General features: G+C 45.7%; 1 protein-coding gene and 1 pseudogene across 1 annotated transcript; one reads left to right on the top strand and one right to left on the bottom strand.

Moving 5' to 3' along the window:
* Positions 1-66,254: 66,254 nt before the first annotated feature.
* On the bottom strand, positions 66,255-89,552 carry LOC102565144 (aurora kinase A-like; annotated as a pseudogene).
* Positions 89,553-100,349: 10,797 nt separating this feature from the next.
* On the top strand, positions 100,350-129,507 carry ONECUT1 (one cut homeobox 1). Its single transcript, XM_006270153.4, has 2 exons — positions 100,350-101,730; positions 128,163-129,507. Exons 1-2 carry the CDS (start codon positions 100,650-100,652, stop codon positions 128,453-128,455), a joined length of 1,374 nt encoding a protein of 457 aa, XP_006270215.1. The 5' UTR covers positions 100,350-100,649; the 3' UTR covers positions 128,456-129,507.
* The last annotated feature ends 14,672 nt before the right edge of the window (positions 129,508-144,179 follow it).

Genomic DNA, 144,179 nt, shown 5'->3' with positions numbered 1-144,179 from the left:
TTGCTACAGAACTGACCAGATCTCCATTCCACTGTAGGGATCTCAGACATCAAGATGTTTTGTCCCTGGTCCATTCCTGTCATAAGCCACAGTTAAAGTCTGGACCCTTGCTTTTGCTCCCTGTAGCACTTGGCATTTCTTCTACACTTAGAAGTACATGGCATTTCTGCAACAAATAATAGAGAAGTGGTGGACAGAATTCCCAGAATCAAATATATACAAATAGTCTCATATGGACGATGCCTTCTCCTTTCTGGTCTATTTATCATGACCTTGAGCTCAGTCATAACAGAGGCTTTCTGTGAATATTGGATGCTTAGCCCCACTGGGCATGAATTACATCAGTGATTCTTCCTTGAGAAGCCTTATTTAAATTTAAATGCCTTCAAAAATGTATACAAAGTCTACAACGATAGGACTACTTGCCTCTCATTCATAGAAAGGATTGCTTAGAATAAGGAAAAATTTGCCTTTGCTAAGACTGTCGTCTGTTTTCTTCAACTAGAAGTCCAGGATAAAGCCTGTGACATTGAAAAATATTGTATAAAAAGCAGGGAGGACTTAAATGGACCCCATGGGCGTGTTCACACATGCAGGCATGTGCGCATGCAGCAGCTCAAATAGAAGCAGTGCAAATTTGAGCCAGGGCTTTTTGCCTCAGCACACATGCCCACACATGAAGATTGGTGTGCTGCAAGTTGTGCCAATAGAGGCATCTGCCCTTCTGGGACAACTGCCAGTGGGCTGTGGCTGCAGAGTTGACCTTTGTGCAGCACTACTGCCATGTGTGCCCCTCACCCAGCCAGCTGGGCAGCTATCGCCCGGAAGATGTTCCCAGTGTGGTGGCCTACTTTGAACTGGAAAAGCATGTCCTTCTGGCCCCAATTGGCCAGTAAATCAGCAACTTCCAGCTGGGTTCAAGGTGCCAGCTCTGAGCAGGTTCCTCTGCTTGGGTCCTGCCACTTGCCTCCCTAGCAGGAATTCTGGTGTTCCCTATTTGAAAACTGAAAAACCCCTGATAAAAAAAGGCCGGAGTCACTTTGTACAATACCTTAAGATCCATGTTCTTCCACAATTAAAACAAAAGACCACTATATAGAGAGAAAGAGCAAGAGACATAAATAGACAGAGAGATCAGCTGGGCAATGTTTTATTGATATAGCTATAGTATTCAAGCAATTTGAAAGCCTACCAGTCTCTATTATCATAACAAAATGAATTTCAAATCCCTATATGTTTTGCTGTTTGCCTTAGGTTTTCTTACCATAGAGCAGTTACAGCTCCCCCTGACCCCTTCACTAATCAGGATGTGGGGACTGCTGCCCCTGCACCCGCAGCTCCTGCCACCAGGTTTCATCCTGTCTGGCAGCTGGTCATGTAGACTGTCCCTAGGGTCCCAAAAATATGCCTCAGTTCTTCAGCCAGCTGGTCCTTCTTGTGACCAGCCAGTCCCAGTCTTGCCACTTCTGCACTAAATGGTGACTTGCTTGACCCTATCAATGCCTCTGAGCACCAGTCACCTTATGAGCTGTGTTTGTGTCCTCCATGCTCCCCTATAGCTATAGCCATACCTCACAAACACTACTCTTGCTTCAGCCCTCTTGCTTTGGCCTGCTGGTTGCTCTACCTGTGGACTCCTAAGCCTTGGCCCACTTTCTTTGGCCTTTCATTTCAGTCCCAGTATTCTGCCTCAGGGGTTCAGGCTCAAGCTCTCTTGGTCATGGCCCAGCCCTCTTTCTAATTCTATCTTTGGACTCAGACTTGGACACTCAGTTGCAGTCTGTCCCAAGACCTCTGGCCCCTTTCTGGGTTCAGCCTTTAATGTAGGTGGTAAAATTAAAAGTTATTTTTGTGAAGGAGAGCTCCCTATCTGGTTACTTCTGAGGATCTAATCTTCCTCAAGCAATAAATTTCAATTTTCAATAAAAAAAATCAAAGATTCTTAGCAACTCATGTTCCTGGGTAAACAACACTCATACCAAATGATATGAATGAGTCTGATCTTCCTAGGTGCTGAGGTCTTCTAAGAGATACTTGGGGGTTACCTCATCAGTTGTGTGCCTCAGTATGGATGAAGCTAAACAGGACCTGCCCACCTGACTCCACAAGTATGCTTATAACCCACAAGCATAGTAATGGGGCCGTTCCAGGCTAGCCTCTATACCCTGATCTCAAGCCCTCAATTTCTGGCCCAAGAATGGAGACTGGGGACAATCCTAGACAAGCCTCATGGGCCAGCTTTCAGCTCCCTTCTTGCCTGCTCGTTGCCTTTCAGAATCTTGCCCAGTACAAGAGGTGTGTACATCAAACCAGTCACAAATAAGTATCTATTTACAGAAAACATACAGAAAAGCACTTACATATTATGTTCATTGGGATGTTCCGTCTAAATTGAGACTTTTAAGCACTAATAATAATTAACTACTTTCTTAGCAACGAAAAAGTCTTAAATGCCTATTTACTTAATGGTCCCCTAGGGTGTCTTTGTTCTGAATGGGCTAAAAAAAATCTTAGCTGCAAAATAAGCAGGCAATTCCAATCAATAGAGCCAGAGGACTATATTGATTACAAGAACTCCATTCTTTAGTCATTAACCCTGTGAATTCTTTACAAAAGCTGTATAGGACTATGCGTAACCACCACAGCATAGAAGACTCATTCAGAGATTTGAATTTCATTAAACTTTCATAGTTTGTTTACAGCAGCTTCAGTTTAACCTGAAGGGTTCTTGTTCGAGAGCACCACAGCCACAGCACCATACTCTAACCACCTGAGCTTGCAGTAGGACAAACAGTATTAATCAAAGTGAGAAATTTCCTCTGCAGATATTTTTTCTTGTTAACTCTTGCTATAGAAAGGACAGATCACATGAGAATCAGTGAAATAATCTATATTATTAACAGCACCCTAAGTCAGGCCATTTTACTTGTAAGAAATGCACCTTTGCCCTTATTCCTATTTTGTAATGTCTATCATTGACTTCATTGGGCTTCAGATGAGCTCTTTTGAGCCTCTTTTTCATCTTACCTTGGCTAGTGTTAACCAGAAGTCATCCCAATGAGAGAATTTCCTGTGGCTATTGCTCCAATGATTGTCATGGCTATCTCCTTTACTACATAGCTACTGGTGTCTGTGGTCCTTCCGATACTCACAGAGCAGAAGCTAACAATGCTACAAGCAGCATTTATTAGCAGCCAATCAGCTCTGCTTAGAAATGATATTCCCTAGCCCCCCACTCCTAAACTGCATGCTGGATGCACAAACTGGAAATGCCATATAGTCATATATACCACGCATGCTCACTGGCAGCTATCTATATACAGATGGCACGTATGCCTGTTTTCTCTTTTAGCAGAACTAGGCCCCAGGGGAAGCCAGAACACCTCCTGGTGGCCACATGGCTCCTGCCCCATTCTGGCTTCTTGGGGTACCATCCTCTTTTTTCCTTTCCTGCCACATCTTGATTTAACTTACAGTGTATAGGAAGACTGTCCCTAGGGTCCCAAAAATATGCCTCAGTTCTTCAGCCAGCTGGTCCTTCTTGTGACCAGCCAGTTCCAGTCTTGCCCCTTCTGCACTAAATGGTGACTTGCTTGGCCCTATCAATGCCTCTGAGCACCAGTCACCTTATGAGTTGTGTTTGTGTCCTCCATGCTCCCTTATAGCTATAGCCATACCTCACAAACACTACTCTTGCTTCAGCCCTCTTGCTTTGGCCTGATGGTTGCTCTACCTGTGGACTCCTAAGCCTTGGCCCACTTTCTTTGGCCTGGCTTCTCAGTCCCAATCTTCTGCCTCAGGGGTTTAGGCTCTCTTGGTCATGGCTCACCCCACTTTCTAATTCTATCTTTGGACTCAGACTTAGACCCTCAGTTGCAGTCTGTCCCTAGACCTCTAGCTCCTTTCTGGGTTCAACCCTATGTGGATTCTGATTCCACCATTCAGGTCTTCATCCCTTTCATCTTTGGCCCCACCTCTTACCACTCCCCTTTTGTAAGACTCAAAACTCTGAGAGGAACCCCTCTTATGGCCTCCTAGCCACCTCTTCAGCCAGAACCTGGTCCTGTGATATTTTCTATCTCTACCACTGCAGACCAAAAGACACAGACCACAAAAGGGTCTTCCCACAACAAGATCAACCTGAACTCCAAAATCATCCCCATCTTGGGCAAACTTAAAGCAAAAAAGAAGCGTGTCCATTTACTTGCCAGGACTCTCCTTACCATCATTCCCAGGTCCACAGAAGTGTGCCTGGGAGGTCCTCTCCCTTCCTCAGCAAGGGCTAGACTAACCCTGCTTGCCTGAAGTCAACTCTCTTATACTGATAAGTCCCTCCCCTTCTGGCCAGTTCACCCTATCACAGTGCCCAGGGTTCACCCACTGGCCCATTCCACCATTAGTTTTGATGCACCTGCAGCAAGGCTTTTGGTAATTGTGGAAACCTTGTCTCCTTTTTCCTATATTGTTTTTGTTTGTATTCCCCTCCCCCCCTCGCCAAAGACTCGACTCTCATAAAGGGTCTTCGCAGGCCCTGCTTGTCCCCCAACTTTTTCCCCGTGACAGGGTGATTAGTTCCTGTTACAGGGGGATGTTTGGGCCTACATTTTTATGCAGAGACCTCACATAAATCAAATAAATAAGTAAATGAATGTCACAACATACAACATTTGTAATGGTAAATTACATTACAAGTTAAATCAGTGCTTCCGAACCTTTTTAGACTTGAAGCACACCTTGTTACTCAGGGCAGCCCTTGGAAAATGCCAGCTCTTAGTTTTGACTAGTTTTTGACAACAGAATTATAGTTCTTCTGTTGCAAAGAACTCAGGAAGAACCCAACAGGTGGGAATGTATTTAACACTATGGATTTTTACTCGAAGCGTATCTTGTGAATCATGTTTCCACACCTAACAGGGCTAACTTTGCATGGTACACCATGGCACCCATGAAAGGATCTCAAGGCCCCCCAGGATGCTGCAGCACTCTGGTTTAGAATCACTGAGCTAAACACATGAGCCCCAAACCAAGCATTTACAGAAGGGCTGAAGGAACTTCTAATAACTATGGATCAATTACAAAGGCCAACTGTTCCACCAACTCAAAGTTCCATTGTTTTAATTTATTAAATGGTATAAAAAGCATGGCCCTTTTTACAGCCTGAAACCTGAACTGACTGGATTTTTTGTGGCTGTGTTTGTTATTCTAAACTATTTGCTTCATGGTTCGTGTAAACAAATTTCAGCTATGACCAGTTTCAGCATGCACTCCAACTCTCCCTTCCTAAACTGAAGCCCACTCATTACTGGACTTTGGATTATGTCATATCTGTGTTGCACTGTCACTGAACACAAAAATCACTTGTAAATGTTTGTATCCTCTGTTTAGGTGATGAACTGTTTCAATAGGATGTTGATGTAATTAACTGTGAATACATTTGAGAATTTCTGGCATTAGATAAGCATTTCCACAAATATGATAGGAGTCATCAAGACACTTGCACACAGTGAATAATGACTTCATAGTCATAACTTAGAAAACTTCCCACACCTATTAAAATATTCCCAAATTGCTTTGTTTTATTGTTTGATCTGCTCTAGTTCTAATGCTCCAAAATTTTCTGTCTATCTATTTATCTGTTGGTGTTGTGAGTATATCCCCGCTCCCTGGGTCAGACCCCCAACTCGTCTGCCATGACTTGATGGAAACATAATTGAAAGGAGGGGTTCAGTGGTGTTCCTGCTCTGTCCCGAGGCACTAATACTCCCTGGATCAATGCAGCTGGTCCTGTAGCTCTGCCTCCCCTACACCCCAGTCCACTCACCAACCATAAGGGCCGTCATGCCGCTGTTCCAAATACTGGTTCCAGCCCTTTTGGCCTTCTACCGGGCCTTGGCCCCATTGGCCTCAGTGTGATGTGCAGGCTCATAGTTGCAGCCTGCTACTTGCCCCTAACCCTTGGCCCTGGTTCATCCCTTTGCTGGGCCTTTGCGGGGTTTTTAAACCTCCCACAGTGGCAGGCGCAGCTGACGTCATCAGCCAGCTGCCACCCAGTCTGATTGACATGCATTTGAGAAGCCAGGGCATCACCAGCTCGCGCGGCTCAGCCCTGTCTCTGGCTCCCTCCCGTGTAAGTTCTCTGCGGCTCCAGGGTCCCTGGCCCTGCCTTCGGGAGCGTTGGGGTCTGTTCTTGATGCTTCTGACCCCTGGGAGTGGCCCCAGCTGCCACACTATCATTTTCAAGACCATTTATCTCATTAAATCAAAACATTCTAATTTTAACAGTTTGTTTCAAACCATTAGATCACTGGTAAGTTAAAAGGTGAAGTTAGGAGGTCCTAAAATTATACTACTATTACTTGGCATTTTTTAATTTGATCTCAAAGGGTGCATCTACATGAGATGCTACTGCACAGTGATTACTGAGCATTTATTTAGTGCTTGTATATCAAGTACTAAATAAATGAGCAGTAACTGGAGTTACTGTGCAGTAGTGCCAGCAAAGTGATGCTACTGTCCAGTAGCTTAATAATACTGCACAGTGGCGTATTAGCACTAAGTGCTGTGACACACTACTGCGCAGCATTATTCAGTTACTAAGCAGTCAGCATCTCATATAGACAGACATGCCCAAAGTGCTTTACCTAAAGAAGGGCATTATCATTCTTTTTCAGAGGAGAGAAATCAAGGCAAAAAGAGTTTGAGTGACCTTCTTCAAAGTCACACTGTGAATTGTGGCAAAGCTTGGAATAGATTTCAGGTCTCCTGATTCTTAGCCAAATGCCCTCTTCACTAGAGCACACTGCCCTACATAAGAAACACTGAAAAGTGCTTACAAAGCTGCTCATAGTCAGCAAAGATTATTTTTGTGATGAAGATTCTTTGGGGACTGAATTGCCTGAATTTTATCTAACCCAAATAGATATGCACTGTGCAACACTGTTTTGGTTGGCTTTTTTTAATCACTCTTGTTTGAAAATGTTTCTGCACACAAGGAGATTTTGTAGAGTGTATTGCTAGTTTTCTATGGGGTAAATTGGCTGTAATTAGTAATGGGCTCCAGATCACTCCAGAATGGTAATTAAGCTTATTTTGCCAATGCTGTAATAATTGCAAATATCTTCTTTCAAGAGCAGCAAGACTAAGGGGTACAGGCTATGGCACAGGACGAGAATCATTTTGTTTCAGGAGATGCCTCAGTATTTTGGTACTTTGGGGCTGAGTGAGATAATGTTAGCTGACCAGCCCCTCTTTCATGTCCAGAATAATTGCATTCTTGATTTTTCAGGGCATAGTAACATTCTTGTTTGTCAGGAATACAGAGTCATGATCTTGCTGAAACATCAGCAGAGACTGGCAGACCTGCAAATGAGGACATACTAAGCAAACAGTAGTGCACACAAAAGAAATATAGCTACCTCCACCCTAAACCTAAAAACTCTCCAAAAATACAGCTGAAACTGCCAAATTTTGCCTGGTTTCCATCAATGTCATGTGAGACATGTTTCACTTGATTTGGGTTCAGATCAGGTGTTTGGGTTCAGTAGTATTGGGCCACCATCTTCCATGCCTTCATACCCTCAAGGCAAGACTACTGCAATGTGCTTTACATAGGGCTGCCCTTATAGGTCTGGGCCCTATGTATCCAGAGGACAACTTTCTCCCTTATACCCCATCGCAATCCCTAACATCAGCCAAGAGCAACTTCCTGAAAATATAGTCTGCTTCATGAAAATGCATGAGAAATTGTTCTCAGCAGTTGGTCCTCTACTCTGTAACCCCCTCCCTCTTGAGGCTTACCAGAGACCAAGCTTGGACACTTTATGGAAGCACTATAAAACCTTCCTATTTTGGGCAGGCTTTTAGCAAACAAAGCTAGGCTGAGATGTTGGGGGTGGAGGGCTGTCTCTGTCTTGATATCTAGTTCCTATTTAAGTTGTTTTGTCATTCTTATATTTTATAAATGTTCTGTTTCACCCTGATTCTTGGTGGAAAAAGCAGCATATGAATATGAATGAATACAATCAAGGACCCATATTTATCTGAAAGGTTTGTAAACTTTCTACACACCTTCATACAGCAGATGTGGTAGACAGATATTAAGGTATTTTGGGGAAAGGGTGAAATAGTGTGCTAAAGTTAGGTTTTGCTTTGCCTGTCAAAGACCCCATAAGTGTTTTATATGTAACCTCAGTGTCAAACACAGTGGGATCCTGACTGTTGTTTGTTGATGCACTTCAATAAAATTAATTATTTATTAAGGCGTAAGAAAGGCATGTGTATGGTAACAATTCACAGAAGAGAGAGAAATTCCACCTCTTATCATTTCTCTCTCTAATAATATATGCATTGAGGATGTTCTGCATTGAAAAATACAGCACCTTTTGGATTTACTATTTTGAGCCGCATCCCTGGAGTTCTACCTATTTTTGGAAGGCCACTAAATTAACATAAGCAACTCCCTTCCCTTGTCCACATCAGGAATAAAATCCTCCTCCTGCCTCCTCCACCCTTTTCCACACCCTTTATGTTAACATTGCTCATTTGCAACCTTGAAACAAATGAGAAGCATTTCTGCTTGGTTCTATGACAGCCTATTACTCCAACACTGTGTAGATCAGTCTGAGGCAAACTGTGAATTTTTCTAATGTAATGGAATTACAGAAACCCCCGCGCTAAATAACTTTGTGCTGATCTCCTCTGTAAACTTGCACTATTCAATAGCCCTCAAAATTTCTCATTTATAACCTGTGGTGCGGTCATCTAATGGTTGCTGATTGGACTGCAGAGCAATAATATGAGGGAGCAGATAGGCTGAAGCCCTCTTTAAAGACTTTGCTTGTTATTTCCTTTGTATTATGCCTACTCTCATTAAGCAAATATATATTGAGTTGTGTGTGTTTAGCATGTTGAGAACCCAACAAGTTTAATGACATCACTGAGCAAATTCTAAGATCACCAAAACACATGGGAAAACTAGCAGTGACACCTAAAAGGGAATGGATACAGGAAGATATCTGCTTCTTAACTGAGAACCAAGGATGACATTTTCAAAAGTGCCTTCATCACATTTTCAGAAGTGACACAAGTCTCACTGAAAGTCAATAGGACGCAGGCTCCAAGGTGCCTAAGTCTTTTCTGAAATGTGGCTCAGGCTTCTGTCTTGCATGCCTTTGAAAATATCACCCCAATTGCCTTACTAATACGTGAGACTTGCACACATCCATAGTATCTAAGACAATGATTTCAATCTGAGATCTAAACACATTTGTTAAGTTTTACACGTATAATAGTTATTTCTTTGCAAGAAGTGATGAGCTATTTTGGTCAGTGAATACATCTCCCAAACATTCATGAGCTGGAAAAAGCAGTACTGTACAGAGCACCAAGATGAAATGGTGGACATTGCCAAATATCTAGGGGTAGAGGTTGAAATCTGGCGAAAGGTATCTCTGTTTCATGGAAGTGCTGATTATGTTGCAAGCATATGAAACCCATTGGCCTTTGAAATTTGCAATATGGTAAAAAGAATTGATCAGCAGATGCAGTAAGCTCACATGTTTGCAAGAACACTAAGTAGGTAGGACTGCTTCAGGTACAGGGCAACCTTCTCTCCTTGAAAGCTAGCAGGCAGCTCATCTTTAACACTCTCCAGATCCACCTGAGCTCCTTCAGTTCTTTTCTAGCAGTGCCCCAGCTCCAAGCAAAGAGCATTGAACCACAGTATAAGGAATAAGCAAGCAGCTGACATTTGCTACCTGCAAGTGTAACAATCAAGAGAGAAATGTTCAAAAACACTCGAATAACAATTGAATTTAAACACCTAACTCCAACAGCTCAGTTTGTTTCAATAGAGTCATAGACCAAAAGTAACAAGACATCTTTTCCCCCACTGTGTTTTCTTTAAATAAAGTCAACATTTGTGTGATCAGGGACTTAAAGTGTGTGTGGACTGGTGTTATTGAAGGATGTTCAACAGATAACCTCACTTGCCACCCACGTCCACCAAAGTCTCTCCACAGGCAGACAATAAAACTTGCTAAAATGTCCAGTGTTGGTTCAGCCTTTGTGGCACTTGGGTCACTCCCATATTCAGCAAATGGTGAGTGTGAGTAAAATAAATATACCATCTGTAATGTCTCAGCAGCATTAAGAGCAGGCAGCCTGTAAGGAAGAAAGTCCCAGAATTGTCCCCCATTTTCAGCTGCCTATGTTTTGTTTTGTTTTATAGTTTGTATAAATGTGAGTAACTGTTGTAGGTCTGGTCAGCAGAGTTTAACTGAACTTACAACCTCAGATGAGGTACTGATCTTGTTTGTGGTCCTCAGCGTGCTCAGTAGTAACCCACATTCTGGTGTGAAGAGTGTGAGTGTTGCAAGGTTGCGTGACTGATGGACTGAGTGCCACGTGAAACAGTGGAGTGCTGTGTGCACAAGTGTGGGAGTGTGTGCACAAGTGTGTGATTGGTCTGTTAATGATTGACAGACATGGTGTGACTGGGTTGTATAAAAGAATCCTGTCCCAAGACAGGGTGGGATGTTCATATGCAGTCCCCGTGAGTCATATGGAGGTATGATCATGTGCGTGAGAGTGTGAGACACTGAGGGTGTGAGGCATTGTGGACGACTGTGGGACACTGAAGTCATGCATGAGAGGGTGATGTGTTGTAGGTTGTTCTTTACTGTGTACGTAGAGTGAGGGCTTGGGATGCTGAAATCTCCAGTGTGTTTGAGCAGTGTCTGATAGGCCTGTGTGTAGCGGCTAGTATTAGCTTCAGATTTGGATTTGGCCGATTTTGGGGGACAGTGATTTGATTGTGATTCGAATCACTGCCCGAATCGATTCGGCTGAATCTGATTCAGAGATTCGGCTGCTGTCGAATCAGCCAAATCTCCGCATCACACAGGCCCCATCCCCTGCCTGCTCTCCCAGCCCTGCCTGGCCCAGCTCCCAGCACTTTGAAAGAAAAGAAGCCCCCATTCACCAGGTGCTGCCCGGTGGGGGGTGATCCCCACTGCCCCATGCTGCATGGGGGGCTCTGCCACAAGCCCCATGACCCCCCCCCCCGCTGCCCCAGCCTCCCCCCCACCTATGGCTGCCCTGTCCATCCCAGCTCTGGGTCTTCAAAAATAAAAAAAAAGCCCCTACTCACTGGCTGCTGCCAGGTGGGGGGCAGGGCAATCCCCACTGCCCCCCCACCACATGGGGGGATCTACATGAGCCCCCACACCAAATCCCCAAGGCCACTTCAGGATCTGGTGAGTCCAGGGGGAGGCGGGGGTTGGTTTATTTTCTTAAAGGGCCGGGAGCTGGGGCAGGCAGGGCAGCCATGGGGAGAGGGGGCTGGGAAAGCTGGGAGTTGCGGGGCTCATGACAGAGCCCCCCATGCATCATGAGGCAGTGGGGTACAGCAGGGATTGCCCCCCTGCTGGGCAGCACCCAGTGACTGGGGCTTTTTTTAAAAGGCCAGAGCTGGGGTGGGCGAGACAGCCATGGGGAGTAGGGGTCAGAGGGGCTTGGGGAGCAGGCAGGGGATAGGGCCTGGCAAGGGGCTCTCCATGGTCTTCTTCCCCCTCCTCCAGTCCCCCCTCCCTACTTAGCAGCTCCGAGTTCGGGTCCAGCTCCCTGGTGCAGCAGGCAGGGACTGCCCGAATCGCCGAAGCACTCCGAATCTTTTCTGAATCAATTTAGAGAGCTTCAAATCAATTCGAACCTTTTAATTGGTCCCCTGATTCAGTTCAGATTTGGAGATTCAGCCACCGAATCGGGCCGAATCTCCTCCAAATTGAATCAGCACCTGAAGCTTTACGCAGGCCTAGTGCCTGCCAGCTGCAGCACCACTGAGAGAGGCAGAACATGTGATGTCTCTCTGTTCCTGCTTGCCTTGTGTTTTCTTGTGCTGGTTCATTTGTTGGTGTATCTTTTATATTTGGTATCTTGTTGTGTATAGTTGATTAGTTGTTGTTTGTTAATACAACATTTGTTGTTCTGAACCTTAATTGAAGTGTGTTTGTTTTATTGGTTCATTCACCAGTCCTTGCCAGGCTCTTTAGCTTTGGCTGGTGAGAGCATAATCACATCTACCCCACTTTCACTGGAGTGGAGTGGCCTGGAGGATTAAGGACCCTCCCCTGTTCACCTGCGTGGGGTTTCAGGGCCCTCTTTCTACACAGGCTAATAGATGAGCACTGCTATGGACCTTTGCAAGGTGGCTGATTCAGTGCCTGAAACTGTGTAGTGCATATGTTTGCAGTCCAAACAAGAGCCGCAGAACAAATCCTACAGGGAAGCAGTGAAAGTCACCTTCAAAGTAAGATTAAAATTTGATTAGCTCAAGTAGATTACATTGCATTATCTAATTGTTGACCATTATCACCTGGAAATACTATCTAAGAAACACCCTAAAATGCTGTACCACCTAATACCACCTCTTGTCATTTTCTTTCAGCCCCACAATGGCTACTTCTGATTTCTAGATTTATAACTGAGAATAAGTTATTTGAGATGATTCTGAAATCTAATGACAGCATTGTCAAAGGGCTTCAAAGTAAAAAGGTAGGGGAACCCCCAACAGAAATGCAGGAAGCTATTGGTATTCTAGGTGCATAGTGGGACATTTTAATGGTGTGATTTGCAAAATACACTCTATAGTAAGTAGTCAATAAATATTTGCAACCACTACATATGTGTTCAGTATTTGAGTTGAAAGCTATTTATTTAGTTATCGGACATTCGAAGAGGACTGTGAAGTTAGGTGTTAGCCCTGCATCAAGATGCAATACATCTAGAAGCACCCAGTTTCATCGTTCCATGGGATTGGAATTGAGTATGAAATACCTTTCACTTCCTGATAACTGTGGCCTCCCTTTATGAAAACTCCACTGTTTTGGACACTTGCATTTAATGAGCATATATGTTGACAGTATTCGCAAGAGGCCTTACCTGCAGCTTGTGTGGTAAGTTCAGGAGATCTGGGACAATTTTAACAGAATATTTATTGGACATGAGGTACCTGTGCATGGTAGCTGATTCACTCCTAAGTCTGTATAGTACAGCTGTGACAGGACCCTTCCACTAAAACAGTAGATTTGTACTAAACATACAAAAAGGTTTGAGGGCCCTCAATTGTCTGTAATTTTACCCTCTGCAAAATAAATAAATAAATGTTGTGCACAGACAACCCACAATCACAAAATAATTCATCATTCAATACTCTAGTACCTACCATTTGAAAATTAATTTGTATCTCCTTGTAAAGAAACATCCACCCCATGCCTATAACTGCGTGACTCTGATTTACAATAACTTCAGAAAAAAAAATTATATTTAGCAGAATATATTCTCTTTCTTTAAAATGCTTCCTTCCATCCAAAGAATTAGAAAAAGGATCCAAATTGATAATAGAGCAGGACAAGGAAAAAAAGTATGGAGGAAAGGTACAGATTGGGTATTCTGTTTAACACTCCTGGAAAACCTCAGTCACTCTCTGTCTGCTCTATCTGTTTTTGAAAACCAAATTCTATTAAGGAAATTCATATCCAGATCAGGATCTGTAGTGGGACCAGCTCTAAACTTTAAAGACCTGCATCTTTCTAACCAAGAGGGTGATTAAGGATTGAAACAGACTACCCAGAGAGGTTACAGCATCTCCATCAGTAGATATTCTTCAGAACAGGTTAGACAAACACTTCCTTAAATTTTTTAGACAGGGTTGATCCCACCTTGAACAGGGGATTGAAAAAGATGACCTCCTGTTAGCCCTATTTTCAGTGATTCTATCATCTGTTTCCCCCAGGTTTTTTCCTCAGTCATAAAACTGCAACTTTACAGATATTTTTTGTGGTAATCTCCTAGGCCAGGGATTGGCAACCCACAGCCCAACCAAGCCATTAGATCCGGTCCACAGAGCAGCAGGACTTTGCCTGTGCCTGTGCCTGTACCCACCCTGGGGCTGAGCAACAAAGAGGTGCTGGTGCCAGGGAGCTGTTCCCATGCTATTTCCCCTTTCCCAAGGCTGCAGTGAGAGCACCACTTCCACCTGGTTAGGGGCTTAGTTACTACCCAAAAAGATGAAACTGAGAGGAGATCTGCAGATGACATGGTTTCATCATCTCTGAGCCTAGCTGCTGGTTCCTTAACCTTCATACTCCAGAGGCCCTTCTTAGAGGGAAAGGCTTCTCCCAGGGCAGGGTCTGGTACTGTGTGTTCATTTCAGCACTCCTGCTGCCTTACTTGCTTTCCCATGTCCCAAAGAGATTTTGTTCTGCCCTTAGCCTATGGGCACTGAGGAGTCTTAAGATCGTACTATATTGTATCTGTCCATTCCAGTCTTAAAGTCTGATTGAGGCCATTGGTACAAGCTAACTGTTTTCTTTGTCACTTGACTGTCATTTTAGTTCAGATAGATAGACAGATAGATAATATCAGGAAAAAGAATAGCTGCTTAACTGTATTAAATTAGCATCCTGCCCCCAGTGAACAAATAACCGTGAGGCTAGTCACTAGTTTTCAGAGTGGAAAAAATATCACATAGCTCCAGAATTTTTAAAACTGCCAGCTGTATGAGGGCAAATTTTTCAGAAGTGTAAAATATGCAGCATGCTTAGTCCTTTTTAAAGTCTGGCCCTAGCTGTGGATGTTGAGCCCTACTGGGAATTCCAGTCCTAGGATACTGGGAGCCATCAGGAGGAGTGAAAACATTAATGAACAAACTCTGACTCATAGTAAAAATCAGCCTGAATCCAAAACACCCAATTCTGATATGTTTTTCACCAATAAGTTTTCAAATTACTGCAAAATGAGGATACCATTTTCTATCCTGGTTACAATCTCTTTCATTAACTATTAAAGACTTTGTTTTTAATGTTTTGTATCTTTTCATCCTCAGCATATTGTGATTCTCAGTTTCATTCCTTTGATTAACACTGTAAGGTAAACACACACCTTGTTTCATGGGTATAATTTGAGTAAAGGAAAATATTGATGTTTGGAACTGCACATCAAGATATAATACACAGGCAATCATAATTCCTTACCCTGTTCACTTGTTATTGAGCTGCAGGCAGGCCAATAGGCCAACTTCAATACGGGGAAGGATGTAACAGCATTAAAATTGTACTTACATGAAGGGATAGGAAGGGCTACCCTGCAGAGGGACAGTATAAAGAGACAGAGTTTGTCCCAGTAGGGACACTGTCTGCCCTGAGGGCACGTGAAGCTGCTCTGGAGGTAGCCCTCTTGGAAGTGGGAGGAGTGATGTAACCCCAGCAGAGTTTGCATGAGGAACATTAGCAAAAGCCCGGGAAGAGCCCTGGCCTGGGATTGGCTAAGGGGGCTTGTTTAAAAGTGGGGAGCAGTTTTACCTGTAGAGGAGAACAGAGGGGAACATGAACACCACGTACCCCTGGAGGCTGGGGGGGCACAGCAAGCTCCCGCAGGCAGTGGCGGCGCTGTCAGTGGTGGGAGCATGGCGGCGGCGAGCAGTGAGCTCCCGCAGGCAGCCACCGCGCTGTCGGCAGCAAGGTGGGGAGGAGGTAGCAAGTGCCAAACGGTGGTCAGTGACCACCCACAGATGCTGCCAGCAGCGGTGGTGGTTTCACAGTTTCATAGTTGGTAGGGTCGGAAGGGACCTGAGCAGATCATCAAGTCTGACCCCCTGCCCTGGCCAGGAAAGAGTACTGGGGTCAAACGACCCCGGCTAGGTGTCTATCTAGCCTCCTTTTGAAGACCTCCAGGGTAGGAGCCAGCACCACTTCCCTTGGAAGTTGGTTCCAGATCCTAGCCGCCCGGACTGTGAAGTAGTTCCTCCTGATGTCTAGTCTGAATCTACCCTCTGCCAGCTTGTGACCATTATTTCTAGTCACTCCTGGTAGTGCTCGGGAGAACAGGGACTCCCCCAATGCCTGCTGGTCCCCCCCCCGACAAGTTTGTAACAGGCCACTAGATCCCCACTCAGCCTTCTCTTGCGGAGGCTGAACAGGTTCAGGTCCCTTAGCCTCTCCTTGTAGGGCCTGCCCTGCTGACCCCTGATCATGTGGGTGGCCCTCCTCTGGACCCTCTCAATGCTGTCCACATCCCTCCTGAAGTGCGGCGCCCAGGACTGGACACAGTACTCCAACTGCAGCCTGACCAGTGCTGCATAGAGGGGGAGGATCACCTCCTTGGACCTGCTTGAGATGCATCTGTGGATGCATGACAAGGTATGGTTGGCCTTCCTGACTGCGTCCCCACACTGTCAGCCCATGTTTATTTTGACATCAGTAATGACCCCAAGATCCTTTTCTGCCTCTGCACTGATGAGAAGGGAGTTCCCCAGCCTGTGGGTCTGCTGCTGGCTCTTCCTCCCCAGGTGCAGTACCTTGCACTTGTCAGTGTTGAAACCCATCCTGTTCTCATCCACCCACCCCTGTAACCTGTCTATGTCCAATTGAAGCCTATTCCTCCCTTTTAGCATGCCCACTTCCCCCCACAACTTGGTGTCATCTGTGAATTTGAACAGGGTGCTTTTCACCCCCTCGTCCAAGTTGCTGATGAAGATGTTAAACAGCGAGAGCCCGAGGACTGATCCCTGGGGAACCCCACTGCCCACATCCCTCCAGGTCAATTATGACCCATGCACCACCACTCTCTGGGTGGGGCCCTCCAGCCAGTTAGTGACCCATTTGACTGTGTAGGTGTTGACGCCACAGTCCCCTAGTTTTTTAATGAGAATGGGGTGACAGACAGTGTCAAAGGCCTTCCTAAAGTCCAGAAAGACTATGTCCACTGCTACCTCTGCATTTAAGGATTTTGTGACCTGGTCATAGAAGGCCACCAGGTTGGTCCGACAGGACCTGCCTCTAACTAACCCATGTTGGTTGCCCCTAAGCTATAATCTCCCCTGCTGGCCCCTCGTGGACATGCGCCAGGATAATTCTCTCAAAAAGCTTACCCAGGATTGAGGTAAGACTAACTGGCCTATAGTTTCCTGGGTCCTCCTTCCTCCCTGTTTTGAAAATGGGAACCACTTTGGCCCTTTTCCAGTCCTCTGGAACCTCACCAGAGCACCATGATGGCCAACGGCAGTCGGGGACTGCCCGCAGATGCCACTGGCGGTGTCGGCAGCAAGGTGGGGGGGGTGGCGAGTGGCGACCACCTGCAGGCACCACCAGCAGTATCAGTGGCGCTTTTTGCAGGGGATGCACTGCCAATCTCAGGGTGCACGTGCACTCACATGCAGCCCCTATGCATTGCTAATGGAGGGGAAGAGAGACAGACTGGAGGTCAGGAAAAGGACTTCACCACAGCTGTGCCTCAGAGCCCCTGGCAGAGCCCTGCAGAAGTAGCAACAAGAGGATGCCCCAGAGAGAAGCAATGCATCCTTTTTCCCTCTCCCTCCCCTTGGAGCCCTGCCGGAGCAGGCACAAGAGAGGAGCTGTCTGTGAGGAAACCCTACTACAAGCCCTGTGTGGCTGGGTGAGCACAAGAGGCAAAGGGGAAGCAGGACCAGGGGGAGACTGCCCTGGTGTTTCCCCATGAGTCAGAAGGCCCCAGGGAGGGGCAGGCTCAGGGTGCTGGTGGGAGCCCTGGGCTAGAGGGGCAGGGACTGCTCTAGCCACCAGAAGCCCCGGGCCAGGCAGGGCCCAGGGAGGGACTGCATTTGCTGGGTGCTGTGAGGGTGTGCTGGGCAAGGGAAACTGCTACAGCCTGCAGCCCAGACACTGCTCCCTGCTTTGCCAGGGGACATGGGTATCGGCAGAAATCAGCTCTCTTGCAGGGACCTCAGAAGAGGAGCCACCGCCTGCTGCACAAAGACACCTGGAGCTTGGAGAGGGACGCCAGCAGCAGGGACCACCCACAACTCCTGTGCAGGGGCACAGATGCAGCCCTGCTCTCTGAGAGACCAAGTTGAAGGCAGTGCACACCGGGTCCTCACAGTTAACCTGAAGCATACAAGTTATAGGCTGTGTGTGTAAATAAGCTCTAGATAGTTTATTAGTTGGTATATCAATGTATTTATTTATTGGTTCCTTATTTATCATGGGTGATTTGTATGCATTCACCTGGTGTGAGGTGTGTCAGAGAAGCATTAACACTTAAGCCACCATCACCGGGTTATGTTTGTGTAACATTATTGATTTTATTTTATTTATTATATATTATCTTGTAAATGATCACATTCTGTGAATAGGTTTATAATGGTCTGCAAGATTGTTTGATTGTTAGGGAAGGCTCTCTGCTTGGGGACCCTACAGCAGCTACCCAGGGAGCTGAGCAGGGCCACAAGCTACCGGGTACCCCAGGATCCCACTATTCAAGTGAGGGCGCAGGTAGTGTCACACCCAGGGTTACATATACATCTCACATTCTGTAGTTCTGTGTTACTAGTGTTTTGAACCCCACTTCTATAGTGCATTGCTGAAGCATAAGGGAAGGACTGGTGGAAACCTCTTTCTTTACATTATGTAACATTTTCCGTTACCAAACAGTCTAAGCAACTCTTTCTTGAGAAGATGGGAAACATGGGAAACAAGCAGGATGAACTAGCGCTCCTGCTTGCACTAAACACCTATGACTTAGTAGGGCTAACGGAAACCTGGTGGGATTCGTCCCACGACTAGGCGGTACATATTGAGGGTTATAGATTGTACAGAAAGGACAGGGTGGGGAAGAAAGGGGGAGGGGTTGCGCTCTATGTCAGGGAGCAATATACATCGACCCTCATCAAGACAGAATCCAAGGATGAGGAAGTAGAAGGATTGTGGGTTAGGCTACATGGGGGGCAAGGAGAAAGGGATTTGGTGGTAGGGGTCTGCTACAGACCCCCACATCAAGGGGAAGAAAGAGATTCGGGGCACCTGAGACAGCTCTCGGAGACCATAAAAGCTAAAGAGGCAGTAGTCATGGGGGACCTAAACTACCCGGACATCTGCTGGGAGTCACAGAAAGCAAAGTCCCACCGCTCACAAAGGTTTCTAACCTGTGTACAGGACCTCCACCTGACACAGGAGGTACACGGTCCCACTAGGGGGAATGCCATACTGGATCTGGTACTGGCAATGGGGGATGACATGGTGGGGGACCTCCAGATCAGTAGCCATCTGGGGGACAGTGATCACCTAATAATAGAATTCACCATAAGACATTGAGTGGGTAAGGTAACCAGTAGGGTGAAAGTGCTAGACTTTAGGAAAGCTGATCTCAATGAACTCAGGCGATTAGTCAAGGACGCACTGCAGAGTAGGAGTTTTGAAGGGATGGGAGCCCAAGAAGGGTGGCTGTGCCTTAAGGAAACGATCCTTCACGCACAAAGCAAGATGATCCCCGAGCGAGGCAAAAGAGGGAAAGGGGCCAGGAGGCTTCCCTGGCTGACCACAGAAATCCAGGGCAGCCTACGGGCCAAAAGGGAGCACATAAAAAGTGGAAACAGGGTGAGATCACTAAAGATGAATATACCTCCTTTGCTCGTGCTTGTAGGGAGGCAGTTAGACGGGCCAAAGCTACCATGGAGCTGAGGATGGCAACCCAAGTAAAAGACAACAAGAAATTGTTTTTTAGATATATAGGGAGTAAAAGGAAGACCCAGGGAGGAATAGGACCCCTGCTAAATGGGCAGAAGCAATTGGTGATGGACAGGGGGGACAAGGCTGAACTCCTCAACGAGTTCTTTGCCTCAGTGTTCCGAAGCGAGGGACACAACAAGTCTCTCACTGGGGTTGTAGAGAGGCAGCAGCAAGGCGCCAGACTTCCATGCATAGACCCTGAGATGGTGCAGAGTCACTTGGAAGAACTGGATGCCTTTAAGTCGGCAGGCCCGGATGAGCTCCATTCGAGGGTCCTGAAGGCAATGGCCGACATCATCGCAGAGCCACTGGTGGGAATATTCGAACGCTCGTGGCGCACGAGCCAAGTCCCGGAGGACTGGAAAAGGGCCAATGTGGTCCCCATTTTCAAAAAGGGGAGGAAGGGAGACCCAGGCAACTATAGGCCAGTCAGTCTCACCTCCATCCTTGGCAAAGTCTTTGAAAAAATTATCAAGGCTCACATTTGTGAGAGCCCGGCAGGACAAATTATGCTGAGGGGAAACCAGCACGGGTTCGTAGCAGGCAGATCGTGCCTGACCAATCTAGTCTCTTTTTATGACCAGGTTACGAAACGCCTGGACACAGGAGGAGGGGTGGATGTCATATACTTAGACTTCAGGAAGGCCTTCGATACGGTATCCCACCCCATACTGGTGAACAACTTAAGAGGCTGTGATGTGGATGACTACACAGTCCGGTGGGTGACGAATTGGCTAGAGGGTCGCACCCAGAGAGTTGTGGTGGATGGGTCGGTCTCGACCTGGAAGGGTGTGGGCAGTGGGGTCCCGCAGGGCTCGGTCCTTGGACCGATACTCTTTAATGTCTTCACCAGCGACTTGGACGAGGGAGTGAAATGTACTCTGTCCAAGTTTGCAGATGACACAAAGCTATGGGGAGATGTGGACACGCCGGAGGGCAGGGAACAGCTGCAGGCAGACCTGGACAGGTTGGACAAGTGGGCAGAAAACAACAGAATGCAGTTCAACAAGGAGAAATGCAAAGTGCTGCACCTAGGGAGGAAAAATGTCCAGCACACCTACAGCCTAGGAAATGACCTGCTGGGTGGCACAGAGGTGGAAAGGGATCTTGGAGTCCTAGTGGACTCCAAGATGAACATGAGTCTGCAGTGTGACGAAGCCATCAAAAAAGCCAATGGCACTTTATTGTACATCAGCAGATGCATGACGAATAGGTCCAAGAAGGTGATACTTCCCCTCTATCGGGCGCTGGTCAGACTGCAGTTGGAGTACTGCGTGTAATTCTGGGCGCCAAACTTCAAGAAGGATGCGGATAACCTGGAGAGGGTCCAGAGAAGGGCAACTCGTATGGTCAAGGGCCTGCAGACCAAGCCCTACGAGGAGAGACTAGAGAAACTGGACCTTTTCAGCCTCCGCAAGAGAAGGTTGAGAGGCGACCTTGTGGCTGCCTATAAGTTCATCACGGGGGCACAGAAGGGAATTGGTGAGTATTTATTCACCAAGGCGCCCCTGGGGGTTACAAGAAACAAGGGCCACAAGCTAGCAGAGAGCAGATTTAGATTGGACATTAGGAAGAACTTCTTCACAGTTCGAGTGGCCAAGGTCTGGAACGGGCTCCCAAGGGAGGTGGTGCTCTCCCCTACCCTGGGGGTCTTCAAGAGGAGGTTAGATGAGTATCTAGCTGGGGTCATCTAGACCCAGCACTCTTTCCTGCTTATGCAGGGGGTCGGACTCAATGATCTATTGAGGTCCCTTCCGACCCTAACATCTATGAATCTATGAATCTATAAGATCTGACCCTTCTACTGGTTATAGGAGACCTCTGAAATTTTGAGGGTAAAAAAGAAAGCCCTTAGGCTACAGAAATATCTTTTCCTTGTCCCATGAAGTTCCACTCATGTTTAGCTGAGTTTTAACCTGTTAAAAATCTCCTTTTCTTTTCTCTCACTGTTGTTTAGGAAAATGTTGGCAGCTTACCGAAGTACCAGTACCAACAACCATATGCTGTGTCCAGGCCCACACTGCTTACATATGACTGCATTGTCCTTTGTCCTCCCAGGATGTAGTATTTTTTTCTAAGTACCATGCACATATTGGAAAGAACGTAGCACATAAAGCTGTAAACAACAGGAGTTGTTTTCATTTAGGTGTGTTTCATTTAGGTGATTTGCTTTTTTTTAAATCTGGTTTCTTATGTCTGGTTTGAAAGTCTACCGTGCTGCAACCTTCAGTACTTTACCCTGTCAGACTCCAAAGTGTGCGTCCCTAAAAGACATGTTGTATCCACACGGTAGGGTTGGAGTGTTGTTGTACCTGTGATGATGCAGGAAATACGGAAGAAGCAAAGATTTTTAGTGATATCTTTTATTGGGCCAACTATACAGTTGGGAGAGATGTTAAGCAAGGTTTTGGTCACCAAGTGCCCTACTTCAAGTCCAAGAAAGAAGCAAGTACAGCTTATTCTTTGCAGGATGAAAACAGTTTTCCTATATCTCGGCTAGGGTGCTAGGAAATCCTTTTAAGGGTGACATGGGGTACCATGAGATATTAGCATTGTTACGTGTGCAAAAACTGATGCATGATTCCCAAGATAAACCCAGAGGATGTATCCCCACATGCAGAGACGTGCACTTGCAGTGGCACAAGTAGCAGCGGCACAAGTTTGTGTGCTTCAGCATAGAGCAATTTGTCCCAGGTAAGCATAGGGTAGTCTGGGGCCAGCACCTGTGCTAGCTTCAGCTGTAGTACCTGATGTCCTGATGCAACAGGAGCACAGAGCCTGGCCAGCAGTGACAGCATTGCTCTGGACAGCCAACCCTCAAGTGGCCTTTGTTTTATTTTGAGCCCACAGAGGATCCTGGTGCCCAAGTAAGAGCTAAATTGGACCACGGGGTTCCTGAGCTTGGAGAAGGGCTTTGAGGTGGACCAGGGGCCCAGGAGCCCACAGAAGGGTTGGCACACAGGACCAGGGGTCTGGAAGCCCATGGGATGGGCAACACAAAGGACCAGAGGTCTGAGAGCTCTGAGAAGGGGCTGTGTACAGGACCAGAGGTTCAAGAGTCCCGGAGGAGACTATGTAAGGACCAGGGGAGCCTAAAGGCCCAAGGGGCCCAAGTGTATGAATAGACAACATCATAGAGAGAGTACCCATGAGGCATGGGGCATGGTGTAGGAAAGGTAAGGAGCCATGCAAGGAGTCTTTAAGGTGACTGGTGCTTGGCAGGAGTACAGACAGGCTAAGAGGGCCTGCTAGTCTGGGGGCATTAGACCGTGTCTGCGGGGACCCAGGAGAGGCCCAGTGAGGATCAAACTCATGCAGAGCCCACAGGCAGCCTCCCTTTTATAACTTTCATTAAGAGCAAAGTGTGGCAAGTGACATTCAAGGGAAGGGCTGCAGCTGAGCCTGAGTTGGGCAGGGGCTGCATGGCCATCAGGGGACATCGCAGCCAGCCCCGGGGCCATGGAACTGCTGCAGGTGCCCAAAACTGGACACAGTACTCCAGGTGAGGCTTCACCAATGCTGAATAGAGTGGAAGAATCGCTTCCCTTGGTTTGCAAGTGATACAACTTGGTATGTTATTGGCTTTTTTTTGCAACAAGAGTACACTCTTGTCTCATTTAGCTTATGGTCCATCATAACTCTCAGGTCCTTCTCTGTACTATTGCAGCATAGCCACTCATTCTACCATCTGTATTTGTGCATGCAATTACTCTGTCCCAGGACTTGGCACTTCCCTTGTTGAATCTTATTTGACTGACTGCAGACCTTTTCTCTAATCTAGTCAGGTCATTCTGGATCCTAACCCCCTCTCCAGAGTATCTTCAGCTCTACCCAAGTTGGTGTTGCCAACAAATTTGTTAAGTGTGCATTTGATCCCATCATCCAAATCATTAGTGAAGATATTAAGCAATACTGGCCCCAGCACAGACCCTTGGAGAAACCTACTTGAGACCTCATCCCAACTAGACAACCTTTAAGGACTAGTTGTTGAGCGTAATGATCCTGCCACTTACATATCCACCTTAGAGTGCTTTCATCTAGTCTGTATTCCCTTAGCTTGTTAATGAAAGTGTGAAAAGCCTTGCTAAAGCCAAAGTATGCCACATCCACTGCTCTCCCTTCATCCACAGTCTCTCACCTTATAGAAATAAATCAGGTTGGTCAAATATGACTTGCTCTTGGTAAATCCATGCTTGCTGTTCCTCATCACCGTGTTCTCCTCTAGCTGCTTCACAATGGACTCCTTAAGTACATGCTTCATGATCTTGCCAAGTATTGGGGTCAGGCTGACTGGGCTGTAGTTCCCTGGAATCTCCTTCTTCCCATTTTTAAAGATGGGCACTTTGTTTGCCCTTTTTCAGTCATCCAGGACCTCATTTAACCTCTGGAAGTTCTCAAAGAGGATAGCTAATGGCTCCAAAATTTACTTCAGCCAGTTCCTTCAGAACCCTGGGATGCATCCCATCCGGCCCTGCCAACTTGAAATCATCTAGCTTCTCTAAGTAATTCCTAACCTGTTCTGCCATTACTCTAAGATGCTTGTCTCCTTCCCTATCTTTGCTGCCAACTGCACTTGTCATCTGGTGCCTGCCCCTATTTGCTGCGGCAGCAGCATCTCATCTATTAGTGTCCCCGTGCTTCAAAGTGGCAGCAGGGGTGCTTGAACTAAAGCTCATTCAACAAGCTTTAGTTAAAGTGCCCCCGCCCCATTTTGAAGCGTGGGCATGCTGATACATGACACATGGAGACTGGCTGGAGCACAGTAATTACCACGCTCCAGCAGACTCAATTAATCAAGTCTGCTCTGAAGTGCTATAACTACAGTGCATTGGGGCAGCCTCGCAGCATGTCTATGGGCACCCTTTGTTCACTGAGTCAATGAAGGCCTCATGCTCACAGATGTCTCTAAGCCTACCCACCTTCTTCTCCAGCTCCCTTACCTGATTCTTGAGAGAATCCATGAGGGGGCTGCTCTCACACTGCAAGCACTCCCCCACTTGGCTGTCCTTAGCAGGGGCACGCAGACCTCAGTCCCTGCAATGCCAAGCCAAAATCCGAGTGGAAGCTTGCATGGCCAGTGGCCATGTCTGGACAGCATCCCCACAGGTATCTACTGGAAAAAAACATTCTGACCTGTTGTGGTCTTTCTGAGTTCTTTGCAATCCAAGAATTACTGTTACTTTTTTAACTCATCAGAAAATGAGTAAAAGCTAAGTGATAGCATTTTCCAGGGGTGCCTTGAGTCTAAAATCATTGGCATCTGTTGCCCCATATTGATGACATGGCCCACTTAACTTACTAACAACTAGACTGAAGGGCAGTCAATCAGCTCTCTTCCTGGTCCTCTTTTTCCTTGGAAAAAGTAATTCACACCAACCACCACCCTGGTGCAGATAATTTTTGCCTGTCAGTGCTTTGGTGGGCAGAAGCCTACTAGTCCACATTATCCACCTGCCTACAGGAGGAATAGCATCCTCCCAGGAACCTAGTCAAGCCAAGAAAAGATGGGGAGCTCTTCACATCCCATTGCCCCTGTAATGTGCATTTGGGAAGACAGCAGTGTCCTACTGAGCACGGGCTGAAGTAAACAAAAACGGGAAAGGGAACTTGTATTGAGCCAAGGAGAGGAAGGATCCTGTGGGGATGCTACTTACCTGGAGAAAACTGTTCCTGAGGAAAGGAGCTGCCATTCCCCTTCTCTGTTTTAAATGTAATGTCTGCCTTGCAGGAATCCATTTTCAATTAAGACTACTGTTAGACACTATTGGTGTTAGATATGAGCAGAGCTGAACTTTACAAGTGAAAATGTGTTCACCTGACCCACAGAAGTGAACCCAATGCAACCTTGCACAGAAAGACTCCTGATAAGCCTAATAGTAATCACTGCTACAGTGTTTAAGTGCAGAACAATTTTATTCAGATCAGCACTCACAGTGGTGCAAGATGGGTCAAGTAAAGTCAGAACTAGGCTTTTAATAGTCACTGTTTTCCTACCTGCTACCAGTGACTAGCCATAAGGCAAATTCTGCTGGCCTTATTCAAACACACTCCAACAGTATGAAGTGCACAGGACTGAGCACACTGAAGGTTTTCAGCTACTTAATTTCTATATGATATATATTTAATTCCTACATTATACATTCAGAGACCCCAACTTTACTCCATTAACTGCACTGGGAGCAGTACTGGGCCTTAGCTAAATATTGACTGGCAATTGAACTGCTAAGTCAACCCCTAACTATGGGTGATTTCTGAAACTGGCAATCAGAAGGCTGGATGAAATACCGGCAGCTGAGTGCCCACCCATCCTTAACACTGTTTCCATGGTGTAACATCCTCTAGTTTAAAAAATGTATTCCTAAAACCTCCTATCTGAAATGCATGGCCATGTCTGCTCTGAATAAAATGAGAGCAGGAGTCAAATGACTCTTCTAGAAGTGGCTGCTCTGTAAGTCGTCTTTCTCTATCACTGTCACACACATCTCTGATAATATTTACTTACTGTTTGAAAGGAAAATGGCTTTCTGAAGCCATTATTTCTTTCACCCATCTGCTGTCATAAAGGTCTTTATGATGGAATGATGGAAGATACGTGCACAAAATTAGACAGAGTAGGAAAATATACCAAAATATAATGGTTTATCTACATAAGACAATTTAAAGACACTGTATCTATCAGTGGTAGCAGCCTAGTTTTTTATATAGAAGGACAAAAACTATGAACTAAAAATAAATATTTAAGACTAGTACTGATATCAGCAGTTACTGCAAACCAGTTTTCAAACTGAAAGGCTTCTTTTAAGGTCACATTTTATTCAGTATTTTCCTGTAGTCCTTCCTGTTCTGATTTTGAACCTTGGCCTAGATGTGCTAAAGTATGTTTATCATTATTAAGATGTAGTGTATATTAAAGCAGCAATAACACTAAGTCATTTAGAGTGTACATCATAAGTTATAGAGAAAATAGGGATCCTGTTTTATTATGCTGAAGCCATAAAGCTTACACTAATACAAAATATTGCTGGCAGTCAGCTTGTTTTATTCTTCTTTTAACAACTTACTAACAGTGTGTAAATATAAAAGCAAACTTTGATTTTTCCATCAGGATACACTGGAAACTCTTTCAATAAAAATCCTAGGGTGCATTTAACACTGTGACCAGAAATATTGAAATTTGACAGTTAGGAGGTTAAAGGTTTCAAATTTATACACAGAGGTGTTTTGCTCCTGTCATGGTCACAGTAGCTTGCTCAGGATAACCCCTTTTGCTTACTGAACCTTTGAAAAGCAGAGAACATTAAGCAATACATCTTGGCAGATGCCCTGGGATTTCATACCACCAAGCAGAAGCGCACATGCACACAAAAAGTGAACATCATCAGTTAAAACTGGTCCAGCTTTTCTCTCTGTCCACTCATACCCAGGCCTGTTGAAAGCAGCTTTCTAATACTACAGCCCATGCACTCATTTCCCATGGAATTAAGACAGAATTTCTTTAAGTTGTTTTCCAGCTGAAGGCACTACTGTTTTTAATTCCCACAAAGAGATTGATTGAAAGGGTGGAATCAACAAAACATGTACCAAAGTAGAGACTGTGAAAAACTGGCCTCACATAGGATATTTTACGTTCCTGCCATGAAACACCTGCATAAAAGATAAAATAAAATAAAATCTATTTTACACCCAAAATCTAAAGATTTTATATTCCTTTCTGGTTTTTATATTAGGCATTTCACCCCATGGTTTATATGTGTAGTGCAGTGTTCTATTCTTTATTGCTGTCTGATAGAATAAGTGCAGTTGAGAAGAATGGAGAAAGCATCATTATACCTCTACATTTTGGTTTAAATGATTTTTTTCAAGTGCTTACCAAATCACAATGTGTATGATTTACTGAGAAGCCATCACTGCGTAGACTTGCTTGTAAATATTACAACCTTGGTAAATCAGCAGCTAAAATGATCAACTGTCCTTTGTGTGTTCTTAATACTGTAGTAGAGAGAGAGTCCTTAAATAGGGTCATTTAAAAAAAAACAAAAAAACCCTTCAAATTCATTATAAAGTTGTCCTACAAATAATTCTAGTAATCTAGAGCACCTTTTAGCTGTGAATCTTTAAAGCCTAAAACAAGAAATAGGCATTCTTCACTTTTGCAATGTCAATAATTAGCTTATCCCCCTCCGCAATGGATAACTGAGAAATAGAAGCCAACAGACTTCTCTTACATGTAAGAACCATTGGCCAGGATCTGAAAAATTGAAGGTTAATCAATCCTCATCCATTAAGCACAATGGTGGAGGTTCTTGATGGGCAAAGAATTTAGAATTTGGCTTAACATTAAAAGGTAACCCTTCTTCAGTTAAAATCAACTTTTTAGAGTGAGTCTGAGCCCTCTGCCTTTGCTGGGCCAGAAAGGCTAGGTCTGTCCCTCTGCAAGGCACAAGGCAAGGGCCATCTGTACATTCAGGCCTTTGCCGAAAGTAGGGCAATGCAAAGGGAATGTTGCATGAGAGTTGACTAGGCAGCTGGTAGGAGATTCTGCTTTGGAGTTTTTGCTCTCTTTGCTGAAATGGCATCAGGCGGCACTTTGAGGCTTTCTGCCAGCCACCGTTTCTTGAAACTAGCCATGGTCCAGTTAATGCCTGGCACTTAAATGGGAAATACAATAGTGGAAAGACTACAAGGAACTAACTGTCCTCCTTTGTACAACCTGTGTAGGAGCCAGGAACATTTAAGGAGAACAGACTTCAGCCCCACACTCCCCAGAACTATATGGTGCCTCTAGATGGCACAGAGCAAAGTAGGTCATAGAGCAGAAACATTATGAAGGAACAATAGGTTGCACCCATAAAAACTATGTCAACAGCCAGGCTCCTGCCATGCGCTAGGTAGCTGGGGAAAATTACTCTCCCGTCTGATACTCCCTGTGGGACTGTGCAAGTTTATTCCCCACTCTGCCCCCAACAAAGGGTGGGAGACGAGGGTGGCTAAGGTAGGAACCACACCTAAAACATCTTTGCAGATGTAGAGGCTCAGGTGCTAGAGACTCAGTTTTCCATACAAGTTAAAATTTCTTGGACATAAACAATCATCCCAGCACTCTCAAGTCCATTTGTTAGTATGATGGAGAGGCTGGGAAATTTCAACACAATTCCAAAAGACCACTGGTTCTTCATGTCACCTCTTAATTTATCCCCTTGCAAACTGAACTGGACAAGTCACGCAATATCCTAGACCCCACTGAAACCCCTGGATCTTAGATAGAGGGCAGGCACTACAGCAACAATAGAGACTAGTATGGAAGCAGTATCCCCAGATAAGATTATAAGCCAGTAAAGTCCTCTAAGGTCTCCAGTGGTGCTTAAGGCCCATTGCAGTTAATTTCACTTTCACTGTGCCTTTAAGTGCTGAAAAGGGCCTAATGTCAGCTCTTGGTGCTGGGGTGGATGTCACCCTTATCAAACTACTTTTCAGACTTCAGCGTACACTTCATCCCTCCCTGTAAGCACTCACATTAAATACGAGCTCTCTGATGCTTTAGACTTGTATATTATTTGATTTTTTCCCCCCTCAAATGGTTCCTTGTTTCTTTTTCTCTCTGGCAGTACAATCCAGCAGGTCTTTCCGGGAGCCTGACTCACCTACGGTACAATCATGCAAAAGAAGCAATTTTTCATTATTGATAAAATGTAATGTCATAATGTCATGGCCTTTCAGGTCATCATCTTTGTAAGTCAGCCATGACATTATCACAATTTATAATGATAACAAATGACCATAATGTTTGCATGTAATTTTCATTGGCTATTGCAGAATTCTAAAACAACCCCTTCTAAGGATGGATTTCATTAACTAGTGATTGCTATTATTGCTTATGCTCTTTCCATGCTAACTGTAAAAACTGTTCTATTTGATATAATAGAGATGCACGTATTTTGTAAGAAACTATGAAATCTTTTTCATTTAATTAAGTGACTTTAATTGTCAGAGTATGTTTGCCTCATAACTTTTTGATAGAAATGCTTTGCACTACATCTAAAATACTATTAATTTAATTCTGAACCTTGAGGTACCTCCATAAAGTCTACACATTTCCATTTCCTTAGTTATTGGATGTGGCTGACTACTATATCAGATTTTCCCTTTACTGTTGTACTGGCTTCACTTATTTAATATTTCATGATAATCTTAAAAGACCTACAATTCTAGAATGCTGGCAAGAGTCTGAGCCTGCTTATTTTCATGTGCTATTACAGATTGGGAGCCCAGTCCTGGGAATACATAAGCAGATTCTTAGTGTTAAACACATAAATCCATGACTATGATGAGACTCTTCTTGTGTCTTGCAGGATGAGGTTTAATTTGGTGTTAAGTACAGATAGGTTGGTGAAGTCATACCTGGATCATTTGGCAGAATATTCCATTCAGCTAATATACAAATGTACTTCTGTTTCTGAAGTCTCCTGAACCTGATGCATAGAAAAACAACACAAAACCTGTCCAAAAATAAAGACCCAAACCTAAATAAACTTTTTTTTAACAAAAAACAAAAATAAATATTTCCGAAATGGCAGCTGTGAGTTATAATACAACAGACTCCATGACAGGCCACCAACCAAAAGGATTCTGTGAAGTACACAATTAGTCCCCTAGGGACACTCTAGTATAGTCTCTGAAAGGACAAAGTAAGAGCCAAGGATGCTCTTATATTCTTTAGGTCTGGGCCTACAAGATTTATCAGGCTCTGGCTCATTTTTCATCTGAAACAAAAAGCATGCAAGGAAATGTTATCATTTTTCTGTGAGAACTATATTCTTTGCTGGAAATGTGACATTATTTTCCTTGACCAAATTTGTGAATTTATTTGGGAGGAATTATCAGAATTCACTTGCTATCACTTATAACTGGTTACCAACTTTTTGACTCTGCATGCCAGATGAGTGGTACAGAGCTGGTCTGCAGGCTGGATTGACCCTCATGCACCAGAATCAGGCTCATACATCTGAATCAGGACCTGTGCTGCCTTTGCTGGTGCCAAGATCAGCTCCTGAGCCCTACACCATCTCTGTCTGGCTTCATATGCCAGAATCAAGCTCCAGGGCTCTTTGCTGCCCTTGCCGAGACCTGCATGCCAGAATCAGAGCCCCAGGCCCACACGGTGCCTCCATCCAGACTCACATGTCAGGATCAGGCTCCGGGGCCCTGTGCCACCTCTTCCCAACCCCACACACTGAGATCGGGGCACCAGGGCTCAACACCACCTTAGGCCACCCCTGTGCACCAGGATTAGGTCCCACAATGCCCTGTGCTGATAATGTAAGAATGAATAACTTCAAACATTGATTCTGCCATTTTTGTGGGCCCACCATTCCAAAATTCACTGTCTCACAGGAGTACAATAATACTCTGTTCTAGGTACTTTTTAATATGGAAAATATCAGACTCCAACATGCATCCTTATCTAGACAGGCAGTGGGACATGAAACTATGTGATGTTCCATCCCGTGCAGAATTGGGGCCCTATGTAAGGTATTGGTCCTATTATATTCAGAGCCATTCATTTTGCACTGCTTCAACATCATTCGCTCAGAGGTCTCCTCATCACTGTCTTTGGACCTGAAGAGAAGGTCCATCAATTTTACAAAACCACTGGTCTACTGATGACCCAGTAAGGTCATCCATGACAGTTCAGTCTCCATACTGTATTCCCTCAAATAAACTATAAACAGTGTTCTGTATGCTTAAAAAATCACTTTATCTCAGTAGCCATAGCAATGGAGGCTGAATTCTCCATTGCAATACACAGACACAACTGCAACAAGATAAATGTCTTTAGGCCATATTAGCAGCAAATTGATGAAAAAGTAAATATCTGTGCCTAAACATTGAACATTAATGCAAGTGTAGAGGTAGCAAGCCAAAGGTATCAAGTTGTGTTAAATGACCTTCAGTACAATCTTTAAACCACTCTGCTACGTTCACTCATCTAATTTCTTCAGGCAACCTAGAGTTTTCCCTTCTGGAGCCTACTGACAGTATAAAGGACCAGTCTGCATCTAAACTTACCCACAGTCTGTTGGTGTTTTATAAACCATTAGATAAATGGCTTGAGTCAGCTGTACAGCTTAAATTTGGAGTGGGGAAAAGATCCAGGCATCCCACAAGCTCAATGGCACTCAGATTTGAGTGGTTCAGCAGCCTCATCCGTAGTTGCTGTTTCTTAAATCATTAATTATTTACTCAGAAACAAACTGTCCTAAATTTAAAAGTGACTAAATTATCTTAAACCTTGAGTTGAACTGTTAGGGGTAGGATTCTGAAAGTGCCCAAGCAAGTGAGAAGCAAGTCTTATTTATTCTTAAGCGGCCTTTTACTCTTAAATCACTCCTCTTTTCAAAATCCCACTTCAAGTCAGCATCTGCCAATTAACCAACTCTCCAAATGAGGTTTTATATCCATCTTCATCTGAGTAAATTGGACTGAGGAAAAAAAGACAACCTTCCCCTTTCCTCTCCCTCCTGCCCCTCCAAAAAAACATATACTGAAGTCCCCACAATAGTGCAGAAAGCCAGAAAGAAATGGCTCCTATACATTTTAGTAAATACTGTAATTTTAGCCCCTTTAAATGATACCTTTAATCCCCTGGCTTCCAGTCTAACTACGCTATTCTGGCTATTCCATATAGACTCCCTCACACAGGATGTTCATTCTGATGTTTGAGTTCTATAACAAGCTGTTATCCAGCTGTGCACTCTGATCTGCTTTGTTACAAATTGCCAGGTTGTGCCCCATAACCTGAAAATATTCAAGGAAAGAAGGAGAAGGACGGTATTGCCTGGCACAGCCTGGTTCAGCTACATTTGTTCTCATCACAGACCTCAACTACATGAGCTTGACCTCAGGTTGATGTTAAAGTTTTACAGGGTAAAGAGAACAGTTACATATCAATTAAAAAAAAGACAGGTATGGATAATACTGCCAGGCAGAACCAAATGATCCTTCTGAAGTACATAATTCTATTGTTCTTTTGTCAAGTAACACAATGTACAGTACTAATACAAATTTACTGTGTTGTCATTAAATGCAGTAGTATTCCCAATGCAGTAACTTTACTGTGTGTAGGGGCTGTCTCTCTATGGATGGTCCATGGCTTGGAACTTGTAGATATTTCTATAAAGCAAACTGAGGAGAGATATCATCATATTGAATTTGCACCTCCCCTCAATGCATTGAAAATGTAGGTTATTGTTTTTTTCGCATATCCTAAAAAACGCCTCTTGAGCTCTTGTTGGCAACCACTGATATTAAGGGTACTTTTAGCTGTTTAAGTCTTCCTCTTCTAACAGGGGTCAAAGGGCTGTAAAGATCTTCTCAAAAGGATATAGAAGGAATCATTAAAAGGGAGGAGGAACAAAGTGACAGAAGGTCAGCCTTTTTTTTAATGGGTGCATCCCCGAGGGGGTCAGCCACAGTTGTACATTATACTCTAGCTCCAGTACCTGACTTTTAGAAACCTACAGCAAATCTTATTCACAGTTCCATGAGCATAAAACACAAGACACAGTCCAGTGTTCAAGGTACAGGGAAGAGCAAACTTACAAAATAAATACTTTAGCCTTTCAAATAAATGTAAATGTAAGTGGTACACGCATAAGGTCAAGATAAGGGTAAGTGTTTGGTATGTGTGTAAAGCATTTTATTGTATCTAGAAAATGACCCTTTAAAAAAATCTCTTGTTGATCTTCTTTTCCTTAAAGTCAAGTTTACTGTATATTCATTGTTATTGCACATCATATGTAGCTTTTTGTAAGGACTGGTGTAAGGCAAAAAACTTCCCTTTTTATGTGACACAGCCAAACAGAATTGTGAAGGTTTTCAGTGATTTCTAGACAGCAAGCAATAAACTGCGTTTGCACCCACACACTTACTGCCTAACACCCCATCTGGTAACATTTCCACGTCTCCAGGAAAGAAATCAATAGCAATAATCTGTGAGGGCCTCATAGGGTGTATATTTTTTTATCACGCAGCTATTTGGAATTTTTTTCCTATCTGCTTACAGCAATAGATTGTTCTTTTTTGTTGGCTAACATTGAAATCCTGGAGCCATTATTATATTTTTTTAAAAAGCAGTAACTAACACTGGGAGTCAGAATAATATAGTCCAAGCACTCCTATTCAATAATGTCACAACATTTATCCTATTCAGGCAACCAAAGTACCAGTAGATATGTTAAAAAATCTCATACAGTAAGAATCTGCAGATTTAAAATTCTATGGTACCACCCTGCAAAGGCTTAGGATCTCTGAAATTCATGAATACATGAAGATATTGTGTATTAAAATAGAATATACATTCAGCTTTCATTTTGCTCCTACGCAGAGAAGAAATTGTCCCTATATTCTGAAATTTAGAACTGTGTCACTGTTGGTTTTCTGTGTAGGGAGGAAATATGATGCTTTGTTACTGGTCTTATTTATTGCAGACCTTGTCTGGAATCTAGTATTGAAGCTGTGCTTGATGAGTTGCTGCCTTGAACTTTTCCACTGATCAATGCTGGTGCTATGGCTGCATGAAAGAATAGCTTTCCTGAGGAGAAGCTATCACATGGGAAACACACTACACAGTAAGCTAAAAAATCTGCTATAATCTTGTATGCTTAAGCTTAAAAACGTGTTTCCCCAAAAGAAATGGTGATAGTGAATGAACATTTAAAAACTGAGATGTTACATGAGCAAGAGGTCAGGTCAAGAACAGTGAGATATTTAAAAATAAAAGAAGAAATCCTGCCTTCAGTAACATGATAAAATGCATGTGGACCAAATGCATGGCTAAAGCACAGGACATTACAAAGCAAGAAGACAGGATTCATATTTCTTCTTCTCCTCCTTCTCCCTACAGTGACAAATAAAAGGATGTTTTGATTTTTCGCTGTACAAATAATAAACTTCCCTTTAGGAATGGGAGCTTCTGGGATATTTGTTTTCCCACACAGTATTTTTTTTATTTCTGTGCTCTGGTGACAACACCAAGAGAAGCAACCAAGGCTTTGTAATTAGGGTGGGTTTTTTATTTATGCATTTTTCAATTCCTGTTACTGTTTGGGCAGAACTGGCTTTTTGACCTATGTAAGTGCTCTTTAGAGGCAGGATTTTACAAGGCTTAACTCCACTTTGGCACCTCAGAGGAGAAGGCAAAATTGAATATTCAGAACCTGTTGGTCCTTTTCGAAAATGCGCAGCCTGCTTTCATAAGGGGCCTAACCAATCCAGGCTGTACCTTTGCTTATTAGTTACATAAAGTAGCATTTTCATGAACATGTTCAATATTACCAAATACAGGTAAAGTCGCCATTTTTTGACAGGCAGACTATAGCAGTGGCATGCTTGGCTCTTAGTACTTTGAAGAGGACACATTACCTTAGGACAGGGGCTTTCTTTATTTTCACCCTGTACAGCTCTTGAGTACAACACTGGCACTTAACAAACAAGAAGGAAGGAGGGCTCTCTAAGATTTAGACACTAACTAGGGAATCAGTAGAGCTGGGTCTAAAACCCTGGCTCTGCTGCAAATGTCTCAAAAGGGGATTTTGGATGCTCAGTGCTTTTGAAAAATCAGGCAGGCTTCTGAGTCAGGAACTGGGAGTGTAACTTTAGACTTCTTTTTTTTTCTTCTTTTAAATCTTGGCCTTAATCTCTCTGCGCTGATTTACCAATCTGCAAAGGGGGAAGGATGGTATTTTCCCGACTCATGGGGATACTGTGAAAATAAATCTATTAATGTTTGTGAGGCGCTCAGGTATTGTGATAATGAGGGCCATATAAATGCCTAGGTAACTAGTCAGGAATTTAGTAGCCAAATGAAAATGGAGTATTGGGACTATAGCCAGCCAATGTTACCTCAATTAATCTGAACATTTTAAGGATGTAGATTTGTTTTTCTTTGCAACAGATCTAAACAAACCACATTTATACACGTTTCAGTGTTTCTCCATCTTATTCTTTGCTCGTAAGTGCTCTGTTCACTTATGTGCATCTGTCAGCACATATATAGGAAGTATTTGGTTTAAACGAGTTGTGACCTCATGAGACAATCTGCTGTTTGGAGACTATAATAAGTGTCTGCTGGGTTTTGAGTCTTGACCTTTCTTATTTCTGTCCATATTCATCTCAGTGTGAATACTTTTATTCTTTCCTTCAGAGAAAAAGGCTGTCAATCTTCACACTGATCTTAATGTCTGTACAACGTGGCAAGCTGGTGGATCCCAGTCACAGTGAACGCTGAGTAATTAAAATTAACTAATTCAAACAGTTAGGCTAAACCTGAGTGTGAGAGCATTTGTTGCAAGCTCTGCCTGGAAGCACAGACACGATCAATACCTAGGGGCAAATCCCTCGCCTAAGTACACACTCACTCACAGTAAAAGCTTTAGATGAAAAGACTCTGCCAAATCATTTGTGACTTTCTAGAGCTTGTTGAGACACGGTGGAGTTGAGTCTCATTTCTCTAAACTAGAAATGATAGAAAAAGGCACTGATTTTTATATAGGAGCCAGGAGCAACTTAAACGCCTGCCCTTGCCCTCATATCAGATCCTGAACCTGGTCATGGCTTGTCTCTGCCTACACAATATCCCCAATTCCAAGGCCAAAAACTCATCCACTTCTTTCTGTCATCTCCGTTGCATTCCAGCAGCGCTGATTCTCCCCTCCTTCCAAAAGTCCCCTTTCTTCCAGTCTTTAAACATGTGGCTTACAGGATGTGCTTAAGTGATCTTTCCCCCAGGAGGAAGATAGAGCTTGACCAGCAAAAACTGTCTTTTTCTCTCTCGTTTGCCCACCCCAAATGCCTTGCAAGGGTGGGATTCAGGAGTGTGGCCGTAAATCCTGTTCTGGAAAGATCCCGTCTGAAAGAAATACTCTTTGGGAATCCCTTCTCCTCCCCAGACTGCAGAGCCATCTGATTTCCTCAGCACTGCTTCTTTTTCCTGGGCCTCCCATACAGTTTACAGGAAAGCTCATGGACTGAAGAGCAGTGGAAGAGAAGGAGAAGGCACAGCTGAGGAAGGAGGTCTCAGAGTGTGCTTTCCAGGGTGGCAGGGACATAGCAAATCAAATCCCTCCCTCCAGCCCTGAGTAAAAGGGAATAGGATCTAGAAACCTGCTGTTCCTGGTGATGACTCAGTGCTGCCCCTCAGAAGCAGGAAGATACAGAGTGCCATTTGTACCACAGCATGCCCATTTTGCAGTGCACCACTAACCGACTGTGGCCTTAAAGCATGTTTAACCCACCCTGGGAAAGACTGCCCCATTTTAGTTAAGATCTCCATGTGGTGCAGAGCCAAATTAGGACTCCAAAAGTATTCACCAACCTGGCTGCTGAGGAGCAGGGCAAAGGCAGCATGGCCAGGATCTTCTTGCTGAGATAGCCTCCAGCTGTGTTTGCTTTTTCCTATGGCTCCAGGAGCAACTCCTGAAGCTGTTTCAATACAGCCCAGGAGCAGACTTGTGAGAATGCACAGGCCCCAGAGAGCCAAGAGTTGGCAGAGAACCTTTCTAGACAGAAGAAGAGTTCAAAAGATTTGGTTTTAAAAAATATCCCTCTCAAATTGGAAAGCTGCTCTGAACTCAGCAAACTTCTTTAGCCTGAAAAGTAGAAGGCTCAGGAGCATTGTGTTGGGGTTTTGTTCTATTTGGGGGGATTCTAATGAGGCTGGCAATACAAAATAGCTTGTCTCTCTGCTCCCACTCTTCAGAATTGGATCCACATGCAAAGGGAGCTGAACCTCTGGCTCTTTTGAGGTTTACTGGGTGCTAATTTCAGCCCCCTCCCCCCATCACCTCCAAGATCATTTTTTGCTTTTGTCATCCACCCCACAGTTCTGGGGGTTTTCATCTCCCCAAATGTTCTATTTTTCAAACTACATTGTTGCAAATAAGGTACCTCTTCACTGAGATGGCCTCTGTGCTGCCTTTTGGAAGAGTTATGTTTAAGGAACTAACCACCACAAAAAAAGTTTCCCTGAGTTAAGTAACTTGCCCTGAGTTCATTTCAGACCTGTTGCAGGATAAGCAAGGTATTTTTCAAGCAAATATTATAAGGGTTGTTTTCTACTGGAGTCCAAAGACATATTGGCTTAGAAGGACTACAGGCCTACTGATATTTGAGCTTCCTCCTCCTAGAATCACACAAATCAATACATCTTATAGTGCTCTCTCACATGCCAGTCCAACTAAACTTTTATTGCTTCCTGTACCCCTGCCAAAGTCAATGTGACACTATTTAGCATCAAAAGTTTCTCCACTGGCATGAGCATTTTTATGTTGTACCTACACTGTGCTCAAAAACATGCACAAGCAGTAGCTTAAACAAGGGAAAGAAAAATCTGATTGTTCAGGTCCTTACAACTCCTTCACATCCTTGTCTCTATCTATATCTTTCTTGTTTGTTTTACCTTTGTAAACTAGTGGAAAAGGGTAAATTAAATTATAGTAAAATGTCTTCCTAAATATGCTTTCTCACTCCTCCTTCATGTACGCAAGCATTGCAGACATAGAAAGAGATTATATATCCCATAGGAATTTGGTGCAATATTTTGTAATTCTGATTGAAATGTGTGCTGTCTGGTCCCCATAGTTTAATTTAGAACAATTAAGGTTCAGAGTACATGAGCTTGCAAAGCACATTACAAACAATGGCTGCAGAATAAACTGCAAATCAATCTACACTAAATCACCCTGAAAATCCCTGCTAACACAACAAAGAAGTCTAGATTCACAGTCCTTTAATGCAATCTCCTCTAGTCCTTGCAGCTAGAATGAGTTCCCTTTTGTTCACTTATGGAAGAATTTTATGGAATTGTTTTATTCCTTCAGACCTAAAATAAAATGCTACTGTCAGGCAAAGGAATAATTTTACCATATGTATATTTAGATGTACATGCAAGGCAGCTGGCTAGCTTGAGTTCCATTCTTTGTTTCACCTTATAACACTTGTTTTTAATAAGTTCCTTGTTTCTTTTATATAGAAGTACAGATGAGCTGTAGGAACTAACACAATTAAACCTAATTATAGGACATCCTTGGCATTATACATGCTCATGCACAGCCAAGATAATAGGGTTAGTACATGGCAATTATCAACTTTATATGATTTTACGTTGCTTTTTTTGCACCGCCTGACATCTCTGTCCCCTGCTTTTGTGACCATGACTTTACTGCAAAATTATGCCTAAAATATTATTTTTAACAGTGTGAGGTCAGGTTCAGGCTTTAAGACACCCATGATCTCTGAAGGTTTGATTTTTCTCAGTGTAGAAATACTTTGAACCCATAAGAACCATGTGCAAAATGTGACTTTTTCAATAGAAAGGCTCCCACAAGCTTCCTCCTGAAATCTGATTAACAGGGGACAGGTAAGCACATGCAGATTTTTGTCAAAGTCATATGCAGCTATTTAGAGCCAAGCCCCCCTCCCCCCCAACACACACACACACACACACACACACACTTTTTCACTATAAAATGAATCGGGCATATTGATCTTGTAAGGATTTGTGCAAAGCCTCTTTTTCAAACATATGACAATAACATATTCCTCCCAATCAAAGTTCAGTCAAAGGAAATGGCTTCCAGGAGAGCTGGGTAACCCAGCCAGCCCCAGAGCAATCTAGCTATGTGACAGAAGGCAAAGCATGAACTATCAGTATAATTGCTTGTGGAACTGACCACAGAGGCAGGGTCCGATCCAAAATCTACCACACTCCATGGGAGACTTAGAGCTGACCTCCACAGGTTTTGGATCACACTGTCAGCTGCTATTTTGAAAGAATTTTCTCCACCAGTGTGCCTCTGGCTTGAATGCTAACCAGCCTTCCCTGTGCACTCCACATAGTTGCTGACTCCATGGCCAGAACGGGCAGGGAGAAAAGGGAAGGATTGGTTTAAACAGGAGAGAAGAATAGTACCATAGTTTCTGGGGTGCATGTCCTAGCAGCTATTCTTTAGCACCTCAGTGAGTTTCTGTAGCACTGCAAAGGACATGCTTTACTAACTAGAGTTCCAGCAACACCTGAGATTACAGAAACTTAAGACGTTAACAGAGAAATAAAAGTATTTTCCAGTTCACTGGGTTTCTGCATATGGCAGTGTTTTGTGTCCATTCAGTTTCACTGTTTCTCCTGAATACTCAGTTAAGCTCTGCACCCACATGCTGTCCTCCTGCACTCATATGAGCCCCATTAAATTACAGTCATTCATCCATGCAGAGCAGTTTGCAAGATCGGGGACTCAGCAAGTGAGCTTTTTCCTTTGCCTATGTTCACAGCTTTTGGTGGATGTCTAGCATTTGCCATCGCTGTATCACCACTAGTGAGTGCAGCACTAAGCCGGATAAAATCCCAAGCATGTACCAAACTGTAGCACAATTTTATTCAGTATCCTGCATTATTATTTTTCCAGTTAGGGTGATGCATGAACCACATTTAAATCAATCAATGAACTTCATGTAAATTATCCAGTAGAAAGTCTATTTATTAGCAAAGGAAGTAAACAGGCCTTTAAAATCTGATCCTAACCCTCTTAGAGTCAGTGGGAATTGGTCCTTAGTTAAAATAGTAACTCCACAGGGAGAAGAGCTACAATAAACACAAGATTATAAAAGTCCTATCCTTAATTCAACATTTCAGAAACTATATTTGATTCACCGCTTCTATCATTATTAAAAATTAACAACCATCAGGAAAAAATAAATTAAAGCATGTAACAGAATCTGCCCACCTCCTAATAATACAGGCAACATGTGTGAGAGCAAGGCTTGAAAACCAGTAGGTGTTTTTTTTGCCTGTTCTCACACTGATTTCTGAACCACTTTTCTCTTCCTCCTCACTAGCATTCTGCAAATACTCTCAGTGGTGCTCATTAGTAGTGTTAAGCTGCACTGCAGGGTTCAAACTGTTATTTTAAGTGAAATCATTTCATTAATCGGCTTTTTCATAATTGTTCATTTGTGGGGAATAAAAATATTAAAGACGGATGTTCAAGGTTTTGTTTTTCATTTGCAAATGCTTGATCTCAAATTTGATCAAATCTGTGATATTTAGAGGGGTATTAACAAAGCATTCTGATTCAACTCCTTATCACCTGCATCATTCCTACTTATCCTCTGCTACCACTATGATGAAACAACAGGGTATTTTTAAGTTCAAAAGACATCTACAAATTAGATGTTTATTCTCTAGAGTAAGAAGATCCTCTGCCAAAGGTTTTTAGTATCCAGGGGATTTGGTGTTGTGGATCAAGTTAGATTTTCATCGTCACATTGCTATTGATGTAAGGGAAAATAACAAAAAAGCAGTTTACAAGACCTTGCTCCTAGTTCTACTTGAACCAAAGCTCCTAGAACTACAGTTGTAGTCTTACAGCCCATTTGGATGAAATGAAGAGCTTGAGTTTTGTTTTGTTTTGTTTTGTTTTGTTTTTTGTAAAGACTGGCCTGGACATACTTCCCACATATCAGCCCAGCTTACTGGTATGAAGGAATTCCAGGCAGATAGATGTTGCTCTCCTGTGGGGTTAGATACCCACAGTACCCTGTACGTGCTTGTATTGTGTGGGTGATGGATGATGCTGGTATTTTAATTGAGAGTTAATAAGAAGCTAAGACAATGGGACCTTATAAACACCATGGTTCAGTAGAAAGGTAAATAGATTGCCACCCTTCTCCCTGGAAAAAGAGGTCTTTAAAAAGTCTATCCAAATTCAGACTGAACCAGTGAATGCTCTCAGATTCCCTTGAAACTAATTCAAGTCTTAGTAGATTTTGGTTTTTTTCAGAATTTATTTTGTTCTTCCAAACCACTTGGGAGAAGAGCATAACCTTGACTGAGCTCCTGAGAGAGAAAGGAGATGCATATATCCCCAATAGCTGCAAAGAAGCCAATGAGGATTTCCAAGTTCCTATTCTCCATCCCAGGCAGACGAGCAGGCAGTAGGCAGAGCCAGGTCACCCTTTCAACATGCCAACTCATCTGACCAGCATGAAGAACCAGCATGAAGTAGGAAGTAAGATATGCCATGAAACAAGTGACAATCAGGTACCAAACTGTCCCTGTGAGACCTCTGGTGTTTGAACAACAGTCTAGATACATTTGAGTCCAGGTTTTGATTCCCAGAAAAACAATGCATCTTCTTCCTTTTCCTCTTGACTCTTATAATTAAAACTGCTATGTATCTGGTGGAGGAAACATATTTATTCTGTAATTCTGGAATCCAAGAAGTTTATAACGTTCTGCCTTTGGGCAGATATGTTTCCTGCCTGTTCTCAGCTCAGGGGGTGAATAGTATTTTTGTTCTAAGGTTTTGTGCAATTCTCCTTGATTATTTTTGAGATATCCAAGTATGAGGGAAAGCGGGTGAAAAACATACTTGCTTCCCTGTAAACGGTATTCCAGCTGCCATTAATTATGTCATAATTATAGCAGATGTGGCCAAAGAAGGGCTCTTTGCTCGCTTGTCCTCCCTCTTTAGTACAGTAAACAGTCACTGGATAAAATGCACATGCTGTCACTGGAGCAGGAGGGATGTTTCCTATCTCTAACCCAATGAATCATGTATTTTTCATGCAAAGTAGAATAGCTTCAACAGGCAGGGTGAGATGTGCCCCCTCCCAGCCCTGTCACAGAAAAGCTTACAGCCTGCTAGTTATGGCTCCTTCTGAGAGGTAGGAGATGTGGGTTTAAGTCTTGCCAGGCTGAGGGGAAAGGACTTAAACCACTAAGCTCTCCTTCACCTCCCCTGCCCCCCACCCTTGCATTGCCAGGGAAGGCAGCACTGTAAGTGCAGGGTGTACAGACATGGGTAAAGTAAGGTGTGCTCCAAGAAGACCTGTCAGAACAAGCCACTCTGATAAGGCAGGTGGAGGAATGCCTCATTTATGGATCCCAGGAGGCATATGCTAAGGACCAAGTTGTTAGGTCTTTTGAGCCTGAGGTATTTCTAGCAGGGGCAGAACCGGAGAACTTTTAATGCTGAAAATGGAGGTATCTACTCAGCTGGGGCACCTCTAGGCTTAAGCAACAGTTGGCCAGAGGCTTCGAGGATCACAATTTTGGACTAAGATGCTCAAATGTCACCAGTTTTCCCTTTTTGGATCTGGATGTCTTTATCCTTAGATGGTTTGTAAATATTATACATAATTAGAGCTGTCAAATTAGTTTAAAAATTGATCGCAATACATTACACAATTAAACAAATTAGTCACAATGAATTGGAAGTATGCAAAATTATGCAGGTACTTTGTATGGATGGGGGTGGGTATGGGGAGGGCGTGGGGAGGGAATTTGTGAAGGTGTGGGTGGCTGTGGGTGTGTGTGTGGGGTTTGGAGCCTGGGGTGGAGCGTATCCTGCATGCCCTGGCAGGGTGCAGGGTACTGTGGGTCAGGACTGAGGGGCAGCAGCAGAGCTGAGAGGGCTGTGGCTTGAGAGTCAGGGACAGACACAGCCACACACAGATAGTACCACACCGGTAAGTCTGTGGAGGGGAAGAGGCAGGGGGGGGACGGGAGGGGGGACACGACAGATGAAGGCCCCCATGGTAAGGGAGGAAGTGTGACAGGGGGAGGCGCTGAGGTGAATGGGACACGGGGCCGGGACCAGCGTGGGTCATGGGACATAGCTACAGGCAGCTCATCCAGAAGTATTGGGGGGTGCGGCTCCCCACCATTATGCACACCCCCAAGGGAGATATGGGGGACACGCCCCCCAGATTTGTGAGCAGGGTGGAGGCAGGCTGCCCACTGCAGGATGGAGCTCTGCCTCCTGCTGCCTTTGCCCTGGGAACCACGTGACATCATGTTGTGCCTCCCACCACCAGGCAGGCAAAGGACATGTAGAGTAGCAAGCACAAAGCTCCCAGGGCAAAGGCAGCAGGGTGCAGAGCCCCAGCCTGCAGCAAGCATCCCACCTCCACCCTGTGCACAAATCCAGGGGGCACATCCCCCCCCACCATTTCTCCCCCAGGGATGTGCACAGTGGCAAGGAGCCACCCACCCCACACCTGAATGAGCCTCTCGCAGCTCCGTCCCATGACCCGCCCTGGCCCTGTGGCCCCATTTACCCCAGCGCCTGCCCCTGCCCCACTCCTTTTCTCACCATGAGGGCCTCAATCTGCCCTCCCACCTCTTCCCTCCCCCCACCCCTCCACAGACTTACCAGTGTGGCGCTGCTCTACACACAGTGTGCAAGCTGTGGCTGCTCATGTGTGTCTGTGACTGGGTGGCAGCTGCCCAGAGACTGTACCCAGGCTGCCCTGAGGTCCTCTGCACTGCCACTTCTGCCCTGCTGGGCATCCTGCAGGTGGGGGACTGGGGCCTGGGCACAAGCTCTAAAACCATGTGCATGATTAACATATTAAAAAAATTAACTCAAGAACTGATTAACATGTTAATTGAGTGAGTTAACTGTGATTAATTGACAGCCCTACATATAGTTATGTTAATTGAGTTCTACGGGACTTAAGCACATGCTTTTAGCATATCCTTAGATGTTTTATGGAAAAGGGATGGATTTAAGCACATGAATATATGCTGAGCTGAATTTGGGGACTAAGAATATGTCACTAGTGTAATTCCAATCACATCAATGGAGTTACTTCACCAGTACCAATGAGAGCAAAATCAGAGCTATCCAAGATATCCAAAGCGCTATTTGATAACGTATTTTACATCTGTCTCTTATCTTAAAGCTATTCTAAGTCATTTCCCATCCATTAGCATATCCTACCCAAGGAACTGTGTTGAAATACAGCTAAAAGGCAGGATACCAAAGCAAGGTTGCAGCAGGTAGAAATGCCATCCTAATGGCCCTTCAAATTCTTGGCTTTTGAAAAATTATAATAAAGTGTAAACAATATGAGGCCCAAGCAGAGTGATTAAATCAATCTTTGGGTCCTGTGCTTTCAGGAATGTCAGTTCCCTGTATTGCTGCTGAATGGAATACTAATTTCATGAGGGATTTATTGGAAACAAGACTTCAGATTGAATTATGGTGTAATTATGAACTGTTTTTGTGTGTGCTACAAGACTGGGCAGCTTGCCACTGGGCAAAATCCACATCATATCAAACAACCACTGGAGGACCCGACTGCTCTGCCAACCCTCCTTTCTCTCAATTAACCATTCCTTTCGACTGCCAGTTCCACAAATTAAACAGTTTTAGTCTCATTTATGATATCATAAGTGGAAAGGGAAGAGTTGGAACAATCAAACACCCTAGCCTTTCAGATGACTTATTTCTTCAATGACCATATATGCTTGCATACAGTTGACTCTCAGCTGATCTTATACAGAGTTAGTTGACACTGAGATCTTAGCCTCAAACTGCCAGCTGTCTAGCTGTAGAATAATTACAGCAGTTCAAATGCTATGTTTTCATCAGAAAATGTGCTGGGTAGGTATCTTAAGGACAAAATTCTTTCAAGCTTAGTTATGAGAGGTTGCTTATGTCAGAGGTATCCACAAACAATTTTAGACTGAGTTTATACACTATAATAAATAGAATTTTAAAATATCCCTTTATTTGAATAAGGTAAATGGCATCAGGTTGCAGAGATGTAGATGCCTTTAGGGATGTGTCACCATAAAATAGAAAACAGTATTTGTGCAGATACACAGAGGGTTGGATTCTCAGCTTGTGCAAATCCATAGCGCTCCTACCAGCAGCCACTGAGGCCCTCTCTGTTTCTGGGGGCATTTGGAAAACCTGTAGACACTCCTAGGCCAGATGTTCTGCTGAAGTAAGGGTGATAAAGTGTTGACAAGCTGGTCTAACTTCAGCAAAATGTGTTTAACAAGACTTTACCAACCCCAAAAGGTAATCAAATGTTAAGTGATGATATCAGTGGATTAAAGATGCCACAAAAGCAGGGAGACCAGCTTTCACAGAGCTTGGACATCTCAGCTACACATCTACGTCCTAAAATTGGGCACCTAATTCTTAGTTTCAACATTTTTTTTAAATATTATATTTCGTTTTTTCTTCTGTTCATGCAACTTTTTTAGCCTGTTTAGAATTATGTTTTTTGCTTAAGTTCTAATAAAATGAGTTAAATAATTAATGTCACAATCCAATATCTGATTATAGAATTTTTTTTTAAATGCATTGAATGTAGTGCCGCTTTCATACTAAATCTTTTTGATTAATGATCTTTAAGGAAGGCTTGTTACATTCTTACTGTAAAAAAAAAAAATCCAAGGAACTACTGAAATAAAATTCTAAATTATTTTTATTAGCAGTATTTTTTTCATAAACATGATTTTTGATGTGTGTATAAGAAGCATTATCAAAGAAACATCCACCCTAAAGAAACTGCAAATAGAAACCTCCCCCTCAGAAATCTAGTTTATGTCCATAGGTGAATTGCTTCTGTGAAGGCACTGCAATTTGACTTTGTACAAAAAGGGTCATTGAACAGAAGGTCAGGCAGCTGGCCATTTCCATTTCAAAGATGCTATCAAAAGGCCAAGAGGCAGTTCATCCAGCAGCCCTTTAGCAAACAAGATTTTCTCCTTTCTCATTTATGATATTTTTTATGCTAAAATAGTTTATAGGCTACCCAGAGAAGGTCCTTGATTCATTTTCCTTGAAACGAAAGTGGACTAAATGGAGCTTGGAAAGGACTTTGGTTCAAGAGATCGGAGGAGCTTTTGAGTAATGAGGAGCCATTTGGTGTCCACTTATCAACAGCCTGGCAGTAAGGCAATAAATCATTACAGGGACTCTGCACTTCAGCTGAAGACAATTGGAAAAGGTAGCTCTTTTATTACAAATTATTGCTTATCACATCTTTTATGGCAGACCTCAATTTTATGAATACTTGAACTTATTAATCAAGATAAGCCTAACCAGTTTAGAAAACTTTGGGGGGGGTCTGCACATGCCAATATGTATAGTGTGTGGAAAGTCCATCCGTAGATTTGGAGAACTGAATGGCAGCTATATCCACAGTACATCCAATCTGCTGGCTGCTGACAGCTTAAATGACACTGGTTCTTCTGGGATTGGAGAATCACTTCTCACCATTGAACATCAAAGATTTACCTATTAGAATGATTTAAAAACAGGGTACCCCTCCCCTGCATACTTTCACATAAGGGAGATGGATGGGCTAAGGTGTTCCTTAGAAAACAATGAGCAATTGAGTTTATTCCCTTGAACACACCTCTGCTTATTAAGAAGTGGTTCATTTGGTTAGTCAGTTTAGGAAAAATCAGTTCAAGATTGCCCCAAAGACCCTAATTTTTCCCTTAGTTCTTAGCAACAGGAAATATTTAAAATGGAAAATCTAAATGTTTTTGCTCGGCCCACCTCTATACATGGTACCTAACCCCTGGGTTAACAGAAACTTAATACTGCACCTTCCCAGAGGTTACTTCATAATATTCATGCAGAAAGGACTATTTTATTAATGTATTTGGGAACTTTAAAAACTGCCTAGTAAGTACTTCTATAATTATGTTCAGGCAATGAGAGTCCAAATGTACTAGTCTTAGAAGGAAAAATAATAATACTAATTCTTTAAACTTCTGAAAAATATCTAAAACAACTTTCTCATAAGCATCAATCACTTTCTTTATTAATAGGTAGAAGCATGTTCAATAAAGAAAATTTGGAAAGTAAAAAGCACAGCTCCTTTTACCAGAATAACACCTTTCTGCATCCTGTTTGTGTCTCATCTGCACAAACCAGTGACAAGAGTAGTAAATATTAGTGAATTGTCCACAATGTCTACAGTGTTTAGCATTATATAGGTGACTCACCAAGCTGAAGCCTTTCACCTCTAATGCTGGTATTTTCAGAGATATGTCAGTATAAAATGTTTCCACAACACAAAGCTGAAAAGATTTCCGTATATCTATGGGATATCAGTACATCTAGATAAGATGAATGTTTTGCACAGCAGGTCAATATTTATTTATTATAAATCAAACTCCATCCATTGGAGAGGTGGAGGTTTGCATTGTGTTAGCACACAGGAAACTAGCTTTTAATGGAAATAGCTGCACATTTGATTAGAGAGACAAATGAAAGGGTAAATTCTGAGCTGGTACAAATTGGCATTACATTACTTAATGAAGTTGCAGCAATTTGCATTAGCTAACGGTTTGGCCCCAAAAGTCTGGCCAAAAATAAACTGAAAAGTTCATGAATGGTCTTGACAGCTATACAGTTAGACAATGGCCACATCTACATGAGACATTGACTGTGAAGTTGTTACTGCGCAGTCATTTAGCACTTGCATACACAAGTACTAAATGACTGTGCAGTAACCAGAGTCACTGAAGAGCTTTTAGGTGACACTGACTGTATAGTAGCTCGTTGCTACTGTGCAGTAGCATTGCATCACACTTCATGCCACACGACACTACTGCACAGTAGTAACGATCCACTGTGTCTCATGTAGACATGGCCAATATATGCAACATGAAAGAAAGCCAAGTCAGGTCCGCTGCTGCAATCCAGTCATCCTCTGGCATGTTACAGAGGAGACCCCAAATTTAAGTAAAATCACTCTTTCCTGGCTTTTTGTTAAAGCTTTTTCTCAACAGTGTTTGATTACAGTAGGCTGCTCTCCTGCCCAAAGTCTATGGATTGTGTGCATGAAAACAATGCAAGGAATTCTCCCTCCCCAAAGCAAATAACTGCCCCCAATCTCTCCCTAGCTGCGGCTCCAGCCTCAATACCACACTAACTTCCAGGATCTGTTAAAAGCATCTGTTTTGAATAATGGATTCAGAAAATCATGGACCACTGTCCTAGGCCATGCACTACCCATCCTGAATGCTGAAAGCTATGCCCTGATGTGGAGATTTCTGAGACTTGCTAGGGCTACCTGGTCTTCCATCATGGCAGTGATGTGCTGTTGTCTCTATAGCAAAACCACTGGATACATTGAGAGTCTCCCATGGCTCTCCTGTGCCAAAAACTATTTGGCCATTATTAGAAGTGAGGATTATAGTATAGAAAGAGCATTTATCCTGGTTCTGAAGATTCAGAAACACATATTCACATTCTTAAAGAGTAGTAGGCTGGCTAGCCTTAAATAGGCCTGGGGTGTTCAAGATTCAAGCTATGAGCACAAACAACATCCAAAGCCTAGATAGACTGAGAAAGACTCACAATTAATAGGATCCTGGGGTCTTATTTGCAGTTTGGCCTCTGCTTATGCTTGCACAATCACTTGTATGCGTGTGGGGTTTTTTATACATTTGCTGCTTGCTCCACCTTGCTTATTAAGGATTAATTTTTAAACACTAAATAAAAATTGCTACCTTCGTTTCTTTAATTAATTATAAATTAGCCCATTGAAAGGCCCCTATTTACATCAGTGGGGTATGATTCATAGATTCATAGATTGTAGAGTCGGAAGGGACCACAATGGATCATCATGTCCGACCCCATGGATCATACATGGCATGTGATGTAGGCCAAACCTTAATCTGTCTAACAGTGGCGTGATCTGGAGCAAGAGTCTATAGCCATTCCAGCAGAGTTTCTTCCAACATTCTTGACACCTCTGTGTCTCCATCATTTCCATGACACTGACAATGCGTGGGGTTTTGATTTTTGGATTTTAGACTGAACAAATCACTTTAAATACAAGCTATGGCTAAAATTCAGGACTTCCAACAGATGGATTTGAAGTCTAAATTCCAGTAAATTAGATTAAAACATTGTTGCTGCCACAGTCTAAAGCTATTACAGCTGGGAGTCAATTGGAAACATGGTTGGCCTGTAATGTTTGAACAAATGTTGAAAAAATCGCCTGACTAAATAAGAAATTCTGACTGTTTTCCATAGTGGAATTGAATGAATTTTGCCACGTGTGTCAGTGGAGGAAAGGCATATCACACATTATCATTGTCTTTTATGTGGAAAGCCTTTGCCATCAACTAGCCATGCTAGTGCTGCTGCCACTTCAGGCTCTCCCTCCAAAGGCCTCCACATCTCCAAATACTTGGTGTGAGAGGTAGAGCAAAACTCCATCCCTGGAGGTAGCCCAGACCTAAGCTGCTAATGATGTCTGCTGTTCTTGTAGGCAGTAGGAACAGCTGATGCTGCTATTGTTTCTTTGACAATAATAGAGAATTTAGACTTCCTAGCCCCTGATGCATTTTTCTTCCGCTCTTCCTACTACAATGTAAGCTACTTTGAAGCCCTAGGGACAGGCTCAGACACAACCCTCCAATGGGTTTTGTAGCTGAGTTTCTGAACCTGTGGCCCTGAGTGCTGTTGCAAACACTCAAGGAAATTCAGAAAGGCCTTAAAGATTGAAGATAATACTGCAGCTCTGTCTTTTCTGCACAGTCTCTCTGCTGTGCTATCACTGCCAGACCTTGGGCCTTCAGACTTAGCTTATGTTTCTCCTTTCTGGGAGAAGGCCAAGGAAAAAAAATTCAAGATCCACAAACCTAGTTAGGCCTCCAAGTGCTGTTTCCTGTGGGGAGGTGACTTGTGGGATTATTATAGGATTCCATTTAAAATGAGAACAATGTGAACAATGTCTCGGGTAATTCAGCTGCCATCCATAGACTGAACTGTGGTTTGCATCAAAAATTGTTTTGGAACATTTTGGAAACCACCAGCTACCCTCAGATTTTGACTTGCTACTTTAAAGGACACCTGTAAATCCCTCTGTTAGGCATGCATGTAAAATAAATGTATATCTCACACAAGCTTCGAGGTTCTAAAACAGGGATACCTTGAGATCCGCTGAAGGGCCACAACATGCCATGCAAAGTTAGCAATGTTAGGTGTCCAAACATGAATCACAAGATAAACCCAGCGATTTCAAATAAGAACCCATAGTGTTAAGAACATAAGTGCCATACTGGGTCAGGCCAATAGCCCATCTAGCCAAGTATCTCATCTCTGACAGCATCAAAAGTGGATCCTAGGGGGAGGGCATTGAACTGGATAAATCTAGAGTGACCTGTCCCCTATTGATTACCCTTCCTGGCATCCACCATTATTGGTTTAGAGATGCCAAAGAAACATTTCCAACTATTCTGTTCAACAGTTATTGATAAATCTATCATCCATGAATTTGTCTAGTCCCTTTTTTAACCTAGTTAGTGCTATCTGCCTCTACCACTTCCTGTGGCAATGAATCCGATAGGTTAACTACATGTTGTGTAAAAAAAGGTAATTTTTCTTGTTTAAACCTGTCACCTACTAATTTCAGTGAGTGCTCCCTAGTCTTAGTACTCTTGGACTGGGAATCAACAGTTCTTTTTTCACTTGGTCCACACCCTTCATGATTTTTTAGACCTCTGTTATTTTCCCCCTCAGCCTTCTCCTTCCCAAACTGAAGTCTTAGCTTTTTAGTCTCTCTTGATATGGCAAATGATCCACACCCCTAATCATTTTGGTTGCCTTTCTCTGTACTTTTTCTGATTCTACTACAGCCTTTCTAAGATGTGAGGACCAGAACTACACACAGTATTCAAGATGTGACCATACCATGGATTTGTATAATGTTGTGATGATGTGTTCTATTTCACTCTTAATGTTGTCCAACATTTTATTGACTTTTTGGTTGCCACTACACAGTGAACTGACATTTCTGACATTTTTAGGGAACTATCTACAATGACTCCAAGATCTCTTTCCTGAATCACAGCAGATAGTTCAAACCCCAAAATGTTAAAAATATTGACCTGTTCTGATCTTCCTGAGTTTTTTGCAACAGAAAAATTGCTCTATTGTTTTTCTGTAGTCAAAAAATTAGTCAAAATTTAAGATCTGGCATTTTCCAAGAGGTGCCTTGAATTTAACAAGGGGGGGCAGGGGGCTTGTGTTTAAAAAGGTTGAGAACCACTGTACTAAGAACATCTAATTGTCATTTGACCTCAGAGTGACTTAAGTCTTTGAAAATCAGCCTTATAGTCCATGCCCTCACTGAAGTCAATAGGAGCTTTGCTGTGGACTTGAAACAGCAGCATTAGGACTGCATTTACATAAAAATATTACTAGCATGAAGGAGGAATTACTTTGAGTTCCTATAAGAAAAGGGTAGGTTCTTTCCTCAGGACAGTAATGCATGGAGATGACCATGAGCATAAATGAAGATCTATACCAGGGTAGGCAACATTTTTTGGCCAGAGTGCCAAAAAAACTACAATGTCTACCTTGAAAGGTGCCAGAGTGCCGGCATGCCAGAAAAACAAAAGGGGGGGGGAGGGGTACATGGCAGGACACACTGCATATTAGTATATTTAATAATCATAAATGTTGCCTTTGTTGTTGTGTATTCCTTTTTTGTTGAGCATGTTGCAATGAGAGAGAGAAAAAAGACAAATAAGAGAAAGGCTCAAGTGCCTATATACTAATGCTAGGAGCATGGGGAACAAGCAGGATGAACTAGCGCTCCTGCTTGCACTAAACACCTATGACTTAGTGGGGCTAACGGAGACCTGGTGGGATTCATCCCACAACTGGGTGGTACATATTGAGGGCTATAGATTGTACAGAAAGGACAGGTCGGGGAAGAAAGGGGGTGGGGTTGCACTCTATGTCAGTGAGCAGTATACATCAACCCTCATCAAGACAGAATCCAAGGTTGAGGAAGTAGAAGCATTGTGGGTTAGGCTACATGGGGGGAAAGGAGAAAGGGATTTGGTGGTAGGGGTCTGCTATAGACCCCCACTCCAAGGGGAAGAAATAGATGCGGGGCTCCTGAGGCAACTCTCGGAGACCATAAAAGCGGTAGTCATGGGGGACCTAAACTACCCGGACATCTGCTGGGAGACGCAGACAGCAAGGTCCCATCACTCACGCAGGTTTCTAACTTGTGTACAGGACCTCCACCTGACACAGGAGGTGCATGGTCCCACTAGGGGGAATGCCATACTGGATCTGGTATTGGCAACAGGGGATGACATGATAGGGGACCTCCAGATCGGTAGCCATTTGGGAGACAGTGATCACCTAATAATAGAATTCAACATAAGACATCAAGTGGGTAAGGTAACTAGTAGGGTGAAAGTGCTAGACTTTAGGAAAGCTGATCTCAATGCACTCAGGCGATTAGTCAAGGACCCACTGCAGAGTAGGAGTTTTGAAGGGATGGGAGCCCAAGAAGGGTGGCTGTGCCTTAAGGAAACGATCCTTCACGCACAAAGCAAGACGATCCCCGAGCGAGGCAAAAGAGGGAAAGGGGCCAGGAGGCTTCCATGGCTGACCAGAGAAATCCAGGGCAGCCTAAGGGCCAAAAGGGGAGCACATAAAAAGTGGAAACAGGGTGAGATCACTAAAGATGAATATACCTCCTCTGCTCGTGCTTGTAGGGAGGCAGTTAGACGGGCCAAAGCTACCATGGAGCTGAGGATGGCAACCCAAGTAAAAGACAACAAGAAATTGTTTTTTAGATATATTGGGAGTAAAAGGAAAGCCCAGGGAGGAATAGGAACCCTGCTAAATAGGCAGAAACAATTGGTGACGGACAGGGGGGACAAGGCTGAACTCCTCAACGAGTTCTTTGCCTCAGTGTTCCTAAGTGAGGGGCACAACAAGTCTCTCACTGGGGTTGTAGAGAGGCAGCAGCAAGGCGCCAGACTTCCATGCGTAGACCCTGAGGTGGTGCAGAGTCACTTGGAAGAACTGGATGCCTTTAAGTCGGCAGGCCCGGATGAGCTCCATCTGAGGGTGCTGAAGGCACTGGCCGACATCATTGCAGAGCCACTGGCAGGTATATTCGAACGCTCGTGGCACACGGGCCAAGTCCTGGAGAACTGGAAAAGGGCTAACGTGGTCCCCATTTTCAAAAAGGAGAGGAAGGAGGACCTGGGCAACTAGAGGCCAGTCAGTCTCACCTCTATCCTTGGTAAAGTCTTTGAAAAAATTATCAAGGCTCACATTTGTGAGAGCCTGGCAGGACAAATTATGCTGAGGGGAAACCAGCACGGGTTTGTGGCGGGCAGATCATGCCTGACCAATCTAGTCTCTTTCTATGACCAGGTTACGAAACGCCTGGACACAGGAGGAGGGGTGAATGTCGTATACTTAGACTTCAGGAAGGCCTTCGATACGGTATCCCACCCCATACTGGTGAACAAGTTAAGAGGCTGTGATGTGGATGACTATACAGTCCGGTGGGTGGCAAATTGGCTAGAGGGTCACACCCAGAGAGTCGTGGTGGATGGGTCGGTCTCGACCTGGAAGGGTGTGGGCAGTGGGATCCCGCAGGGCTCGGTCCTTGGACCGATACTCTTTAATGTCTTCACCAGCGACTTGGACGAGGGAGTGAAGTGTACTCTGTCCAAGTTTGCAGATGACACAAAGCTATGGGGAGATGTAGACACGCCAGAGGGCAGGGAAGAGCTGCAGGCAGACCTGGACAGGTTGGACAAGTGGGCAGAAAACAACAGGATGCAGTTCAACAAGGAGAAATGCAAAGTGCTGCACCTAGGGAGGAAAAATGTCCAGCACACCTACAGCCTAGGGAATGACCTGCTGGGTGGCACAGAGGTGGAAAGGGATCTTGGAGTCCTAGTGGACTCCAAGATGAACATGAGCTGGCAGTGTGACGAAGCCATCAGAAAAGCCAATGGCACTTTATCGTGCATCAGCAGATGCATGACGAATAGGTCCAGGGAGGTGATACTTCCCCTCTATAGGGCATTGGTCAGACCGCAGTTGGAGTACTGCGTGCAATTCTGGGCGCCACACTTCAAGAAGGATGCGGATAACCTGGAGAGGGTCCAGAGAAGGGCAACTCGTATGGTCAAGGGCCTGCAGACCAAGCCCTACGAGGAGAGACTAGAGAAACTGGACCTTTTCAGCCTCCGCAAGAGAAGGTTGAGAGGCGACCTTGTGGCTGCCTTTAAGTTCATCACGGAGGCACAGAAGGGAATTGGTGAGGATTTATTCACCAAGGCGCCCCCGGGGGTTACAAGAAACAATGGCCACAAGCTAGCAGAGAGCAGATTTAGACTGGACATTAGGAAGAACTTCTTCACAGTTCGAGTGGCCAAGGTCTGGAACGGGCTCCCAAGGGAGGTAGTGCTCTCCCTACCCTGGGGGTCTTCAAGAGGAGGTTAGATGAGTATATAGCTGGGGTCATCTAGACCCAGCACTCTTTCCTGCTTATGCAGGGGGTCGGACTCGATGATCTATTGAGGTCCCTTCCGACCCTAACATCTATGAATCTATGAATCTATGAGGAGAGAGAGAGAACGAGAGAGAGAGAGAACTAGGCATACACACACAGAGAACCACGTGCACAAACACAGGGAACCAGGGCACACCCAGAACCAGACACGTGTGCACACACAGACACACAGAACCAGCTGCACCGGCACATGGAGCTGGGATCCTGGGTTACTGAACAAAGTCCGACCCAACAATGCCCTGGTCCCGCCAGAGCCCCTGTGCTTCCCCAGGGAACCAGCCCCCAGGGCTGCAGTGCAGCTGGCCAAGGCCCTGGCCTGAAGTGTGCCCATCAGCCCAACCACCCACCCACCCCACACAGCTAAGCCCGCAAATGGTGCTGTGCTCCTGGCAAGGGGCAGCACCAGCCTCATCCTGGTGGGGGGCTGGGTCAGGACTGGGCTCAAAGTGGGTGGGACTCAGGCGGGCTCAGCTGCAAGCCCTTCTACAAGCAGCCTGGACTCTGTGGTTGGCAGCAGCTATCAGAGTCTGGGCTTGCTGCAGCCGGGAGGCTGCAAACACCTGCTCTGGGCTCCGGCATCAGCTCCATACCGGCAGGAGCACGCACACCTCAGAGCGGACAGTGGGGATAGGGCCTGAGGCAGCACAGCCCTTCCGCTGTCTGCTTTGAGGTGCACGTGCAGTTGCTGCCAGCATGGAGTGAATGCCAGGGCTGTGAAGCCCAGCGCAGCTGTTTGCAGCCTGCCCACTTCCTTCTGCAGCTGCCCAGAGCCCAGGCTGGCTACAAACAGCTGCGCCGGGCTCCAGAGCCCAGTCATCAGCTCTGTGCTGAGGCCAGGGTTGCGCTGCCTCAGGCCCCTCCCCCGCCATCCGCTCCGAGGCATGTGTGCACCCACCAGTATGGAGCTAATGCTGGAGCCCAGAGCAGATGTTTGTAGCCTCCTGACTGCAGCCGGCCCAGGTTCTGGGCAGCTGCTGCCAACCACGGAGCCCGGTCTGCTTGCAGCAGGGCATGCAGCCACCCAGCTGTCTGCTGGGAGCAGCCCAGGCTTCGAGGCTGGCAGCAGCTGCCTAGAGCCTGGGCTGGCAGTGGCATGACAAGCAAAATGGCCTCGTGTGCCCTGCTCAATACATGTGCCAGGGGTTGCTGACCCCTGATCTATACCAAAAACATTGCAAAGGAAAAGCTTAAAAAGAGGCCATGAAATGGGTTTGATGAGACTGTACAAAGACTACTGACTCGTCAGGTATCTTCCTGTCTCAAATGTGTTAATAATGGAGTCAAAAGAATCTTCTTGTCAGAGTTTTCCAAACAAATATTGTTCACCTCTGGTATTAGCCCACCATAAACTGCAGCTATGAGAAGTTTATGAAATTTCATCAGAAAATGGTAACTTGAACTGGATGAAATTTTGGAACAATTTTTGCTTTCCTTTATTAAAACTGTGAAAAGGCCAGGAAAAAATGAAATGCTCATGATTTCTTTTTCTTACAGATGCATATTTATTCAGCCATACACCAATAAAACTCTTTCCCAGAAAGGTACCGTATTTACTGAAATACAAGGTGAGGATTTTTCCAATCAGCATGAGGAAAAAAGCCCCTCATCTTACATACAAAGAAACCTCATTAAATACATTATCTATCATCTAACTGCTTCTAAAAGCAACATGTGCTCATTAATGGAAACCAACTAAGAAGTTGATTAAATGCAGCCAACACTTAGCATGACTGTAAAACACATGGACCATGTTGGGCAAACATGCTGATAGATACCTTTTTTTTTTTTTTGGTATGCATGGCCCTTAAAAAAACTGGGCAGTTGTTCCCCCAAGAGGGAACAAGCAATGGGTCTGGAGGTATTGCAATACCAGGCCAGTACTCAGAGGCTGTGTCCAGACAAATGCAGACGTTTGTTTCCCCAGAGACAAGTAGCAGCAGTGCACCTTGCACCACCGCAACTTGTCCCCAGGGAACCCCCATGCCATGAGTGCTTTGGCACACAGCAAGTTACCCTGGGGGCAGGAGAGGAGGCTGGGGCAAGCACTGGGCTGGCCCCACCAGCCTTACCTGGGATCCTGGGGGCCTCCTGGGGCTGCAGCCACAGAGATCCTGTCGGACAGAGCCTGGCCAGCAGCCGCAGAGTGGCTACAGGTGGCCTGGCTCCACTTTTCATCAGCACATTCTGCCCGTGTGTGCTGCTCTTTTTTTTTCCCCACGGGATATCCAGAAGTCAAAAAACCCCATGGGAAAGAAACAGAGCAGCGCACACATGGGCAGTGTACCTTTGCAGCATGGAGAATGCCTGACTGTGCAGTATGTGGTGCTGCAGATGTGTTTGCGGTGCCACATACCACATGACCACGCTCATCTGGATGCACCCAGAGAGGCTAGAGCAAGCTCCAGCACCCTCCCCTGGTGCCAAAAATGTTGATGTGAACCTTTTTTTTCCCTTTTGTGTGGCCCTTAGAAAAAATGGGCGGGTGTTCCCCCTGCAGCGAACTGGCACTAGGCCTAGCGGTATACAAGTCTGGTACTGGGAAGGCCAGAGCCAGCCCTGATACCCTCCTCTTGGTGCCAAAAAGAACAGGTTTCATTTTATTAGAAAATTTTAAGAGTCATGAAACAAAAATGACAATGCCATAAGGGAAGTACAGAGTGCCCAGGCAAGGGACTAATGTAAGAGGGATGGGGGTGAGGAGAGGAATTCAGCTAAGTTACAGAAAATACAATGTTAGCCAACTAAGCCCAGGGGGAACAACATCTCCAGCTGGGCCCCCAAACAGTTCACCCAGATGGAGAAAGGAAGAGAGATGGGGCTTAGGGATGCTCTTGCTGCTCTAGTAATACTGTCCTCTCCCTAATGAATGTTGACAGTGCAGACATTCACATTTATGGTCGAAAGAGTGATGTAAATTGTTTTAACCACAGAAGCTCAAGCCTACCAAGAGAAATGGAAGCACACTAAATGCCAAAAATGTTACCCTCTTCACATGAAACAAAAAAGAGGCACAGAATATACACTGGAGTTGAGATCATAGGGGATGAAGAAGAACAATGAAATTAAAGGAACTGACAGTTTCAAATGAAAGAAAATACATACTGGGCACATCTACACATGCAAATTATCCAAGAGCCGTTAACTCTCAAGTAAACTACTCAAGAGTAAACTCTTCCGGGCACATGTCTACGTATGCAGGGACACAGAAGCAGATTTGCTGCTCTTAGCAGCAGACCACTCCCACTCCTTGCGGCCCTGCAACGTGCCCCTGAAACAGCCAGGGGGGGCTCCAGGCTCCCCCAGGTTGCTAGCCTAGGGGCCAGGAGAGAGCTATCTCCTGGAAGGGGCTGGAACATTGTTCCCTATCCCTGGGAGCTGCCTGCTGCCTGGGCAGGGACAATGTTCCCCTGCCCCAGTAGCAGGAAGCTCCCAGCCCCCACTCCACGATCACAGGGCTCGAGCTGGGAGATGTTCATCTCCCAACACAAGGTCCACAGTCACAAAGCTGGCATGGGAGATTCTTTGCTCCCAACCCGAGCCCTGCAATCGCAGGGCCTAGGCTGGGAGAGCCTTCTTTCCCAATGCCAGCTCTGAGAGCTTCTTCTCTCCCAGTCTGAGCCCCACGGTCGCATTGTGGAGCTAGCACTAGGAGAGAAGAATCTCCCAGCACTGGCCCTACAGCCACAGAACTAGCACAAGGAGAGAAGGATCTCCCAACCCAGGCCCCATGATTGCAGAGTGGGGGCTGAGCTCTCTGCCGAAGGGCAGGGGGACATTGCTCCCTTCCCTCTGGAGCTGCCTGCTGCAGGGGCAGGCTCTGCCACTAGAGCCTGGGTGGGGACAATCTCATGCCCCTTGCTGTCCAGCTGACTGGTAGCACATTTGCTCCCAGTCAGGCCTCTACACTTGTGCTAATGCGCAGTAAGTAATCTCGAGTAAATTTGCTACTTGCATTTGCAGGTAGCAAATTTACTCATGATTAAAGCCAATTACTGCACAGTAAGCATCTGCACATATAGATGCAGATGCTTACTGTGCAGTAAAACATCTCCTGTACATGTCCACTATTGCATTAAAGCGCATAATGTCTGTACAGAGCCAAACCTATTTCCTAGACAGGATCATGAAAGAGTGCCTAAGGGCATGAGCCTACACCAAATAAAGCCAATGGAAAGATTCCCACTACCTTCAATGGGCTTTGGATCAAGTCCCAAGCCATTATTGATTCTTATGATGTGTTCACTACCCACATATAATCACAGAAGTAAAGACGACAATCCATAAAAAATAAAATAAGACTCTGACAGGAGCATAGCTATACAGACCAGGTGGTTCAGCCGTAAAGCAGGAGCACTCGCACACTGCACAAAAAGCTCGCTACCAATACAAAACAAATGGAAAGCAATTTACACTCACAAAACGGCCCCTTTTGTTGGTAGTGATTGTGGTATGGGTGAAATTGGAAAAAAGGGTTGGTAGAACACTGCAAGACTCAAGAGTGCAAGCAAGGACCAACATGTAACACTGACCACTCAAGATACTTGATACAGGTCCCCTTCCTTCAATTCTGCTCAACTACCCCCAAAACTAATTGTTAATTAAACCTACAATTTCCCCTCTTCATCTTTTAATCCCACCTGGTGCCAATACTTTGAAGGAAATAAAATAAAACATGGAAGGTGTGGAAGGCTTGAGCAGACTACCATGGCCCTATTCCACTTGAAAGGGGAGCCCTAGGAAATCAGTTAAGCTGGATGCAAGGCTGAACTAGTGGCAGAGAGAGGTAGTTAGTTAACCATGTAAGTCTGGAGTCAGGCAGAAGTCAGGATAGATTTGTATCCTTATAAACCAATCTATGCCATTGAAAATGTTTTGGGTGGGAGCGGCTGGGGCAGAATCTTGCTCTGTATGTTCATGGAGGCTTTAGGCACTCAAACGTAGGAAAATTTTAAGCATTTTTAATTCTGCATCAAATAGTTCACATAGTGTTAATGACAAATGTCATATCACAGTTAAAATAAATAATTGGCACTTTAGAAGACCCATGTTATTCTACCACTGTTCTTATAGTTCAGATATTTCTATGGAATACTCATATTTTCTGCTGACACATTTACAAGTGGGTTCAAAATGTATCATTATGGAATATGGTCAGAAGCATTAAAACTATAATTAAAAAATTGCTTTTCAACCTGACATAAAAAATTAAAAGCTGGTACCAGGGAACAATGTACTTTAACCTATTAGATAAAAGGAAAGCAATGTATTATTTAAAAAATTAATTATTTTTCTTGAGTTTATTTTATAATAGTAAAATGACATTTGCAGACCTTAAAATAGAAAAGGATTAATCCTTACATTTAATTAGCCCTCAGAGGTGTTCTCTCTCTCTCTCTCTCACACACACACACACACACACACACACACACACACAAAGTCATAATTGTCTACACTGCCGAGTTCACCACAAAGGCACTGAAATGGGTCCAGGGGAACTAACCATGTAAAGTGGCATGCCAGGACCACAGCTGCTACTATAGCCTACAGCCTAAGTAGTGGTTACAGGGGACAGTGCAATAGCTCGACGTTCTGGCTATAGAATGGCACATTGAATTTCATATCCCTGCGCCATCTACACATTGCAGAGGACATCTTACTCAGTCTTCAGTTTGTTTTTGTGATAGCCTAGTCCAAAAGAGCATGGTTAAAATACTATAATATACAAAAAATGTATTTTTGATCTTCACCAAATAAAAAATGGTAAACATTCTGGCAATGTGGGACAGAAACCAATTGATATTTTCAACCCAAATATGCAACTTTTCTGGAAAGTTATGAAGTTGTAGGAGAGGGGAAAGGATTATTTGACACTGCTTTGACACCTTACCTAAATTAAATGAGCTTCAGCCCACAAAAGCTCACGCTAATATATTTATTAACTTTTACTTGTGTACATATATACACACATACGCACACACACACACACTTAGTCTATAAGGTCCAAACCTACCCCACCTCTACTAGAACAAGTGTTCTCAATTGTCTATTATGAGTCAAATCTACAACATAAATTTTGGTAAGAGGCTACCATAAATAAAAGGAATTGAGAGAGCCAGAAGGGATTGCTACAGTATTTAATTTTAATTTAATTATCAGGAGTTTTTAATACCTTCCTTTTCAAAAAATTCTCATTTTATGGAGGAATAAAATACTGTAAAGTCCTCTATTCATCACACCATGAGAGGTACTGATCTAAACCTAGTATTCTAAGAGCAATCTCAGTCTCTGGGTTTATGATGTATACTACTACTCCTACTACTGCTTTAGATAGTTTATGATCTCTGTCCATCACAAAGAATTTACAATATAAAGTGATCAAAATGGATTTTATGAAGCCCCCTCTCTTCCACAGGCTAAGCTGAGAACATTAGTGTACACCAAAAATGATTTCCCTAAATTTGTCATCTTACTTATTTTTAGATGCATGATGACTAATATCAAGCATCTATATTCACTATATTCAGAGATGTTTTAGACATATGCACTCTATTGTTTATCACATTCATGCTTTGATCATTTTAAGGCAAAGTTTATGGGGACAGACAGGGATTGGTACTCAGTGTTTTCAGAGTTGCTTGTCATGCAGCCTCATCTCCATAATCTGCCTCTTGCTAGTAGTAGCTCCAGAAATACTGTAGTGTGTTGGCAGTAGTCCAGAAGATAATAGTGATGGCTGCTTTGTGTCTTATGATCCATTTTAACTGATCTAATTTAAAATTTACCTGACCAAGAGTGCCATAAAGTGTACTCATAAGGCTTATATTGTTAATTACTACATTAGGAAAGTGCCAAATACAAGAGGGTGGGATGATCTTCTTTGCAGTTTAGGAATAATGGTTCCCTTCCAGCTAAACAAGAGGCCACTCGAGAGTGTAATGAAAGGCAAAGAACACAGACATAGGAACTGGTGACAAATACCTGCTAGAGGAAAGTGAATTATGCTTATTCTGTGTGTTTGCATATTTCCCATGTCTTCTGTACTTTGGGACATTTCAGAAGCGAATCCAGTCTTTTGTGTATCCCTGCAGTATACATGTTAGATCCATAACACAGGAATCACTGAAAAACCGAAGCATTATGTTGGGCCAGTTTTCATTATTATGATTGTTATTACTAATATTATGATTATGATTAACCAGTAAACTGGTGAAACAGTGAGTGGGGACATCCAAAACATAAATAGTAGTTCTGGTTGCTTTCCTCAAGAAGCCCTGCAACTCAAGCAGATGAAACAACTCAGACACAAGATGTACTGTTTCATGCCAGATGCCTCTGTACAGTAATTACAGCGATGCCTCAAAGTGTCATAATTATTAAGAGTCGTCAGTGTTTCCATTACAATCCCCGTTGTGCAGGGAATGAGTCCCAGATGCATCAAGATACACTGGGATGGAACTTAGTATGCAAGTGGCCAGCATGGGTGCATTTTAGTTTCATTGATTCAGCCACCTTCTCTCTTTGTATTTCTAATGCACCCATCACTGCACTACTCACTCTGCTGAGACTTTGGGGAAGACAATTATCTGTTCCAAATGATATTTAAATGTCAGACTTACCTCTCACAAACCATAGAACTAATGAGAATAACAGCAGATATTTCTAGAAGGCAAAAATGAATTTGTTTATGATGCCATTAAATTAAATCCTATTTTGTTCTTAGAAGCTGCCAAGGCTGCTCCCTCTATAGAGATGTCATGGCAACATGCATCAGGGGGTGTCAAGCAGAGCTGGTCAAAAATGACTGTGGTTATTCATGGAAAAAAAATTAAAAATCAATTTTTCCAAATTTCCTGTAATTGTTTTCAGGTTTTGCAAGGGGGTGAGGAGGTGTTGAAAAATGGAAAATTTCAGCCAAATCAAGCTTATTTTTCATTGTTTCAGTTTGCTCAGAAAGCCAGTTTTTGTCAAAATATGTTTTCCTGGGAAAAAATGTGGCTGGGTTTGTCAAGTTCAGGCTCCTTGTAATCTGAGTTCCCCTCCCCCTTTTCTAATGTCAGCATGTTCACATTTCATAGTACTCTTTAAAAATCTCATTAAAATCCAGGTCATGCCTGTTCTACAAATTTTAATAGTTCCTTAAGTAATATTACTATGCAGCAATAGTATGACAATATGCTATAATGAGGTGATTTGGTGAGGAACAAGAACAAACAAGAAGTGCAATTTTGTATATAAACTCATGTTTTGGAATTTCTGATCCAATTCTATGTGAGATCTGAGTACAGTGAATGACTTGCTGCGTGTTACCTGAGAACACTAGTATTTTAAAGCTTATTTTAAAATAATCTTATAGAAATCAGTTAAAACCACAAAAGCAAAGAAATTCTGATTTAAGGCTGCTGTTCCAGGTTTATTCCCCCTGTTGTGCCTAAGTATAGTTTTCTTTCTATAGTAATTTGCACTGACAGGAAAGCTTATCAGTGGGGGAGAGAGACTCAATACATTAAATATTCTGGGGCAACATCTGGCAAACAAGATGCTGTTGAAACTGGTAACTGTATTAAATACCACAGAGATATAAATAAGAACTGTATTTTCCTTTCTCCTCTGTTTCATGTGAAACGGAGTGCCATGGCTGAGATCTAGGGATTCTCTCTTCAGTGTCACTCCCAGCATCACCTGAACATCAGCTCTGACACAAATACCACCACCCTTTTTTGCTGTCTTGTAAGGAGAGGTGACAGAAACAACCATTTGTTACCTCCCTCAGCCCAAAGTTATCATGTTAGAATGAATAACTGAGCATAGAAAGGGGCCAATTTTAAAAAAAGTCCATTTGATTAGTTTGAAATTTGATAGAAAATAAATTCAATATTATAAATTCCCTGTTGTATGGCTAGAAGGAGAAAAGACTGAAGTCTTAGTCCACTGATGGGGCTTTGATTTATATAATGGACAAAATTATACAGGGAAACAATTGCCCTTAAAATTCCTGTTTACTGTAGTCAGAGTCTGGACTTGTGCTCTGGGTCTTGTACTAAGTTCAGAGGCACTATTGGCCACAGAGAAAATGCAGGCTTAGACCTCTGCATATACTTGGCTGAAATATCTTTTCACTGGTTTCAGATAGAGGCTCTTTAAGTACAGGCAGATTTGCATGGTTGTTTGTGTATTTATTAAGTGCCTTCAGGTATTTATGAAGTGCTTTCAAGTGTATTTATTAAGTGCACTACATTGGGAAATGGGGAGTTCAGAAGTCAAAGTATAATCTGCAAATATCCATTTTGGCTCATCTTAATCACTGGTAGCTTTTCCACAAGGCTTTAATAGAATAGCCTAAGAGTATGTATGCTGTCCTTTTCCATGGGCTACCTGGAAATGATCTGAGTTATAGGTTAAGATGAGAAGGGCCACCTCACTGCCATAATCAGCCTTCATCAATCACTACATCCAGCACAGATGCAGAAAAGCTGAAGTGCAGCTAACAAGACTTTGTCAGTTAAAAGCTGGAATGGAGGGTATCACAAGTGTTAAAACACTCTGTTTACTGTATCTGAAGGTAAAGCAATCTATATCCCAATCACTGAAGTCATTTGAGGCCTGCCCGTTGCTGACAAATGTGGATAGACAGATATGTAAAGATGATGCGTCATGAGCTGCTGCTGATGAGTTTACTGCAGAAGCCCTGTATTCACATCAAATGTGTCAAAGGGTGACAGAACTACATCACACAAAGTCTGGCAGTTTAATTTGGTGTCAGCTATTAGTGTTGACTTTCAGCACTATTGCCGTTCAGTGTTTCTGCCAGCAAGGTGACATAGCCTCACAGATTACTAAATTTCTTTGTTGTAAGAAATAGGGTTTGCTCAGTGCACAGCAGTCCTCTAATAGAGGAAATCCAGAAGGTCAGAAAACTATTTTTTCAGGCTGCAATGCCCCATTTTATTTAGACTTTTCATTACATTATTTTTAGTTAAGTGTTTGATGATATAAAAAAAGCAGCCATGGTTGTTTTTGTTTTGTTAATAATTATCCTACGTATTCAGAGTCCTTAGTTATGTTAAAGATTAGGTTTACCCTTACCAGAATCTACCAAAAGCACTGAAGAAAAGCAGTGACACTTTATGTGGAGAGATGGTTGAGAATTTTACACTCAAAACATTTTTTCCCTCAAAGGAGAATAATACTTTTCCCCAAATTTATTTTTTTCACTAAAACCATTTTTTTCTGAAACTTCTCCATTTCCCTTGTTTAACCTCTTTCTTTTTACTTATTGCTATTTTCTACCATTTTGGAAAATTATGCACAAGGAGAGGAATAAATGAGGTATAGGCTGCCAGCCTCCCCCTGCCCGCCAAGATGGGCAGCCCACGCTGCAGGGACTTTTAGTTCACCAAATCAAATAAGAATCTACCCCCTCGCCCTCTGCTCTCAGCACCTCCCCTTCCCTTACACCCCCCCCCTCATCTTCTCTACTTACACCCCTGGGCTCAGTCAGGAAGGGGAGACCCACACACTGACACTACTGTCTGGGCTCTTCCTAACCGGCTAGAGAGACCAGCTGAATGGGGAGCCAGACTCAGCTGGGGACAGCAGTGGCAGCAGCGGGTTCACCCTTTCCTGTGCCTTCTCTGGGGTAGGTGGGGAACACCCAGGGGAGCAGAAAGAAAGGGGAACCCACCCTCTGCCACTACTCCCCACTCAGCCAGATGAAGAATGGAGGAGAAAGGGGAGGTGCCACTAAGTAGGGCACGAGGGATGCCAAGAAAGGGGAGACTCCCACCTGCTCTCCAGACTTTTTAAAGGCCTCAACTGCTGCTCCTGCACCATGGTCTGAAACGGGGGTGGGGAAGGGAGTACAACCTTTCCATCACCTCTGGATCTATCCCTGCCACTGTCTGTTACAGATTTAGAAACAACTCTTCTATCAAATTAGGTTGAATAAGTGATTGGCAAAGTGCTTGCACAGGCACATATACATAGGTTCCTGTAGTTCTTGGCCACGGCTATTTTTCATAAACAGAATATATTTGCCAGAGCTGCAGCTTACATTTTGATTTCCATATGAAAAAATGTTGTGATTCTCTTCAAAAAGTTTTCAGAAGCCATGAACCCAAGTTAACACAGGGTGAGATGAGAATATGACCACAATCAGTCAGCAAAGCCCAACTGAAGGCTTGGGTCTGCCTGGCAATGAAGAAAATAAAGAGATTCAGGCCAGGTACAGACATTACACTTTTATTGGTATAAGTGATCAGAACCCTTGTTAGACTCTAGGCACCCCGCAGAAAGTGTCAACCTCTAGCTGTCACTAGGTTTTTTTGGCTACAGAAAAATAATGTGGCAATTCTTGTGCTGCAAAGACCCAGGGAGACCACAACAGGTGAGAACGTTTTTGACACTGTGGATTCCTGTTTGAAATCTCTGGTTTTATCTTGTGAATCATGTGTAAGTATTTGCACACCTAACAGTGCTAATATTGACCATCAGTCTATAGTAACCTTAAAAGGATCTCACAGCACCCTAGTGCTGTGGCACTGTGGATGAGAATCAGTGCAGTAATACATATGTTGTGATATGTTTTTTCACCATCGTCATTCTCTTGGGATCTGAAAAAGGCTGACCAAATTTCAAACAGATACTGCTGCAAGTTGGATCTAAAGGGAAAAACACAAAGGCCCAATCAGTGCCTGCAGGTATTCAATAACATTGCCTTCAGCTATCTGACACCCTTTGATTTTGCATTCATACTGCAGGACACATACATGTGTGTGCAGGTGCATGCATATTTCTTCACCATATGTGCTCAATATAACCATTTAAGTAAGTCTGTTTCCTACCACATACTTCTACATAATGCATGCTCCCATCAGACAGGACATTCATTCTTCATGCAACAAAGCATTCTCTCATCCAGTGTTACTTTGCACACAGCTAATGAACATGCAGTCTAAATAAGCCAGTACCCAGCTTAATAAAAAAGTACATATTCTTACCTGATTTTGCCCATAGTAGCTCCTAGAGCCAGTTAAGAGAGCAGTTTCTCATGTGTTTTAGGGACCCTACTTCCCAAAAGTTGCTTGCCTTCAGGTCCAGATCAGACCATCAGATATGCCCTCTGGGCAATTCGCTGTACCTCCTCTTGCTAGGCCACAGGTGGGGAATGCCCATATCGGACATTTTAAAGCTGTCTTCAGAAATAGGCAGCTAAGCAGCGGTCTGGGGACAGACCAAAAAGCTTCTTATTCCCATGTGAGCTGTAGAGCCTAAAGTCCCTGGTTCTCCAGGAAGCAGAGATTATTATAATTTATCTTCTTCCCCAAGCACTACATTACCCAGCATCCAAACTGCCTCCTTCATGGAGCTCCTAAGTATGCACAATGGCTGGGCATTTCACCCTTGCTCCTTGATCTCCTGTTTGTGGCACAGAGAGAGCCATAACTTACCCCAGTAGCTTTGTAAGTTGTTCAGAACATTTTCTAGATCATTAGCCCCTGCCAGTCTACCCCAGTTGTTCTGCACCACAAATATGTTCACCTCGTTCTCCTTCACATTCTTGTAATCCTATGGATGGAGGGGGAACAAATGAAGCTACCTTACTGGATGACCAGGGCCGATCCAACCATTAGGTGAAATAGGCGGTTGCCTAGGGTGCCAAAATTTGGGGAGCACCAAAATTATATGCAGAACAAAATAACAGGAACATCATTCTAAATAATAGCCCTGGCCTGCTATGGCTCCACCGTGGACCAGCCCTGCCCCCAGCCCTGCTAGTGGCCCTCACTCCCGACCTGCAGCCCCTGCCCCCAGGCCAGCGGTGCCCCTCCCTCCTGCCCAGCACATCCACCCCACGGGGCCGGAGCCAGGGCTGGTACCCGGGTTGCAGCAGCCGGTCTCCCAGCTGCTTTCCCCACCGGGCCATAAAATTTCATTCTAGACTTCTTATTTTGCTCCATATTGGAAGTGGTGGGGGCGCCGAGGTACACAGTTCGCCTAGGGCACCAATTACCCTTGGACCGGCCCTGTGGATGACAACCTCATATTTTGTCTGGGGCTCAGCTACCCTGTAATATACTGCATCTGCAATACCAGAGAACCAACACCAATATATAATGGACCAGATATTCCACTTACCTATAGTACTTATGTAGCCCCATTTCCATAGTGTCCAAATACCTCATTATATTCTAATGTGCTGAAGCTCAATGCTTTGGCCCTGGGCCAGTCCATGGGCTGGATCAGACCCAGTGCCACCCCTGCGTGCTGGGATTGGGGCTCCCGGCTGCCTGTGTCCAACCCCAGGTGCTGAGAGGATTCCCACAGGGCAGATGACCCAGCACTGGGGGCTAGATGTGGCCCACAGGCTAGGGGTTCAGCACCCCTGTTCTAATGCATTCATCCTTACAAGACCCCTGTGAAGTGTTTTACAAATAGGGGAACTATGGCAGAGACACTAAGGCAGGGATGGGCAAAGTCCAGCCTGTGGGCTGGACTGGGCCTGCAGCAGACTCCATTTCCCAACAGCCCCTGCCACATCGCTGCAGCCAGTTCCCATGGAGATGCCAGCAGCAGCGGGGCGCAACAGCACAAGGCCAGGGTTTCCATGGAGACTGGCCCCAACAGCACTCGCAGAGCGGGGAGCTGCTCCTGGGTCAGGGCTGGGCTCCTGCAGCAGTGACAGCGTGCTCTGAAGCCAGGGCAGACTGTGATCTGCTGTCCACACTCTGTGGCTCTGCCCCAGCTCCAGGCCATGCTGTCACTGCCACAAGGTCCCAGCCCTGTTCCTGGAGCAGCTCCCAGCCCTGCCAGCGCTGCTGGGGCCTGTCTCCCTGGCCCTGCTGCTGCTGGTGTCTCCATGGAAACTGGCTGCAGTAATGTGGGCAGGAGCTGCTGGGAATGGAGTTTCGCCACCAGTCAGAGCTGCCATTTTGCCCACCCCTGCACTAAGGCCATATCTGCTGCTAGAAATACATGAGGTAGTTTGGGTACCAGAAGACATTACACTGAGGTAGCATGGAGCTCCATGCAGACTAATTGTCCCTCACTGGTCTTGCTTCACAGCAGTGTAGATATCACTTGAGTGACTTTCCCAAGGTCACACGGGAAATCTGTGGTAGAAGAGAGTGGTGATCCTGGATATCTGGACCTAGTTTAGGACGCAAGCTACTGAAGCATCTCTCCTCCACTTAGCCATGATACATCCTCTTTTTCCACACACCCCCCAGGCCCCAAATCCTGGGAGCCTCCTGCCCTGTAGCAATCCTGAATGAGAAGGAGTTTTAGATGGTCTGCCCTTTGAGGGTTAAAACTCTGCATGAGACAGGGTTTGTGGCCTTGATTTTTAAATGGTCTGAATGTATTTTTATATGCTAATTCTGGGATGATTTGGTTAAGGGATTTGCTTGCTCCTGTTACCTGGTGGTTTGGAGGTTTGGTAGTGCCTCCATTGCGAGTGTCACTTTTATATGGGGAAAAGGCCTTCTCAAAATAGAAGATTTTGCAGTATTTCCTAAAGACTGTAGATTGACTTATTCCTGCAGAATTCATAGCCGGATCCCTTCTCTGTGTCTCCATGCAGGGAGCTCCAGTTTCTTTTTAAAATGTATTGTGTTTCATATTCTTGGCTTGTGTGTTAGTGTTCTCACTATTTAAGCTATCTGCTTTTTTGTGGTTTTGTTTGTTTGTTTGTTTGTTTGTTTGTTTCTAATAAAAAACCCACCAATGGCTTTAAAAGGCCACAATGTGACCTATTAACTTCAAATCAGTCAATTGATTTGGGAAAACTTACATTTCTTTCAGAATTGCATATATCACTCAGCCCTAGATGTGAGCTCACCAAGGAACAGGGCAGCACTGAGCAAAGCCCTCTGACTTTTTCTTGTAATTTTACCAGAGCTATATTATGAGGAAAATACAGCCCCACATGTATTATTTAATACATGTTTACCATCCTTTGGTAAATTTAAGCAGCACATAGGCTGTTTGGACACATGGACTATACCATTTGAAAGCAAAAAACTCTGCCCTCTGCAAAGCGTGGGTGGATGGACGGATAATAAGATGGACAAGTGGAGTCCTTCATCAGCTGCCTTGCTGTGAGTGATGGCAATAGTAATTTTTAACATGCAATGTATAATTTAGAGCCATGGAAGTAATATCACATCTGGCCTGATCTATTTAATATGTAACATTTTAGAAGCTTGAGAACATAGTTGACATTGAGAATCTTGAAAATATGCATAAACTACAAAAAAGGTTATTTTATGAAAAGAATAATGATGAGCAATAAGGACAGAAATTCTCTGGCTGGTTTGTGCTGCATCCAACTCAAACATTGATAGTAACATCATACAGGAAAAATCCTGTGGACAAGTGCTGTTCAGTTTCACTAGTCAGAGCCTAATGAAATCAATACAAAGACTCCCAGTTATTTCAGTAAAGTTGGCAGTAATAATATTCAGTTCTTACCTGGTGCTTTTCCCCCAGAGATCATAAAACACTTCACAAGGGAGGCCAGGATCACTATTCCCATTTTATTAATGACAAAACCAAAGCAGATAGAAGTGAAACAACTTTTGTGGCCAAGGTCACCCAAAGGCAGAGCCAGGACCAGACCCCAGGTCTCCTGAGTCTACTCCAGGTTTAGTCCATTTGGAAGACTGTCATGCCTTTGTGCTAATTGTCTATGCAAATTATCCAACTGTTCATTAGCTGTTCAGGTTTCCTCATTCTTTCTTATGGTCATGTTGTCTCTGCCTCCAGAGTGTGTCTGCTGGCACAAGGCATAGGAGACCTCCCCCATTTTGTGCTGCCCTTTCTAATGGTCAAGTGCAACTGCAGTTCAGGGATGGTCTCCCCTCAAATGAGACAGCCTTGCTGTGGGGCTGGGTAAGGGGGGAAGATGTGCCCCAATTCCTGTCACATGGCAAATCAGGACTGGCACAGTGCAAAATTAAGCTCTTGTGAAAGGCTGTACAGAGGGCACAGCTGGTGTAATGGGGAGCTCAGGAATGAATGATGCAGCTGAGCCCCTATTGAGCAGACATTCACTTCTACAGAAGTGTCTGATCCTGTGAGGCTTTGAGTGTGCCCTGAGCCTCCAGGACCCGATTTCCTTACCTGTGGGACATAAATAACTTCCTTGGGAGTCCATTCGAACTACCAACGCCCTGCAAGGGGAAGAAGGGGGAAAATTTGGACTTCTGCTGCCCTCACTGTGAGTTGAGGATTGTCTCGCCTCCCAGTATCAAGCCCAAAAGCAAGTAGAAATGCTGTGTCCAGACTTCTCTAAGGATTTCTTTCTAATGCCACCCATGCAGTGAATTTGCTCTCTGCTTATCAACAAGAAGCTTTCTGTTTCTGTTGTTTATCATTGATCCCTCATTAAAAAAAACAGAACAAATGGAATAAGTGTTTTAATAGGGCAGGAAGATGAGGCCATGAGAGCCATGTGATGGGTGAGAGGCCTTATAAACAAGCTCAACTGAAGAAACAAAGCTAATTGTCAGCCTGGGAGCTCCATGAAGCACATTCCTAGTAAGCTGTCTGTCTTAAACCCTCTGGATCAAAAAGTGATTAATCCTGCAGACAAATGTAGCCTTGATGATAGATATACACAAAATCCCCTAACACAGTGAGGTGGTGTTACACTTACTGTTTCTGATACCTCAATTAGGAAATTCTATTTTACTATGGCCTTTCCCATTATGTCCCTGATGTAGCAATAAGTTCCATCCTCATCAGCAGCACATTTTTGCACGTCAGAGAAATGCTTTTGTCAATACCATACTTTGTCCATCCCAATTTTTAACACTACTTTAAATTATATTTTACCTTTACCACTGAAGGAATTAGCTCCTTTCACTTAAAGCTGCCAAAATGTAGAGATAAACAAAACACACCAGCAGTAACTGATACCTTACCACTGACATTCACCCCACCTTCACAGTGCACTATCGGCAGTCTCCTAGTGACGAGTCATATCCTGCTGGTACTGGGAACCTGCACTCTATTGATTAGCTTGATGATTAATGCTGAGTAATGGTATTCCTTATCTCCTTTCAGGCAGAAAAAAAGAGAGGTATGTAGGAAGGTATGTATAAACAGCTACTAAATCAGAAGAAATGCAAAAAAACAGGACTCTGAAGTACATCCTCCAGATATGATGACAGTTGTGAAAAAGTACGCTTATTTGTCTATAAAAATTAAGATCTTGCATGTATGTGTCTCTCTCAAAGACTTTACACATGAATAGGAGACAAGTGGCCTGAATGTCCCTTTTTCAGTTTTTAAGAAATTCAAGTTTCCATCAAAGAAAACCCTCATGAAAATGATGGAAAAGGAAACAAAAAATTCCATGTGGCTGTGTATAAAGAACTATCACCTTAACATTAAACTGGCTGCCTGACTTGGTCAACAGTCCCTTTAGTAATGCTCATTTGGTGCTGCACTGCAAATGAACAGTAAGAGTTTTGAGTGGACAAAGTAAATGATCTTGCCTGAGTCAGGTATAACACAGAAGAAGTCAAAGGGCAAATCTCCACCCTCACTCCTACTCACCCAATCCAGCTCCTGAACTGATGCCACTTCTGCTGTTCTAGCCCTGCTATGCCGGGGTGGGCAATTATTTCCGGCAAAGGGCCATTTAATGAGTTTTGGCAAGCCACTGAAGGCCTCATGACAGGCAGCCAGGGGCAGATAAATATTAATTTTCTAAATTTTTAGAGGCCCTGCAGGCTGGATAGAATGGATAGGTGGATAGGTGGGCTGCATCTGTCCCGCAGGCCACGTTTTGTCCACCCCTGTGCTATGCCCAATACCTCTTTCCTAATCTACAGTTTTGTCTGCTGATTCATTTTAACCATTGGTGTTGAGGTATGAAAATGAACCAGACGGAGTGAATGATAACTGGCCAAGTAACCTCTGACATCAGAATGCTTCTATGCTGCATGAAATGGGTATTCTGTGGGTGCATTTACACGTAACACTACATCACCATAGCAATGCATGACAGCAACAAAGCATCCATGGGCAAAACTCATGATGCTGCAGGTATGTCACTGTAGCAATGCGCTCCCCTGTTATAGCATGTTGCTAAGGCAACATAGTGCCAAAAATAAACCTGCGCAGCACACATGGCACAGTACCAGCTGTTACTTTGCTGTCTTTTAGTACTGTCTTTTAGTACTTCCAAAAGGAAGTACTAAAAGATGGTGTGGTAACAATGGTGCCATAGCAGCATGTGTAGATGGACTCTGTAAAATTAGGCTTGTCAAATCTTCTGGGCCCTCAAATGGACTGTTAGGCTTTGCTTCACTCCGCCAAATAAAAATCCATCCAAACACAACTTAGTTGGTAGAAAGATATTAACAGGAGTCTAAAGACTTCAAGAGCTCAAGAGACTCCAGACCCTGACACCGTGCTTTGTAGAGCTGCAGAGAGGGTGACAGAGTGAGTTATGCTGGTTTAATGCCATCTGGGATGTTCAGGGAAATCTCCAGCTGCCACTCTTTGAAGCCCCTTTCAAACTGTGCAAACAGCCAGATGAAGGCCAGGGTTCAGGCTTGGAAAGTTTAAGTGAATTCTCACAGGAAAATGGCTGAAAAAAAGCTGGGAGCAAAACTAATACCTCATGAGTTGCATGTTTGTGCTGTAAATACACTGCCTCTTGTTGTCTCTATGCATTACAGACCAATTGTTTTGGGCATTAGACATTAAAAAATTCTGCATTTGACTAAGAGTCTCAATTTTTCTGCAACAAAAGCAAGTGAATTGTGAAATAGCTTCATACTGAGTTACCCTGAGTTTTAATAGTCAACCCATGTCAAAGAAAAACAAATGCTATCTAGTCAATGCTATTGGGCATTTTGATATGACTGTCTCTAAAAGGTCACTCTTAGGTACATTTTTTTGTTTTCCTCATTTCTGCTTCATATGAAAGTTAAAGCACTGGGGTTTGTAACCTAAAACAATGGAGTCAGCAGCTAAATTCAACATTGTCCCATCTGGGAAACAGATTCTTACCTTCATCTGGAAAAACCCAAGCCTTTGCAACCACCATTTACGCTAAAGAAGCATCTCCATTCCCTGTAATCATGTTACAGCTTTTATCATCCACAGACTAGACACACAATCATTTGAGCAGATCAAACATGTCATGAAGCTGAGAACATGTGTATGTAATATTAGCTAGGCTATAATAGTCATATCTTGTTTGCAGCACTAAAAAACTTTAAGATGTTCATTCATAGTAAGATGAGGTCAGAGAGCACAATCAGATAACTATTACTGGGCACATCTACACGTGTGCTAATGCACAGTAGCCTATTTTGCTGTGCATTAAATAGGCACATAAAAAACCATGCTCATACGCTAATGCACAGTAAAATAGGCTACTGCACATTAAGCATCACCTAAAAAGTGTGTGCTTGTGCTACTGTGCATTAGCACAGCCTAATGCACATTAATTTAGTACCTCACATTGGTGGTACTAAATTTAATGCGCATTAGGAAAAGGACATTAATGCACATGTAGATACACCCACTGTATAACATCCCAATACAGTCCCCACAATCAGTTTGCATAACATATTAAAAAAGGTTTTTAAAAAAGTTTCAACTACCTCACTACAGTAAACAGGACTGACAGTAAAAAAAACAAAAAATTCAAATATAATTGTTATGATAGTTGCTAGGAAGCATATCCATATTTCATTCAGCTTTGGATCACTACATATTTCAGATATACTCATAGCAGCCCAATAAATTAAAAAACAAAAACCACAGGCATCTCTGGGATTTGTTATTGCACTGTTCACTAAGCCATGACTTGGACTTGGTTGCATGATGAGCGCAGTTACAAGGCTTCCATTTTGTTCAATCTTTTTATAGAAAGGTGAGAGAGCCACCTTCCTAAGACTACATTGTTACCAGTTTCTCGGTTTTGAGTGCCCGCAGTCTCACTCGCTCTGTTAGCTGGTAATGTTGTAGAGTTCTCTCTAATCCTTGGATGTTCAAGAACATCTTTAAGCAGTAGTCTGTGGTACGGATCACGTTGTAGAAGCTTTGAAACTAGATCTTTAGCTCCTTCTGATAAAAAGGGAGGAAAGCTGAATTCAACCTTTGAAATACATCTCTAAGTATCCTGATGAGTCGCTGCCACACAAGGAGGTTTTCCCACTAGGAACTCATAGCACAGAACCCCCAGGCTCCAGCTATCTACCTTTTCATCATATATTTTCCTTCAAGTATTTCAGGAAGCAGGTAGGTAGGTGTTCCACAACAAGTTGTCCTCCTAGATGATGGAGCATGCACAGAACATCCAAAATCTATCATCTTCAGCCCTCCCTTTGAGCCAAGAAGCAAGTTTTCTGGTCTGATATCATTGAAAATCACATTTTGAATGACAGTATGATAGAGCATCAGCTAGCTCTGTGATGTACTTAGCAGTTCTTTGCTCATCAAACTTCGTAAGCTTCTATAGCTTTCGGTAGACTTCTCCATGAGGTGCCCACTCTAGAATAATGTATACCTTGTGGCATCCTGAAAACAGCCAAACCATCTGAGAATGTTGGGATGTCCAAGAAAAAACTGTATTTGTGCTTCTCTCCTCAGATGACGCTCTAGTCCAGCTTCCTCCAACTGAGATTTAAAGAGCACCTTCAGTGCCACAATACATTTAGTTTCTTTTTCACAAGACAAATACACAATTCCAAAGTGTCCTTTTCCCAGAGGATGGCCAATTTCAAAGTCATCAACACACCACACTGCCTTCTCCTGGGTGAGTCAAGGCTGGAACTGCAGCTCATCACTGAACTCCGGTGATGCCTTTTATTCTCTTTATTTTTCAGTTTAGAAGTATCTTCTTCAGGCTTGTGTACTAGCTTGTGCCTAAATCCAGTGCTAAATACACAGACTCTCTGAGCGAAGTGTGAAGGATGCAGAATTTTTTGCGCTTCAGCTGTTCAACTCCAGGCAGCAACTCTTTTGGCAGCAGAGAGACTAGGACTCATTTTGAGACTGCCTCAAAACTGGTTGGAATCGTCCCACTGTGCCCGGGCAGCCTGGGGCAGGTCTTTTTCTGGGTCTGTCCATACTGCCATGGCTGCAGTGTGTCTCAGCTGTGAGCACTAGTTGAATTCTAGTTGAATAGGAGAAGTCTCTGAAGCATGAAAGAAGACCATTGTTGTGCCCATCCACAAGAAGGGCAGGAGGGAGGACCCAGGTAACTATAGGCCAATCAGTCTAACTTCCATCCTAGGGAAAATCCTAGAAAAGTTCATCAAGGAGTCTATCTGTGATAAGCTTGCAGAAGGTAAGATTCTGAATGACAGCCAGCATGGCTTCATTGTGGGCAGGTCTTGCCGTACCAACCTCATCTCCTTCTATGACCAAGTAACTTGCCACCTGGACATGAGAGAGCAGGTTGACATTGTATACCTTGACTTCCAAAAGGCCTTTGATCTAGGCTCCCATGATGTCCTCATGAGAAAATTGGAGGATTGTGGGCTTAACTCTGAGATAGTCAGGTGGGTGAGAAACTGGCTGCAGGATAGAACCCAAAGAGTCGTAGTGAACGGATCTGTGTCACCCTGGCAAGAAGTGGGCAGCAGTGTCCCTCAGGGGTTGGTGCTCGGTCCAGTACTTTTCAACATCTTTATTAACAATTCAGATGTGGGGGTGAAGAGCTCACTGGCCAAGTTTGCGAACAGAGCAAAGTTATGGGGGAGCGTGGTCACGCTTGAAGATAGGATATAGTTACAGGCAGATCTAGACAGGCTAACAAGTTGGGTGGATCGGAATCTGATAAAGTTCAACGTTGAAAATTGTAAGGTGCTCCACCTCAGGACAAGCAACCCACAACATACCTACAGGCTTGGCAGCACCAAACTGACTAGCACCACAAATGAAAGGGATCTGGGGGTAATAATAGACCACAATATGAATATGAGCCGGCAGTGTGATGCTGTAGCCATTAGGGCAAATAATACTCTGGCATGCATCAACTGATGCATCTCCAGCAAAACCAAGGTAGTGATTCTTCCACTGCTCAGCACTGGTGAGACGCAGCTGGAGTACTGTGTCCAGTTCTGGGCACTGCACTTTAACAAGGACATGGACAGCTAGAGAGAGTCTAAAGAGCCACCCATATGAGCAGAGTCTTACACTGCAATCCATATGATGAAAGGCTGAGAGACCTGGGACTCTTCAGCCTGAGGAAAAGAAGGCTAAGAGGGGACCTGGTAGCAGCTTACCACTACACTAAGGGAGTACATCAAGGGCTCAGTGAACAACTGTTCACCAGGGCACCCAAGGGGAAAACCAGGAGCAATGGCCACAAACTGCTGGAAGATCGATTCAGGCTCAACTTTAGCAAAAACACCTTCACAATCAGGGTGTCCAGACTGTGGCATAAGCTCCCTCCAGAGGTGATGCATTCACCTACCCTAGAAATTTTCAAGAGGAGACTGGATGGTCCTCTCACTGAAGTCACCTGATCCCAGCTGTCTTTCCTGCTTGGTGCAGGGGGCTGGACCCCATGATCTTCTGAGGTCTGTTCCGGCCTTACAATCTATGAATCTATTAACATATTTTTGCATGTAATTTTAGAGAATGTAACATAGCAAGGTTACTTACTTTCCCCAGAGAAAGTATGTTACTTGGCTACCAGTGAAGCAAAATAGTTTGACTCTACTACCGACTGTAATAATGAAATGCAATATTAAGGTACTGTAAAGTACAGGCTATGCATAAAATCAGAGTCCATCAAATAAAGGGTTAAGTTTCTCAATCTTTTTAATCTGAGTCACTTAAAACACCACCTGCTGTGTAACCGGCACAAAATTATCTGACAAGCAACATCTAAAATATGTTTTTGCAACTGATGTTCTGATTTGAACATTTGCCTGAAGACAGAGCTATTCTATGTTGATTAAGAAATAAAAGAAAACTGAAGTGGATTGAAGCTGATCATGAATTATTTTTCTTAACATTTGTATATGATTTTGTCAAAGAAACCAAAACCTGAAAACAAAAAATATATATTTGAAGGAACCAAAATCTAAAAGTTTTCAATTTTCAGTGAATGACCCCCCCCTCCCAAAATTGATTCAGATTTTTTATGAAAATCTAAACTTTTTGACAAAGACAAGCTCTCCGCAAAAATTCCATTTTACAAAAAATATTATCCATCAAATAACTTTGACAAGTCTATTGGCTAACTATTAGATAACTGTTTCTCTCTCACTGTATGTTTCTTTTAATAAAAGTTGAGCATTGTATTAAGTGGATTCTTTGATTCTTCAGTATATCACTGGTGCATTCAACTAAAAGGCTTTATAGAACACATTATACTAACTGTGCGCTGAAATGCTCTAGACAATATACAGAAAATACTAAAACATTAGACTAAAATTCTTTATAAACAAAGACTTCAATTAAATATCATACAAATAGAAATGATTTGCTTGCCAAAGATGAGATTTTTTTCATTTCTGGCTTTGCTATTTTATGTAAGAGGTTGAACAAATGTATTTAACATTTGTTTGTATATAGGTCTATGTAATTAAGTGTGAAATTTGACTCAACCTTAACCACTGAGTAACAACCCGTAATTCCACGATATATCTCTCAACACATGTGTATGCCTATATAAATCATAGATTATTTTAACAAAGATTATAAAAATTGTCATTAATCATAATAAAACATTAATAAAATGTATGTAATAATCTAACTGCTACTATATAGATGAAGCAAAATAAATCTGTATTCTTCTGCAGACAGCCTTTTTCACACTCCTAAACTGTGGTCATTTCTCTTTCATGAACATTAAATATATTCAACAGCCTCTATCACATTTGTAGTTTAGCAGTAATGGCTGACAGGGAAGGCATTTCCTGGCAGTTAATAAGTGACTGGAGTTGCTGATTAGGTTCTTTGGCTTTTTCTCACGTTCTTAGACTTACTGTTCATTAACTGACAGGAAATGCTCAGAATAAAGGTGACCATTGCTATTTTAATCTGAGAAAAATATTTAAATGTAAAGAAAATACGTGATGTCCTTGTGTGTTAGAAAGTTTAAAACATGGGTGGCACATTGACCTGACTTCAGGACGCAGTGCTCTGATATAGTGACTTTAATTTTAAGCTTTTTAGAGCTGATCCAATGCCCAGTAAAGCTGGTGAGACTCTCCCTTAACTTTACTGTCCATTGGGTTGGGTTTTAATTTATTTAAAACCAAAGCATCCTACTGAATGCTCCACTCTGTTTACTGATAGAGTACTTACAGATCAGCTTCTTGGCCCATTTAGTCTGATATCCTGAATTAGACTGATATTACTCGCTGCTTCAAATTCAAAACATCACTAATCTACTAAGCCACTGGAAAAGACTGTAGCTCCCAGGAGAAGAGGGCAAGGAGTAAATACCTTCCTGACCCTTACAGTTGCTCATTTTATGCCGCAAAACATGAAATGTGATTACTCTTATCATTCTCCTAGCTCACATAGCTACAAATGTTATTAGTAGCCATAAAATTATTCAGCCTCTTCTAAAATCCATTTTAAAGAGTGTCTGACATGTATTAGCAGATCTAAAATTCTGATTCTGAATACCCAACCTTGAGCATCACAAGCAAAATGTAGATATAAGCAGCAGTGACAAGGCTGCAGAAGTGCTAATGAAGAGTGGTGCCACTGCCAAAGAGAAACATTACGCATTATTAACACATTAGCCCACTAAGGCACTGTGCCAACTATAATAAGCAACCAATTTGGCATGCTAACTCAGATGTGCAGGTCATTCAAAAAATCTTCTTCCATTTTTTTCTCCCTTGTGGACAAACATGATGCAATACATTCTTGTCCAGCTAATGCCCAGAAAAGCATTGCTTTTAACAGGGTTCCGCCTCTAAAGCTCAGTTGGCCACTGTGTTATTAATACTTTGACACCCATATTTCTAATGTGAGGTCCAGTTCACAAATCTGCTACATACATTATATGTGCATGGGAGTGTGAAGAGGGATAAATCATATTCATTATTCACACTCATGAAATTCCAAACACAAGGGAAGTACTGATGGCCTCCTTGGGGAACCAGAAACATCTTGTCAGGGATATACAAGTAAAAGGGGTGCAAAATCAATTATGAAAGGAGGTGTTTCCTGCTCTAACAAGCTAATTACTGTACATCTAGTCACACAGGGAAAACTGATGCTTTTTATTTTTAATGGAGGTGCTGTCAAATTAAATCAGCTTGGAAGGAGCACAGAGTTTAATGTATTCCCTTAGCCAGTGTTCACTTTAACACATTTACATATGCAAACATGTTAATATTCTCTGAACAGGAAGAAGAAAACAGACAGCAAATAACTCAATAGTACACAGAGTAGAACATAACAAAATGATGAAATAGGTGAGATTTGTCATTTTATTTACACTAGTTACACTCCAGTAGACTTCAGAATAACTTCTCTCAATTGGCACTGTTATGAGAGAAAACAAAATCTGCCCCATGGGATAAATATTCCCAAATCCAGTTATATAAATCAACTCAGTAATAAAACAAAATAAATATAGACTGGCCACTGCATACCTTAACTTTTTTGTCCCTAAACAGGAAGCCAAATTCAGGATATGATTTTATGGCTCTTACTATTAGAAGAACTTGATGGTGTTGTATTTTCTTTGATGAATCCAATTAATTTTCAAGGACAATACAATATTTTTTTCTTCCTTTAATGCAGCAGGAGCCAAATACAGGACTGTTCCCTTTCAGCTATCACACTCTCCCAGGGCCACATTCCTTGAGCTTTTTTCCAAAAAGATCTAGTGTTTCCTTGCTACTTTAGGTATCATAGTCTCTGGTCCTTTCCTGACTCTTTCACAGATACATAAACTTTCAAAAAAACCCGATAGTCACACACCTGTCTGCCCACATGTGCCTTGCAGTGTGCCTTTATTTTGGGTGGTGACACATGCCTATGTTGGTGGGGGAAGACTCTATTGTTTCAGCTCTCTGGTTCCCTGAAGGTTAACTGTTTCTTATAACTATCTTAAATGAAGAACAGTTGTTACACCCAGCCCATAGCAACACTGTGTACAAACAGAGGCCTAATGTGCTCTTTAACTGAAGGACACTTGCGCATATCAGACCTCCAGCTGCTTTTCAGGGCAAAATTCCCTTCCTACAGCATTGGCAGTCAGTGCATTGGAAAGGCTTGTTTGACTTCCATAAATCCTACTTATCTCAATTGCCAACTGTTTTTTCCATCCTGCTTCAGTAAACGTTGGAATCGGAGCAATGCCAACGGCAGCCCACTCTGAAAAAAATGGATCAAGGAAAGGTCACATCATCCTGAATGCCCATAAGATAGATGGTCAATGCTGATCTTGCATCTCAATGACTCATCTGAGAATACTCAGAAGAAAGTGAGATTATAACAAAGGTGGGACTCCCAGAGGCTGACCAACAACATCCCTGCAGCCAAACAACTTTAAAGGAAAAAAAGCACAGAGCTCTGTTTTGTGCCTGCCAGAGCTTTCCTGACATGCATTTCCAGGCTCCATCCTGATGGTTGCATCCAGCTGTGCCAATATATTTCCATCTAGGACCTGAGCGTGCCTAAAAGACAGATGATCTCTGATATATTCTTTTACCTTTAACTATTCCCATATGATCGAAGTGCTTCTAGGATACAGAGAACAGGCCCAATCTTGAAGTTTTTATTTAGGCCAGGTTGTCCTTGCAACACCGAGTATTCAGGAAGGATGTTACAGGGAGCATCCATGCCTTTTGCTCGCTCAGCGCAAGAGGCAAGGGGTAGTTCCAGTTCTGCACTGGGGAGCTTATGAACTGCCCACTGTGCCATATTACTTTTGTTCCAAAGTGAGGAACCAAGACCACCCACACTGTACCAGCCTACAGAAAAAACTAGGGGAGCAGGCTATCATCCTGAAGGATGGTGGATCTTGAACACCAGCACCATGCACATTGCTGAGGTGACTGGAAAGAGACTATAACAGTACAGTTCTCCCTTTTCCCTAAGTCATCACTCAAGCAAAACTCCCAACCTAACTTTTCCAAAGTACAAAGTAATTGAGAACTGACTCCAAGACCTTGCCCAAGATTTGCCATGTGATTTGGTTTGCTTGTTATCCTGTCCTGCTGAGAAGGCACTGGAAACACTCAAAACCCATGTTGTTCATAAAATAGATTTATGTTCTTGGAGCTGTTCAGCTACTTCTCGAGGAAAATGCACAACTTGTGTCTTACACTCACATGGATTCATTCACTTATGGAGTGTATCCCTTGATACCATTGTCTGACACGATCTGTCCTTCACATGCATCTGCAGACAGGAGTTTCCTATTACAGACAATGCCCATGTCCCTGTCTGTATTTCTCTTACTCTCTGGGTATTCAGTTTTAGGTACTTAAAGAATAACCAGGAGTGGTCAAGTGTGATTAGATCTGGGGAGCTAATAATTTAGCACAGATTTAGAGGAAAGACTGCACTGAATTCACCTCGTAGGAGTCTACCCAGTTTATCACATACAAAGAGTTCTTGATCAGTCTGAATGATGCATGGTAAATCAGAGAAGTTTTATACTTGAGTATGCAGTCTTTGAGGGAAGTGCTGTAAGTGGAAATGAGAACAACAAAGAGAAGTTGAGTGATAAATAATATTCTGTTTGCAGGGGCAGTGCCAACTACAGAGAAGGGAGGCAACCTAAAATCTCCCTAAATACCATACAAACAGGCGTCTTGCTCTTCCAGAGAGATGAAAGTGTGACTTTGTCTACTGAACTGTATAGAAGCAATCAAGAAAAACAGGGACAAATAAAGGGAAATGGATTTGCTCAGACATTTATGTGCCAGGCATATGGGCAGCTGTGAGAGCATTCCAGCACTATCTTGCTCCCCAAAACACAAGCTGAAAAGCAAGGGGTCTGTGGAATCTCCTTAAAGGTGATGTTGACCCGACACGTGGAGATGGCATCCCTGGTGAAGCCTGTCCCCCCCTCAGTAAAGGACAAAATAGGGACATCTGCTGGGAACCAGTTAGCTTTATTAGATACACAAGGGTTTCCAGTCCGGAGCAGTGATAGACTTGCATGGAATCTAAGCTCAAAGAAATAAAAGAAACTTCAAAAGACACAACCAGACTAACAGAATCATTTAGCAACAATCTTTTTTTTCTGGGAAGAAAATTGGAGCCACCTGAGAAGCAAGTCAGGATTCAGAATATCCACATCCTTGAAATTCCATATGCTATTGATTCTGGACCTTAGATCTTATGAAAGCTCATCCATAAACCCATGACAATAGATGTTACAATTGGTCCCACATGCAAAAGGATTTATGAGATTCCTGGGCTTTAAAATATGTGCATATTAAAGGCAACACTAATTCTGACAGCACTAATTCTACAGCTGGACTGTGATCACCACTCAAGGTCATCACATTTTTTATTGTTCTCAGTCGGGATTATGGTGAGATAATGCAAAGGGACCAACTAGAGATGGGGCCCCATTGTGCTCGGCCCTGTACAAACAGAGCAGTTGATCATCCTTAACCCTAAGAGTTTTAAAATGTTCTTTTTTCCTAACCTGATTCCTCTGAGGTCTGGCATAATAAATGTGTACTCTTAATTGAGCTTTAGAAGAGATCAAATATTTTATAACATTTCTGTAACCTCAGCCAGATTTTTTTCAAAACCCTAAGCAGCTGGGCTTTTTCAGTGACATCTAGTTTTAGTTTATATCATTCCTTTACCTCACTTCTGTTTTCTTCCACCAGTATTTTTACATCATCTGCTCATAGCTTAAGATGACCTTTCAGACACTTTTCACTCACTCTGACAATTTCAGGCTTCAAACCAAATAACAATTCAGTTCAGTTGTCAACAGTTTAAATTGTACAGGTGCAAAGAATACAAAAGCAAAGCTTCCAGTCAACATGACAAAAGGAAGGTTAGAATTGCTTCATGAATAAACATGTGAAAGAGTTTTCATCCACAGATCCCATTTCAGAGATGGGAAAGCTGAGGAACTGATAGGTTACTATAAATAATAGTGAAAATAGTAAATATAAAAAATACAGTGTTTAACCTTTGCAAAGAGAGACATAAAATGAGAATGAGAAAATCTTAAGTGTTTTGATAAACTAGAAAATGAGGTTAGGGGCCTGATCCTGCAAGCATTTTCTACCAATCCAGTGCCTGTTGCAATCAATTAAATGGACTTCTGTTGACTTAAATTGACATTAGACCAGGCTCTTTGTGATCTGCTCAAGTTCAGTAGCATTTAGAAGCAAGCAGCCATTTTATGTCAAGAACTGGAATGTTTAATTTATCTCCACAAATATGTGTCTATCCCTAGTTATACATTTATATATACAGATAGATGTTCACACATTAATAATATATATTTTTCTTCCTTTTGGTCTTAAACAAAACAATTTTCTAAAATTAAAAAAATTAAAGCACGATTACCTACAAAGGCATATGTGAAGCTGTTTGTGGGTTTTTCCCCTTTTAGAAGGCAAATGTAGCAGAACCAGCTTCCCATTTCCATTCTCATGAATGCCTGGATTTTCTTCAAGGGTTCAGAAATACACTGTCGGCTGTGCTAAACAGAAATTGTTTAAATGATCCCTGCTTCATAGTTTACCAAAGTGGGAAAACATGATTTCCAGGCCTATTGGATAATTATAGATTGCATGACAACAAATGTATATTCTATTATGTGCCTAGGATTTACTTTGTTAATACTCCAGTATCTGACTCTATTACAAACTAGCTAACAACTCTCACTCTCCTTTGCTGTATCCCCTGTCTCTTTAGTGTGATGTCTAAGGCAATAACAAGGATCTGATCCTTCTCACATAGTGACTTTAATAAAGTTACTCCTGACTTAGAACACCTTAAAGGAGAGCAGGGATCAGGTCCAAAGAATGTAAATAATCTGTAATTTACCTTAGGGAGGGGGGGACAACGTTGTGATTTTTCACAACTGGATTACATAGTTTACATTCTATTCAGTAGTATACTTCAAACATAGGGATTGATTGTGCATGTGTATGTGTGTTCAGACAACGGAAACCTCTGTTTCCATAGTTTCTTAATCTAAGAGGTACATATGAGTGTATTTGGACCTCCTGTAAGCTACTGAATGTGGTTTGCCCTGGAACCCCATAAAACCAGGCTGCTGGCAAAGGCATTGAGTAAACAAGTAATACTGTATTGATGTTTATTGCATATCGCGCGTGTGCCTCCAATCCACATGGGATTCCAAAGCAGTCCTGTTTCGAAAGAGATTTCTGAAAGGGATTGATAAAACAGCATCTGGTATATACTGTTTACCTAGCAGGTGGAAGATAGTTTAAGAATAAATAATAGATACTGTAATCTTCAGATTAACAAATTAATAGAGCTGGTAAACTGCATGGCTGCTTTCTGAGGAGAGCTGCTTAGCAGGAGTGGCACAGCTGCCACATGAATTCTTAAAAATTCACGGGTCACACACATCAACCAGCTGAGTAGCTTAAAGCACCATGGTCCTTCACACAGCAGGCAAGTGACATTTTCTGTTGCTTCTTCAGGCTTCTAAGGTGTTCCCTTCTAAAAGTGCTTCAACCAGTGATATCAAGAACTCAGATCAGACCCTCAGAAACTGCATAATATCAAAGAAGGGGTTGATTCATTCAGTGCTCCAGTTCCAACAGCTACAACTGATGAAAAAATTAACAAGAAAATAATAACGCATCCCAACTTCCTATGCATGAGAGCAACCTTTTATCATCACCACCCCCCCCCCACACAGACACACACACACCTTTATAAGCTTCTTCACACCTAAAATGTGAGTGCCAGATTCTTGTGTATGGCAGACATCCATCCGGCAGCGCTTGAGGAAACAGGATTTGCATGGGAGAGGGGACTTCATGGAGGGCTGGGAGGACTCTCAGCTCTCCCACAACCCAGGCCTGGGCCCAGCTAAGCAGCCTGTCCATGGATCTATCAACTGCATTTTCAGGCTGTGTTTTCTCCAAAAACACCTTCAGGACATGAGGTGCCCAGCTCCCACTGAAGGACAAGAACGGCTGCCTAACCTTTCCAGCAGTTTCTTACCCTGACAGACTGCCTAGCAAACCATGGACAGGACAGGCTGTGCCACACCACGAGTCCACAGCCTGACACTGAAGCCAGCCTGACTTTCTCCACAGACACAGGGACTTTAGGGCCACTCTAGGGTCCCCTTCCTCTTTTACTGAGATGGGGCTCTTAGGGCCTCTGGAGTGAACGGGGCAGTCAGGCAAACTTGCTCCCGCCTTTGGGCTGCTGGGAAGGAAGGCGGCTGGGGTGCGACCCCCCTCCTTGTGCCCCCACTTCTGGGGAAACATTGATGGTCGAGAGGCGTGTAAAGGCGGCCGGGCGCCTCTCGGGCTGGCTATTAGGGGGGTTAGTTAAATATTTATCGTGTCTAAATTAGCATAGTGAAAGCTCAATTCATCCATTTGTTGTGGTGCGGGTGCGTGTGCGCGTGCTCCCTCCCGGCTCGTGCTGGTCTCCCCGAGCAGGCTCCGGGGCACCCTCCTCCCTCCCGGGCCGCGCCGCGCCGCGGGGGCAGCGTTTAACATTTGAACTTCTCCCCCCGGGCCGGGCAGGGCCGTTTTGTCCTGGGGTCACTGACCCGCCCTCCCCCCGCAGCTGCCGGGAGCCCCTAATTGAATGACAGATGGTCAGCTCCGGGCAGCGGCCGCGGTGCCCGCCCCCGCTCCGGGGGGCAGCCCGGCCGGGGCAGGGGCGCGGGGCTGCGGGTGCCGGGGGCTGCTGCCCCTGCGCGGCCCCAGACAAAGCCGACCCCGCACCTCCTCGCCCTTTAAAACCAAACCCGTGATCCTTGCAATGCCTGGGATTACACTGCGAGGGCTATTGATCCGCAGCCTGCATTGTAAGATCAGCACCGAGGCGGCGTCCCCTTCCCCAACGCCTTATACTGTAAGCACGAGCCCATTTATAAATGTTTGATTTCCCTGATCCACTCACCCCCGCTGCATAATAATCGCCCCGCCAGCATGGCCCTGCACCCCCGACCCCACAAGGACCCGCAGCCAGGGAAAGGCAGCGCCAAGGCGGGATGCGGCAGCCCCTGATTTGTGTGTGCATGTTTTAATTACCGGCGGAGAAACCGGTACACAAGCATAAAAAAGAGGGAAAAAAAAAGAAAAAGGAAAAGGCAGGGGGGAGAGCGAGAGGAGCAGGCCCGTAGCAAGGAGCACAGCAGCTAATGCACAGATAGCTGACATCAACTTCCGTTAGCAGCTACTTCAGATCGAACCTTTCGATTGTAACTGAAACAATTTGCATACTGATTCCCTTTCATAGCCTTGCAGATCCATAACAAGCCAGCCAGCTATTCAAATGCAAGTAGCATCCCTAAATGCAAGGCTAGACTGACCAAAAAGCGCTGTCCAACAAGCAGGAGAGAAGAAAAAACCTTGATGGTTGTTGTGGTTCTTTTTTTTTGTTTTTATTTTTTAAATCTTTAAAGATTTAGCTGGAAGCTGCTTGTTTATGACTGGGAATGTAAGGGAGAGATCCTTGCCTGGACTTAAAGCTGGAGCAAAAAAAAAAAGGCGCTGGCGAGATTTTTGACCTAAAGCACAAACTGAGGCTCTTTGGGGGAGAAATGGGGACGCTGCCCCCCGATCTGCTCACAACTCAGCTCCTGCAGACCTAGGAAATAAACACATTGCTGTATGTGTCTCTGCCTCCCTTGCATATTGGGCTGATGAAGGACGTGTAACTGGCTGTAATTCTTGCGTTTAAGTTGGTGCAATAAAAGGTCTCACCTACATCTTGTGGGGGTCTGGTGCTTTCTTTTTTGTAACGGGACTGGCGTGGCATCCACGATTCCTTTTTTTACCTGCTCGTTCTCATTTGAAATTATGCAGATAGATTTTTTTTCTCCTCCTAGGGGGGCAAATCCAGGCTGCGAACCTGCATCGGCTGTCAAAGAGGCAACTTGCTATGAAAGCTGCTAATGTGCCACGGATCACGGGGGTAAGCATATCTATCCAGAGCATGGAGAGGGGAGAGGAAAAGGACTTTGGGAGCAGCTAGAGCCGGTGGTGATGAGGAGGGTTAGTGAAAGGGGAGCGGTGACATTTGGCACCCAGCTGAGCGGAGTGGACATGCAAACAAGGGTGGAAGCTCTGCAGAGGTCAGCAGCAGCGTCACGAGCGCGGAGAGCTGCGAAGCCGCAGCACTGCAGCGCCGAGGCAGTCTGCAGCCCTCTCTGCAACGGGCATTGCGCTTCTTTCGGGGAGAAACTAGCGAGAGATTCAGGAGATAGAGCCTGGATCCGGTGTGCTGCACGGCATCCTTGTCCTGGGGAGAGGGGACTGGGGCAACGGGTGCGCGCACTGCGCTGCAGAGAGCACCCAAAGGAGACCCGTCGAGAACCCCACTCCAGAGAAAGCCCCTTGATCTAGTCGTTAAAGTGCAAAGCCCTGCAGTGCTATTTCCATCTGCTCCCACGGACCCCAGCCCAGCTCGGCTGGCTGCCGCCCTGCATCTCGCCAGCTCTCCTCAGACAGAAATGTTTTAAGGAGTGAGATTTGCCTCTCGGGGCGGGGGGAACCCGCAGCTTTATTTGCTATGCTGAGATGCAGCCGGGGTCGGTTTTGAACGTCTGATTTTAAGGCATAGGCTATGCCCTCTTGTCAGATAGCATGAATGCCGCAGCCTTGTGCGCCTAGCCAGGGGAACAGGGCTGCAGCGCCTTCCCCAGCCCCGATTGCGGGGGATTTGCGAGTAGCCCGTGGCCACGGCTGGGGTTTGTCCTTTGCTAAATTTCAGCGTGATGCTTTCCAGCGGCAGAGATTGGTCTGTGAACAGGGAGAGGCTCCGGGTTTTATTTTGGGAAAAGAGTCCGAGTCAGAATCATCCAGATCGGGGAGAATCGATTCCTAAATAGTTTTACAATAAGCGAATAAGGGAGATAGACCCCGTTGTGCAAACGCCTACCCAGATGTGTGCTGTGCCGGGGAGGCACAAACAGCGGAGCAGGGGACGGAGATATTGGATTCGGCGACAATTCGGGAAAGAGGATATGAAGCTGTTGAGTCTTTGTAAAAAATCTCCTTTGCCTTTAGCTACAACCTATTATGTGACCTTTAGACACCACCGAAAATAACATTTTTTAAGGAAAAAAAATCTATCAAACCACACTGACAGAACGATTCTCTCTGAGCTGGTATTTTTCTGCCGGTGCATTGTATTGGGAGGAATCATGAATTGAAATACAATACAATTAGTCCTCAGATTCTGCAGGGAGGGGGTGGAAATTAAGTACAGACCCCATGGTCAGAAATGAGGCCACGGCGACAGGCTTTCATTTTGGTTTGATTTGAGGGACTTTGATGGTTGTCTCTGTCTCTGGTTTGTTGAATCACCACAGCTCATTCCTTAAAACAGTAAGTCAAGATGTAAGTAAAAGTGTTTTCATTTTTATTGATCCTGCTAACATCTTTCATTGCCCAACGTGTGACCACAACAAATTATCGCTCATTTGATACGGAGAATTGTATTGACCATCTTCCTGGTTTCGGGAGAAAATTCTAAATACTTCTGATCGCTCCGTCTTTGGGGAGGGAGATTTACCGGTGCATCCTGTACGGCAGCTAGATATAAAAAGCAGGCGGGCGGTAGTCCCGGTTGCTCCAGGCCTCTCCTAGCGAAGGGCTGTGGAGCCTGAGTATTGGCATCGCTGGAATTTGCTGTTAGGGTCTTTGCCCAACTTCGGGACGGGTTAGCAAAGCGGAAATGATGTGTGGGCATTTTGCCCCTCGTCCTGTTTCAGGAGAGGTCCCCCCCCCACGCGCCCTGCCCCAGCAGGGCCCGGGGAGTCGTTGCTGTCCGGGCCGGGCGCTGCTGTGGCCGGGGCAGAGGCGGGGAGCGGAGCCCAAGGCCTGAAGAGCTAGTGGCTCAGCCAAGGGCAGACCATACGGTTCAGTGCTAAACCCGAGGGCACATCCCGCCTGCCCCCGCGGAAGGGGAGACGCCAGGCTGCGCGGGGCGTTGCTCGGGGCTTTGCAGGGCAGGGCAGGGCAGGACAGGGCCCGGGCAGGGGTGCACGTGCCAGCCGACTGGCCCTGCGCCCGGCTCGGGCCCTGCAGCTACACACGAGCCATAGTCGGGAAGCACAATGCGAGAATTTACGATGAGCGCCGCCAGGGATCAATAGCGGAGCGGAACTGGGCCGGCCTGCGGGGATGCGGCGGCTGCTGCTGCAGGAGAGGACAGCACGTGAGAGGAGACGGCCCCGGGGGACAGCGCGATCCCCAGGCCCGGGACGGGGAGAGAGGACCCGGGGCTCGCAGGGAGCTGATGAAGGCATCTCCGCCTCTGTCCTTTCGCTAGCTCCTGCAGGGAGCAGGGCTGGCTTCCCGGGCAGGTGCACACGCGGAGCGATCTGTTCACGCACACGCCCGCGTACGCACCGTGCCCACAGTTAATCCCGTACGCACGCACCGCACACGCACGGCAGAGTCGCAGGACACAAGCCCCAGAAAAGCCGGATTTCAGTTGCAGCCTCTGCCCGTGTTTGCCATATTTTGCTGTTTACTGATGTTCCCCGAAAGGCGCCAAGGCCATTTACCGTCCGAGAATTCAGAGGCCGGGCTGCCCAGTCCCCAGTCGGCTCCCCCTCCCCAGGCGTCCCAGATTCAGTCCAGATGTCTTTATAAAGAAGATAAAATGAACTGGACCCCCCCCCCCACCATACATCTGCTCCTGAAGCGGCCGTTCTGTGATGCGCATAAACGTGCGTATGCACAGTGCACACATACAGTCATGCACACGTGCGACATGCAGATCGGTGTCCATCTTCGTACCCCGCACAGCACACAGCAGACAGAAGGGTATGCGGCATGTGCACACGCATCACCGCACGTCCCCCTCCCTCCCCCCACCCCTGCAAGGGGAGGTCAGGCTTGTCTTTCTGCATAGAAATATATGCACGGAAGTGTGGATCGGTTTTAAATCGTGGTTTCCCATAACCTCCCATCGCAGAGGATGACAGTTTGCTAAATGCCGCGCATTGATCCCCTGGTTTGTGTTCGAGCGGGTCTCCCCTACTTCCGTGCCTACAGATCCTTGCCACAATCACTGCTTTCGGGCAGCGCCTATTTAGTGAGACGTGTGGACGTCATTTAAGAAAACACAAGTATTCACGGAGAGGTGGCCGGCCAGAGGTGTTGGCTCCTGCTGATAATGCACCGATCGGGTTTTTAGATGGGCCTCAGGTCTATCGGCTCTGCTGTAGATCCTGCCTTCCGCGAGCACGGCGTTTCACGGCATCGAATGCCAAGAAGTGCAACGGAGCCACATGTGTGAAATCCAGGGGAGACATTTCCTGAGCTCCCCACTCCCGATGTGAACCCTTCCTGCCCAGCTCCTCGCCCACAGCCGCAGTGCATTCATTTGTTGCCATGTTGCTTTGATTATCCCTTAGAAATAAAACCGAAGCAGTTTGCTGAGGGAGGGGGGGAAAAAATATCTAAACACACTGCCTTCGTTTTACGGAGGCTGCAGTGCTGTGTTCCCCAACGTTTGCAACACTCAAAAGAAGAAATGGGCATTTCCAAACGGGAGCAAAACTAATGAAGGGAAAGAGATGAGACTCGTAAAACCAACCGGAATATTTTACCTGTCTCCAAAAATTTGGGTTTTTTTTATCCTTGTTGTTAAAATACAGCACAGTATTTAGGGGCATTTGCCACAAGAGTTGCTGGAGTTTGGTTTTTTTATGCACGGGGCATATCCTCAAATTAAACTAGTTGGATTCTTTATTAAATGATTTTTCGAGCTTCTGTTTTCTCATGAAAATAAAAGGCAGCACCTTGTCACTTTTCACAATGCAAACAGACAATGAATCTTATATGAAGATTGATTTTTATAGGAATGAAGCAATACCTGCAGTATCTGTTGCTATTTGTTTTTGGAAAGAAAATGTTGCTTTCCCCTAGGTTGGTTGGTTTTATCGGGACTAATTGCACAAAAAAATGTGTGAAACAACGGTTTTCTCTCTAGCTAATCATGCAAATCCAACTCGGCACCTATAGGTTTAAACTAGAGAAAGCGGTCCTAGGCATAGAAAACAGAGCCCTGGGAAGACGAACGATTCCAATATCATAATTAGATTCTGAACCTGGGATGAAGTTTTCAGTCTCCTCTCGTAGCCGGGGAAAAGTGTCCAGATTCGCTCCTCGGCGTAACTAACAAGGATCTCAGCAGCACGGAAACTTCCTATAATCAAATGCAGCTACTGTGCAGCCTCCGACTGATTAAAATGTATCTCTGCCCTAATTGATTAATGAAGGTTCTTAAAGGGCACGTGCTTCTTGCTCGCTTTCCTGCATAACCCAGCCTTGCTTCCATTCCTTTCTTGAGGACATGGCTCTGTTATTTTTTTAACGATCTGAGGGAATATCACCTTTTTATAAGCAGCGGGATTTTTTAATAGCATCCTTCCCTAAAAGATCAAACAGATTAATAGTATTCACTAAAGTGCTATTGATCTCTGTTGTATCCGCGCAGCTTGTATATTTGAATATATATAATCATATATTCCCGCAGTGATGGGCAGCAATACAAGATTCATTTGATTTCGTGGGATGAAGGCGCGTGTGAGCGCGGGAAGCAGCGACTGGCGGAGCGGATTTGGTCTGGCTCCGGAGTGAAGCGGCGTGCGAGGAAGCCCCGGGCGTCACTGCAACACTTTCACACACCCGAGTGCAACTGCCTTCCCGGGCAAGGGCATTACCTGGGCAGCGCTCAGCTCCCTCCATCGCCGCGGGCGTCCGTGGGCGAAGGTGCGGCCTCGCACTCCCGCTTGGCCCTCCCTCCCCCCGCCCCGGGCAGGAACGAATCTTTTTTTTTCTGTAACAAAAGCAGCTCCGGGTGTTTCCAACCCCCCGCTGTGTTTCCCCCGAAATGCTAGCCCGGCTTTGGCTCAGTCCATCCAGTGCGGCGAGCCCGGGCTGCGTGTAGCCGGCCCCAGGCCCCGCTCCCCGCCCCGCAGCGCTGCCCCTCGGCTCCGTGCAGGGACTGGTCGGGGGAAGCGGTCGGGAGCGCGGCGCTCCGGCACTCCCGCTTCTGCAGCGGTTGCAGCAGAAACCCCCCGGGTTTGCCACCTCCCGCCGGCGGGGTCAGCTGCCCTCGGCTACCTGTTGTCGTTGCAATGGCAGACAGCAAACAAAGTAGGGACGGAGTTCAGAGCTCTGGGGCCAGGCGGCTCCCCCCTCTCCCCGCCATGAAATCAGCCCTCGGGGGCCTGCAGTTCCTGGGCCTTCCCCGCCCTCCAGCCCAAACCGATGGCGCAGAGCGGCCCATCCCGCCCTGGCAAGCCTGGGGCACTGGAGGCCCCCACGCGCCGTGCGAAGCCGTCACCCGGCGCGGGGCCCAGGTCGCCTTCCAGCTGCGAGCTCGCTGGCCTCCCCTTCCCCAGCCAAGCACGTCCCCCCTGGGCAGCGGCCGCGGCTGAGAGCGCCGGGAAGGACGCGCCCCCGCGGGCCGGGGCCTGGCTGGCAGCGAGCGCGGCGGGCAGAGCAACCCGCGCAGACCGGGACTGGGGCAGGGGAGGCGCGGAGACCGCTTCCCCGCTCCTCCTGCAGAGGGAGGGCGGGTGGATGCGCCCGGGGCCCCTCGGCGCCTCCCGGCTCTGCGAAAGAGAACTCCCGGGGAAGCGTCTGCCCGGGCCGCTGCCCTGCCGAGATGAGCCGGCTCAGTGCGTCGCGCCCCCAAAGGAAAGGCCCCTTCCCCGGCCCGGAGCAGGCACGTCTGCCCACCCGGCCCTCCGGTTTAGCCCTTTGTCCCCCAGCCCGAGGTGTGGGGCGCCCCGGGGCAGAGGCTCTGCGGGGTGCGGGGGTGCTGCCGGGGGCCGATGTGGCCGGGTCGGCCGGGAGCCGGCGGCAGCAGACAGCTCGCCCGAGGCGGCCCCCGCCGGCCCCATAAATAAGGCGGGCTGCACTCAGGCCGCGCCGGGCCTGGCCGCCGGGCGCGGGGCTGCGGCAGCCGAGAAGTTCCGAAGTTGGCCGGGGGTTGTTTTCCTTTCTCCATCATTAACATCATTAATACGAGCTATCAATAACGCTGTCGTTGCGAGCAGAGCTTCCCAGTATCGATCCGCGCGGCTATTCATCTCTGCCATAGAAGACACGGAATAATTTTCGCATTACAGTAGCTTGGATTTGCTTTTAATTCATATTTAAAGCTGCAGCTGGCTCGGCGCAGCTCTCCGCGAAAGACTGGAGGCGCCTAATTAATAATAAGTTAGAAACGAAGGAAGGCACCAGCGGATAAATAATTAATCCAGACATCTCTGTCTCTTTGAATATTGCTGCTTTAAAAATTTAGCCCGCGCAGGACCACGCTGGAAGTCTGCAATTTATACTGGGGGGGGGGGGGGTCAGAAAGCTCTGGTTTGTTCCTGAAATACATCGCTGAATTATTCACGGCGCTTTGCCGGAGCCTCCATAAGTTCCTTCATTACCCGACGCCGCGGCTTGCTGCTGCCGCGAGGGCCCCCGGGGCTGCGGCTGCCCGGCCCGGCCCGGCCCGGCCCGCACCCGCCCGACTTTCCAAGGCAGCCAACCTGGCCGCGAGCAGCCCCGGGGCAGCTCTGTGGGCCCGGCTTTACGGAGCACAGTCCTTGCGCTGCGGCCTGGGCGCCAGCGGGGCACTCCCAGCCCCGGTCCCGGAGTGGGCAGCCTGGGGCCCCTGGGGGAGGACACGGTCGCCAGGGCCGAGCGGGGCTGTTGCTCCGGCCCCGCGGGCTGTGCGTACATCCGGGATCAAGGGCCCACGGGCACCTGTGCAGACCCGGGCCGCGGGGCCAGGACCGCCCGCGCTGAGCGGGCAGCGGCGGCTCACGGGTCGGCCCTTTCCGTGTCCACCAGTCCCTCGCCTGGCAGCGCTTCCCCTGGCTCGTTCCTCTTTGGGACCGTCGGAGTTAGAAGCAAGGGGGCGGGGGCGGGTGTCCCCTGGGCGAGGCGCTCCGGCCCCCGGGGCCGAGTCCTGTACTGCCCGGACCCAGCGGGCCGTGCAAGGGCCCGCTGCAAGCCGGCTTGGAGCTCGTGGCTTTGCGGGGCAGGGAAGCCCCGCTAGGCCCTTGCCCCTGGCCCCGGCCTGGCCTGGCGCTTTGGGCCGGGCTGCCCTTTGCCGCAGGCTCTCCGGCCGCCCCTGACAGATGTGTCTTTCTGTCACCAGGCAAGTTTCCAGGCAGCGACGGGGCAAATGCGGCCGCGTTAATCTCCCCCGGCAGCTGCCGGCTTCGGGACTCTTCAAGCGTCACCTTTGACATGTCCGCTTCCGCGCAGGCAGCGCGCCCAGTCCACGGCCCGCTGCAAGCTGTCGCCGGCCGAGAGGCGCGGAGGCCAGGGGCATCTGCCCGCGACAGGGAACAGGCAGCCCCGGCGGGGAGAGGAGCAGGGCAGCCCACCCCCAGGCCAGGCCAGGCCAGGCCAGGCCCGGGTATCGTGGCTGCCTGCGGCCGAGCCCGCTCCTGCCCCGACGGCGGCGGGTGCGTGTGTGCGCTCCAGCTCCCGCCGCCTGCGCTGAGCAAATAAAGACTTGAGGGAACTAACGATTATTGTGTTAAACGAGCGGGGCTTGGCTGCACTGCCCGGAGCCGACCGGAGCACCAACGTGATTTCGTCCGTGCCGCTGGGCTCTAGGGGAGCAGGCTCCAACCTGCGGTGGCGCAGCCGAGTCCGGGGGCGGCCAGGCCGGAGCCCGTGGGATCCCGCCGTGCCCACGGACGGGCAGGGCAGGCAGAGGGGGATCCCTAGGCCGGTGTGGGCGATCTTTCGTGCTCCACCTTTTTGAAAGCCACGGAAGTGACTGCGGGATCCCGCACAGCGGGAGCCGCCCAGGCAGGGGCTCGGGCAAGCAAGCCCTCCCGGAGCCCGTGCCCCGGCCCGCAGCAGCTGGATCCGCCAGGTCGGCCGGGCAGGGGGCTCGCCGAGACCGCAGTGCCCGCCCGGGCTGCGCGGGGCGTCCACGCCGCCTCCGGCCAGAGCTCGGCCCTCCCCAGGCCGGCATTGCAGCTCTCGGGCCAGACCGCACTCGCGGGACCAGCTCCTGCCTGCCTCGTTCTCCTTCTGTTTGTTTTTTCGTTAATTCTGAAACTTTCTGAAGTCGCTCCTTGGGCTCCCGGCCCGCGGTTCCCTCCACCCCGGCCCTTATCTCCCCCCAGAGGGTTACACGGGACGGGGGGTCACGTCAACCCTGGCGCTGCAGCTGTTCAAGGGACGTTTCTCATCTTGTCCTTAGACTTTTCCCACCGAGGGTGAAAGTTGCAGGGCGCGGATCTGGCCCTGAGGTCTCGGTCCAAGGGGACGCAGCAGAGAAGCCGACGTGGACGCGGGGCTCTGGGGCTCCGCGCCCCGCTCCAGATCGGGCGCCTCCCGTTTCTACGTGCGGTGCTTTTATTCCAGAGCTCGAATAAAGCGGCCCCCGCGGCTCTAGGACTGATGGGGTTTCTTTTTCTTTTTGTTTTAATAGTTGCGATTAGGGAGGTGAGGGGAGGTTGCCGGCAGGGCGGAGCAGAGGCCTTTCCTCCGTGAACCTTTCCCTCAAGCCCGCGCCGGCCCGACCCCCGGGGGAGCGCGTTGCAGCTTGGAGCCCGGGCGGGCTCGAGGCGGGCGGAGAGCGGCAGATCCCGCCCGTGGGCGGCCGTAGATCCCTGCTCGGCCCCAGGCTCCGCGCCGCGGAGCTCATGTTCATGCCGGGCGCGGAACGGGGCCCGGCCATGTCCTGACACCCCCGCACTGGCCCTCGGCCTCGGGGGCAGCCCGCCTGCCTCCGCTCTGCAGTCAGCCTCTGGGCCGGATCCCGGGAGAAGTGTTCAGGCGGGGCAGACGCCGGGGCTGGGGAAGGCGGGAAGCCCTGGGCTGCGGGGAGCTGCCGGGCCGGGCTGGAGACGCTGCGAGATGCGGAGCCGGGGTCCGGGGGGCAGAGGCGCTGCAGCGGGCGACGCGGGTCTGGCGGGCAGGCAGAGAAGTGAAAGGGGCTGCCCGGCGCCTCTCCGCGGTGCCTTCCCGGACGGGAGCCCGGCCTGGCACCCCTGGACATGGGCCAGGGCCGCGGCAGGAGGGAGAGGGGCGGCCGCGGCCGCCGGAGGGATCCGAGGCCCTGGCATGGCAGGCCTGGGCGGTTCGCCCGGACAAGCCAAGGCCCGAGGGGGCTCCGGAACCGAGGAGAGCGGGGCATTGGGCACTTTGCTTGCTCGCTCCTTTCGCCACCGCGGTAGCAGCCAGGCCAGCTCCCTCGGGCCCCGCAGGAGCAGCCTCCCTCCTCCCCCACAGGGAGACATCTCGTTTCACCGTGGGGTGAAACACTGGGGTCAGCTGCAAATCTCCCCCGAGGCCAAGATCCACACCCTCTCCCCAGCCCTTGGCCCCTTCAGCAGGGCAGCTGTTTGGAGCTCAGATTGCGCCTGTCTCCAGGGCAGCGGCCAATTCAGGCTGGCCGCACTTCACTGACAGCGTTTTGAGGCAGCCTTGGCCCCAGGGCGGGCGCTAGTGTGGAGGCCAGGAGGCTTCTGCTCTCCCCTGCCACTCACCTGGCCTCCAGCCCTCCCTGTGTACACGGAGATAACGGGACTGATCCCCTCCGGAAAGCGCTTGGCTGTGTTCAGATGAAAGCCTTTCTCTGCCCAGCAGGGCTGTGCATGTGTCTCAAGCTATATTTCCTCAGCACCTTGTGTTTTTCTATTTTTTTCCCTTGGGGAGCCTTGGTCTTTCCGCAGGGACACTGCGTGAATTGCCCTGCCTTGCTTGGTTTCTCCTTTTTTCTGGTAAGGGGCATCTCTCCGCACGCGGTTTCTGCCAAATGAAGGGTCAGCTCCTTTTCCTTTATTTTGGTCAAGGATTTGGTCTAAACATCAAACGTATAAACCCCATTGGAGGGGGCCAATGGCCCTGCTCAGAAAATGTCTCATCCTGCCAGTGTCGTAGACGTCTCGCATCCAGGAACAAAGCACGCTTGTATCAAGTGTGCTTCCTACCCGATGAGCAAGTGGTTTTGCTTTCAGTTTTCCATGTCGAATTTGTGCAGAATTTGAGTGTATCGTTTTGCAGGGCCGTGGTGAGGGAGGAGAAGGGGGTGTTTTGTTTGGGAGGGTTGTTTGTCTTTTAAATATTTGCGAAGGGACTCCGCAAGGCCCTTTCCGACAAGTCCTAACACAAGGTCTGAGGACATTTGAACGTTCAAAACGAGCTCACAATTTACTTTTTGGGATCCTTTCAAAGGGGACATACTGGATTTCGGCCCTATTTATTTTCTTTAAGTGAGCTCAGAAAATGTCTGAGAGTGCCTTGATATTGTCAGCCAAAGAATGCCTGTGAATAACTGGTCATCGAGATTTCACAATATAAAAAGTGTCTCAGACATCCGGTGCATTTTTCAGGAAGAAGGAAGGGAAGGAAGAAGAATAATGGCAAATTTCAATCCTTGCTGCCATGACAAACGTCTGTACGTATTTGGAAGACGCGAAGGACCAATGAGTAGGTTCGCAATTGTGTCTAGATAATTTGGCTTTGCCAAGCTGCAACAAACACGCATCCACCATAGATCGATTGTAGTGAAAAGCTCCAGACTCTGCTCTTTCAGATGAAAACACAGGAGTAATTGCTGCATCCAGCTACATCTGCCTGTTTCGGGTCAACCACGCTACTTTCCCATACTGCCCTCACAATGGTAAAAAGCCCCTGGACCTGGTAGAGAAAGCCCTTTGTGAAGGCTGAGTGAAACGGAAGCACTAGCAAATATCAAGAGGGAAGAGGCAGCCAGGGGCTGCAGGGCACGTAGCGGGTCTCTCCCTGCGATTCCACGATGCTCAGGGATCAGGGACCCCGGCCGGGCCTGTCCCTGTAGCTCGTACCGCGGATGTGATGGCCCAGCCCTGGGAAGCCGGGGCAGAGCGTGGGGCAATGTCCCGACTGCTCCTACGCACAAACCCCAGCGGGAGGTGGGCCTCGGCCACACGTTGTGACACGTGCTCTGGTTACTGCGCTGCCTGGCGCGGGGGCGGGTCGGCAGGGCTGGTTCGCAGGTACAGGAAGGACCGTACCCACGCACATAACTCCTGCCACAGAGGGTGCTGGGGTGGGCCCGGCACCGAGGCTATGTGCTGTCGTTCCCCGAACATGTCTGGCCTCGCCTGGGACCGCGGGGTGCTGGCCCTGACCGCGGGACCCCGCTGACATTTCCTGCTACACGCGCATCCATTGCCCTTGGCAGCGGCCCCACAGGGGCCGGGCGCCGGGCAGGGGCCTGGCTGTACGCGCTTGGCGGCCAGCGATTGTCCGCCGCGGGCAGGGCTGACTCCCCTGCCCTCCCCTCCGCTCGCGCGGAGGCCCCAGCGCCGCCTCCAGCCCGCCCTCGCTTGGCAGGTGCCCTGGGGCCGGGCCAGGGCCGGCGTGGGCAGGTGCCCGCAGCGCAGGGACGAGGTCCCCTGATCACAAACCCAGGGCGCCGTTGTGGTGCGAGCAGCCTGGGATGTGCGGGTCTCCCCTGGCCGGGCCGGCGGCTCCCCGCGCCCGGGGGCTGTGCCCGCTGCAGCGCCGCGGTGTGAGCAGGCCGGCCCGGCCGGCGCTGGGGGCAGCGGGGCTGGCTGCGCTCGTTATTGTCAACGGGCGGACAATAGGCACATCTGTCCCGGCTTCAGCACCAGGCACCTTGGCTCGCCGGCGCGTCCCCCCGCTCCGCGCCCCCTGCCCGCGGACACAACAGATGAAAACGACCCCGGACGGCGTCTGCCCGGCGCTGCCGCTCCCCAGCCGGGCCCCGCGGGGGGCACTGCCCAGGGCAGCGGGAAAGCGCCTGCAGGCAGGGCCGGGCCGGGCTGGGCCGGGTGGACCCGCAGCGCAGTGTCCCCGGGGCGCGGGGGGCAGCGCCGGCGGGGCTGTGCGGGCTGCCCGCCCAACGGGGCGCCGCGGGCTTTCACCTCGCTGCGGGACCCGAGGGAACCGGAAGTGAATATTCAAATCCCGCTTAAGGAGGCTCCTCGCTAACAATGCTCAGTCACCGGAGGGGAGGGACCGACCGGCCGCCGCTTTAATTGCACGCGGCGAGACCGCGCTCGGCGGCTCCGCGCCCGCAGGGGAGGGCGGCCGCAGCCGGAGGGATGTGCGGACCCCCCCGGGAGCCCGCGCCCGGCTGCTGCCCGGGGCCGAGCCCCGAGGGGAGCGCGCTGGAGGGGCCGGGGGCAGCGCCGGGTGGGGCAGCCCTTTCCAACAGCCCACTCCCGCTGCCCCTTTGTCCCCGGTGCTCCCCGGGGTGTCGCCCCAGCGCAAGTACTGCCGGGGCCGGGCCGGCTCTGTGCGCAGCCCCCACCCCACTCCCCCGGGGCGAGCGGGGAGCGCCGGGCTCGGCGGGGAAGGAGATGGGGCAGCTTCCCAGCGTCCTTAATATGTGCGGTGATGTCACGGGTAGGAGTGTGCGAGCGCGCGCGCGCGTGTGCGTGTGTGTGTGCGGGGCGCGGGGAGGGGAGGGGAGGGGAAGGGAGGGGAGGGGACGGGGCCCGGCGCGGCGCGCATGCCCGCTCTCCGCCAGCAGCAGCAGCTGCAGCAGCAGGAGCCGTGGCCAAAGACATTGAAACAGTAAGAGACATGGCTAGAGATGGCGAGGGACGCGATCAGACACCTACCGGGGCGGCTGAGGCTGTATTAAAGGAACGGGGGCCTTAAAGCTGAGCCAACATCACCAAAAAATAACAACAATAAATCACAACAAAAAAAATCAACCAAGCCCCCAAGAGCCTGATCCTTTCCACAGGGGAGGAATCCTGCACGCATCCGACGCGAAGACCTCCTAGGACCTTCCAACCACAGACCAGATAGATGTTTTGTCCACAAGCTTGCACGAATCACAATGAATGCGCAGCTGACGATGGAGAACATTGGCGATCTGCACGGGGTGAGCCATGAGCCGGTGCCAACTACGGCCGATCTGATGAACAGCAGCCCCCATCACAGGAGCTCGGTGGCCCATCGCAGCAATCACTTGCCAGCCCACCCTCGCTCCATGGGCATGGCTTCCATCCTGGACGGTGGCGACTACCACCACCATCACCGGCCCCCTGACCACGCGCTGACGGGACCCCTGCACCCCACCATGACCATGGCCTGCGAGACACCCCCCGGGATGAGCATGAGCAGCACCTACACCACGTTAACCCCTTTGCAACCTCTACCTCCCATCTCGACCGTGTCGGACAAATTCCCTCACCACCACCATCACCACCACCATCACCACCACCCCCACCAGCGGATACCAGGGAACGTGAGTGGCAGCTTCACCCTCATGAGGGACGAGCGGGGTCTGGCTTCTATGAACAATCTCTACACCCCCTACCATAAGGATGTTACCGGCATGGGGCAGAGCCTCTCCCCTTTGTCTGGATCGGGCCTGGGGGGCATTCACAACTCCCAGCAGGGGCTGCCCCACTACGCTCACCCCAGTGCCACCATGCCCGCCGAGAAAATGCTCACCCCCAACGGCTTTGAAGCCCACCACCCTGCCATGCTGGCCCGGCATGGTGACCAACACCTTACCCCCACGTCCGCTGGCATGGTGCCTATCAACGGGATCCCACACCACCCCCATGCCCACCTGAATGCCCAGAGTCACGGGCAGATTCTGGGCTCCAGCAGGGAACAAAACCCTTCCGTCACTGGTTCGCAGGTCAACAGTGGGAGTAATTCAGGGCAAATGGAAGAAATCAATACCAAAGAAGTAGCTCAGAGGATCACCACCGAGCTCAAGCGGTACAGCATCCCCCAGGCCATCTTCGCCCAGAGGGTGCTGTGCCGCTCTCAAGGGACCCTCTCCGACTTGCTGAGGAACCCCAAGCCCTGGAGCAAGCTCAAATCCGGCCGGGAGACCTTCCGCAGGATGTGGAAGTGGCTGCAGGAGCCCGAGTTCCAGAGGATGTCGGCGCTCAGGCTGGCAGGTGAGCCCGGGCCGGGGCAGTTCGTGTGCCGGGCGCGGCAACACCTCCGCACTCTTTCCCCCTGCGTCGCCCTGCTTCCCTCCCTGCGCCCCGCACCGGCCCCGCTTCCGAACAATGCCCGCGCGAAAGGCGCTGCTGCGGGAGCAGCGCTGCCGGGCCCGGGCCCGGGACGGCTCTGCCCGCCGCCTGCGCGCCCTGTGCGGCGCTCCGGGGCAGGCGCAGGAGCCGCGGGGCCCCGCTCCGGTCGCTGAGCCGGCGTGGCCCGGCTCCCGCCTGCCCTGCGCTGGCCCCGGGGCAGGTGTCCGCAGGCGTCTGCGGGGCGGCTGCAGGTTCATGGGGCGGGCGGCGGCGCGGGCTGGTGGCGGGGCCGCGTTGTGTCCGGGCTCGGCCGCGCCAGCTGAGACGCGCCGCTGCGGGATCTCCGGCGACCCGGGCTGTGCGCGGCCGGGAGCGTCCAGGCACCGGCCCGCTGCGGGGAGCAGGGGGGGCCTTCTGCCAGCTCAGTCGGACCGCGGGGTCGCGCCGGGCACAGAGCTCAGCGCCGCTGCATTGTCTGCGCTCGCTGCCCGGCCCCGAGCGAGCGCCAGGCGCTGGCAGGGCCGAGCAGGAGGGTTGTTAATTAGCTGATAGGTCTCCATTAATTTGTCCCTGGAGAGCGCGACACAGTCTATCCGCGCCGGAGCCGCGGGCGCTCATCCGTTTCGCTGATGGAAATAAAGGGACAAGCCGAGCCTGCCCCTGCCCCGGCCCCGGCCCCGGCCGGGCTCTGGCTCTGGCCCTTCCCCTGGCGGCCCGGGGCGGCGGGAGCCTTGGGGCAGCGCTCGCTCTCTCGCGCCGGGGGAAGGGACATCTTGTCCCGGAAGCCGGCCCCCCGGGGCTAGGCCGGGAGAGCCCCTGCGGCCGGGGCAAAAGGTCACCGTTTCCAGCCCGGTTGGTACGATGAGCCCGGGCCCGAGTCTCCGCTGATTTCCGTGGATCGATACGGGGAGCAGGCGCGGTCCCGGAGCCGGGGCTCATCGCGGCGGGCGGACAAAGCCTCCCTGGACTGCCCGCGGGACGCAGCCCCGAGGCCAGCGAGGTGCCGGGACGCTTCCCTGTGTCGCCCCGCTCGGGATCCCCCCAGGGAAGAGGCCCGCGCCAGGGTAGCGGCGGCCCGGAGGCCCGACGCCGGGCGGGCCGGGTCCCCGCGCCCTGCAGCATGTGGGCCCGCGGCAGGAGCCTCTCGCGGGGAGCGGGCGCAGAGCCGCCGGGGCAGGCTGCCACGCGGCGGGCGCTGCGAGCGAGGCGATCTGCTGTAAATGCATCAACTATCGATTTTATTCGGCGTAGGGTTTAAATGTGCGATGATCTTCCTAAGTGGTAAAAACCTGCCCCGATTGATATTGATGGACGAGCAGCCCCCGCGCACGTCATAAATTACCGCCGCCGACGCAAATTAAATTTCACGTCCAAATTATAACTCACTCTCGGGCATTTAGAGAATTAGCAGGTAGATAAATATCCGGGGCATGCCGCGCCGCGCTCCCTGCAGCCGCTCGAGGGGTGGGGAGCGGCTCCGGCAGTCCGTGCCCCGGGGGCTGCACGCGAAGGGGGAGCGGGGCTGAGGTCCCGGCACGGCCCTGGCTGCTCCGGCCGTGTCAGCACAGCCGCTAATTGCGGCGCTGACCTCTCCCAGCTCCACCTCGGTGCTGCCGCCTCCTGCGCCTCTCCTTTGTCTGCCCCCCCCCCGCCGCCCCACTGCCCGGCCCCTGGCTCGGGCCTGGCCGACACCCCGGGGCAGCGCTCGGGGCAGAGCCAGGCCTGCCCGGCGATTTGCTCCGGCTCGCGGGGGCGCCTGCGGAAGCTGCGCCAAGGCCGGGGGCAGGGAGGCGAGCTACGGCTCTGCTCAGCCCGGCCCGAGGGGGGGACGGAGACCCCGGCCCTGCCGCGCGGCCCCGTCTCCCCGCTTTGTCCTTTTTCAAGAAAATGGTTGTTTCGCCCCCTTTTCCTTCTCTTTTCGGCCTTCCCGCGCGCGGGACCCGCAGCAGGCAGCGCCCGGCGCGGCGGGCTCTCCCCGCACCCCGGCCCGGCCTGGTCCGGCCCGGGCCGGAGCCCTTTGTGTGCGAGGGGCGCGCGCTGCCCCCCGGCCCCGCCGCTCATGAATATTCACCGTCCCGGCACCAACACGTCTGCACTCCCGCCCCGCCCCGCCCCGCCGGGCTGGCAGCGCGCCCCCTCGGGCCGGCCCGCGCCCCACGTGCGCTGCGGGCTGCTCCCGGGGACCGAGCCGGGCCTGGGACGCGCCGAGCCCGGCGGCTGGGCTCCGGTGTCGGGGTGGTCGGCCGCCCCGTCGCACCGCCACCGGCCACAGGTACCGACGGGGCGGGGCGGGGCGGGGCGGGGCGGGGGCCTCGCGGCGCTGCCAGCCGGGGCCGGGCGGGGGCTGCTCCGCGCGTGCGGAGGCCGGCTGGTCTCAGGGCCGGCAGCTGTTCCGCCTGGCCGCGGCGTGCGGGGAGATGCAGCCCCGCGCCGGGCAGCCTGTTCTCCGCGGGTCCCTGCCGGGGCAGCTGCTGCTCCTGCACCCGGCGCCGCTCGGACTTTCCCGGGCGTCTCCCGGCCTTCACCTGCGGGCGACGGGCAGCCTGCGCGGCAGCCACCCTGGAGCGTTCCGGTTTCCTAGGTTTCCCCTTCGCTGACATGCTCGGCCGGGGGTGGTGCGAGCACGTGCAGGGGCCCGGCCATCAGCACCCTGGACAGTTGCCGGCTTCCTGCACTTGCAGCGTCTCTGCCCGGATCAGTCCGTCGCGTCTGCTCTTGTGAACGTCGCCCTGCAAAGGGGAGCGGTCGGTCCCACGAGCCAGAGCGGCAGGACTGAGCTCGCAACCCCTGGGCCACTGCCCGGCCGCGCGATTCCAGTGACCCGCCGGGAGGGCCTCCTGCAACCCCATGTTTGTCTTCCTTAACGAAGGAGTGATAATAGCATCGATTATACATAAAGCCAGCGTGCAATTAACCAGGCTGCAGCACGTGCGAGCGGCGTCCTGCCTTCTTTCCCTCTCTTCCCACATAAATTAGAGCGGAGCGATTTGGCCATTCACAGGGCAAGGGTCGATCATCTCAGAGCAGGCGGAGTGCGGGTTTCCATTGCAGTTGCACTATAGAAGCTTGGAACTGAAAGGGAGCAGGACTCGATTTCATCAGTGGCTGGAGGAGCAGTGGACAGGAGTTCAGCACTTGAATGTGAACAGATAACATGGGAACCTGTTGGATCAGGAAGGGGAAAGAGATGTTCTTTAGTTAGAAAATGGAGCTTCCATATTTTCAGGTCTGACTGGTAGATGAGGCAAGGAAGCATCTTGATCTAAGGTGGCAATCAGATCCCCAGCATTTGCCCTGAAATGAACTAAAGAAAGCACTTCTAAATCCCTACCAGGGTGATAAAGAATGATCATAGAAGCATGCAGATTGGAAACCCCATCATGCCTGTACAAATCTAGTTTGCATTTACAGTCATTCAGAGTTCATGTTCTTGCTTCCCACAGACATAGATAACCAGTGGCCTCTCCTTGACAAAAGGACCACCCAACATTTGGGCACAGTTGGCAGGATCAGCCCAAAAGGCCTAGGATTGAAGAGAAGGAACTACTGCAAAGGTGCACTGGGAGCTTGGGCCAAAGGCTGTTGATGCTTAGGGAGACTTCTAGGGCCTTTGGATCAGAGCCTAGCACTGCTGAGTGCAGAAGATGGCCCAGAGGCCTTGTGGTGTCATGCCCCAGGTACATCAGTGAAAGACCTGTCACTTCCATGACTACTTATTTATTCAAGATGAAATCAATACAAGTCAATTCTTGCCTTAAATATAAACTTAATTGAAAATATCTCCTACTAAAATTAAAATGCTGCTTGCTGGATTTTTTCCAGGGTGGATCTGATTTAAGCTTTTTGGGCCAATAGGAAAGTTAATTTTAGTAGTATAATGACAAAAGAGCCATTTGTAAGATTATTTTGCTGGACAAAGAGGTGTTTTGATTTTATCCCATTTTAGAGTGATACAACATTACAGTGCTGAAATGTAATGTGTTCTCAGAATGTTAATTAAGAGTAAAACTGATTATTCTTCAGAAATTTCCTGGGCAAAATTACTGGCTACCTCATAATGCTAAGACACACGTGACCCAAGGAGTGTTATATTTAGCCTTTTTATTTCTGGTTGGGCCATCAGATGACTGTTACACTTCAAAATGAACTTCAAACACTAGTGCTCCACTTAGTGGTAGAAAATATTAAATGAGAAGACTCAGGTCCCATCCTTTAGTGATTTTGATGCACAAATTCACAAATTAGAGTGAATCCTAATGCTCTAGAAATATTGAAAACATAATATATCTAGAATGACCTTTTATGAAGATAAGCCAGAAAAGCTGGCTGGCTATTTTAAAAAAAGATTATCTGCTGATCTTTAATGTTCTGGACCAGCATTTTGAAATGGATTGCACTGATGTTTATGCATGATTTGAACTGTTGAGAAAATATATTTTTACTAGCTTCACTAGCAATGGTGCATATATAAGGCTGTAATGTATACAGAGGGAAAAAATGCTATTTTTCATATGCTGAGCGAGAGCTGTTTAGTTGGGCATCTTTGTTTGTCTCTGGTTTTTGTTTGTTTATGTGGGGTTTTTGAGAAAGACAGTTTATAGGGCTTTAAAATGTATAATCACTGAAATAGCTACATTTTACCACAATGAATCAAACTAATCACATTTAATTTTAAGCCCTCTTAGCAAACCACTTTGTAAAATAATAACAATTCCAGAATAAAATTCTCTATATTGTGAAGATATTTGATTTTACTAACAAATAAAAATATTTTTCTCATTAAATGTTTACAGTTAACTGAATATTTCTGTAACTCACTGTAGAAGTCATGAGGGCAGAGTTAACTATAGCAAGATCTATGGCAGAGATAAGTGGCGATAATAATTGAGGCATCGCATTAATAAATATCTAATATTCGCCCTATGTACGGCATAGAATGAGCTATTTTTATCTTTGCGGCCTTTCTACTGTAGAAATAATAAGAGGGCGCCACCTAGTGCCCTGCAGCACTAGCAACTGGCCAGGCCAAGTGAGAGTGCAATAGGAATAGCTAACACGATTAAAATATTGATGTAGTCACAAAAATCGTTCATTAAGGCAATTTAATCTTTGCTATTAAATGTACTTTCAATTCATTTGGGGTAATTAAGATGCAGTTAAAGTGATTAAATTCTAATTACTTATGCTAGACAAAGAAATATTTGTCACAGTATTGCAGTTAAATAAGGACTCAGCTAAAGAAAGTTAATATTTACTTGAAATGATGTAAGGGGAAAATCAGGTTCTTTCCCCTTATTAATTTGATTAGCAGGATCTTCTGTAATGGTGATGTCAGTGCACTCAAGCAGTTAAGAATCCATCAACCTCACAGTTTGTGTACACCCCACATCCAGAGCTGTTGAGTCAGCACCACTCAGTCTGCCTCACTTTATTATTCCAGGGGAAGCAAATTAAGGTGGCTCATTTTAATACACTGCAGGTCACTGAGTTGTTTACAATGCAGATACTCAGCTGGGATCTAGCCTTGTCACCCTGTACTCATTCTGCAGTCTCCCCACCCACAATAATGTGTTATTTTTAGCACTTTATTTTAGGTATGAAACAAAATAGGCATAGCAGGAAAACCCTTTTGGATTGTGAGAGGCAGATGCTAAGGGGATATAGCCTAGCACTCATTTTCCAAATGCTTAAAGCTGGATAGGGCTACAATAAAATACTCCACTCCAAATAAGCAGGTACATGAACAATTCAAGGAGGGGGGGGGGAGAGGGGTTTATAAGTAAAGGGACTACTCTTTGTCATCAGGAGAAAGAATTAACATGATGGAATCTAAGATATACACAGACATTTCAAAACAGTGAATATTCTCTCTGCTGGTGGTGGGGGCAGGCAGTTTGTAATGAACAGTGCAAAGTAATACTCATGTCTTATTAGCCTGGATTGACTTTTACCATAAAGCTTCCTGGGTTTGTACAGAGCCTAACCCAAGCAAGACCTGATCTTGGTAGGGGCATCTAAGCACTACATAATGTTACCAGTACTGTTTGTAAAACTAAATGAACTGTTTTACTAAGTCAGCTGCCACACTTATGTCGGATGAAAAGGGACTGCACGATGAGGTATCTTTACCACAGGGGTCATGTGCAGAGGCCTCCCACACCCACTTACACCAGAGAGGGCAGCAGTGAGAATGGGATGGGGCAGGCAAGGGAGGGATCCCAAAGATCCAGCAGACCTAAGGCTGGTGAAGTGACAGAGAAGAATTGTCACTGCTTTTCAGGGCCAAGCAGGGTTGCTTGGCTTTAGGGAGTGTGATGAATATGAAAAGTATAGGCCCCAACTGTGTTCTAATATCTGCTACATTTTAAGAGTTTAAGGGAGATGAGATAACTATTGCTCTTGCTTTCTCCACATGCATTGTATCTGTTGTGGTGATAATCCATGACAAGTGCAGAGCTGTGCTATAAACAGACATAGGGTGGACCTCTTTGCTTACATTAAGCCTACTGATTCGTCTTCATTAGGGCTGTTTCTAACATTCCAACCCTTTAAGCAATTTCTGCCATTTTTTAACTGACTTGCTAGAGTAATGCTTCCTCCTTCTCTACCCAAGGGTAGAATTTCCTTTAAGAAATTACCCTTAAAAATGTACAAAATTTGGTTCTGCCTTGCTGATGGCTTTTCTATGCATAAAAACATCATTTGATTTTTTATGGCATTGCAAGGTTAGAAATAGGAGCTGTGGAAAGAGAGACAATTACTTTTAGCTCTGGAAGGTCAAGCTAATGGGCTTTAAAGTCATGACACATTTAGAATAAGAAAATATATCTGAGGTAATTCTAGAAGTTTTTGTGGCTCTGTCTAAGCCCACTACAAAGGACTCAGAATAACTAAGAGGTCTGACTTTACAAGTGAAGTGACAAGAAAAAATAATCCCAACAAATCATTTGAAAACTCTCTAAATCATTTCTAAAGTAATTTTCTTGTATAGCTTCTCTGGCATATGTATAGTTTTATACCTTCCCACCGCATTTGCATCTGAGGGGAGTGTGAAACCCCCCCAGATCAGAACGATGTTCACGTTCCATAAGTTTTATGCAAAAACTCATGCACATGAACTTCATGCAAGTAGCCAATGTTGCTAGTGGGAGAGCTCACACTTACAGGCACACATGTTACATAAGTATCTCCCAGATCAAGCCCATAAAGACTACACCAGGGGTCGGCAACCCCAGAGCATGGCACATGAAGCCATTTTGCTCATCATGCCACAGCCAGCCCTGGTTCTAGGCAGGCCCCTGCTGCCAGCCACAGAGCCCAGATTACTCTCAGGAGGTAGTGGGAAGGTTACAAGCCATGCTGCAAGCAGCCTGATCTCTGTGGCGGCAGCCACGAGACCGAAAGTGGATGCATGGGGGTCTGGAGCCCCAGCCAGGCTCATTGCCACTGCCAGCTGCACATGTACCTCAGGGAGCATGGCAGGGAAGGGGCTGCATTGTCACAACAAGGATTGGGCCCCTTGCAGCTCCTCCACCATCTACCCCTGGCATCTTCCAAGTCAAGGTGGTAAGGCTTTTGGGCACTTGGTCCAAAAACATTGCTGACCCCTGGACTACACTAAAAGCAAGGAGAACCAGGCCTCATAATTCAGGTTACGTGGTGAGAGGGCTTAAGTATGGAACAAACCACTACAAGAGATCAGAATGATCTTGCCTATAACCAGTTCAAAACCCATATCTTTCTAAAAGCCTTTCTGCGATGAGTAAAGATAAGGGATCCTTTATCTTTTGATTTAAAACTATGAGCAAAAGCATCTGAGCCTTAAAGAGTGATGGGGGATATGCTGTGGATAGCTCAAAGCAATTTTTAATTACTGTATTTGCCATCTAGGTGGCTAGTATCCAAGCAATAAGTAAACTTACTATATGTCATTGCATCAGTCATAACATGCAAATCTTTTGCTGCTATTTCAAGAATAAGGGCCAGAATCTTTGATAAGAGACTCACTCATTGTTTAACTCCTAGCTTTTTGAAGGAAATGTAGTTATTCATGAGAGCTAAGGGCTAGATAACCCTGGAAATGCCAGTCTGGCAAGAATGGTAGTGACAATTCTGTAGGTGACTTGCCTCTGAAAGTGTTGTACCGATACCCTTGCATGATACAGAAGTGGCATAAAACTAAGGTCCTGGGCAACTGTGATCATCAAAGATCCCCTGGCACTTTCTGTAGGAGGAGGATGGTTAGGTGGGCACCTCAAATTTGAGTATTACTCATCTAACTACCCTTGCTAGTTGCGACACAACACAGCTTTTGTCTTCACTTTCTGAGTTAAACTATTGTGAAGTGTTCTTTGTTAAATGACTGCTCTTTAGTAAAACATAAGATTGGATCCTGAAGATCCCAAAGGTGCTCTACAAAGGCAGTCTACACGTGCACAATTATTTATCCCCAGATGGGAATAGTTTGCAAGATTTCCCAGCTTTGCCTTACCGAGGTACTTAAGGAAAATCATCTCTGGGGATGAATGGGAAGTTCTGTTTCTTTGCTCATTTAGACTACAGCATCTTGCTAAAACTTTCAGCCATGGGGCTAATTGGTGTCAAGTAATGTGTCAAATGTGATGGAAATTAGAGCAGTGTGAACCTGCCCATCAAGAACTGAACTGAGACTGCTACTTCATTTCATGTAGGGCACCAAGCTACCATCAAGTAATAATGACTTGTGGTCACCACTGACCTGGGCCAGATTTGAAAACATGACCTCTCACCTTGAGGTGAAAGGCTTCATATCCCATTACCAATTTCCTGAACTAGTTACTCCACTGCTGCTTGTTCTAATCTTTCAAAAACATTACAAATACTTAGCTATATGAAATCACCACATTTTGAGGCATATATCTACAACTGAGTCTGCCTGCAGCTGCACTGAGACATAAGCAAATCTTTAAAAGGAAGCAGCCAAAAGAAATAAATCCAGAAGGTTTAAACCTACATTGTGTCTTGGCTTCTGCCTTTGCTAGTGATAGAATCAAGCCATAATACTGATGGAAACGCAGGAGCTTTTCATAGAAGAACAGCTGAGCAATATAATTCTATTGCTGCCACACACTTGCACAGAAGGATTATACTCAATGCTCCATCTATAAGGAGAGACAGAAGCCTGTAGAAAATATTTTCAGAATCCTTCTTTTTATTCACATTTTGAGGTCTTGACAGTTTTCCACTGGTGACATTTTCATGTTTCAAAGAGGGTGGTCATTGCATTTTCAGTCACTGGCTGATCAACTTTTCTTTCAGTGGAAGCTGTCCTGTAATTTCAAAACGTTGTGTAGGGATCAGTATATGTTTTGTCCATCTAATTTTTCTTTTCTGCTGTATATGATGATCCTGAGGGCAACATTTTCCAAAAAAGCAGCTTTGAGAGACTGGAACTTGTTGTGGTGTATAATAAAATTATTTTTATTTAATTGGCTCTGTAGCAGAGTTCAAGTCAGGGCTTCCAGGACTCTTTGCTGTGGAGTGGGGGGCCTAGAAACCCCATGAACCCTGGCTTCAGTGTCTCAGATGCATTCTGGCATCCAGTGTAAATTCAGCCCTGGTGCAACTCTATAGATTACATGATAACACATCCGAAGCAGAGAGTAGAAGTTAATTTTATTTTTTGCTGTTTTCATGTGTTCCTTTTATGTGATTAGGATGTGAAAATCCAGGAGTTAATGGAAGTTATAAGTTACATTATTTCATACAAAACATACATTTAGTCGCACACACAATTAAATGGACAGCATGGAAACTGATTCTCTATTAGACCTTAAAAAACAACTTCTCTTAAGGATGGTCAGGAAGAACAATCAGTATGCCTGTCTCTCTCGATAGAAAAGTTTAATTTTTAATATAGATATGCAAAATATCTACTACCTTACATCCAGTTCCCTAAACTGAACAATATGAATCTCCCTTTTTGAGTTTTCAGCTGGCATATGGTCCTTCTCCAACTGAAATCAATCTACTTGAGTAGGATTGGCCCCACTGCCTACACATAATTCATCCAGCACCTTTTTAAGGATCTTAAAAAGCAGTGCCAAGTGGTGTGATATTCTCACTCTGGTAGGCAAGGCTGAAAGTTCTGTGCCACTCATATACAACTGGGCCTTAATAAGATGTATAAGGCTTGGCATGTCAATTCAGCCAGATCCCCCAGGCAACTTATAAGGAACAAAGGGAGACAAAAATAGATTGATGGACTGTATCAGGAGAATTGCTAGTGTCAAAAATCTCTGTTGCTCAGGGCGGAGGAAGATGGAAGTGACTGGAAGAGGCCATAGTTCAGTTGTAGATTTATAAGGCTCCTTGTGGCACTGATAACATTACATTGTCATATCTACACACATGTGCTGCTAGAGTCAATGTGCCTCTTTCTCTATCTTCTGCCTTGCCTTTTTCTAACCATACTGTCTTCAGGCTCTTTCAAACAGCCTCTGAAGGGGTGTCATTCACCTGGGGGCACTGCTAGAATGGAAGAGCATGGCTCTTTTTATCAGAGGATGGGGGGAAATGGCCAGCAATGCCACAGCATGCATACTAATACTGCAATGGAGTGACCTGATTTTAGTGTGAAAATACAACTGTCCAATGGTTTTAAACTTTTAACATTTTCATTAATCAAATAGCTCAGAAGTTTCAGTTCTTCCAGGGAAATGTATATTAAAGATACAAATGCAAATTTTTCCAGGGTCACCGTCTGCTACTTAAAATAAAAGGTGCATAATACCAACACCTGCTTCGTCTTACAATCCCCCAGGGCTGAATTGAAGCTGGTGTCACTGAGATGAATAGTTACAGCTACTATGGCCAAACAAGCCAGCCTTCATTCCTACTTCTGATAGATCCTCATTTTCATATATCTATGTTTCACATTTGTGTTTTGGCAAGTTGAGGGCTACAATTTATTAATAAAATTGATTGGCTGAAACTTACAGTCTTACGGAAACCCTGTGATTGCTTTTTGTTATTACTAGACTAGTTTTGGGGGTTTTTTGAGGGGGGTTAATTTATAATTGCTATTAGAGGTCTTGCAGTTGTACAAGACAGAGAAATTATAGGCAATGCCTGCCCCCAGTGAATGAGCTTGCAAACTAAAAACCTGGGGTAACATTCTTAAAAGGGCACCTGGATACTCAAGTATCTAATTTTCATGGACTTTCAATGGGATTTAAGGGCCTTCAGAAAATTTTACCTTTGACCTGTTTCCCAGTGAAGTCAAGAGGAGTAGAGCTGTGTGGGAAAACACTTTTCTTACCATAAGAAAATTGTAGAGCTTTTGAACTTCTTCCCATTCTGCAGAGAGATGAAAAGGAGCCCTTTTTGAAGATTTTCATGAAACTTCAATGGTAAGAGAGACATCTACCTCAGAATAGCCAGTACCCTGGTGGTGGTCCCACTCCACTGGCATTGCTCTAATTCTTGTTTTGCCATGCACCTGTGTCCCTGATGAGTGTCTTGACTACCATACGACTGGCTGTGCTGAGATGGATCTCTCTCCTTCAGAAGGACACAGCATTTTGACTTTATAAAATGAAATTGCCAAGACTCTCCAAGCTGACTGACTGGTTGCTCACTTGATAGGCTCTTGGCAATCAGGGAGCTGCCTGAAAGGCATGTTGTCACAGTTCGTTGCAGGGGCTTAGCCCTTCCAAGCTCCTGGCTCTGTAGCAGAGTTCAAGTCAGGGCTTCCAGGACTCTTTGCCATGGAGTGGAAGCCTAGAAACCCTATGAACCCTGGCTTCAGTGTCTCAGATGCATTCTGGCATCCAATGTAAATTCAGCCCTGGTGCAACCCTATAGATTACATGAGAGAGACACCAGGAATGACTTGGACATAAAACGTTATTTGATCTTTACATACATAAATTATAGATACATATCTCCCTTCCTTATCTATGTGGTGATAAAATCTTTCCAGTACTTCTAGAAGTCCTTTAAGCTTAAGGCACATGCTGCAGTTTCTGACCTATATTGAGCACAACAATGCCTTGTATGAGGCTCATTGAGAACAGCTAACTCCACAAGATGGGCAAGCTTCCTGCTCATCACTGAAAGATTTGATTAAATCAACACATTCCTACAAACCACTTTGATTCTGGCAAATTGACATTTTCCAATGAGAAAAACATTCCAATCATAAAATTTTTGGCCAGCCCTAAAATAAAAAATGTACAAGGCCTTGCAGTGGCTTATAGGAAGGAATTCAGATTTGTACAATAGAACCTGGAAATTGCCTTTTTAGTAACGTTAAAATGAACTATAGATCTTTGGAGGATATGATCCAGAAGAGAGAAAATGTTTAGTGACAAGATCATCCACTTCTTTAAAATGCTCTTATGAACAAGGAACCAAGATTTCACTAGGGGTGTCTGAAACAGAAAGAAAACAGCAAACCTTGTGATTAAGTTTGTGGTTCAGCTCCTGGCTCTACTAGTGATTCTAATCAGTGTGTGATCTTGATCAAATCACATGACATAGCCATGCTTCAGTTCCTGACCCATAAAACAGAGATGAGGGTACCCCCTTCCTTTCACCCTAACCTTGCTCTCTCTACTTAGAGTATAAGTTTGTTAGGACAGAAATGGTTCCTTTTTCTGACATTTTTGAGCATTTTGGACAATGGGATCCTGCTCACGATCAGGGCCTCAAGCTGCTGTTGTAATACAAGTTGTTATTATAACAGAGAGATCCATCTACAGGAGCACTGGGGGCTGCTTTGTGGTGGGCTTGGAGGGCATGTGCCTGCAATATAAAAACAAGATGATTGAAGGTATGGCTCTAAGGATCGTTACTGGGAATTTTCCTCTAAGGAGTGTGGAATATACAGTGCTAGGAAAGAACCTGCATTAGCAGTCTATGTTCTGCTAATGGATCACTTCAGCAATGTTCTCAGCAACGCATCAGTGCAGTGGTCTCACACGAATATCTGTGCCATGGCAGTAAAATACTCATTTGTTTTTATTTCTTGAAAGTGCCTATTCAAATGGCTTAGTATAAATAAAACGCTCTTAGAGGCACAGACTCTTTTTCACATAGGCTGGAAATGGTACACAGGCTATGGACTCAGGATTGTCCAAAAAGCTCAGCTCCTGCTCTGGCACCAAAATGAGCAATAACATTTTGACATGAACCTAGGATGCTGAGTGCTGGGCTCTTAAGGCACTTGTACACATGATGACTATCACCATGTACATGTGACAGACATTTCCTCTGTGTAGCTTAATAGCTTCACAGAATATACGTGCGTGAGGTTTGGAGGTTTCAAATGAGTTTGCAACATTGCAAACTAAACCACGTCCCCATGTAGTTTAGTTTACAGTGTTGCAAATTGCAATGATGCGGCTGTCAGCTCACCACCCCCCCCTCCCCCGGCCATGGGAGAGGTGGGCAGGCTCCACCAAGAAAAAGGATTGGGCCCCTCGCCACTTTTCCCTTCACCAGGCAGACACCTGGCAGCTGCAGGCACCTACTGAAGGCAGAAGCAGCAAGGGACCCAATCCTTTTTTCTTTTCTTTTTTTGCAGAGCCTGCCTGCCCGGCTCTCCTGTGGCCAGGGGGCAAGCTGCTGGCAGGCTGAGTGGCCCCTGAGCTGTGGGGGACCCTGGTCCTTCCCTCCATAGCAGTGGTGCCCCCACAGGGCTGCCGGGGGCTGCCCCACCTTAGAGGCAGTACTTGGCTGGATTCAACTTTTCCCCAAGCCCACTGGGGCTTCCAGCACCCCATGCACTATCCCTGCCACCTCCCCACTGCCTGGAAACACCTGCACTGTTCCTGCCGCCTCCTTGTGGCACTGATAACATTACACTGTCATAGCTACACACATGTGCTGCTAGAGTCAATGTGCCTCTTTCTCGATCTTCTGCCTTGCCTTTTTTAACCAGTCTGTCTTCAGGCTCTTTCAAACAGCCTCTGAAGGGGTGTCATTCACCTGGGGACACTGCTAGAAAAGAAAAGCATGGCTCTTTTTATTAGAGGATGGGGGGAAATGGCCAGCTATGCCATAGAATACATACTAATTCTGTAATGGAGTGATCTGATTTTAGTGTGATCTTCCAGGAAAGCACAACACTCCAATGGTTTTAAACTTTTAACATTTTCATAAATCAGGTGGTGGGGACAGTGCGCAGGGCTCTGGAAGCCCTGGCAAGCTCAGGGAACAGTTGAATCTAGCCAGGTGCTGCCTCCAAACTGGGGCAGCACCCTGCCAGCTAGCAGTCCACCCAGGCAGCCCCTAAGGGGGGGTCCACTGTGGAAGGAAAGACCAGGGCCCCCTGGAGCTCAGGGGCTGCCTGGCCCATTGACAGCTGGCCTCCCAGCCATGGGCAGGTTCTGGCTCCAATAAAAAAAAACAAAAGTATCGGGCCCCTCATCGTAACATGATGGAAAAATTGAAATGGTGGGTTTCAATTAAAAACCTACTGTTTCAGTTTAGGGGGCATAAAGTAAAACCTTGGGGATTAAACCCCTGTCACATGTACCAGCCCCCATCGTGCGTACTAAACCCCCGTCACCTGTACAACCACCTGTCACATGTAAAGGGTGGTAGAGCTGAGGAAAGCTGAGCCCACTCTCAGGGTATGACTTCACATTAACCCCCTGTGCTGCATACTCTTCTTTCTGTACTTGGCCCTCTCTTTCCCTTCTTAGCTGACAGGGCAGCCATGGGAAGGGAAGGGAGTTAGATTGTGATTTATCCAACCCATATCTACTTCACAGCTTAGCTCTATCACAGAACCACTATAGGCTCCATGTACTAGATCTAGTTAGTGCTGCATTGTCTTCTCTCCATTATACAGGTAATAGATGCATCAAAAATGGATCAGTTATGAATTAAGAACATCCCCTGTCTTATAAATGTCACTGACAACTCCACTATAGGTTGAGCTGGCTGCACTACCTATTGTAAAGGTGGCCTGACATTTCCCATTACAGTATAAGACCCGCTATTCATCTATTTGTGATTTTACCTAACTTTAAGCATTCAAACTGAAAAAGTCTACGTTGAGTTTTAGCCACAGGGGGACCATCTCTCATTGATGGTCCCTTCTAGGGTGTCCAGACAGTGAACAGCAGAGGGAGGAGTCAGTCTGACTGCCGTATGGAATAAATGTGAGCTGAACTGGGCATGAAGCATGGAGGAGTAGATTGGTATGATAAAAATGTAGTGGAGAAGCCAGGATGAAGGGTATCGAGACAAGCTGGGCAAAGAGACTGCGGTAAGGGGTTGTGAAAGAGGAGATCAGGATGAAAAACTATAGGAGGATGAAAGGCCAAACTGACATGGGGACAGACTGGCAGGCACATGAACTGAAGAAACCTGGCTAGGAGGGGGCTGAACAGAAGAGGTTTTGCCCTTTAAGGAGAAGAATTGCATCCAAGATTTCCCATTCCTTTGCTGTCAGCAAGCATCTGTGAAATACATTAGCAACTGTATATCTCATCCTGCTTCACTTGGGATGGCATACTAGTATTGCTACCAGGTGGTCTGCTAGTCTGCTATGCAGGTCTGCTATGTCACATTGGAGAGAGGTGTGCTATGGGTTCCAGCCCTGATGATGGACCAGAAAGGAGCCAGTACACTGCCACATGACAGAATGTCTCAGCTTTGATTTTCCTTGTTTTTAAAAGCCTAGGAATCTATATGAACACAAACATATGCTGAAAGAATGGTAAGCTGGAAAAGGCAAGCAGTCAGAAGTTTGGAAATGCCAGAATTACAGTTTCCCTCACAACCTTAAGTCAGACCTTTTGTACATGTGCATGTAATACAGTTCTTAATTGTACAGTCACATACTATTTTTCCATAGAGCTCTTGCCTCCTTTATTACACAAGATGGACTGTACCTGGGAAGGGGGTGAAGTAAAGGAAGCTGTTGTCCCTAGGACAACCTCACTTGTGTTGCAGAGGTTGGAACGTGTCTATTGAATAAGGCAGGGGACTGCAAGATAGGGAGAGATGGTTTCATAACTAAGGCACTTGAATGGTCCCTGGAGAAGTGAGTTCTGTCTCTACTTCTACCACAGAGCTCCCATGTGATTCTGGGAAAAATATTTAAACCAAACTGGTGTCACTAATAGACTGTTCCTCTTTTTGACTTGAGATTCTGCTGTCTTGTTTGCTAAGGAGCTGAGCATCCACAACCAGAAGTGAAGTCAATAGGATTTATCCTTTTGAATATATGGAGTGGTATGAAAATGCTCTGTGCTCTGAGACTATGCATATGCTGCAGATTTACCAGGCCTGACCATGGCATCCTCAGACCTGCCACATGCATTCTGGTTCAGGAGACAGTTCCCATGAAGTAAAGTACAGGGGATGGATTAATTGTCACTGTCACTCAGCACAGAGATAGTTCTGCTGATTATGATTCAAGAGACAGCCTGCATAGAACAGGGTACCTCTGCCAGGCACACAAGGTTTATAGTGTAGATATGGCCTTAAAAACCAGGTCTGAAGCACTCAAATGGGGCATCCAAAACTAGCAGAAAATTTTTACTTAAACTCTGAAGGCCTCCGTTCTGTACATGTAAAACAAAGAACAATGAGGATAAATAAAGACACTGAATAGGTTCTCATTCAGTGGGCACTGTCTGTCCTGTACAGTACAACCACCTTTTAATAGGGATAAAATATTAAGAATGTCAGAAGAGAAAGAATCGTATCATTTAATATGAATTTCCTGGGGTGCTGCCACTGAATAAATGTCTGTTAATGATACCACCACAGTTTAAGATCAGTGGAAGCACCTAAGAAAGGGTATTTCAAGTTAGAGGGAGGACTCTGCCAGGTGTTTTCAGTGAGTTCCTTAGTTCTAGAATATGCTCTATTCCTTGGTCCCTCACGCTTCGACTGTATGAGTGATCCTGCCATTTGAAAAAGCCCATTTTTTTCCTGGACACTTGGACAAGCACTGATCTGAGGTGGAAGGCTAATAAAACCTGAATTATTATGGGCACTGGTTTTCTTGGCAGGTATGACACTCTACTATACAACCAGCCTAAGTCAAACTAGAATAGAGTAGTATTTTTAACTTTTATCACTTTCACTGAGGAAGAGCCAACAGTGGGCACTTTGTGTTAAAATGAACATAACAAAATTCATGTCTGAAGCATTGGTAGCAACATCATAGTTAAGATTAGAATTCAGTTGTCCTTCCAAGCTCCTTTTTGACTTAAGTTGCTTGTACTGATGCAGATTATCTGAAAATTTGAAAAGTGCCAGATGCGTGTTGCTTAATCACAAATTACAAGTATTTTACATTTTTTTACCCCATCCCTTCCACGTCTTTGATCCCAGTTTTTTAAGCAGTGCTAGTGTTTAAGAACACTAGTCTAGTGTTTGAGAAGCTCAGGACTGAGGTACATCAGCAGGGATCCTTAGAATAAAATGTTCCCAAATTGGGTCATTTCCTAAATAACCCTAGAAATCTTAAATATTATGAACAGAGACACAGGGGTCATGAAGGCATCAAGCTAAACAAGATAGTTTCACAATGCATGGTTGTTTTCTTTTGATCCCTGTGATTCTGGGGGACTGTCCTGTAGTTTTATGATCTAGACCTGGGGGATTTGTAAGTGTAGTTCAACTAGCTTTGTATATACTGCTTCGTGTATAACTGGTGACATGTTGATTCTTAATAAAGAATGTGGGATGACGGCCTGAAGTATGTTGTTTGCCTAATCAGGATTTTGTAAGGAATGACAAATTAATTATTCTGTGGAAAGTGTGGCTGTGCAAAGGCTGGCATTTGTGCAACCAATGGAAGATTAGACTAAAGCATTCAGAGAGAATGAAATTCTTTGTTATGGATGGATCATTTTGTTTCAACATTTGTTTTTTCTCATCAAGGCATCACTATAGGGCAGAGTTAAGGGTGAAACTTGAAGTTATTTTAGAGAGTTAAGATACTTTAGATGCTTTCATTATATATTTCCATTCATTTAAATGTTTTAGATTTCATAGATTTCATAGATTTCATAGATTTCATAGACATTAGGGCTGGAAGGGACCTCGGAAGATCACCGAGTCCAGCCCCCCGCCCAAAGGGCAGGAAGTCAGCTGGGGTCATAGGATCCCAGCAAGATAAGCATCCAGTTTCATCTTGAAGGTGTTCAATGAAGGCGCTTGAACAACCTCCGGTGGCAGGCTGTTCCAGACCTTGGGGGCTCGGACAGTAAAGAAATTCTTCCTTATGTCCAGCCTGAAACGATCTTGTAGTAGTTTGTGACCATTCGACCTCGTCATCCCTTGGGGCGCTCTGGTGAACAAACGTTCCCCCAGATACTGGTGGTCACCCCTGATAAACTTATAGGTGGCCATCAGATCACCCCTGAGCCTGCGCTTTTCCAGGCTAAAGAGCCCCAGGGCTCTCAGCCTGTCATCGTAGGGTCTGCTTCCCTGACCTCTGATCATGCATGTGGCTCTTCTCTGGACTCTCTCAAGCTTCTCCACATCCTTTTTGAATTGTGGAGCCCAAAACTGGCCGCAGTACTCCAGCTGCGGCCTCACTAAGGCCGAGTACAAGGGGAGAATGACGTCCCGGGATTTGCTTGAGAAGCATCTATGGATGCAAGCCAGCGTTTTGGTCGCTTTACTAGCCGCAGCATCGATTTGCAGGCTCATGTTCATCTTGTGGTCAATGATGGCCCCCAAGTCTCTTTCTTCCATAGTGCTAGCCAACATAGCACTGCCGAGCCTATAAGGATGCTGCGGGGTTTTTTTCCCCAAGGTGGAGAACCTTGCATTTATCGGCGTTGAACACCATCAGATTCTCATCCGCCCACTCGCTGAGCCTGTCCAGGTCAGCCTGGATCATCCGCCTGTCTTCTGGTGTGGATGCTTTGCCCCAAAGTTTGGTGTCATCTGCGAACTTGGCCAGTCCGCTTCTGACTCCAGTGTCCACATCATTAATGAAGATGTTGAACAGTATGGGTCCAAGGACAGAGCCCTGGGGGACCCCACTGGTCACAGGACACCACGATGAGTGACTTCCATCAATTACTACCCTCTGGGTCCGATCCCGGAGCCAATTTTCCAGCCAGTGGATCGTGGAGGACCCAAGGCGACAATTGGCCAGTTTCTCCAAGAGACGATCGTGGGACACCAGATCGAAGGCTTTTTTGAAGTCAAGATATATGACATCAATCTCATCTCCCTTGTCCAGGTGATAGGTCACCTGGTCGTAGAAGGAAATGAGATTGGTCAAGCAAGACCTACCCGCAACAAACCCGTGCTAGCTATCCCTTAAGATGTTGGCGTCGGCCAGTCCATTAAGGATGGCCTCCTTAATAAACTTTTCTAAGATCTTCCCCGGGATAGAAGTCAGGCTGATGGGCCTATAGTTAGCCGGATCCACTTTCCTCCCTTTCTTGAAGATAGGCACCACATTGGCCTTCTTCCAGTCTTTGGGCACTACACCAGAGTGCCAAGAGTTTTCAAAGATCCGCGCTAGAGGCTGGGCTATGATGCTCGCCAGCTCCTTGAGTACCCTGGGGTGAAGATTGTCAGGGCCGGCTGACTTGAAGGTATCCAGCTTCTCAAGATGTTCCTTCACGAAGTCAGCATTAATGGAGGGCAGGGGATCACCCTCACCCGGACTTCCTGGCCCAGTAGCGGGCATGGGCGTCCCATGGGGCTGATGAAAGACCGACGCAAAGTACCTATTTAATAGGTTGGCTTTTTCCTGGGCGTCAGTTGTCAGTTGCCCCATCTGGTTCAGCAGGGGTCCAACATTGCCCCTGCTTTTCCTCCGGCTCCCCACATATCTGAAAAAGGACTTTTTATTGTCCTTGATGCTCAAAGCTAGCTGGAGTTCCGTTGCAGCCTTGGCTTTCCTGGTCAGCTCCCTACAGGACCGGACCAGTGCAGAATAATCCTCCTTGGAGGTGACTCCCATCCTCCATCCTTTGTAGGCCTTTCTTTTTAGCCTCAGGAGGTCTGCTAGGTCCCTGGAGAGCCAGGGGGGCTGCTGTCCCCTCTTGCTGCCTTTCCTCCGAGATGGAATAGACTTAGTTTGTGCATTGAGGATCGCTCCCTTGAGAAGCAACCACTCTTCTTGAACTCCCCTTTCCCTGTGGTCACGGTCCCTTAGGGCCTCACTGACAAGCCTCCTGAGCTTGTCAAAGTCAGCTTTCCTGAAGCCAAGGACTTGTGTGTTGCTGACTGACTTGCCAGCTTTTCGGCGGATGGTGAAGGTGATCAGCTCGTGGTCACTGTCACCCAGCTTCCCATCGATCACTAGGTCGCCGACTAGGTCATCCCCAGTAGCCAGTACCAGTAATAAATTGAAAATTTGTCAGTTTTTCAATTTATTCATTGCCTTATAATGGTCTCTGCTAGATAAGGCAACATTCTTGTAAGGGTATTTTTATCTTATAAATTATGGATATACTTTTTCAACATAAACTCAGCAAACACATTTTTTGTCTGGGAATTGATTCACTAACATAATTTTAGTAAGAGTTTGCTTGCATGAAAAACACTATATATTGCCTACAAGTGGTCCGGTATCCTAAAGAAAAGGCAGATTGAACTTTAAATTGCTCTTCAAGGCCCTTTAGGTCAAAACAGCTCTAAAACCCCCCCCATAATTTCTGAATCTCAGTTCATTTAGCCAATGTGTCATAAGACTACCTCCCAAGAATTAGATTCCAGATATTGAAAAAATATAATTTTTAAAGTACTTTTCCATGTAGAATCTAATATTTGGAAGGTTGTCTTAAATTCTTCCCCCACAAAACAGCAGCAAAACAAGCAGGGAGGTGGAGGGCAGGTGGTAGGGGAGTCAAGTGGCCCCTAGCCACCTGCCCCCTCTAACTGTTGCCCCCCTTTTTTCCTGCCTTCCGCCAGTGTCTGTACCTCCCCTGCCTTCTTCTGCTGCATAGTGTCTGTACCCCCTTGCTCTTTCCCTCTTCTGGTACTTGTCCCCTCTGCTGTCCTCCATGTGGGGTCTGCATCTCCCTGCCACCTGCCTGTCTGCCAACTGCCCCCCACCACTTGTGCCCTCCCATGCCTGAACCCTTGGTGCCTTCCCCCTCCATGATGCCTGCATCCCCTGGCACCTGTCCCCCCCCACTACCTGCCCCCTAGAGTCTATGTTGCCTAGTACCTGCCCCTGCCCTATTGCCTCTCCTCCATGCTGCTTCCCCCAACCCCATCATTGCTGCCTACCTTCCCATCACAGCCCCATCTCCATCTAAAAGCATGGAGCAGACATGACTTCTAGCCCCTGCCTGGTCATGAACAGCGGTTGTGGTGGTGGCAGCCCTGGTCCCAGCTCCGGAGCTGGAGCCAGAGCCAGGGCCAGGGCCAGGGTCAGGGAAAGGTCCCTGGCAGCCAGAGCCACACATGTGATGGGAAAGTAAGCAGTGGAAGGGTTGTGGGGAGGGAGTACGAGGAGGGAAGACAGAGGTGGCAAAGGTGTGGTGGGGTGGGAGAGGCTGTGCGGGACAAGTGGGGGTGGGGAGCAGCAGCTGCAGCTTAAACTCTGATGCCAACCCTGGGCTTGGGGTCGAAATTGGAGCTGCAGCCACTGCCCACATCTCATCTTGTACTTGAATCTAAGATGTGTCCCCCCACGATGAATGGGGAAAAGAACCTTGTCTTGGATTCAGGTAAATATAGTATTACCATAACTGGCCCCAGCCTTGGCCCAAGTGAGGACTGGAGAGATGCAGAGACTAGACTTCCATTTTTAACTTTTGAGGAAGTCACTCCAGGTTAGCACTTAGAAATGATTAATAGGGAGGCATACTGCTGCATAAACTTGCATTCACACTGGCCTCCTGTCTGTCCAGTGGCTAAACTCCATGTCTTTCAATATAGCATATTCACAAGTGACAAATTCACTTTAGGAATGCAGAATAAAACCACACCAAGAAAGTAAGAGGAAAACATTACATTAAACAGAACTGTTGTAACTGCAATTTACTGTGCCATTGTTCCTGGTGTCAAAACATAGTTCAAAATATATAATTATCTGGGCCTGCAAGACTGTAATAAAATTCTGTTTTCTCTCAGTTCATTATTCCTCTGCCAATAACAAGATGCTACAGAAAATGGATTGACAACAAATAATGAAAGATAAAAAATGTGGACTTGAAACCTCAGTAAATTTCCACCTCACTTCACAGGGATATTACATAGTTATATGGCCATCACTAATGGGCATTATCAAAGCTTAAATGCCTCAATGATAGTATTTTCTTAGTTTTAATAGACAATAAGAAAGGCATCATTTTCTTCATTAGATCTTTTCTCTTTTTCTCTACCTACTCTACCCAGTAGAAAATTACAGTAAATCCAAGGAGATAAAATTACAAGAACATCATTGTACCATCTAGACCAGGGGTCAGCAACCCCTGGCACATATGCCAAGCACGGCACACAAAGCCATTTGCTTGGCACACCACCGCCAGCCTGGGCTCCAGGTACCTGCTGCCAGCCACGAAGCCTGGGCTGCTCCCAGCAGGCAGCTGGGCAGTTGCAAGCCCTGCTGCAAGCAGACCGGGCTCCATGGTTGGCAGCAGCTACCCAGAACCTAGGCCAGATGCAGCCAGGAGGCTGCAAACATCTGCTCCAGGATCCATCATTAGCTCCATACCAGTGGGTGCACGTGCGCCTCGGAGCTGATGGTGGTGGGGGAGGCCTGAGGCAGCGCAACCCTGGCCTCTTCCCCGCTGCTGGCACAGAGCTGATGACTGGGCTCTGGAGCCTGCTGCAGCTGTTTGTAGCCAGCCTGGGCTCCAGACAGCTGCAGCAGGCAGCAAGCAGGCTGGAAACAGCTGTGCAGGGCTTCACAGCCCTGGCATCAGCTCCATGCTGGCAGTGACTGCACGTGGACCTCAGAGCAGATAGCTGGAGGGCCGTGCTGCCTCTATCCTCACTGTCCATTCTGAGGCGCACATGCACCCACTGATATGAAGCTGATGCCAGAGCTCGGAGCAGATGTTTGCAGCCTCCTGGCTGCAACCAGCCCAGGCTCTGGGTAGCTGCTGCCAACCACAGAGCCCAGTCTGCTTGCAGCAGGGCTTGCAACCACCCAGCTGCCTGCTGGGAGCAGCCCAGGCTTCGTGGCTGGCAGCAGCTGAACCCACCTGACTCCCACCCACTCCGAGCCCAGCATCTGGTTCTGTGTGTTTGTCTGCCTCTGTCTGGTTCTGTGTGTGTGTCACACACATGTGTCTGGTTGCGGATGTTTGTGTGCATGTGTCTGTTCTGGGTGTGTTCTGGTTCTCTGTGTTTGTGCACGTGGTTCTCTGTGTGCGTGTGCAAGTGCGTGTGTCTGGTTCTCTCTCTGCTCTCCTTTTCCTTTCTCTTTCTCTCTCTCCTCTTTCTCTTATTTGTCTCTTTTTTCTCTCTCTCTCATTGCAACATGATCAACAAAAAAGGAATACAGAACAACAAAGGCAACATTTATGATTATTAAATATACTAATATGCACTGTGTCCTGCCATGTACCCCCTCCCCGCCCCCATTTTGCTTTTCTGGCATGCCGGCACTCCGGTACCTTCCAAGGTAGACATTGTGGTTTTTTCGGCACTCTGGCCAAAAAACGTTGCCTACCCCTGGCCTAGACTTACTTTGGTAGAGAGGGCCAAACCACCTGTTCATTGGGAGGTACTAAGAGGGGAAACCTTCTCCCAAGGATTGTCTTCCTGATTGTCCTGACAGGACAATCAGGGGCATGAGAAACCACCAGATCTTTAGTATGATTTGTGGGAGCTGGGAAACTGGTTTGTGCTCATGGTCTGGTTGCGTGTCCCAGTAGCCTCTCACAGGCTGCCTGACTTTGGAGGCAGTCTCTCTGGTTATGGCTTTCCCAGACCTTACCACTTCCAAGGGAATATATTGTTTAAAGAGGACTCTGTGGCACAGGGAAAGAGAGGTCCAATTTGAATTATCTGTTCCAGATTAGCTTTGTGTTACCAGAGGAGGACCATGAGCACTACCCAGGCTGCAGCCCACCAGATTCCCTTAGGCACAATCTCAATCTGTGAGGCCCCGGATGGGGATGATCCCTGCCACTGGGGTGCCTAATCTGCCCATTCTATGCCAGAAACAGATCTTTGAAACATGATGGAGCCCAAAGTTTATTCATGCCTTGGGTTTATCTTATAAACAGGTAAAGATACTCCTAGTTATTAAATGTAGGAGTAGAAAACATTAAAGAGAACTGTGTATTAAATGCCCAATCTCCTTTGGCGTGAGATCCTGCTATAGTATGCAATTAATGCCCACTCATATCCTGAAAGTGAGACATACCAATCTGTGTACTGTTCCCCAAGAGAAGTGACAAAAACCCTCTCGCTGGGGCATTTAAAAGTGCCAGCCAACACATCAGAGAATACGTACCCGGAGACAGTCTCATGCCAACAGGGAGATTCTCTGGGTCAAATTCAGAGATGACTCTAAGGGAGACAAAATTACTGTAATATACACTAGCCTCCACTATCTATGGCACACCAATTTAGATTCTCTCAAGAGCCCCTCAAACTTAATTAGGGACTCACTTAAACTCACATTCACTCCAACCTACAGCCTATACCCGACTCCAGTCTTTATACATCATTCTCGAATTTTGTCCACTGCTTTTAAACATAAAGGATTTTAAGAGGATATAAATCAGTGTAACTCACCCCTCAAAAAGATGAGAGAAGTGAGGTGTGAAAAATGCAATGAATAGATGGGTGCAATAATTAATTAAGTTGGGGCATGTGCCACTTTATCTGCCATGATGAGTAGCTCTGAGACAGCATAAAAAGGTGTAAGTTACACACCAGCACAGACTCACACATCAAAAAGAGCGCTGTTAGATAGATATTACCTCTCCTGCATGTTACAGACTTTTTAGGTGGGAGTGTCTACACAGAAAAAGACAAGCTAAGTGAGCCCTGAGCATCTCCGAGTTACAAGTCTGTGGGCCAGGAATATCTCTGGTTGTTGTTAGGCTGCTTGTGTTGAGGTAACATCAGTCTGCTCCACAAGGCCAGTACAAGCAATTTGTGGTCTTACAGCATGCCAGGATGTATCACTCCCAGTGCCCCCTCCACGTGGACCGTCTTTCCTCCTGGATCCTACTGCCCAGACTGACAAAGGTCTTGTGAGTCGGGCAGCCGCATGGAAGCTGGCAGTTGTGGTGGAGCTCTGGGAGAGCCAAAGAGCCGGGCAGCAGGGCAGCCATGGGGGAGCTGGCAGAGAACCAGAGCAGGACAGCTGGGGTCTAGACTCGGCAGCTCCTCGCTACACCCCTGCTCGTCAGCCCTCTAGCTGCAAGTCAGAGCTGTGCGTGTCAGAGAGGGTAGTAACCCTTAATGTTTGACTGCTCACAGCATGATCTAACTTTAAAGATGCCTAACATTCCTTAGAGAGTGAATTGTAACACCTGACAACACCCTAAGTGTGTGGCAGTAGGTCCAAGTAAGGCCTTAGTCACATGGGGAAGGGGGACTGGGCAGTCTGTATTTGACAGCAGCCGCTCTGGGACCAGGTCCCAGGTCACAGAGCAGCATTTTCTTTGTCCCCTCTCCCCAGGGCCAGATTCAAACATAGGCAAACTAGGCACATGCCTAGGGCCCTAAGTGAAGAAGGGTCCCAGTTGTGTTTATTTTACTTATTATAATTATTCAGTGAAAAAAGTAACATAAAAATGTCATCTTCAGCTGGGGGCCCACAAGTTTGTTTGCCTAGGGCCCACTAAAGAGTGAATCCACCCCTGCCCCTCCCTACCATTGCAGCAGCACCACTAGAGAAAGAGCAGCAACTCTTCATGCTGTTTCTGTGGCAACAATAACCCTCTCTGCTGTGGTGGTGTTAGCAGTGGGGTCCTGCTGCTCCCCCAAGTCTTGGCTGGGCTGCAGCTCTGCTCTCTGCAGTGCAGACTGTCAGGGAGCCGACTGCTCTCACTCCCACCCCCTTGGGAAAGCAAAGGATGAGGAGGTGCTAGGGAAACGATGTCCACAGGTTACACATGGTACTACAAAACATAGCACACCGCTGCAGAGAAGTTACTGTTTGAAATAGGAGTTTTTAATGGCAGATGCACAATCTTTGTGGCAGGCTGAAAATATGCATGCTAGCTTTTTGTAGCAGTAAAACAATGTCTGTAAGAACTACAAACATAGTGCGTGTCCACAGCCTGTGTCTGGATGTAGGGTGATTTGCCTTGACCACCTTACATATTGCCTGTACATTTGGAAGATATGAGATTAAATGAATGATTTTCCCAGTTCTCTCACTTGGTGCATTATAGCAGCCTCTTCTTAAATGTTCCCTTTGTCTAAATTCTAAAATCTACTGTGTTTTATTGCAGCATGCAAAAGGAAAGAACAAGAACATGGGAAGGATAGAGGGAATACACCCAAAAAGCCTAGGTTGGTCTTCACAGATGTCCAGCGTCGAACTCTACATGCAATATTCAAGGAAAATAAGCGTCCATCCAAAGAATTACAAATCACCATTTCCCAGCAGCTAGGGTTGGAGCTGAGCACCGTCAGCAACTTTTTCATGAATGCACGGAGGAGGAGTCTGGATAAGTGGCAAGACGAGGGCAGCTCCAATTCAGGCAACTCATCATCTTCATCAAGCACTTGTACCAAAGCATGAAGGAATAACCACAAACTAAACCTCGGTGGAAAAGCTTTAAAAATAAATAAATAAATAAAGACCAGGACCTCAAGATAGCAGGTTTATTCTTAGAACTATTTGAAAAAAATGTTATTTATAAGTCCAAAGAAACCAAAGACTTATTTCACCTGCATTATGACTTTGTTCTGAGACACACACTTTAGTAGGACGACAACTTGCAAAAAAATAAATAAGAAAGAGAGAAAAAGGAATGAAACAACAACAAAAAAGAGAGAGAAAAGAAAGAAACCACTGGTCTTACACCTTCATCCATGATCATTTTCACCGTACTTGGCTGTTTAGTGGTTTGGAGCATAGTGATTTCTTGTCATTGAATGGACATCTTTTCAGATATGGCTCTTCATTTCCACAGAAATTGCCATGAAGGTGTATAGTGTATCCGTACTGTGTACACACCAGTGGTTAGGGACTCAGTCAGGGCTGGTCTTCAGAAGGGGTTGTGCTATAGCATGACCAAAATAGCGTGGAGTCGTCTGAATTCATTTGAATGGTAGTGTGATTTTGCTGTTTTATTGTTTGAACTTAACTGGTGCAACACCTGGAAACAAGTTCAAACTAGGCAAAGAAATTTTGAATGATACCTAAACCAGTGCATTCTCTTTGTTTGTTAAGGAATGTTCAGATTTAAAAAATAAAACAATATTCCATCCATAAAAAATCGACTAGCTACCAAAGAACACATTTAATATTATATTGCAGGTATTTTATTGCAATGATTTTAATATTCCAAAGCTATTTTTACACAAAATACTATGTAGAGTTATAGGTATAAACTAATCTAACTGTATAACACATAACTTGCAATCAAGACTGTTATTTGCAATTATTAAACCACTTTAATATTTGTTTCCATAATTGGCAAGAAAGAATGTAGTGTTAGTTGTAGCAGTATATACCAGTGTAATAGCACAGATGCTAATAATGGGCTCCAGCTCCCATAAAAGCAAAGAAGCATTTTAGAGTTGGCTTCAGCAAAAAGAGGACAGAGCCGTTACAGCTGTGTGTAAGAATAATGTGAAATCTGCCATGTATGCACACATGTATTACACTGTCCCTGGCTGATGTTGCTGAAAGCTCATCTAATTGAATGCTATGAAAAGACCATCTTTTCTTACCAGTCTGTTCTAGGTAAAAATAACTCAGCTCTCCCATCTAGACCTCAAACATTATATTTAGTTCAATTTGATGCATTTTATACAAAAAAAAAAAGAATTATGGATTCATCTAAAAACTATGTGGTCTAGTGTCTGATTTTGCCTTGTTGAGATCAATGGCCTTTTTATCTATTGACTTCATTGGAAAATGAATCATGCCCTGAGCTGGGATGTTCTTTTGTTTCCAGATTCTTTTCCCATTTTAAATAATGGCACATCTCTTGTTAAGTTCACTGCAGCCATCTCCAAAAAAGTACTGCTGGTATTTTGGGGGGCAAATTCTGGTTCCACTGAAGTCAACAGCAAAATTCCCATGCAGTTTAGTGAGAACAGGATGTCGTCCAATGTTTTGTATTTGCACCTATTTAAGTTTTTATTCTAGCACATTCTTTCTTGCTCATCTGTTAACCAGGATAATGCATGAAATAGTTTAAAATTAGTAGCTGAGAAGCATTTAAATACTCTGTTGCTAACAGAACTTTAGGAGAAGATTAATTTGTTCCATTCATACTATGATAAAATCCAAAAGAAAACAGTGTAAAGTCTGCATATAAAGTTCTAGTGTAAAGGGGGGATTAAACAAAAAAATAACATGTGCCTGTTAGATCTCTAACTGGTATTTCAGATTACTGCAGCAAAATTTACTCAGTATCTCAAATTCCAAATTAACCAAATGCAGGTATATGTCCCATTATTAGGATGAGAAATATGTAATCTCAGTACCTATATTAAAACGAATTGAAGGTAAACTAGAATCCAATATATGTTAACAGTAGCAGGAACTATACTCTTGTTATAAAATCCAATTAAATGCTAAAGACAAAGAAATTAAGTAACTTTGCAGCACCATTTATTTTCTAAGTCAACAGTGTTTGGTCAAGTTTCAAGCTATACAGTTAATTTACAAGTAGGTGTTTAAAATGCAACTTAAATAGCTCCTTATTAAAACAACGTTAAACAAGAACAGGATGTTTGGCACCAAATATTTCTCAACATTTTTCCATGTTAAACCCATTTTTAAAACTGACAATGCTATTATCTATTGAAAGGTGGTCTGTTCATATTTTAGAGTTGCTAGCTTACCTGAAATTCTAGCAAGCTTTCTTTTAAATGTCCATACTCAGCGAGACACAATTAAAGTTGAAACACTAATAGGAAGATATAAACTTACATTTATGCTATCTTATCAATGCAATTTCTTTAATGTAGTAGTAATAAAGGACAATAACTAATATTTTGCTTTTTCCAGGAACACACTGCTGTGTAGCTTATACGTTAGAAAGAAAGCCTTATTTATTTAAAACTTGAGAATTTAAAAATGCAGGGAAATTCAGAGTACATTACCGCATTTTTAGTATGTACATTGTAATGTCTTTTGAGACTATTTGCTTAAACCAAAGAAAACTTTCATACCAGCATTATATTTGCACCCAATATGCAATTTCAGGATCTCTGCGATATACACACACATTTACACACACAGACTGATGCTCAAGTTACAGCCTAAAAGTGGTTTTTCATATGTCTGTTTAAGCATATTTAGACGTTTTGTTTTTAAAAGCCATTATGAACAAAGTCACCCTTCCCATAAGCAATGTACTAATCATACTTTGAAGATGCAGAAAACACGCTTTCCTTTACTTCCTTTTTAAATATGAAGCAAAATAAGTATGGAATTCTTCATCCTCATTAGCAAGTTGTTTTACCTCTCAGTGTACTGCCCCTCTGCATTGACTGAAGCATAGAAAGTAGATTATTTGGTGCACCCTGATTCTTATCATTTCTTGTCTTTAGCAATGGTCACCCAGGAAGGTAAACTCTATTTCTAAAATTAAACTTAAAATTCTACATAAAGGACAAAATCCTGCCCCTGTAGAAGTCAGTGGAAGTCTTTCTATTGACTTCAATGCCATCAGAGTTTCAGCCAACATTTCCTGTCAAAATTTAACTTCCTACTAGGCCACCAAAATACCACCAAGCTACTGGTTTAGGACCTAAGATTGACAAGAAACAGTCAGGAAAGGAAGAAAAAAATGGAAAATGCTTGGAAATCCCAAGAGGCTGGGCTTCAGTCAAAGTTCATCGAAAACTAGTGGGCATTGGAAATGTGCACTCAGTTCTTGGAGTGAATCCAAAAGTTATCAAAAGGACCCAAGAGAGGGGTGGCAAAGAGGTTGAACATTTTAATCCATCCACATTGTAAATGCATTATTAACTTTCCAGAAAAACAACCACCATAACACTGCTACTTTTTGGCTCCCATATTCCTATCCAAGGGCCTCATCCTATGTCCTTACTCAGGCAAAGCAAACCAGAAACCGAAGTGAAAGAAACCTAGAATGGGTTTTTTTGCCTGAGTGCTTGATCCTGCTCCTTCTCAAGACAGTGACAAAATCCCTATTGATATCAGTGAGCCACCTGTTGTCCTGCTTTCTCATGTTGAATAGAATCTTGCTCAATAAGTGGCCCCCTTGAAGTCAATGGAGATACTTGTGGAGTTAGGTGTTCCTCTGAGTAAAAGAGAGATGCATAATATGTCTCTGAGTAGGGCTGGTTCCTGAGAAGGACTTCAGAATCGGGCCCTTGCATCAGTGGGCATTCTGCCTGAAGTGGACAGCCTGTCCTTGGAGGGCGAGAAAACACTGCTGATCTTGTTATACCAAAGAGTCCTAGGACACTTCTCTTCACCTAAGTTGTAAAAAAGAAAAAAAGAAAAAAAAAAGACATATTTTCCCTTGAAAGGTGATCCTTCCCCTTCCTTCTCTCTTCCTCCTCCTCCTTTGTACATAAGGATGAAAACTATGCATTTAGCAAACAAAGAGAAAGCACTTATCCCTTTTCTATCTAGCTGTGTTTAGGGTGCATTCAAAGGCCCAGAGGCTAATTTTGAGACTGCTTAGCCTCCTGGTTTATTATTGTGGTGTGGTTAGCTTTACAATACATTTGGTAACTATTTGCTAAAGACAAAGAAGCAAAAGGTAAGGGATAGCTACTTCCACGTATTAAAAAAAAAGGAAAAAAAAAGAAAAAGTGTGTAAAGATCTACTATTTATAGTGTGAACCAAAGACGCTACCTCACTCGATTTCCATTGGTGATTTTAATCACATTGATGATACCAAAGAATACCAAAGATTTTTCATGCACGGCCTTAGTCTGTAAAGGGAACTCATCCTCTTTCTTTAAATACCCCCAACCCCTTCCTCAATCTTCACTCAGTGTGTAAACTTGTCTTCATTCTTAATAATAATGATAATAATCTTATAAATACTACTATTACTACGACTGCTACTTCTGATGATGATGATGATGATGATGATGATAATAATAATAAAGCTCTAGGCAAACATGTTGCAAACTTTGTAAACTCATAGGACGAGTGCCTTGCTTGAACCAAAGTGTTAAACCGCTGTTGACCTCTTTATCTCTCACCTTATACTCTTTGAATACCTCAGCCTGTTAGAAAGGCCACTAATGAAAAAAGGAATAATTCTTCACCGTGGTGCTTTTTGCCGTGCAACCATGCAATGAAACTTTCTTTGATACCAAAGGAAAATGTTTTTTTCCACTTTCTTGCTGACAAACCAAAGGTTCCTTCTTCTTTCCCCCTGAAAGCAGCTTGAGTCCCTCCACTCAGACAGGCCGTGCATTTCTTTTACCAATTCCTCCAAATACCTCATAGTAATAAATCCTTAGGGTTATGTTGTATAGAGAGTCTATGTGATAAGGCAGAACTTACTAGTTTGATAATTGTTAAGGTTACTTAAAAAAAAGCTTTATAATTCTTATTTATTTTGTAGGGGGTTTTTTGTTTATACATTTCTTTTTTATTGTTTGGGTTTGGGTTTCTTTTTTCATTTCCTTTGGCAGAACTGCTCTGTTATACTCAAGGAAGACCTTATTCCTGGAACTGTTTCAGAGGCTGGATAAAGATTGTTGTTTGCAAAGAATGCAAGGAAGAGAAAAATGGCTTAAATTTCTTTTGTTTAAATTGAGATGCTTTGTGTTTGCTAGTCAATGTTCTTTTCCACAGGGTAAAAGTATTCTCTGCTGTGATAAATGGGTTCCTATTTTTTTCTATGATGTGCTGTGATTTTTAATTTAATTACATTTTATATACACTTATTTAATCACTGCTTTAATTTATGACTATGTAGTGAAAAAAAATGTATATAGTAGATTCAAAGACGGCCAAAGCTTTATGTTACAATCTTTTTGTTCTTGATGCTAAGATAAACTGAAGGAGAGTGCTTCTCTTGACTGCAGGGTGTATCTTCAGACTTGTCTTAGCATGCACTTCAATGTGTGTTACAAACACTGCCAGGTTATCCCCCCGCCCCCAAAAAACTTGTACATGCCAAAATGAGTGTTTCAAGGTAGTACTTTTGTCACTTAGAAAGCAGAAAGGCATTATTAGTGTGTTTTTCATTTAATTTATTTGTCTTTTTCTAGAAAGGTTATTTTGTGGGTAAGACCTGCACATCCAAAGAATTTAAACGTTGTTTAATGTTTTAAAAGCACTGGCATTTGTGAGAGACTTTACTGACTTTTTTTTCGTTTGTTTTTATTTGCCATTCGCACGGGTATAGCAAGTAGAGGATGTAAAACTTTATAGAAAAGCTAACTTGAATTTGGAAATGCTCTTAATACATGATGACACAGGCATTGCCAAGCCTCCCTACCTCACCCCTCATCCCTTAACTGCTTAGGTTAAGACAGAGGAAGGTTGCTGCATAAAGAAAGCTGTAGAGTGAGGTATCACTCATAGTGGTGCTGGCTCCTGCTCCATTTGCGGTCAATGGGAGAAGTTACATTGAATTCAGCTGGGTAAGATAGAGCAATGAGAGAGTACTGTTAGAAGCAGCTGGTCTGCTGGACACAAGTTATGGGATGCATATACTAGAGCAGAACAGGACAGTTTTTCAGTTCTAGCAAGCAGCTATTAGGCATGGCAATATTTCATGTTGCAGGAATTTTCCTCCACCTTCCTCTCCAAGAAAATTGGCAGAATAAATATGCCCAGTCAAGCCCTTAAGCAAGCACTTAACTTCAAGCACAGCTGTAGTCTCATTAATGTCAAGGAGACTCCTCAGGTCCTTCTAGTTAAGCATGTGCTCAAGGCCTTGGTTCAGGAAAACACTTAAGCCCATATTTAAAGTTAAGCACAGTGCTTTCCTGCATGAAGACTAATTTAAGCAGATGATTAAGTGCTTTCCAAACTTGGGGTCAAAGTGCTTTGATAGATCACATCTGGTAAATATATTTGAGGTGACAGTCACCCTTGAGGAGAGCCCTATTGTAAGTCTTATTAACTTTGTAGAGGAAACTAAAGGGGGATAGGAGGAGGCCTTGTGCTTTGTATTTGCCCAGGCTGTATTCAGCCCCTGGCTATGACAATACAAGAATATTTGATTACCCAACTGAACCAAAATAGAAGGAAAGTGCATACCCCCTGAATGCACTGTACTGTATCCTGGAGTGGATCCTATATTTGGCATCATGCTGAACGACTTTAGAGGGAAAAATCAGTTTTGAATTAAAATCCCCAAAGTAATGACAATGATAATTACAGAGCTGATGATGGCGTCATGGCACAGAAAATACGATGCCAGTTACTTGTATTTTATTTTGCTTGAGTGATAGATTCTGTTTCAACTAAATGTCGTGTACCAACATGATTTGTGATTGATGTAAATATTTTCTTTTTGTGCACAATAGTTAAACTCAAGGTCTATGTTGTTTGCATTTTGGGGATATTTGCTGGGATCAGGGAGGGAATGACAAAGGGAGGGTTTGAGCTTTTGGTCAAAAATTACACTTTCTAGATACATTTTTTATACTTCAAGTATTGAAAATGGGGCAATATAAATGCTCTGAAATGCAGGATCATTAAATGGTCTATCGGTAAGCATTGGTTAATTGTCAACTTTTAATACATGAACTAATGCCGTGCAATGAATTATGTTTCATGTGGGGGGAAACAAAAAGTTATTAGTCTATTAATCCAACATTAGCTATGAAACACTGGACAGAACTGTATTTAGAAAAAATGTTTTCTGTTTCTGCTTTTAGTATTTTGATTTTTCATGGTATGTTCTGCATTTATTGCATAATCAGTGTGGAATCATTTTAGTTTTACAGTATGAACCAAACAACAGTATTAAAAGAAAATAAAGTTTAAAGCATTGTCTTTTACTTGCTTCAGTAGTTGTCTTCATAACCCTTGTGTGTACTGTCCAGTCCAAACTATACAAACAACCTTTATTGATTTGAAGACCTCCTTCAAATGACAGTTTGCTTTAATAACCTCCCCCTTATCCCTATGCTTTTGCTTTTTCATGCTCAGTGTACCTATGATCTTTACTAATTTTTCAGCGCAAGTCCAGTTTCCATGTTCAAGTTAGCTTGATTGTTCATAACATAAAGATGGCGCCAAAGACAATCATCAGATATAAGATCAGTAGAGGTAGGGAAATCTTCCAAGAGCAAAAGGGAGTTCTTCCATAGCAATGAAAAAAAATGAAAACCAATAGAAGATTTTGATACAAAGATGACTTCGCTGCCATTTTAAGTTTGCCAGTTAGAAAGCCGTAGTAGTTTATGCATTGCATCCGCATTTCAGACTAAGTGATTATTGTACCTAATTACAGTTTATTGCTAATATTTCCTCAATCTCTCTCTTAGTCAAGCGCTTCTTCTTCTGTATTTTTGTGTGTAGTTACAAGTGTAATGCGCTAGGCATTATTCTGGTTTGTTTATGGGTATCTCCTGTACTGCATTAAGATTTAAGTTACTTTTTTTAAGCTTTGCTACTGTTCTCACTTTATGCCGTGCAATATCATCTGCTGTGTTTGCTAAGCAAAAAAAAAAGAAGAAAAAAAAGAAAAGAAAAAAGGAAAAAAAAAAGCAAGTGATGATGTCATCATGCTTTTCAGTGTTAAAATGTTTCAGCGTTTATGTAGTCACAAAATGTAGTAAATAAAAGGTTGGATTTTCCAGCACTTTAAATTTAGATATTTCTTGCCTTCTTTTGTTTCTCCATATGCAGTCACAACATACTAAGCTAATTCTTGACTTTCCTTTGGAAGGGACAGTGGGACTTCCAGCTGCAATAGTGGTTAGGTCTCTACAGAAATAGCATATGCAACAATGACATCATGAAGGCAGCATAGTGCTGTGCTACCTCAGAAGCATCCTAGGGACGATACAGTGGCTCAAGGAGCTACAGTTGTCTATCTGCTCCCGCCTCAGTCCATATCATGGAGGTTCTTTACTATATTAACAGTAAAATAGCTCTTGTCCCCTTGTCTGCTGGCTTGCACTTTGGAGGGCTCAGAGCCAAAGCACCATTAGTACCAAGCCCACTCTCCACCTCCAGATAGCCCACACTGTAAGTGGAGAAGGAATGTTCTTTCTCCCACACATGACCTGCAGTGGGCCACTGTCTAAGGCATGGTCTGGCTCAGAGAAAGAAATAAGTCAAAATAATTTCAAAGTGGAGAAAAACATACTCCAATGTCCTGAATTTCTAATTCAGTCACATGCTTTTACTTGAGCTGTTGAACTGTTTATAGGAAAGCCTCTGGATGTCTGGCAACAATTCATGATGGACTATTCAACAGTAAAAGTTACTTCTCCAGATAGAATAGAAAACCTAAGGAAAGGTGGAAAGCTGGTGATGGTGTTTGTTCCTGTGATAGTCCTGCATAATGGCTTGCAAAGTAATCTGAATCCATCTAGACATAGGGAATCTGTATAGAAAAGAGAAGACCAGGAGGAAATTGAAAGTAGATCATTTTCACGTCAAATGGTCAATCTTCTGTCAGTTTGAGGACAGCAAAAACATAGGACAAGAGAACAAGAAGTAAACAAGGAGGTAGCTCAAAAGTAGAGATCACATTGTCTACCAATGAGTAGGGCACAGGGAGACATTCGCTGATGCCAGTGAATACTGTGAGCTTGTTTGTTCCATAGAACAATATCCCTATTCAATTCAGTGCACTGCCACCACTGCTACACAGAGGAAGTGAGGCCTTTGGCTGGCTCTGATTGTTACAACAGCTCGTAACCATTATAGAATGAGAGAACACGCTTCTAATGGCAGCTGTTCTTGGATGTGGAGGAAAACTTTTTGTCCTAATTCACCATTACTCTATCATCTAGCTTTACTTTGCAGTCCAATGATTCTTAATCTGGGGATGGGTATTGTGGCAATGGGTTAGGTTATCTCAGCTTGTACAGTGGAATCTTCCTTGGAGACTGTAGCTTGCTAACCTGGAGAAGCTTGTATAACTCATGTATAGAGTGCACCAGTAGTTTTGACCCCCCACTCCCACCCCACACCACCCTACCCCACCCCAACCACACAGGTCACTAGGGTAAGAATCAGATGAGAAGCAGGCCATTGGTTATAACATGGTCCTCCATGTTGGCTGATGAGTCATTGGCCAGCCTGTTTGCAAAAAAGAAGTTCGGCTATGGAAACCCAGTGATGTAGCCAGTTCATTCAAAGATGGCATAGCTTTGTTTATGCCCTCCTGCAATGTGTAACAGAGTGGGAGGGATTAGAGTCCCTACAGTGGAATTTGTGGTGCTGGATCTGTCAGAGGAGCTACAGTTCAGGAAAAAGGAAGGACATCTTGTTATATAACACTTTCTGTTCTGTTTTGGGAATGGAAACAGTGCTGAGACCAAATCCAAGTGACTGGGCATGTACCTACACAAGACCCTATGTCACTATAAAGACAAACTACGATGATGTGGTTTGTCACTATGGTGATGTAGCCTTGGTGGGCACAAACTGCTGCTGATGTGAAGTCACTGTAGTGACGAAAAAATAACCATGCACCACCAAGACTGCACAGTCATTTAGTCTACGAGCCCTGCTTTAGCAAGTACTAAGTGACTGCACAGTACCAAACGCACAGTCAGGGGCACAGACGCGCCCACTCAGTCTGTGAACCATGAATACTACATTACACCTCTGGACACTTTTTGCAAGGGAAAGACAGGTGCTCCTTGAGGATACTCTTTTCTCAGAGATGTTCTCAAAATACCAGGATTGCAGTATAATTAGATCCACCAGGGGTTTTGTTCATTATATATTTTGCCTGGTCTTCAACAACAAAACTAGCTAGGATTTCTTTCTCAGCTTGGAGTTGTCCAATTCTTCCCCACGTGTACAAGGATGCTTGTATAAAAGTGTGTATGCTGCATGGTGCTGGGGTGCAAAAGGATTCCAAATCCTCACTTTGCATGGTTTGGTGATTTGTTTTCTCTAGGAAAGATCCTCTACTTGGCTACCCAAGTTTGTCCACTTTTGGCTGTTAACATAGTATTTGAAGATTGTGACACAGTAGCTGGGTTCTTTCCTTTGGTGCCCAATGAGCAGGGATCCTGGTTTTCTCCAATTAAAAAAAAATCCCCAATTTCTGGATTGTAAAATTATTGGATTATATATTTATATATTAGTGGCATTTCATCTTAACCATGGAAAAATATGGATTTGGGGTTACTTTTTTTAATCTGAAAATTGAGGATTTTTTTTTTTTTTTAAATCAGAGAAAACCAGGATCTCTGCTAATGAGAGACATGGGAAGTTACCCTGATTTGGATGAGTGTAAGGGTCATTTTCAGGTAAGGTTCCTTCAGTTTCCCTGGTGTCCAGTGATCTGTCCTACTCTGCTCCTTTGCAGACTTTTATCTCTCTGTACATGACCTCCCTCCTTTCCTGGACGTCTTTCTCAGAGTGCCCAAGACAAACAAGTCAACACTCTGGAGTCAAACTTTCCCACAGTGCTGGCAGATTTAGAATAGATGTTGTTTGCTTGTTTACTTATCTGTTTAAAAATGGGGTTTGGGCAGCCTGGGGAAAAGGCCTCCTACATTCCTTCACACAAGAAAGGGCAGGAGAGCACGACTATGTGTTGTGAGGAGCACTGTTCATCACCTCCAGGTAAACTCGGATAAACGTACATTCCACCTGTTATGCTTATGGGCCTGAAAACGCCCACTTCTTCACACTGGTGTGAACTGTTCTGGCACAGTGGAAAGGAAGGGCAGCATTTGGTTGTAGATTCAAAGAAGGTTTCAAAGAATTTGAAGAAGGAATTAGACAGCAGTGGCCGTTTTCTTTCTAAATCATAACACATATTGGTTAGGGAGGCAGCACGTAAGTGATCTAGCACAAAGCATGGAGCTAACCTGGAAAAGACTCTAGACTCTTTGATGTGTGGCTGGTTTCCCAGTCCTCCAGGTGGACACAACAACAGCTAGGGCAGCTTCAGAACCTCAGTCCTCTGCAAGGCGAATGCTGTGATTGTTCCAGTCGCACCTCCACTTCAGGACACACAAGCCATTGGGCTGGCTCACCTAATCACACTGCCAATCTAGCAGTGTTAGGGGTTTAGAAAGAGTTTCTTTTGTAAATGTGGCCAAGTGAGTGCTGAAGGGATCTGACCCATGACTGATCACCAACTCTGGTCCTTTCACACCTCTGAGCACAGTCAGGTGAGTTGCAGGGGAAGTTTGCACATTTTCTGATACAGCAATCAGTGCATCCACTGTCATATCCCCAAATAAAATGGGAGTTAAAAGAATGGGCTTTAAAAGAAATGTGACATGGAATTGTTTAAAATGCAGAAGGTGCAACGAATGCTCCACTAATTGAGAACAAGAAAAATTATTAAGGAAGTAGGTGTGAGGCAAATAATCTTGGTTTCCTTTATATCTTCCAAGGGTATAGATGTCACCAGACTAATTCAGAGAGGTGTTTCCTTTTGTGTAATGTAGTCTACCTCAGGCCCACAGATCAATATTTAATTGTTTAAAGGAATATTGTATTCCTTTGCTGTCACTTTTGTTAATGTCTATGCTCACTGTAATCCCACAAGGTCTTTCTTTGTGGATCTGATCACAGAGATTAGCCCATCATTCAATAGTGGTAGGAGGAGTACTCCAGTTACTGATTCAGCAATGGAGAGAGCCCATTCCTCTCAACCTCCTAATGAAGTGATGAAGTGTGCACCACAAAATTTAACAGGCTTTTGTGGCAAACTGGGTTACACTGCTGAGAGGAGGATTAAACTTTCACCTCACTGCCTCATAAATCATGGACCCAGACACATTTATTCTGATGGATAGTTGCGATTCCACTGACAATACCTTACCCATGGAAGTGGCCCTGGTCTGCCAAGGGAGAGGGTTTAACTGTATGGATCATACAGATTCTCTTTCAGGTATGAAATCCTTTGCTTTCATCATTATATTGGATACTAAAGTGCCGGGAAAACTGTTAATCCCAAATGGGGATTATGTCGATGAACAAAAGCAGAGTCTTTATCATTATAAAAGGAGGCCTATGTATTCCACCAACCCACACAATGTCCATATTTCTTGGTTTTGGTTTTATTTACATAGAAAGTCATAGTAACATTATGCTGGAGCCTGCTGATAAGTGTTAGCGAGCATGTCCTGATCTATGGGCGAAGTCTCGTTGACAGGGAAAGGCACCCTCCCAGCAGGTTTGTTTTTTTAAAAAATACTTTTGGTCACAAGAAGAGCAAGAAATGTTTGGCTTCCAGCCATTTTCAGCTGAAATATTTCTGAAGCAGGTTAGTGGTTTTTCAGTCAGAAAATATTAGTTTCTGGCTGGTCTGAGCCTGAAATTACTAAAAACTGGTACCAGGCAGCCAAAAAAACAAACAGAGTCTGGCTCTGAGGAAAGCCAGATGATTTTTAGACATTTGATAGCAAGTTTCGTTTTTCTCAGGGATGGGGGGTAGTCCATTTCCAGTCTGCTCCGAGAGGGACATACAGAAAGATATGTGGATGAAGGTCTCCATACCACCTCCTGGTGAGTATGTCCTAGTATTATCACATCTCATGTACTTGACACCCTGGGAGAGGGGTGGCTAATGTGGTTTTAAGTCACTTTTGCACTAACCTGATTAGGGCTGGCTTTAAGGGCCAAAGTGGCTCATGATGCAAGTTAGGCTGCTATAGGCTACGTGTGCTTGAAGTGGAAGCCCCACTTTGGGCTCCCCTCCCCTGACACTAAGGCTTGTGTGTGACATGGTGAGAAGCCTGTAGCAGTTCCTTCAGAAGGGAGATTCTCCTCTGAGCCACTTTTATCCCCTATACAATAACACAGACAGAGACTGTAGCAGGGATGAACAGCTCACCCCATGGGCAGCAATTTGCTGATGGATTTTGCAGGGAACCCAATTTCAACTGAGAGTGTTTGTCATACTTGTATAATGCATCTTACTCTTCCCTAATTAGGGCTATTCATTGTGCCTGGGAACCCTTTATACCTGCGCATCTTTATTTTGTGATATTTTCTCGGTGTGAATCTACCTCAGCATATGAAACAGCTCAGCCAGCAGCTAAGTCTTTCTGCTGGATGGGTAGTCAACTCCAATCCTATCAGTTCACTGACAACAGATTAGATACATCCTGTACTGTACATTAGCCTGAATGTTTGACTGCCTGCCTGAGATCAAAATACCCAGCCTTGGCATTGCCCTTTTTGCTTATTGATTGCAGGAAAGCTAATATTAATTAAACAGCTCTGAACCTTTATAAGCCTTTATCTGTTCTTGATTTTTCTGCTACAAACACGTATTGAATTAACACTGTGAGCTTTGTTTTAACACTCTCAGCATTGTTTATGAGAACGTGGGATGACCAAGTGTAACACCTGCATGCACCTGAATCCACTAAAAGCAGAAAGTGTCCTCTGATATTTCTGATATTCTGCATACAGGGCAAACAGCTGTGATTTATCCTGGCAGTTCTCCCACTTTTTTCCATGCCTGGGAAAACTCTTAAAAGAATCTATAGGATTCTTCCTTTTTTCTGGATTCTGCAATTGGTCCCTAAATTTGTATACTGTAACACATATTCAGCCATGATGCTATTATTTTATTTAAATTCTAAATCCCTGACCCCTTCCCTCATCCCTCCAAAATTGCTATTCTAACTCTTGCAGCCCTTTATATATATAAGGTTCTTTCAAATGAGATGTCGGTTGTCGTGGTTTGACTATTATTGTGCATATTTATTCTCTTCTCGTTTGTCCTTTTTGTAGGTACCATAGCAATGAGGCTGGGAGTGACACCTCCTTCTATAGCAACCCATGGCAATACCTGAGAAAGAACACAGCTAAGGCTAGTACAGTACAGCTCCTCTGTGCAGAGATACTCTACTCAGGGAGTAACCAAAGGAGGAACTCCCACCCAGCTTGAGTAATAACACTGGAGTCAATAGTAAATTCTCCCAGCTGGGAGGAAGGTGTGAGGCAGTGTTGTTCTGTCTATCTGCCAGAAGGAGGAGCCAAGAGTTCAACAAGACTTTCCTTCTGCTTGAATTCATTTCACACAGCAACAAGGCCAGTCTCTGCCAGATCTGAGAGTCTGACTCTTGAGGATGCTTCTGAAGTCGATATCTACCCCCAGCTGGCAGAAGGCTCTGACAGTACCAGGAAGCAGACACAGCAGGTATTTCCTAGAGTTGGGCTCAAACTGAAGTAACAGGGCTAAACTTCGGGGCAATCGGGGTCCAGCTCATAGGCTGAACTTTTGGGATTTCCTTGAAATCCCTACCCCATTGTATGCTAAAATTTGCTCTAACATGAATAGTAAGATCCAGTCCTGCTCCTCTGGGGGGACTTTGAAAGGAGCACTGAAATGAGTTCTAGGACTACCTCGCTTCTCCCTGGGAAATGTTACCAGAGAGAGGAAGATGCTAGGGGTTTTCAAATTTTTAGAACAAATAAAGCCTCCTGGAGAGAAGGAACATTTTTGCGGGGAGGAGTCACTCAATCCAAGAGGAGCTTACTGCTTCAATGCAGAGCATGGGCAAGCTGGGTGTAGGCAAAGTAGCTGTAATGCCTGAGCTTTGTGAAATAAGTATAGTACCCAAGGAGGGGAAGGGGGGGGATGACAGCTTTTTTGTTGTAATAAAATAAAAGCTTTTTATTGTAATGAATAAAAACTCTCAACATAACTTCAGAAGCATCCCAATGAGCAGTAGTTACAGGAAATTTAAAAAATAGGAGAAGGTGGTAGGCAGAAAGTCAGTGGTGGGGGGTTTTGTTTCCCCACGTACTTCTCCCTGAGTCCCCCACCAGTAATGAAGATAGCAAGAGCTTATTGTTACATCTTTGATCCCTTGCATTATTACCCCTATGCAATGTTATTACTGTTAGGTGTGCAAACATGATTCACAAGACAAGCTCAGGTTTCCAGTAGGACTCCATAGTTTTCAATACATTCTGATCTGGTGTGGTCTTCCTGAGTTCTTTGCAGCAAAACCCCCTGCTCTTATTAGTTTTCTGTTGTCAAAAAACAACTGATAATTATGAGCTGGCATTTTCTGAGGGGTGACTGAAGTCTAACAAGGGGACCCTTGAGTCTAAAAAAGTTGAGAACCAGTAGACTAGAAACTCTTGTGGCTATGTGCCCATTCAGCATTTCTCTGTGACTTAGTTGCCAGGTGCTACCAGTAGATAAATTAATGCTAACAATGG

The sequence above is a fragment of the Alligator mississippiensis genome, chromosome 11 (assembly GCF_030867095.1).
Source record: "Alligator mississippiensis isolate rAllMis1 chromosome 11, rAllMis1, whole genome shotgun sequence".
Lineage (NCBI taxonomy): Eukaryota > Metazoa > Chordata > Crocodylia > Alligatoridae > Alligator > Alligator mississippiensis.
This window is presented reverse-complemented; position numbering and strand designations above follow the sequence as displayed.

What these genes read in the sequence shown, in the direction of transcription:
- ONECUT1 (XM_006270153.4), top strand. Translation starts at nt 100,650, where the DNA reads ATGAATGCGCAGCTGACGATGGAGAACATTGGCGATCTGCACGGGGTG. An exon ending in GTCGGCGCTCAGGCTGGCAG is followed by an intron (nt 101,731 to 128,162) that starts GTGAGCCCGGGC and finishes GTTTTATTGCAG; the next exon opens with CATGCAAAAGGAAAGAACAA.